General features: G+C 39.0%; 1 protein-coding gene and 1 pseudogene across 1 annotated transcript; both read left to right on the top strand.

Annotated features, from left to right (window-relative positions):
• Positions 1-30,023: 30,023 nt before the first annotated feature.
• SCML2 (Scm polycomb group protein like 2) lies at positions 30,024-86,168 on the top strand. The gene is made up of 14 exons (XM_028129672.2): positions 30,024-30,045; positions 32,471-32,536; positions 37,451-37,521; positions 38,291-38,525; positions 41,679-41,767; positions 49,460-49,703; positions 61,207-61,412; positions 65,884-66,004; positions 71,630-71,833; positions 72,554-72,736; positions 79,725-79,838; positions 80,856-81,101; positions 84,815-84,966; positions 86,028-86,168. Exons 1-14 carry the CDS (start codon positions 30,024-30,026, stop codon positions 86,166-86,168), a joined length of 2,094 nt encoding a protein of 697 aa, XP_027985473.1.
• LOC114227395 (small nuclear ribonucleoprotein-associated protein N-like) lies at positions 62,416-63,138 on the top strand (annotated as a pseudogene).
• Positions 86,169-144,179: the final 58,011 nt, after the last annotated feature.

Below are 144,179 nucleotides of genomic sequence, written 5' to 3'. Positions count from 1 at the left end.
CTGTCCTATTTTATTTTATTACTAGAGGCCCGATACACAAAATTCATGCAAGAGTAGGCCCTCCTTCCCCAGGCTGTGGGCACCGGCTTCCCTCTGGCTCCCGGGACCCGGGCTTCTCTCACAGCCCTGGCTTCATTCAGAAGGATGTCTGGTCTAATTAGCATATTACACTTTTATTATTATAGATGACAACCCGAACTGACTGAAATGAATATATATCTCCCACAAGACATTATTATATTTTTTCGTGCAGTCAATATTCATTTAGATTTACCCATTTATTTACTATTTGTTAGCCTTTAATCCTTTTTGCATCTCTGGTTTTCCCTCTGTTTTAGTACGTATTTACTTAGTGCAGGTCTTCAAGAAATTCTATTTTGTCAGATTTTTCTAATCTTCGACAAGGAATGTTTTCAGTGGATATGGAATTTTAAGTTGGAAGTTATGCTATTTCAACACATTGAAAATCTCTGCCTCCCAGGTTTTTGTTTGTTTCTTTGTCAAAAAGTCATGTCAGTCTAGCCATTAGTCCCTTGAAATCATCTGGTTTTATTTCTGTGGTGGCTTTTCAGATTTCCTCTTTGTCTTTGGATTTTGGAGTTTTGTTATGATGTGACTGCTTTGAATTTCTTCTTAATTATTCTGCTATGAGTCACTGAACTTTTAGAATCTATGGATTGTTACTTTTCACCAGGTCTGAAGGATTTTCAGCCAATATCTCTTTAAATAGTAATTTTACCCCATTCTCCCTCCTCTCCTTCTAGAGCTATCAGTATATGTATATTGGATGTTATGCTACCCCCCACTTCCCAAACTTATTCCATAATTTGCACCTTTTTGTCTCTCTGTGCTAAATTCCAGATAAATTCTTCTAATGTTTATTCTAGCCAAGGAATTGGCAAACTTTTCTGTAAAGGTTCAAATACTAAATGTTTTAGGCTTTATAGGCCATTCAGTGTTTGTCGCTTTTCAATGCTGCCATTTTAGCACAAAAGTAGCCATAGACTATAAGTAAAGGAATGGGCATGACTGTATTACAATAAAACTTTTATTTACAAAAACAGGCAGGGGGACAGATTTTTCCCACGGGCTGTAGTAGTTTGTCAACCCTTATTCTATACAATAAATTTTTCTTCCACTGTGTTCAATTACTGTCCAATTTGAGCTTCTAATTTCAATTATTATATTTTCTCTTTCCAAAGGCTTTTTTAATTATCTGTATGCCATTTAAAAAATAAGTTCCCTTTCCTCTGGAGATAATTTCAAATTTATCTGTGATTTATTTAAAGAAAGAGCATAGTTTTATATATATATATACACACACACTAGAGGCCCGATGCATAAAGATTCATGCAAGAATGGGCCTTCCTTCCCTGGCTGCTGGCACCACCTTCGCTTTAGACTGGAGCCACCTTTCCACCTTCCCACACTGCCCAGAGGCCTGGAGCAGCTGGGGTGTTGTGGAACGCCTGCATCATCACCATGGCGATGACTCAAGCGTCCCGCCCTGCCTGCGTATGTAAATGAACCCTCCATCTTTGTTAGGTTAATTTGCATACTCACTCCTGATTGGCTGGTGGGTATTGAGAAGGTACAGTCAATTTGCATCTTACTCTTTTATTAGTGTAGATATGCACCAGGTAACCATGACATGTGAAATCTGTTTCTGTTATTTTTTTGTTCATGGTGACTTATTTCCTGTGTGCTTGGTTACCTTTGACTGGGCACTGTTTGGTGCCCCTCAACTTTTTTTTTAAATATATATTTTATTGATTTTTCACAGAGAGGAAGGGAGAGGGATAGAGAGCCAGAAACATCGACGAGAGAGAGACATCGACCAGCTACCTCCTGCACACCTCCCACCGGGGATGTGCCCGCAACCAATGCACATGCCCCCGACCGGAATCGAACCTGGGACCCCCAGGTCCACAGACTGATGCTCTATCCACCGAGCCAAACCGGCTTCGGCACCCCCTCAACTTTTATTTGTGAGGATTCCCTGATGGTCTTAGATGAAGGTGACTTCCTCCAATGAGGATTTGTTTTTATTTTGCCTGGGGCTTAAGAGGATTAGGAGTCTAGTATCTGACGGCACTACTATATTCATGATTTGAGGTCTTTGTGGACAATCCAGTGATGTGAGTTTGGGCTGCAATTCTCTGTGTGGGCCAACCTGTGGATGAAACTTCTTTATCAAGTTTTGTATTATTTCTCCCATCTGTTCTTTCAGAGTCAAGACAAACATTCCTGCAGGCTCCTGGAGGTAAAAGCAGTGGCATATTTACTTCTGGTTCACTCTTGCCCCAGTTTAATGTAGCTAAGGCCTCCTATTGGACTCCCACCTTTGGCTTTCAAAACAAAAGCCTTGCTTTGCAACTTAGTTTAGTGATTTGCGTTATGCTTTTAAAGCAAAAGTAGCAAAAAGCACCCTACTTACCTCCCTGGTTTTTTTAAAAAAAATTTATCTTATATTTTCACCTGGTTCTTACAATCTTGTCAATAGAAAAATATATTTAGAAAAACTAAAAAGAACAATCCAGATGTCTCTGATAACCTCCGAGTTATCTGAATATAGTGTTTTCTCAGGCTGTGATTGGTGGTCAAAACCTCCTACTTCAGTTCTAACTAAATGTATCCTGTTTGTCTGGCGTCCCTTTTTCCTATTTTCTAAGTTTAAATAAATATCAATGCCCCAGCTATTAATTGGTTAACTCCTGGCTCTAAACCCACCCTTGTTTATCCCAACTTTGTAATCCTGGAGAGGGTCTCTGCAAACTACATTGTCTCCTTTGGCAGCTGGGCTGAGGTTAGGCTCTGCCCATAGGGAGTGTGGGAGGACTTTTCTGCTTCGTGTTACTTATTTGTTTCTTCCCACTGCTGCAATTTGCTTGATTCTCTTGGTGGTCAGCTGGTCCCTGCTGTTTTCTCCTTGTGGTGTGCTGCTCCTACAGTTCTGCCGTGCCACCTTCAGTTTCCTATTCACTCAAGTGGCGAGGAATGGCGTTCCTGCAGCAGTCACACCATCTCTTTAGAGGTCTGAATCTCAACCCTGCAGAGGTGCGTGTGTGGGGGGGAAACCTCCTCAAATTTTCTAAGTTCCTGCTTTGTTCACTTTCCCCACACCCCTTGGCTATTCTTTATATTTAATTTTCCCTGTTTAAACCACTGGTGTGGTTCCCATTTCCTGACTGGACCCTAATTCTGAATTTGATCTTCCCTCCCTTATAAATCTCTCCCAAATCCATGAATTTCAATTTTATATCACCACTTGTACCTTTTTCTAAGATAACAGTTTAATAAGATCAATTGTAAGCTGGCTGTTTTCTTCCACATCCTCCTTTTCCTGTTGTGATAACTGTGATTTACAATAAGAAATGTATATTTGGCTCTGGCCGGTTTGGCTCAGTGGATAGAGTGTCGGCCTTCGGACTGAGGGGTCCCAGGTTTGGTTCCGGTCAAGGGCATGTACCTTGGTTGCAGGCACATCCCCAGTAGGGGGTGTGCAGGAGGCAGCTGATCGGTGTTTCTCTCTCATCAATGTTTCTAACTCTCTATCCATCTCCCTTCCTCTCTGTTAAAAAAAAAAATCAATAAAATATATTTTTAAAAAAGAAATATATATTTGGACTTCAACGCATTCCTGGCACAGAGCTCCTAAAACCCTTGAAATATCCTGTGCTAAGAGCCACAAAGGTGTATTTTGTTATGTTACTGGTAACTTTTGGACAGCACTGAAGGATGAGAGCTGATTGCCAGGGGAACCAACCGTGTGCTTAGAGGTTTGGAACTTTCAGGAGCACCCCCAAATCTCCAAGGAGGGGAGGGGCCAATCAGCAATGGCCAATGATTTAATCAATCATGCCTATGTAATAAAGCCTCCATATAAAAACCGAAAGGGTTTTGGAGAGCTTCTGGGTGGCGAACACTTGGAGATTCAGGGAGAATGGCACTCTTGGAGAGGGCATGGAAGCTCTGCACTCTTTCCCCACACCTTACCCTATGCATCTCTTCCATCTGACTCTTCCTGAGTTATATCCTTTTATAATAAACCAGTGATCTAGTGCGTAAAATGTTTCTCTGAGTTCCATGAGCTGCTCTAGCAAATCAATCATACCCTTCGGGGGAGTTCTGGATACCTCCAATCCATCAGCAGTTGGTCAGAAGTACAGGTAACAATCTGGACTTTGAATTAGCATCTTGAGTCAACTCTTAACCTGTAGAATCAATGCTATCTCTCAGTAGCTAGTGTCAGAATTGAGTTTAATTGTAAGACACCCTGCTGGTACAAGGACGTGGAATCTCCCCACACACATTGAAATTGGTGACCAGAACCCCAGTTACCTGCATGGCTCATTTCTGTCAAATACACAGTACCATCCTCCTGGTTTGCAAGTCACAAATCTGTCATTTTGAATACTGAAACCAAAGAGGAGGGAAGTATGAGTTATGGCATCTTATCTTTTAATTCTATCTCCTCTATGACAATATTGTAATTATCCCTCCTTTCCCCTTCCTATTGTAACTGCCTTAAATCAGATACTCATTAAAGATCTTGGACTCTACATATACTCCAGATACACGACTTTATACCCGGAGAAGTGTAGCTCTAATTATACCTCAGAAACTTACAGTGGCTCCACATTTTCTAGTGAATAATGTACAAACTCCTTTGCCTGACCTTCAAGGCCCTCCACGAAATGGAATCAGCCCACTTTTATCAAATCACTGTGCTCTGTGCTCTTTGCTCCAGCCAAATTAAATGACTTGCTGTTTTCCATGTGTATCTCAAATTTCTTCACCTTTGTGCTTTTGCCTGAAAAAGCCTTTCAGAGCCTCCCCATAAGATCTTCCCCAATACATCATTTTTTTTCCTAGAAAGAAATCCCTCTATTCCTTTGTTTAATTAACTCTGTAAACACTTGATCTGTGCCTGTTCCAGAATCTACAGTCATACCCCAGTATTTAGTGGGGCAGGGTTAGTTATACCTGGTTGGCTGGGAGGCAGGACTTGGAACTGGTCACTTCTTAGCTGTGGGACAACAGCTTGGGAGAGCTGGAAAGGCAGTGAGAGTGGACATATGAAGGAGTTTGGGATCTAAGAGCAAATTAGCATTGAGTCACAGACAGAAACGGGATAGGGACCCAGGGTAAAATAGCCAGCATCCTCAGTAAGTCACAATAATCCTGGTAAGGTGAAGTTTGAAAGTGCAGATATGTGGCATCAGAGAGTATCATCAAGAAGAACAAACAAGTCACCATCTGGTAGCTGCAGTTCAGAGCAGTTCCCTGGTTCATGTAAGGGCCAAGGCTAAAATAATAATAGCAATAAAAATAATAACAATAATAATATACTGTAAAAGTTACTAGAATCAAATACAAGGGGCAGAGGCCAAGGTAGAATCCAATGATAAGATCTGGAGCCGCCTGAGTAGGGGGCTGAGATATTAAGCAAGTTTCCAGAACAGGAACTTGGGTGCAGTGACAAAGTCAGAACCACATGGTAAGGGCAGCTGGGTCTTATGTCAAGCTTACTTCCAGGGGCTGGAGTCTGTTAAATGCTTCCTGCAGTAGGTCAAATTCATCTTGGAATAGTGTTGATTTTATAGATGTGGGCAAGACCTGACACATTCCTTTCTCCCTTATAGTTATTTCTGCTGTATACTAGTATATGTCACCTCCTCCACTGGTCTGCATGTTCCTGAGGCCAGGGCTTTCTCTGGTTCACCTTATTATATCTCCCATTGTACCTAATTCAGTGCATTGGGTATAGTGAAAGTGGCTGGTAAATATTGGTTGAGTGAGGAAAGGAATAAGCCTGGCTCTCTGGAGTGAAGAAATAGGGAATGGGAATGTGGTTGCTGGGGACAAAGAAGCTATGGATTTAAAGAGCATAGTTCTGGCCCCAATGACCTGTATAGGCAATGAGATGAGATGGGAAGCCAAAACCAGGCATGTGTGAGGAGATAAAAACCCTAGTCTGGCAAAGTTGGGAGAGAAGGGGAGTTGTGTGTGTGTGTGGGGGTGTATCCTGGGTAGCTATCTGTAGGAAGGGAATTATATATAGAGAGAGACAGAATGAGAGGGAGAAAGAGTTTAGAGAGTGGCTGAAAGTGGAAACTAAATATATAAATTAGGAAACAATTATATGCACAACACAATGGTTATTCAATCCCAAATGTCATCACTGCCAAGGGTGAGAAACCCTGAAATAAAATTTAGAATCAGCATATCAGGGTTCTTAAAAAAACAACCCACAATAATTTTTATTGGAATTGCACTGAATCTACAGATAAATCTGGGGTGAATTGATTGAAAATGTGAATCATTTCTACGTATATATATATTTTTCAAGAACCAAACTTTTAGCTTTGCGAGTCTTTATTTTATTTCTGTTTTTTTTTAATTTCATTGATATTCTCAGTTGTTTTTATATTTTGTTTCCTTGAGTTTATTCTCTTTTTTTAACTTTTTAAGTTGGACAATTAACTAATTTTAAGCCTTTTCTATTTTTTACTCTAGGTATCTAGGGCTATAAAAGTTAAGTTATGAAGCATAATAATATAATTAATATCTGAGGACCAACCACCTATCTGATGCTTTCTGATTTAGAACACTTCTTTTTCATTTTTCCTTTATTAATAGCATATTTTGCCACATCTGTTTTTGTTACCCGATTTCTTATCTCTATAGGACTCATATTTCTTCATAGCTGGGTGGTTTTTTTTTTCTGGAGGTTTCTTGTCTGCTGCTGTTGCTGTTAAAATACTTTAACTTTGTTTTATCTAGGTCTCATTATCGGTTATTTTGAGTCAACAAGTGTATATTTTAGGGTAGGAGTTATAAGGTCCAAAAAATAGAAAACTTTATTTTCATCTTTAAGGAGCTAATCATTTTATTCAGAAAGCCAATACATAAAAAGTAAGAGAAACAGGAAAACTCCCAAAATACGATATAGAATTCTGTCTGATTATGTAACAAAAATAGCAAAATAGTCAAAATCTTACATTGCTACTTCTTGTTCTAGCTCATGTAACACATAATAAGATCTTTAGCTGTGCTTCTAAGATGCATAAGCTGTTAGATTTACTTTTAATGCCATCACTTTACCTCTGTTTAAAATCAAATACCCAATTTTATGACCAGAAGCAGGTTTGAGATCAAATCATTTAGAGCAGTGGTTCTTAACCTTGACTGCCCATCAGAATCATAGGGCGTTTAAAAAAATATATCAGTGCCCAATTCCAGTGTAATAGGAATCACCTAGAGTGATTGGTAAACATACAGAGTCCTAAGCACCTGCTCTGAAGAGTCAGACTTAGAAGATCTAGACGAGGAAGGCCCTGCTTTCTGAATGATTAATGAGTGCTCTAGGGCAAGCTAATCTGGGAAACACTGATTTAGACCAATGCTTCTCAAACTTTAATATGCACACAAATTGCCTGGGCATCTTGTAAAAATGAAGATTCTGATTCAGTGGGTTTGGTGTGGGACATGCGATTCTTTCTTTCTTTAATTTATTTATTATTTATTCTGTATTTTTTAAAAATTTCTTTATTGATTAAGGTATTATATATGTGTCCTTCCCCCCGCCCCCATTACCTCTTAGTCTGTCTTTTTAACAAGCTCTGAGATGCTGCTGAAGCTGCTGGTTCACCCTTTGAGTAGTAAGAACATAGAACGATTCCATTCAATAGGAGTTTCTTTGAGATATAAATGTTCTGCACTAATACCATAGTCACTAGCCACACTTGAAATGAGGCTAGTATGACTGAGGGACTGAATTTTTAATTTTATTTTAATTAATTTAAATTTAAATAGCTACTTGTGGCTAGTGCTACCATAATGGAAGCCAGATTTAGAACACCCATCTTTCAAAATAACTTGCTGAAAGAACGCTAGAATTTTCTAATTTCAGATTAGTAGGTTATGCTGGTTTCGCAAATCTTTGATTTAGAAATCAGTATTCTTTAAAGTATGCTTTCTAGGAAATTTTTACTATGTATCTCAACCTCTGCAATTTGGCTACTAAAGTTTGTTTTTAATTTATGAAATTTCCCAAAGTCATCAACATTTAAGAAAGGGGATTAGGATAACTCATTTATTAAAATATTTGTTGTTGAAAAAAATTCCCCCTAAAATAATCCTGAACGTCCAATTCAGAAATAGTAAAACATATTGGGACTCTTGGCAACCTTATTTACCAAGGATTTAAAATACTTAAGGCTGTTCACACCAAAACCTTTGCAGTCATTTTCTTAGAGAGACTGCCAGAAAGCTGGCCCATCCTGTGCTGCCAAAATGTTTTATGAAAATTTAGAAATTCCCTGTTATTTGTGGAAACTGTGCTAGCAAATGGATAGATGACAAGGACCTGATTGTTCATGGCACTAAGCCTTTTAACATGTTGTGTCATGCTCTGGAAGTTTGCAGACTTAGGCTTGGTATATTTTTTCTCCTTTTCTAGCCAATGCTATCTAATAAAAGTGGTTTGTACACTGTGGGTTTACACAAAGTATCCCATGAAACCACAACTTTCCACCTTCTTTTTGTAGGCACCTGGGTTGAGGTCCCCAGCATTAGTGGGGAGAAGAGAGGCCATTGAGAGTACTATGCTATTCAAGGCTTGCTGGACTCAAAGCTTTAGACCATGTGGTTGACTGACTCCCTCCCTCTAGATGCCTAGAGACAAGGTTTTGAATATCAAATTGCCGGGAATGTGTGAAGGAGAGTTTGGTGGAAATTTCCAAAAGCCAGGAGCTAAAGAAAGTTTTTAAGAAAAGGAGGAAAATATTCTCTGAGTGAATTTTATGTAAGCTTGTCTAATTTCACTATGTCCTATATTCAAAGTTTATAGGATTTTGCATGAAGGCTTATTTTTATTCATAAACAAAAACATGTTAAGAGTACATGTCCTTAACAAGTGAATATACCTGTTGGTGCCTATAATCAATGTGTTAATTTCATCTATAGCCTTTACCATTAAGTTCACTTGTTTATTTGTCTGCAGACTGTATGCATCTAGCATAGGATCTGGTGTGTGGTAGGCTCAGTAAATACTTCCTGCCTGAATAAGAAATAGATATGCAGAGAGTGTCATGTAGGTGCATTCCAATGCCAGATGCTGCCTTTAGATAGTGTCTGGACCTGTTCTAGAGGAGCTTATGGCTGGCTGGTGGAGTGGTTTTCCATTCATTTTAGAGTCCGGTGCACTTTAAATCAGTCCCAGTCCCAGTCCCAGGAAGAAGCAGTGCCAAATATCTCTAGGTCCTCCACTCCCTATGCTTTCTCTAACACACGCATGATAGCCCCTATTCAGAATTCATGTATGTTGAAAATAAAGGTACTGCTCTAAAACCCACACAGGATGCTTGACTTGTGTTTGTAGCTCTGAACTCAAGCCATTGAGTGCTAAAGTGCCCAGAGCATCGCCATTTATCTTTGCATCCACTTGCCCATTAACTCAACATTGCCGTTGTTATTGTTCTTCATTTTTAAATCCCTCCTAAATCTTGATGAGCGATTGTGTGGATTTTAAAGCATTCTTATCTGTTATTTCAAAAAATTAAACATATTTTAAAAGGGTAAGCTTTTCTTGGTTTTGTTTTTATTGTTGAGTCTGTTATAGTTGTCTCCTGTTTCCCTCCCTTTATCTCCCTCCCCCCGCCCCCGCCCCTCCTAGGCCTTCACCACATTGTCTAGGTCAATGGGCTATGCATATATGCATATATAGTCTTTGGTTGATCTCTTCCCATCCTCCTAAGCCTTTGTTTTTGAGTTTCTCTAATGTGTGTTTTGTTTTGATTTTTTTTTTTAGTGGGATTAGACCACTGTTTCTCAACCTTTTTCTATTCCATTTTTTAAAAATTTGAGGTATAATTGACATGTAGCATTGTATTAGTTTCAGGTGTACAACACAAAGATTTGTTATCTGTATATATTGCAAAATGATCACCACACTAAGTCTAGTTAACATCCATCATCACACATAGCTGCATTTTTTTCTTATGATGAGAACTGTTAAGATCTACTCTCTTAGCAACTTTCAAGTATGCAACAGAGTATTATTGGTCATAGTCACTATGCTGTACAGTACACTCCCAGGACTTATTTGTTTTATAACTGGAAGTTTGTACTTTTTGGCCACCTCCACCCATTTTTCCCAAAACCCTACCCCCACCCTTCTACCCCAACTTCTGGCAACCACCGATCTGTTCTCTGTATCTATGAGTTCAGTTTTTCTAATGTGTTTCTCAATGAAGCAGTGTGGATTCTATGCCTACTTACATCTTTTAAATTCCTCACTTAAAAACATGTTTGCTCCTCTAGCTGTCTCTTTTGAACATGGTCTTACTTTATTTTGCCCAAATCCTTTTAAGTTAATGTTAGTCTTAAGATATTGGCACTGGGCAACCTTGATGAATTAACTGTGGGGATTCCCAAACTTTAACCTGTATTACCATCCCCTAGAGGACTGGTTAAAACTCATATTGCTGGGTCCCACCACAGCATTTTTGACTCAGTGGGTCTGGGAGGAGGGCTGAGGATGCATTTCTGATATGTTTCCAGGTAAGGCAGATGCTGCTGGTCTGGGGACCACAATTTGAGAACTGCTGACCTAATAAATTTAGGCATTGCCCATTAACAGCTGCTGACATCATAAAATGAGAGACAACTAGGCATCATGTGCCTTCTGATGTAAGAACATACTACCTACTACCCAGGAATCAGTCTTGCAGAAAAAAACAAAACTTAAATCTTACCAAGCTATAAATTACCAATTTGTAGGAAATATAGGGGACAGAGTAACATTTCAAACCATGGGGATACAATTAGCAAAATCCCAACCATTGGGAACCAAGATATTTCAATTAACAAATTAAAGGGGAAAAAGAGATATGAAGTAGGAACCTATGGATTAAAAGAGACTTTCAAAGGCCTTGCCGGATGGCTAAGTTGACTGGAGCATCTTCCTGTACACCAAAAGGTTTCAGGTTTGATTCTGGTCAGGGCATGTGCCTAGGTTTCGGGTTTGATCCCCAGTCAGGGCACATACAACAGGCAACTGCTTCTTTCTCTCTCTCAAATTAATAAAACATATCCTCAGATGAGGGTTAAAAAAATGAGAGAGACTATCAAAGACATGTCATCCAATTGCAATGTGTGGACCTTACTTGCATCCTTTCTTTTTTCTAAAGCCATAAAACAAAAGGTATGTTATTTTATGGGACAATTGGAAATTTGAATAGTGAATGGATATTTGATGATATTAAGAAATTATTTCTAATTGTTTAGGTGATATTATGGTTATTTTTCTGTAAGTAGACAGGATAATGCCTTTCCCAAGAGATGCCACACCATAATCCCTGGAACCAAACAAACAAAAAAACACACCAAAACTTTGCAAATGTGATTTAGTTAAGACTCTTGTATAGGAAAATTATTTTGGATTATCTGGGTGCGTCCAAGGTAATCACAGGGTTCTTATAAAAGAAAGAGGGTCAGAGTCAGAGGAGGTGACCATGGAAACCGAAGTCAGGGAGAGAGATAGAGATAGAGATAGAGATAGAGATAGAGATAGAGATAGATAGATAGATAGGTGTTTGAAGATGAAAAAACAAAGAAACTGATTCTTCTCTAGAGCCTCCATAAAGAACACAGCCCTGCCTACCTATTTTGGACTTCTGACCTCTGTAACTATCCTATATAATAAAAGCCTAATAAGCAAAACTACCTAACAGCAGAATGACCGGTGGAAAGACCGGTTGCTATGACGTGCACTGACCACCAGGGGGCAGACGCTCAACACAGAAGCTGCCCCCAGCACACAGACCCCAGGCCAGCCAATCACCCCCCCCCCCCCCCCCCGCCCAATCACCCCACTGGTCACCCCACAGATCAGCTCTGATTGCTGGCCAGGCCTAGGGACCCTACCCATGCACAAATTTTGTGCACCAGGCCTCTAGTAAGATAATAAACTTCTATTGTTTTAAGCCACTAAGTTTTTGGTAATTACTTATAGCAGCACAAGAATACTAATACAATTATGTTATAAAAAGTCATCTTTTAGAGATACATAAGGGAATATTTACAAAATAAATGATATGATGTCTAGAATTTGTTTTAAAATAATAGGAAGTGGAGGAAATTGGAGAAGGGTATGGATGAGGCAGGATTGCCCATAATTTTGGGGGCTGAGTGATGGGTGCATAGGGCTCCTTATACTATTCTTTCAGTATTTAAAAAATTAAACACATACACACACAAGAAAAAACACACACATAGTTTAGTCTAAGTGTTATGACTTAAGAGATTTCCAAAAACCTAGATTGGTTAAAGTTGGACTCATTTAGGAGTGGTAACACGGCCAGAGTAAAAGTATCATCAAGACCAGAAGTGAGAGGGGCCATTCATCAAGCTGTCATAGGGACAGGAGAAGACATAAAAAGGCCAGCCCAAGAAAGACAGGGACTGGAAGGGAAACAAATGGTGTGAGAGGCCCCAGGGAAGTGGAAGAGGTGAACCAGCAAAAATATCAATATGCACAAAGGAATTGAACCAGTCAAGGAGCAAAGAACATTCCGTGCTTCAGAGGGGGAAAAAAATGCTTTGCTGTGTGCTATCTCTTAGGCTCCTGCTTACTTTGGCCTGGCAGGGTACACAAGTAACCACTTCTATCCAACGTATTCCCAGTTTTCTTGACCTCATCTTCCCCTAAGTTTATTCTTCCTTTTGTCAGATACTGTTGCCTCTATTTCCATTAGTGCCTATGTTAGTTTGCCTTTATACCTTTCCAATCATTTTCTCTTGGTTGTTTGCCTTATTTTTTGCTTGTTTGTTTTTGCCAAAGCAGAGGCAAGCAACAAACAAAACCCATTGCCCAAATCTATGGAATATATGGAATGCAAAGGGCCTCTAAATGTTCATCTTTCCAGCCATCATGTTTGTTTACAAATCTGTATTTAGTCAGAGGACATAAAATGGGAGAAGGATCAATAGTTTACCTACACAGTACCCTGAAGAGGTATGAAGTGAAACCTGCCCTTGACTTTGAATAAAACAAAGTTTTCATTATCAAGGTAACTAAGGTTTAATATAATTGGAGGCCAAATTACTGCCAAAATTAAAGAGTATTCATTATAAAAAGGAGGAGAAAATAATTGGAAGACAATTTACAATAGCTTTAGCCAAACACACACACACACACACACACACACACACACACACACACACCAAAAAACACACATAACACAGCTTTTGGGAAAGGGGAAGAACAAGGATATCTGCAACACTTGCTAAGAATGAGGGTGATGCTTCAACAACAGGGATGAATCTTGGGGACATAATGTTAAGGGAAAGAAGCCAGACACAAAAGAAGACATCCTATATAATAAAAGCCTAATATGCAAATTGTCCCCTTGGGTGGTTGTTTGACCAGGAGTTCCACTGCTCGCTATGACATGCACTAACCACCAGGGGGTGGCACAGAACATGGAGGGCATTGGTGACACAGCACTGGCAGTGGGTGGTAGTGGAGGCGCTGTGGGCCCCAATGGGCTCTGATGAGAGCAGGACTGCGGCTGGATGGTGGAGTTGTGAGCAGGCGGCGCCAGGTGAAGGCGGGTGCAAGTGGGCCCGATTGCCAGCATGGGGGTGGGGGCCAGGGCCGCCACCTAGCTCTCAGGTGCTGAGGGAGCTGGGTGGGGGGGCCCGGCCCCGACCCATCACCCCACAGGCGGGATGGTGGAGCAGGTGAGGGAGCAGTGCCAGGTCACGGTGGGGTGCCAGGCGGGGCTTTGGGGCTGCAAGGCTGGGGGTGTGAGCAGGGGCCCGATCCCCGCAGGCCACTCTGAGGGACCCCACCCATGCACGAATTTGTGCACTGGGCCTCTAGTGCTATATACTAGTAAATCCACTGATAAGATACCAAAGAACAGGCAAAACTAATTTATAGGACAGAAGTCAGTAAAATTGTGTTCTTAACTGGGAAGACTCATAAGATTTTCTGGGGTGCTGGAAATGTCTATACTTTGATGTCAGTGTCAGTATATATGTAAAAATTAATTGAGCTATACATTTATGATTTGAGCACTTTTTTGCAGATAGTTTAAAGTTCAATTAGAAAAAACCCACATTTGTTGAAGTGGTCTTGTGAAGCTGTCAATCCAGCTGGCCCACTGCCTGTTCTGGTCCTCACACTCTCCCTGTGACCTTCAAACCCTAACTGCTGTGATTGTTCCCAGCCTCTGCTCACTTCAGCCCATGTTCTCCAGGGCTGCTACAGCTCCAAGGAGGGCTCTGCTCAACTCTCCTAATGGAAGCCTGAGCTATTCGAGAGCAGGCTGAGATGGGGTGAGTGCTAGCAGGAGGCCACTGGTTGAGTTGGGTGGTGATGAGGGATCTTTAAGGTTGTCACAGGTTTTGGGCTGAGTCAGGAGAAGTATAGGAGCAAATCTGAGGCTTGAAAAATAGTCATGAAAACTTCGATTTTATCAGCATTAGTTTTTATTCTTTCAGTTCAAATAGTTTCTTTATTTTCAGGTTTAACAGGCACAATTAATTGACTGCCATAATAGGAGGTATTCATTTATCCATTTATTTATTCAACAAATATTTTACCAAATTCCTACTGTGTGCAAAGCACTTCCATATAATGTAAAAGAACCAGTGATGTTCTGACCTATGCTAACGTCATTAAGAAGTAGTCTCAAGTTTATTTTGGCAAAGGCGAAAAAGGAAAAGCAGGGTGTAGGTACATAAAATAGCAATTATTGAATGTTTATATACATAGTGTAGATGAAAACATATGATTGATGAGATGGTGGGAAGAATAGTTAGGAAAGATTCGAATATATGTTCAGAAGCTGATCCTACCACTTATTTGCTATGCAACATTCAAATTCCTCATCTGTAAAATGGGAATAAGGGTATCTATCTCATCAGAGCTTTGTGAAAGAACATTATGAATATTGAAAATTATGTGTCTAAAGAGGCTAGCATGATTTTTAGCACACTGTAGGTACTCAACAGATCATAGGTATTATCAATAACTCATTTAATATAACAGAGTCAAAGGCTTTGGTGAACATAGTCATTAAGAAGATATTCTGCCATAGCGGGTTTTGGCTCAGTAGATAGAGTGTTGGCTCGTGGTTTGACAGGTTCCAGGTTCTATTTTGTTCAAAGGCATGTACCTGGGTTGCAGGCTCAATCCCAGGCCCTGGTCTGTGCAGGTGCAGGAGGCAGCCAATCGATGTGTCTCTCTCACATCAATGTTTCTCTTTCTCTGTCTCTCCCTCTCCCTTACATTCTCTCCAAAAATCAATGGAAACATATCCTTGGGTGAGGGGTGAGGATTAACAACAAAGTATGTTTTAATATAGATAATGCGAAAGGACTTCAGTAATTTTATGTTAAAAACAGAAATGTGGGAAGTAAATGAGGCACCCGTGAGACTGCCAATGTAACAATCAAAGTATTTCTTATACTCAATACTCAACTTAATAAAGGGTTCATACATGTGAAACAGGCGTAAATGAAGATTTTGCCTGTGCCCATCCCAAGTCAGGGGTTCTCCATGCGCCCAGCATCCAGTGAGACTTGTGGTGCACTGACAGAGCGGACATGGGCAGAGTCATGGTAGCCAGGCTCAGACTGGGGCTGCTACTTCCTTCATTGCTCTTGCCACACAGAATTATTCAAACCAAACAACTGCAAGTAACCCCTCCCACAATACCTTGAACACCTCAAGTTCAGTGAATGCCACCACCAGGGCAAGTGGCAGTGCTCTGCAGTCAACAGCCAGGCCTAAACTGGCAATCGGACATCCCTCTCGCAATCTGGGATCACTGGCTCCTAACCGCTCACCTGCCTGCCTATCTGATCGCCCCTAACTGCCCCTCCTGCTAGCCAGGTCCCCCCCCCAACTGCCCCCTCCTTGCCAGCCTGGTCGCCCCATGCAGCCTGCTTATTCAGTCATTTGGTTGTCCCTCACTAACCCCCCTGCTGGCCTGGTCATAGGCAGCCATCTTGTGAGGGCATAATGGTCAATTTGCATAATACCTCTTTATTATATAGGATGTGGAGATGAATTTCAACTATTTCCATTGCATTGGGATTAGAAAGACAACGTCCAGTAATTAAGAATTTAAACACTCCCCTCAGCCCAAGCTAAGGGTTTACTTAAATTAACCTTTTGCACTCGGATGTCGAGTGTGACTCAACACGGTTAGCATCAGTAGCAGCTCGAGAAAAAAACAAGCAAGTGCAAAGGGTTAAACCTGTTTAATTTCCTTCTGTTAAAGAAAGTTTTTAAAAACATTTTTGAATCTTCATCTTAGATTATTTCAACATATTCTCCAATGTGATGTTACACAATTGACCAAATGTCTCTTTAATATTTGCATATCAATGGCCTGCTTTTTCTATTTTCATCTTAAAGTTTTTATGAATTTTGCATTAACATCTATTCATTTTCTTTATTTTTTAATGTATTGATTGATTTTTAGAGAGAGGAAGGGGAGAGAGAGAGAAAGATATTTGTTGTTCCATCCATTTATGCATTCATTGGTTGATTCTTGTAAGGTATGTGCCCTAACCTGGGGTGGAACCTGCAACCTTGGTCTTATGTGGACAACAGCTCTAACTAACTGAGATACCTGGGCAGGGCTATTTATGCATTTTTAAAGAATTCAAAGTCAATCAGAGCAATTTGATTTTGTGCCATTCACCAACGTTTAGAAACAATAAAAAACACTCTCATTTGGCCCTTGCTTAATGTTGCGAAAGTTGTGAATGAAAATAATTGCATTATGCATTGTATTAAATGGATATATTCTGCGGGGTTTTAAAAAGTTTTAGGCTCTGATTTCCAAATTATGATTTAAAAATACATTATGCCCTACATACTATGTTAAAGAGATCATGGATGCAAAACCGTCATACAAGCTTTTGAAAGGGCTAGAGAAGGCCTGACACTTTTTATTTTAAACGTAATGTTTTAAATCCGCTTATACTCAACCTCACAAGGAGGGATGGGATGATGTCTCTGGTTTTCCACATTTTGCTCAGAGAGATTTGTGGGCTGTTTTATGATTATTAGCAAGCCTGCTCTTAGATGCACCTCCACCTGCACCACAGCTCAGAACCGGGCAAGGCGGGTGGAGGAGAGGAGACCCCAGAACGCACGATGCTCCCAAACACCCTAGGGTTAATGGTAGTTCCCATTAGCTCAAGCCTGGGTTTGGAGGAACAACTTAATCCAGAATGTGGAACTGGAGGGTAATGCCTGGCAAAAGCTCTAGGGGGGTGGGGGGTGGAGGGGGGGTGTCGCTGTTTTAAGGAATATGCTGCAACTCCCAAAGGAGTGGTTTTGTTCCAGCAGCTCTAAGGAGATGCTTTTTCCTTGCTCATAGAACTTGCTTGAGTTCCTAGGGAAGCGCCTGCCTATAGAGCGTGTGGCCAGGGTGGTTGGTGGCCCAGAATCCAAGGCGATGGTCCAGGTTAGGAGAGCGAGTTCCCGGGAAGGAACTTGATGCACACCCTGGGGTCCCAGTTAGGGTACAGGGGCTGCGACTGTTTTTTTTTATTTTTTTATTTTTGGCGGGAGAGCAGATTGTGGGAGGAGGATAAGGAAAAACTGCCCAGGGTTTTTCCCGGGCTCGCAGCGTGTGCCCGCGCGGGCTCACAGCTGGGTCCCCAGCTCCGGCCCCGCACGCGGCCGCGGTCAAAGGGCGTGCTCGCGGCAACCGCAGGGCACGCGGGCCAGAGGGGGCGGGGCGCCAGTGGCGGTTGCGGGGCATGCGCGGCTCCGCGCGCGGCTTCTCAAACATGGCGGCAGCGGTGTGAAGATCTGTGCCTGCTCTCGGGGAATCGGTGACCAGTGCGATCGGAATTTTGCTCCCTTGGCCTACGAGACCCTAGGTAGGTGGTTATCCCCGGCCCCTCGAGGACCAGCCAGGCGGAGCCTCGGAGTCGGGTATCTGGCCATGTTTCGCGGGCGGGCGGGCGGGTGGCCGGGAGCCCTTCGCGGCGGGTCCCGCGCGCGGAACGCCCCCTCAACCGCCCCGCGGGGGTCGGGCCTTAGTCGGGCCCTGCACCCCTGTCGCCCACTCGCGGCGGCCTCACCCACACCCCCCCATCCTGAGATCTGGGGTTCCCCTGCCCCACATAGCGCCCTCCGCCTCTGTCGCGGCGCCCCTCACACTCCCCTGGGGTTCGGGAGCCTGGCCGCTCCCCTCCGGCTGCCCCTGGTCCCAAGCGCCGACAGCACCTTCCCGAGCATCCTCCCTGCGGTGCGTGGGGCCGGGTCGGGCCCGGGGAGGGCAGCGCGGATGGGCAGCGGGGCTGACTTTGCGTGCTCGGGGCCGAAACTCGCCCTCTGTGGACTTGGGAAGTAACTTTTGGAGTTTGCGAGTGGAAGTGCCCGCTCGGAAGGATGCGCCGCTGGCGGAGCGCGGGTTTGGGTACTGATGCTAGGTGCCCGTCGGGACTCGCGCCGGGGGCTCGGTGGCGGCTGGTGTGTGGGGAAGGGAGGAGCAGGGGGGAGCGGAGGAGCGGGGGGGGGGGAGCGGAGGAGCTGGCGGGGGAGCGGAGGAGCCGGCGGGAGCGGAGGAGCTGGCGGGGGAGCGGAGGAGCCGGCGGGAGCGGAGGAGCTGGCGGGGGAGCGGAGGAGCTGGGGGGAGCGGAGGAGCTGGCGGGGAAGCGGAGGAGCAGGCGGGAGCGCCAGTGGCTTGTCTAGGGGGCTTGGAGCGGCAGCTCTCGGAATCCGGGGTGTGGGTAGCGCAGTGCGCGGCTCCTGCTCTCCTGCGGAGCGGCGAGGGGGCGAGGCGGCGAGGCGAGGTGCTTTCGCAGGCGTGCCGGGATCGGGACCTTGGCTACCTTGGTTTGGAGACCGCTTTCTCTCTTTCTCCACCTAGTGAGTGGTTGTGCTGCATCCTAAGTGTGACTCGTCTGAGGTAGAACTGGTAGGTGAATTGAATAGGTTTTGCGCTTTGAGGTTCTTCGTTGCTTTGAGGGCTGAGCTGTAATTGGGATCCTCCTCCCCAGAACGTTTTGACAGCACAGGTATTTAGGTACACGTTCCCATTTAAGGCTATTGATTTTTTTTTAAAAGAAAGGTTGTAAAACATTTGTCATTCGTAGTAACGTGCGATTCCAGGTGGAAATTGGCCTCTACTTTGAAGAAATAGATGAGCGTTTATGGCTTAACTCTAGGGTGACTTCGGGACATCTCTAGAAAGTGAATTGATAGGTTAGTAGGGGAAACTAAGGCAGAGAAAGTGAGTACTTCATTATGTTCGCAGGATTTACAGAATTAAAGTGTTCTTTTCCCAAACCACTGGCAGATACTCCTGCATTTTTAATGATCCCAGAGCTATTTATAAATATATCTGTTTTGGGGAAAGAATATTATAAGATGTTTAACATTTATGGAGTACGGCTTTCTATGACAAGCAATTGTATAACAATAGTTCATAGACACATATTTCATTTTTATCAAGAGCAGTGCTTGGGAATGTTTTTCAATAAAGACAATTTTGCCTTCCTTGCCATTCTTTTCTTAATTACTCATTAAATGTATTCCCAAGGGTGATTGTTCTTTTATTCTGTTTGTGGCTTTGTACATTTAAGTGGGAGGAATGTGCAAAATACGCTTTTGGAAGTTAGTCCAATTGGGATTTCAAGAAAGGAGTGAGTTTATGAGCACTGACCCCACGTTTTGTATTTGTTTGGCTATAGCTTTATCCATAATCTTCAAAATAGTATGATGGAATTAAAAAAAATTAGTCAAACACCATTAAAATGGCTTTGGAAGTTTTGAATAAATTTCATATTTATCGAACAACCATATAAGCTTCTTAAAGGTGTATACCTGTTTCCTAAGAGAATCTGATTTGTTCTGAAATAGATAGTTTGGAAAAAAAAAGATTAATGTAACTGAATACATTATGGGTGAGGATGCTTTAAAGCTAAGGGTGTCATAATATGTACAAAAAACCTTTGAGCCAGTCTTAAAGTGATATGAGTTTTTCTCATGAGGCAGTTGGTCAGTCGTTTTGGTTTACACTTCAATAAGCACATCTTTATTAAGTGCCTGTGCTGTCCGTATGGAGTTGAGTTCAGTGTGCATTTGCTAGTAATCAGAGGCTGCTATGTGTGCTGGTTTCTAGGTGATTAAGGCTTCCCATCCGTATTTTATTCCTGAAAAGGTCAAGGTTATAGCTTAGAAAATTAATATGAATGTCCTTTTATTTCAAGGCAAATTCAGGGATTTTGGTTATAATTCTCTAAATGAAATTCTGGGTGTAACAGACTTTTCTGGCTTATATGATGTTAACTTTATGACTCTTTTGTTCTGATTCTATAGAAGTATACATTTTTATGAGAGATTGTTTTCTGAGTCAGATAACATTTAAGGGGGAAAAGGAATGACTGGTACACATTGAAATCAGAATGTGCTTTGGACATTGGTATTTTTAATGCTAAAAACACCCTTTACTTCTATGACCAAGTAGTTTAGGCTGTTAACTAGATATTAACTGACTGATCATTTAGAGCATTTTTTCCAAGATGTTTCAGAAATCTCTCTAAGCTCAAAAATAACAAATAAGTGTTATGATGGTCAGCTATAAGCCAGATGTGACTCTCATTTTCTTTTGGGTTTGTTCCTTTTTAGCTGCCTGCCTGTTCCTCCCAGATGCTTCCTATCACCCCCTTCCTGCCCCTGTTCCCTTTGCTGTTGGTGTCTGTTTCCGCATCATTGAAATGGTCAGGGTAATCCTCGCTGCCTCACTGAGAAATAATTGATGATATAGTAAAGTGCCTTGAAAAGGCTGAGTAAATACCAAGTCTTTTGATTGAAAAAGACATAGTCCCTTGTTCCATTTAAGGAAGATCCAAGGCACAATTTTAGTTTGAGCTCTTGTAGGGTAAGGAGGAGGAAAATTTCACCTGAATGTTTTACTGCCCCTCTCCTTGAGTTAATAGAAATCACTTGTAACTTTAGTAACTGGAACACTGGCTGATGCAAGGGATCTGCTATTTGAGTTATTAGTCACCTCTGGTCCTTTTTTTTTTCTCCCAGGTAACAGGGGTCTGTAACTTATTTCCTCTCTATTCTCATTCCAGTTGTGAATGGAAATCTGAGACCATCTCCTCTATTAGCGCCTCTCCCCGGGACTCTCATTGTTTCCTCATAGTCATTTCTAGTTTTTAGGATACACAAGATAGGAACAAAGTGAGCTCTGCCACAGCCATCTATGTTAGAGCCATGAGGCTATGGTGCAAATATTGATCTGGCACTGCCAGGTGTTTTATAGTTTGGAGTGAGCAAATCAAGCACCCTTAAGAATTTTAGGAACATTTTTAATGTCTGAAAATTACTACATAATATCTTAGAATTTGAAGTGATTGTTGATTTCAGGAACCAAAAACGTGGAAATGTTGAAAATAGCAAATGTTGGTGATTTAGAAAGAAAAAAGTTCATTCTTCCTTGGCTTGGAGTCTTAATATTTATGATCCTTTTACCTTGGGGAAATAGATGAAAGAAACCACTCTGTTTATCTTAGATTAAAATGGGTTGGCATAATTTAGTGGTTGAGTTTTCCAGGCTCTAACCAGTTTGGGCTTTGGTTATTCTAAGCATGGAAATGCCTTTATTGTAGTGATAACATCTCATTCTTAAAAAGATATAGAGATGGTGATTCTGAAAACTGGGTAAGTTGAGAATATTTCAGAAACTAGGATTTGAAATGTGCATATGTTCTTTGGTTTTTCATGAGGAAGGCATTTTTGCTTATTTTGTGTTTATGTTGTCTAATATAACTAAACCTTACCCAACTTATAAATAATAATACTAGTGGTTTTTTTTGTGATAAGTGATTTCTACTAAACATGTATCCCTAAATCTTTATCTTACGTTCATTTTGGGGGCATGTTGATGGAAATGTTTTAATGTAAGAAACAGGGATATTTTACTGGGTTTAAAGCAAAAGATTTGAGGTTCCTATTAGCAGTTTATATGATGGTGCTGTTAACTTAATTTCATACTCATCTGACCTAGTCTAGATATATTCCTTATTTAACCAAGGAGTCAAAAAAGAAAAAAAGAAAAAGAATAAGCTTAGTACGAGTAAAGAGCTGGGAAACATTTGATAATGGAGAGCATTTGATTACCTACTACTACTTGTGATGTGCGTTTATGGCTGTGGCTCTGCCCCTTCCTAAGTTTATAGGAGCAAATTGTTGTAATAGCGGAAAGAGCATGCCCACCTTTTGTGGTAACATGCCATTGTAAACTTCAGAAGGGACAGATATATTGCAATTCTAGGGCATACCTTGAAGATGCTTTCTTTTCTCAAGGAAAGGCTGATGAAGCTCTTTGCTTCTTGTCTTTAGAATACATATTTGATTTATTTCAACCTCTGTTTCTCCAGACACAAACAGCTTCATTTGCTTAGACTTTTAAGCACATGTATTGACAAGGTTATTTAAAAAAACAAAACATTTGGTCACTTTTCCTATCTTTCTTCATTTTTAGCTGGTTTCAGATTTTGATTATATATTTAGTTTTAAATTAAGCCGTGAGTGAAGCAACTGTTTCTTCTCCAGTTCTCTTGCCTCTGAATATAGTTTTAAACATGTGCCCTTTGCTGTGAAATTGGTCTTCTTATTCTTTTGATAGATTTAAAGTATTATTTGAAATATGTTTCAATACACTTTCAAGTTATTTGAAAGTTAATGATCAGTATTATCTTTATTTTTTATTAACTTGGTAGAGTTTAAGAAATCTGTTCAAATAAACACATTGTCTTTGATGGTTATTAAAAGAAAATATAGTACTCAATAATAATAAGCACATTTATATATTGCCTGGTTTAGACTAGAAATCCTGATCTGAGATTTTTTTGAGGTTGTAGAAATATTTAAGTGGGTAATTTACTGACACACCTGCCTCGTGTTTGAAGCATTGTCAGGGATGTTTAGTTTTCTGGTTACTTCAGATTGTGTTTTATTGCATGCTTTTCTGCAGTCTGTTGTCTAGCAGGAATTGTTGTTGTCATAATTTCCATTATTTCTTGGAGGGCCGGTGTTAGAAACCATAAATCTAGACTGCTGTGATAATAGGGACAGGCTGTAACCTGACCCAGTTCTTTTGTCAAAATGTTGCAAGGAGAACTGCCTGTAGTAAATTGACATGCCCTGCTATTAAGTCCAGTCCTCTGCAAATGTTGGTGGGCAGCAGGTCCGTGGACAATTAGCCTGTGACTGTGCTTTAAAACTTTAGGAATTGACAATTATAAACATGGATTTTGGTAACCCTTAACATATCTTTAATTGATCTGTTTTCTGATATAACATACTTCTTAACTAAATGAATAGCTTTCACATAAATTATTTTAAAATTGTAGGTATTAATTATCTTAACTTGTAGGCTACAGTTGTTAGATAAATTAAAAATTCTTCAAAATAGTTTTTTCCCCCTTGGGCTTGTTTGACACAGAAAAAGATTAATTTCTAATTTGTTGCAGCCGATTTTAGTAAAGCATAATTAAAATTTCTCCTCTAGAAACCTTAGTTTCTCCAGAAGGCTTGATATGATAAATACTACCAAAAATGTTCATTCTTAATATTGATTATACACTACTCAGGGATGAAAATTTATTTTTAAAGACAATCACAAAATTAAAGTTTAGTTGTTTTCTGATTATGTTTATACATATATCAGAAAATGGGAATTTTATAATATATTTTTATTCAATTCAGAGAGGAAGGGAGAGGGAGAGAGAATTGGGATCGAACCTGCAATCCCAGCATGTGCCCTGAGTGGGAGTCAAAGTATGACCTCCTAGTTCATAGGTCAACGCTCAACCACTGAGCCACACCAGCTGGGCAGAAAATGGGAAATTTGATTATTTACTTGAATGGATTAAGTAGATACATGTGAAATCTTAAAGTGGTGAATCATGTCCAATTTAACAAATTATATGTGGCTGTATAATGGAGATATATACTTTTCTATCCTTTATTAGGATAACCACCATTACCAGAAGCAAATTTTAGTTAAAAGAGCCAGCTTCTCTTTGTAAAAGGAAAATATATAGCTATAATGCATTTGAATTAAATCAGTAAGTGTTTTTGCATTTAGGTATAAATGTGCAGTGCTCTTGAAACCAAAGTTTCAAACCAAAATAAACTATTTTCCAGTCAAAATTAAAAACTTAAAGGTGTTATTTTATGCAGTTAACTCAGATTTCTCTATCATCCTTTTTCATATTGACTGGATCATAAAGAACTTTTTTATAATTCAAGTTTGAAAGCAGTGTCTATATAATGAGATAGACTTAAAAAAGAAAAAAATCTACTTGTGCTATTTCATTAATAGTGTCTAGTGAGTTATCAGTGTGTACTGTAATTTCCATAGCTTATTCCAACATTTTCTTTAACTGCTAGCAAACATTTATGAACATCACTTAGGTAACTGATAAGATATTGGACAAAAGATTTTTTTAATTCAGAAAGATTGGGAATTCATAGTGCCTATTAAAATAGGAAGCAGAGAAAAAGGAGCACATTTTGGAGGGCAAATGAGTTTGATTTTTTCAAATATGTAGTGTTTAAGGTGGTTGTGAGATATTCAAACTGATGTTCAATTGGCTAGACTAGAAACTTTGGAGAGAGATGGGGACTAGAAATGCTGATATGAGTCATCCACATAGTAGTGTTATATGAGCCATGGACTAGAATGAGATTCTAGACTCAAATTTCCAGAAGCTAGAGGAACAGACTGAGTGACTAGGGAAGATCAATGGCTAGGACAGAAGGAGGATGTAGATACAGAGGGGTAATAGAGGTAGGACAACCAGGGAATAACAAATGCCTGAGGCTCAAAGAGGAGAGGTGTCAGGAATGAGGGGTGACCTATCACAGAGGGCTCCTGAAGTGTCAAGGGGATTGACACCGAAATGGGTGTTGATGTCTGGGAAGTAATTGAAGTTTTGGAAGCAGATCTAGGAGAAGAGGGAAGGTAGAGAGGCCAGAGGGCAGAAAGCGAGGTATCACAGTAACTCTTTGTATTATGGGTGTCATCATATTTATTACCAAAACCCTGGTGATCATTAGGAAATGATTAGTCTGGTAAATATATAATATAGTTGAGAGTCTTTTATACACCAATAAAAATTGATATTATCTCAATTTAAGGTCACTTTACTTTTTCAAATATGTGGATTTTAATATCTGCGAAATGGGAGGCTCTGTGAATAAGTCTAATCATTTAATGTGTAAGTTTGGACATATTCCCACCTATGGGACTTCTGTCTGAGAAATATAGCAGCAAACCTTGCTGTTAGTATGGGAACACATTTTTTTTTCCAGCTCAACATCTGCGTTTAGTTTATTTTTATGCTCTCACGTTGAGATGCTGTAATTCCATCTATTTTATAACATCAGAAATGTAAAGGGCCCTGGGAAATTTCTTGCTTGTCAAACTTGTTTTAGTTCCTGTTCTTGTCATCCTTATTGACTCCTCAGGTAGTAGTCTCTAATTAGAGACTCAAGGTATATTACCGTATTTTCAAAACAAAAAAAGGGAAGGAAAAACAAAAACCTCTAACAAGCAAATAATGAAAGGATTCTGTAATCGTAGAATTATAGACTCACCAACTTGCTAAATAGTTCTTTAAAACGGTCCTTCTTAAAAAAGCTAGAATTTTCTCTAGAATCAGATAGGTGCAACTAGGAATTTTAGGTTCAATAGTTCCACTATTAATTTACTGTTTACATTGTTTAATTGTATTGAGAAAATGGTTTAAAACAATGCATGACTTTTCAAACCATTAAAAAATTTTACCTTTGTTGTTGAAAATATTTCAGCTGTCTCCTTCTCTCCCCCCTCCATCAACCCCCTTCACTCACTCCTGATCCCCCAGGCCTTCACCTCTCTGTTGACTGAGGAATCTCAGAGGCAAGGGGAGAGGGGAAGCGGGAAGATATTAACCAAAGAATTTATATACATATGTGCATAACCCATGGATAAAGCATTTTTAGCTCTTAAATCTATGATAAGATACAATAAGCAAAACAAATGGTTTTGTAAAAGATTCCAGGTTATCTATGTTTGGTCAAAGCCTGCTAGATTTAGTGTAAATGCTCTTTTGGTAAAGGAAATTTAAATGTCAGGCATTATAAAAGAGTGCTAACCCAATGCCTTTTGGGGGGCTTATCAGTATTTATATATGAGTGCTTTTTTTTAAAAAAAATATATTTTATTGATTTTTTACAGAGAGAAAGGGAGAGGGATAGAGAGTTAGAAACATCGATGAGAGAGATACATCGATCAGCTGCCTCCTGCACACCCCCACTGGGGATGTGCCCGCAACCAATGTACATGCCCTTGACCGGAATCGAACCTGGGACCTTTCAGTCCGCAGACCGACGCTCTATCCACTGAGCCAAACCGGTTTTGGTTGAGTGCTTTTTTTTTAATGCAATGAAGTTGCTCCTCATATGCCTTTAGTGCAGCAACTTCCCTTTATGGTGGTAAAAACAAAACAAAGCTTTTAATTTTTTTCTCACCAAAATTTCTCTGCCATGTAACATTGAACACTATTCTGGGGGTTTTATTTGAGTCTTAAAGTGCTGAAACAGTTCAAAGTATGTTGAGAACAAAGTTAAGCTTTTTCTACAGTTTTCTCTGGGGCTTCACTTTGCACGAACTTTTAAAAAGGCATTTATTTTTTTCCAATTCTTACTTTAGCTAAAAATGTTGGCTTTATGAATTTATAATATAGGCAGAATTTCATTTGAAGATTATGACATACGAAATATGGGAAATTTACATTTCAGTGGTTGTCCCTGGCTGGTGTTCCTAAGTGGTTAGAGTGTCGGCTCTCACACCAAAGGGAGGAGGGGTTGAGGGTTTGATTACTCGTTTGGGGCATCTGCCTGGGTTGCAAGTTCCATCCCTGGTCCTGGTTGGGGAGTGAGAGGGAGGCAACCAATCGATGTTTCTCTCCCACTCTGTCTAAAAAACACACACTCAGAAAACCAAAAATCAATGGGAAAAAAAAATAATCCAAATATCCTTAGGTGAGAATTAACAACAAAAAAAGTGGTTTAAATGTGTATTATATATGGATTTACATATGTGATTTTTAAAAATTGAAAGGATATATACCAGATGATTAACAGCAGGTATTATTGTTAGATGGTGGGATTACAGAAGATTCCCCCCATTTTACTTAACTGTATTCTGACTTTTGGGGGGTGATGAATGTGTAAAAAAGAAGAAAAAAACCCATACTAGTTACTAGGGGTCCACGAAGGCTTCTTTGGTTCACAAAGGGTCAAAATCCATTTTCAGTGCTCACCAACCCTAAAGGAATTAAGATATTCATGAATAATTATACTTCAAAGTCATACAACATAGGGTGATAACAAGTTTCTTTTAGTTTTTGTTAGAATACATCAATTTTCTGGTAATGCTGGTTAGTAGATGGTGGTTGCTTTCTTTGGTAATTACATGTCTGGGCATTATAAACATACATATGTGTGTGTATATATATATGTATATATATATATATATATACACATATGTGTATATATATTTATTTATTACTGCTTAATTTAAGAGTTAATTAAACTTAGCATTTCTGTTTCTTTTTAAAATCTTTGTTAAGAGATTAGAGATGCCTCCCAGCTTTTTACCTCTTGCCCCCCACCTCCTACTTCCCACCCCATCCCAAGGCCTTCACTATCCTATTATCTGTGTCCATGGACAATGCATATACATACATATAAATTCTTTGGTTAATCTCTTCCTGCCCCCCCCCCCCCTTCGCTCTGAGATTCATCAGTCTATTCCATGTTTTCATGCCTCTGGTCCTATTTTATTGTGTTCACTAGATTCCACATATAAGTGAGATCATGTGAATTTGTCTTTCTCTGACTAGCTTTTTTGCTTAGATAATCATTCCAGATCCATCTATCTTGTCTCAAAAGGTAAGAGGGCCTTCTTTTTTACAGCTGTATAGTATTCCATGTGTAAATGTACCACTTTTTAAAAAATCCATTCATCTAAATGTATTGGGGTAACGTTGGTTAATAATATTACATAAATTTCAAGTGTACAACATTATAGTACAGTGTCTATATACTCAATGGTGTGCTCACCACCCCAAATCTAGTTTACTTCCATTACCATATATTTGAAGCATTTATTTCTTTAAACATCTTTTTGGTCTATACTTTAAAAAAGTAATTAAGTAATGGTCAGGAATCAAAGTAGGAATATAGTTTCATTTTACAACATAATGTTAAGGGCTAATGCTGAAACTCACTCTTCCCAGGGAGTTTTAATTAGGGAAGATGGGGTATGATAGAAAACAATCTTTGAGTTTCCACTTATTCACAATTCTATGCTAGGTGCTTTACCTATATACTATCTTGCTTTAATTTTCATGACTATACTATGAAGTTTAGATGGTATTAGTTTTCATTTAAATATGGGAAAACCAAGACTTAGAGAGATGAATTAACTTGTAATGGCTTTAAGCACTTGAAATAATATTTATATGTAATTGATATAGCCACCAGTAATTATCACAGTATAATTTTTTCTTTAATAATATGTATAATTTGTTAAGTGTAATAGACCAGCATTGCATATATAGAGCTTCTTAATAATATAAAAACATTCAGGGATTATTAAACTATCAGGGCACTCCCTCCCCCCTTGAAAATAACTTTGATTATTTAATATATACCATTATAAAGAGTTCAAATAATACATAAAAATATAAAGAAGAAAATAAAGGTCACCTAAAATCTCACCACCTGTGGTGCAAAATAAGAAGGATCACCAAAATAGTTTTGTATTACATTATGCAAACTTACACATAATTTTATACATATAGGATTATATCACACAGGAGATATTTATAAGATACCATCTCTCTTACCCCCTTCCCCTCCCAGTTAGTATATATACCACCATCTTTACCATCCCAGGTAAGCCTTATTCACAAGCTAGCACATGTCCTATGTTTCTCTCCATAATTAAATCTTTTACTCATATAATTCTATTCAGACCTATATATGCACTTATATTGAACTTTAGTCACTATTAGTTACTATCAGTGAACATTTGAGTGCTTTTAAGTGCAATGCTTTGTGCTGGCTTTGGGAGAGCTACAAGGGAGAGTAATGTGTGGCCTGTGTTCTCAATTACTTTACAACCTGTGATGAGAGGTGAACAGGTAAACAGCTTGTATTATATAAAACTTGCTTTGATATCCGCTGTTGGGTAGAAATGTCGGGTAGAAACAGCCTGGGAAGCCCTGCAGGGGAACTCCCAGAGGACAGAGGCCTTGCCTTTTTTATTCTTGTGTGCATAAACCCTTGATAAATGTGATTATGCCCAGAGTCTGTAAATAAAATCATGTGTTTTGTTCATATGCTTATTTCTGACTAGGTGGACCTGTTTGTTGGAGAGCAAGGACAGTATTTTATTTGTCTTTGTTGTAGAGTAAATGTCATATTGACATTCAGGAAAAGTTTGGATTAATTAATTAATGGCTTCAAAATACACATGCCTTCTAACAAGTAATTATCTTGTTAGACTTTTGCAGTTCTTACAAGTTTCACCAACACAGTCATGATTGTTTCACCTCTCCATAAAATATGCATAAATGGGTTTTTGGGGTAGGCCTCAGTTTGAATCTCAACTCTACCAATTTACCATCTGCTTTTAAAAATGATTTAACCATAAAATCCACCCTTTTAAAGTACACAGTTCAGTGCATCCATCACCACTATCCAATTCTAAAACATTCCATCACCTCAAAAAAGAAATCCCTTACCCATAGCCATACCTGTTACCAATCACAACCCAGTCCCTCTTCCCCTGCCTTTAGCAGCTACTAACTCTATAACCAGTTTCTAATATGACCCTTCAGAAGTATGCTAAAAAGGAGGCATTAATTGATTTTTCTCCTTGTAGGAAAGAACACCAGAAAGGGATACCATGGGGCGAACAGCCTGTGGAGGTAAAATTTACTTACCTAAAAATGATAATATTTGTTTGTTATTTATTTTGGAATGAGTATCTTCTGGTAGACTGAACATTTGTAAAATCCTTTTAAAAATAAAAGTAAAGCGAGATATTAGGTGCTTAGAATTGGAATTTTAGAACTGAAGAGCTATTAACAATAATCTTGTCATCCCTTCCGAATTTTATAAATAAGAAAACTGACACTGAGGGAGGTTAAGTGAACAGGTCATACAACAATCTGTGACAATGCCAAAATCAGAATCTAAATCTTCTAACTCTAATATGAGTGATTAAAAAATACTTCATCCTGACTTACTCTAATGAGAAGGCTGCTCACTGTACTGTCAATATGCCACACTCATTTGCACTCTGTTTTGAGTTGTGCTTCTCGCCCCCATAATACGTACTTCACACCTTTGCTATGCTAAATTCTGTTTTTACTTCAAGACTTCCCATGACTTTGTCTCTGGCTGAGTACTGAACGTTATTCTCTGCTGTTCACAATTTTATCAAGTGCATTAGTTTAGTGTAGTCTCTGTAACTACATTTTAGCTTCTCTAGAGCAGGAATCATGCCTTTAGTTTTACTTTCTTTCCTAATAGAAAATCTTAAGGAGAACTATTTAGTAAATATAAATATGTACTTTCTTTTTACTAGCCAAATTATTTAAATACAAAGCATTCCATCTACTTCCCTCAAGTGTTTACATATCTTGAAGAGTTACTCAGTTATAACCAAAAAGTAGATCTGTTATTTTAAATGGTACACCTGACATGACTTATAGATCATTCTTTAAGAAGCTTGTCACTTGACAGTTCAAGGGTAAAACAGCAATAGATGGAAGCACTTCAAGTATGGTTAAATACATGAGTTCATAATGATAATAAAAAAGAAAACTTATTGGTCATTTGTGGAGAATGCTAGGGATCCAACTCATTTTGAAAACTAGAAAGTAAACAAAATAAAATGTTGATTGCGACTTTTATATGATCTGTACCTCAGGGTTACTGAATGGTTGAAGAAGGGAGGTTTCTCTCTACAGAATTTTTCTGGTTAATAAAGACAGGATGATAAAATTAGAATACCTCCATTTTGCAACCACTAATGAACTAATGGATCTAGGCCAGTGGTCGGCAAACTCATTAGTCAACAGAGCCAAATATCAACAGTACAACGATTGAAATTTCTTTTGAGAGCCAAATTTTTTAACTTAAACTTCTTTTAACGCCACTTCTTCAAAATAGACTCGTCCAGGCTGTGGTATTTTGTGGAAGAGCCACACTCAAGGGGCCAAAGAGCCGCATGTGGCTCGCGAGCTGCAGTTTGCTGACCACAGATATAGGCAATAGCCATCCATGGCTAGTCATATCACAAGAGAGAAAGAACTAGATATTAATTATGACCCTCCTGTGAGAAGTACACACATCACATATGAAGTCATCTTCTGTCTACCCCCGCCCCACCCCTGCAAAGCCAAATCTGAATCTGTTTAAGCTCTTGATCAAAATACCAATACCAATTTAGAAAAAAAAAGATAAGGACCAGAAGAACTCAGCACCATGAGGAAGTGTTCATCAAAATCCAGATTGGAAAACTTTAAACTGGTATCATCAGCAAAAAAATTGCTAGGGGGATGGGGATATAAATAAAAGAGCCTACAGATCAATAGACTTAAGAGACATATCAACCATTGCTATGTATGGACTTTATTCATGTCCTGATTCAAACAGACACATTTAAAATAATTAAGACAATTGGGGAAATATGAACACTGACTGCTTATTTGATATTAAGGAATTATGCTTAAATTTTCAGCATAATAATAATATAATGATTGAATTTTAAAATTATGTATCTTTAAGACATATATTGTAATATATGTGGACAAAATAATATAATATCTTAGATTTGGGTAGTTATAAGTTCCAGCACTGTTTGAGCTCCTCAGTTTGGCATAAAACTCTGCCTAGTCTATTGAATTATATTACATTCTAGCTTTCTTGTTATGTTTTAAACTGTCAAAAATATCCACTTTATTTCTAGGGCATGTTAATTTGAATATTGTAAGGAGCAGCTCAACTTGTTTTGGCTTATTTATTCATTTATTTAACAAATCCTTGAGGGTGTTATAATCCTATTCTAGGCACTGAGACTATAGCAGTGAACAAAACAGACAAAATTAAATAAATCCATGCCCTTTTGGAGCTTACATTTGAGTGAGACATAAAATTAAAATAAATGAGCACATTATAAGGAACACAGCATGTTAGAAAATGAAGTCCTGTGCAAAAATATGAGAATATTAATTATAAAATTAAAACTGGCTCCTATTAGAAAATAGTTTTAGTTTATAGTTTTTCTAAGTGCTCTTTCAGACTATTGCTATAGTATTCTGGTATTGCTTACTATTTTCTTTTTAGATTCAATGAATGTGAAGAAGGAGAATCAAGGGAAAACTTCTCAATCGGACACATCTGCACAAGGTGGTAGGTTTTAAAGTACTTCAATGCAACATATTTTTTCCTCAGTCAGTGTTAATATGAACTCTTATTGCTTTTATATAGTCTCTGTACAGCAAACTTCTGTAAATATAAAACCTAAGTGATAAGAAAGGTTAGGAAATAGTTTTTATTTATTTATTTTTTTAATTTAATAAATCTTTATTGTTCAGATTATTACAGTTGTTCCTCTTTTTCCCCCCCATAGCTCCCCTCCACCTGGTTCCCATCCCACCCTCTTCCCTTACCTCCCCCCGCATTGTCCTCATCCATAGGTGTACAATTTTTGTCCAGTCTCTTCCCACACCCCTTTTACACCTGAGAGTTGTCAGTCCACTCCCTTTCTATGCCCCTGATTCTATTATATTCACCAGTTTATTCTGTACATCATATTTTTAATTCACTTGGTTTTTAGATTCACTTGTTGATAGATATGTATTTGTTGTTCATAATTTTTATCTTTACCTTTTTCTTTTTCTTCCTCTTAGAGAATACCTTTCAGCATTTCATGTAATACTGGTTTGGTATTGATGAACTCCTTTAGCTTTTTCTTATCTGTGAAGCTCTTTAGCTGCCCTTCAATTCTGAATGTCAGCTTGGCTGGGTAGAGTACTCTTGGTTGTAGGTTCTTGCTATTTATCACTTTTATTTTGAAATTTTTACTTTGGTTTTACTTAGAGATAAATTGGTATGGCATTACATTAAAAAAAAAACCATGTATTTCAATGCAAATTTTGCCAAATTAAAGAATCCAGTTATTAATTACCATGTATTTTAAAATAACTTGATTATGAATAAAAAACCTCTTAACATTAGAATCAATGTGAAACTCTGTTTTTGATGGTCAAAAGATAGTTGGTAAAAGTAGATAAAAGCTTAGGCATTGATAGGTCAGACAGACCTCTTCTAGAAATCCTGGCCTCATTCTTCTTTTGTTTTAAAATCCTCATCTGAGGATATGGTTTTATTGATTTTAGAGGGAGGAAGAGAGAGAGAGAGAAAGAGAGAAACATTGATTGATAAGAGAGAGACATCAATTGATTGCCCCCTGTATGTGACCTGATCGGAGATTGAATCTGCAATTCCTTACTGGGAATTGAACACTCAACCTTTTGGTGTATGGGATGATGCTCCAGTCAACTGAGCCACCCGGCCAGGGCTGGCCTCAGCTTTTAATGGCCTTGTGACATTGGGCAAATTACTCAACATTCTTTGTGTTTTTTTTTCTCAATAGCACATGGATACTACTACTTACCTCATGGGATTATTGGAATTTAAATTTTAAAAATAAATATAAAGTACCTAGTATAATTCCTAGATATATTGCACATGTTCAGTAGATGTTAATTTTTTATTTATTAATACTCAATTAATTTTTTATTGTAAACAGCATGTGTATAGCACTGCACCAGAGACACTGGAGGTACATCTGACTTGTTGCACCTGCTCTTAAGGAAAATGAGAAAATAAGTCACATGAACACAAAGGCTGAATAAAAAAATGACAAACTTATTGTGTTTACCAGAGATTCCCAGACGAACCTCTTGCCCTTCCCTTTGTCTTTCTATTGGACCTGCTCTGCCATCCCCACTCTTATAGTACTTCATATATGCCTTTCTGTTCTCACAGGAAGGTTGCCTATAGAGGTAATCCCCATGGAATCATTCTCTTTCAATGCTGGGCCCCCAGTGCTTCCTTATTTTTCCCATTGGCCTTATTTGTCCTTCAGCTCTTCTTTCCAACCTCTAAAATCCTCCAAGGAAATGGAGGCCATTAGGTTAGAATGTTCTTCTTTATCCCTACAAATTCCATCTGTTTTGAAATTTTTTTTGAAACTGTTACAATATAACAGTTTTGTTGATATGTAATTTACATAAACAATTCACCCATTTAAAGTATACAATTCAGTGGTTCTTGGTGTATTTACAGAGTTGTGTAACCATCATTATAATCAATTTTAGAACATTTTTATCACCCTAAAAAGAAATTCTGTACCCAGTTAGTAATCACTCCACATTTTCTCCCAATGCCTCTCTCCTCCCCAGCTCTAGGCAACTACTTATCTACTTGTCTCTATAGATTTGGCTATTCTGAAAATTTCATAAAAATAAATAAAATATATTCTTGAAGGTTGAAGCTAGTAACTTTTCAAAATTCTCAAACTTATGATTTAAAAAAATGAGATTACTTGATCAAATTGACAGACATCTGCAGATATTTCTTAGGGCCCTGCTTTTAACATCTTATTTTAGGCATTTGGACAAATAATGGACTAGAATAGAGTATAAGTCAAACAAGAAGGAACCAGGGTCCTGATCTTAACATCTTATTTTAGAAATCAGTGAGTGACAGCTAGAAGTTAAGCTCTAAGAGAGCCAGGGGTTTTGTCCATTTTATTAACCACTGAATCTCCAGTAGCTAGGACAGTGCCTGACACATACTGGCTACCTTTTATGGGAATCCAGTGATGAATGAAACAGACATGATTCCTGCCTTCTTGGAGTTTAGGAGGAAAGGTAGACATTAAATAAACAACTACAATTGTGATAAGTGCTGTGAAGTAGTGGTGCAGTGATCATTCAACTGAGAAGTTTCTAGTTACAGATATTTTTCCCATCTTTACTAGACTCTGAACTCCAGCCTCACACTAGAAGACATTATGATTCTGATTTACTCTGGAGAAGACCAGGAGGCTCACATAGATTATGTTCAGTTTGCCAAAAAGATATTTGGACAAATAATGGACTAGAATAGAGTACAAATCAAACAAGAAGGAACCATGGGCATGTGCAAATAATAATCAGAGCACTATTTTGGCTCCTGGTCAGGAATTCAGCTGTGGTATTGTAGATGTGTCAAATCTAAATTAAACTGATCAGGATATTTCATTGACCTCCTTAGGACACCCTAGCCAGATGCCCCCAACCCCCAATTCATGTTTTGTTTTGTTCTTAAAAAAAAATGCTCTCCAAGACCATATGCTGGTAGAGCTTCAGTTAGAATCTTGGGTCTCCTGATTGTTTAGTTAGTGCTTAGGAGGTCACTGAAATATCCTGGCCAGTTTAATTTTATAGCCATGGATCTTAGTTTTTACTTATGAAAAAGCTATTCAGTATTCATAAATAAATGATAATAATGACATTTAGTTTTATAATAATAACATACCATTTATTGAGTGACTTAAATGTATGCTACTTCACTTAATTCTCAAAATACCTTGTACCATATTTATTACATTCCCTATTTTATAAAAGGAGGAACTGAAGCTGAGAAATGAAATGACTTGCTCAGGGTCACATAACTAGAAATAGGCAGAGCCTGACTGGAAGAAGGCGGGTTTGACTCCAGAGCCCATAGTCTCAACATTCTGCTGTTTACCTTTCAGCAGTGTGGTAACATTCACTTCACGTCATCTAAAGTGGACTTAAACACAGTCTTCTTTTAATGGAATAATCTCTTAGATTTATTGTGAAGTTTAAAAAGCAGGGTGCACAGTGTTAAGTATGACAATATTAGTACATACATGTATAAATGCACACTCATATATCGATGGCATGCTGAAGCTGGTTCACACTAGCTTGGGAGAGCCATTTGCACACATCTATTTCCAACTTTGTGGTTAGTGACTTCTCCTTGGCACCTTGCAATCAGGTATGGTGGTAGTATTTAAATCGCAGAAGACTGCAAACACTACCAGTCAGGCTTTTTGTTTGTATTTTCTGAAAAGCTGGCTGTTAATCATTTGTCAGCACTGTGTGTGTGTGTTTCAGTGTGTTATATATCCTTAAAGGATATATGAGGTTAGTAATATAAATTCCCCCAGGAAGGGGAAATGCCAAAACCAATATTTTTTTAAAATATGTTTGTGCTGATTTCAGAGAGGAAGGGAGAGGAAGAGAGAGATAGAAACATCGGTGATGAGAGAGAATCACTGGTCAGCTGCCTCCTGCACACCCCACACTGGGGATTGAGCCTGCAACCAGGTGTGTGCCCTGACTGGGAATTGAACCATGACCTCCAGGTTCTTAGGTAGACACTCAACCATAGAGCCACACCAGCCAGGCTCAAACCAATATTTTTATAGTGACAAAATTAAATGAGAGTATAGAAAAACCTCATGGTTGATGAGAATTAAACTTTGTATGAATTAATACTACTTTTAATACAGCTATCAAGTTTTTCTCTCAATGTCTTTGGCATCTGACTGGCACAGTGAATTGAAGAATTCAGGCCAGGCAGAGTACTACTGCTTTCTGACCTTGTCCTCTAGCATTCTAATATATTATGAAGACTAAGTGAGAGAAAGGATAGCAAGAGTGTGTAAAAAATGTAGATCATTAAAATAATCTAGATCAGTGACTGTACCGATGACTGGTTTACTGTTTTGTTCTGCCATCATATTCTTCACACCTGGATGGAGATCAACTAGTCAATTGAGGAACAACTCTGGTTCTCAGATTTTTTCTTTCCGTAAAATTCTGCTAGACCACACACCTAAACACCTTTAGCTCCCTGTGAAAAACAAAGCACCATCACATTAATGGGATGAAATAGTAAAAACACATCTAGAGTAAATTTATATTAGAGACAGATGAGTAGAATTTGCTATTACTCTATAAAACATCCTGTAGTTTCTAGAATCCACATTTTTAGAATCACTGTGCTGTAGTCCTCATTACATTGAGAAGATCTGGCTTGTAATTTATACCAGAGCCATTATTATCATGAAGTTGTCTTATTTTTTATTTCTATACTGGTAATCAAATGTACATCAGGAAGTTTGAATCTGCTCTTAATTAGAAAATATTTTTTAAAGAGATATGGAACCAAAACCCATTTTATTCTTGAAAATTAGTATACATATGGTATATATTAAAAGTTATTTTGTATATTTATTTCCAGATGAGTTCCAATGGGACAGTTACTTGAAAAAGACTGGATCTTTATGTGCTCCTGTAGAGTGTTTCAGACAGGTATGCTAAAATTCTGTAGATGTTGAATATATTAATGTAAACTATTGTTGAAAGGTGTCTGTGTGACTGTTAGGTTCAGGTGGTGTGAGGAGATGGTGGGATTGTGGTAGTGCCATGTAAGAAAGCTGGTCTCTGCATTCATTCAATAAGAATGTCAGAAAGATACACATGTAAATAATTAATTATGAGAAGTGTGATTGCTCTATATTGGGAGGGCTCACAAAAGAGTTGCTATCTGAGATGGTTGGAATGAGGGGAAGAATATTCCAGGTAGAGAGAACATCTAAAACAAAGGCACGTGGATGTAAGGGAACCTGAGTGTAAGGGATGGCGTGGCTGAAGCACAGAATGGGGTAGAGGCAATAGTGTAGGAATGAGGTTAAAGTTGTGGGGGCTTTTAAACTGTAACGAGTACTTGGACTTTTATCTTAAGCAGTGTTGAGCTACCATTTGGCTTATTTCAAGGGGAGTGGCCTAATCAGATTCTTATTTTAGAAAGCCACTCAGAGTGCATTTTAAAGGCCACATTTAGGTTGCCTGGAAGTGGGCAAATGAGTAAAACCAGCAGTTGGCAGTGTTTTTATGCTGCACATCAAGCCAAGGGGAGGGTTTGAAGATCTTTTCCTTGAACCTTATAGTTCTTAACTTTGTTCACCATCTGCTGTGACCGTTACTTAAAATGCTCCTCAAGTATTAACTGACCATTTGTTTTTCTTATAGTTGATGCACTTTAACAATACTGTGTTTGTGTGTGTATGTGTGTATATAGTCTAAGATTCCACCAACTAATGAATTCAAAGTTGGTATGAAATTGGAAGCACATGACCCTCGCAATATGACTTCAACATGTATTGCCACGATTATCGGAGTTACTGGTGCCAGGTTACGTTTACGCCTTGATGGTAGTGATGATAAAAATGATTTTTGGAGACTTGTTGATTCTCCAGACATACAGCCCGTTGGAACCTGTGAACAGCAAGGGGACTTACTTCAGCCTCCACTGGGTAAGGATAAACAGTTTTTAAAATAACATATTCTTACTAATGTAATATTCAGTAGAAATAGTTTTAATGGCCTTTTAAAAATCTGTTCTCCTAGACATTCTTACAAATAGATGGTCAGGTGGTTACTGTGGAAAATGTATGAGAGAGGAACTCATCAGTGCCATAGGCTAGAGAGGTTCACTAGGTACACATTTGGTCTATGTGTGCTAAAGGTTTTCCACTCCAGGGAAAGACTCATGCTGTCTTCAAACTTGAAATTTCAGAAGCTGCTCTACTAGATTACACATGCAGATTCAGAAGCCCTTCTGGGGGAGTAGTTTATAGCATTTGATACAAGTCACTTCCTCCCTCAATATTGCCCACTGAGCCATTCAGCATTTTTGGTATGGGGATGAGCATAGGGTATTCCATATCCAGGTTCTAGATGTAAATTTGGGAATTCCATTTCATCTATAGTGGGAAGAAATCTCAGTGAGAGAAGTAGGAGTGAGTACCTTTAGGTTTTTGAAAAGGAGGAGATAGATGGAACTTAGCAGTAAAGGTTTTTAAGTTCAAAGCTCTTCATTTTGACCAAGTTTTTAAAACATAAAAAGTGTGTGACTAATTTTGGGCAAATTTTTTCTTTTACTATATGGGTGTACCATGATATTCTACAGAAAATAAGTGATTTCATTTATCACTTTTTTTATTCTGAGTGAATAGTGGGTTTTTGTTTCTTCTTTACAATGCTGAAAATGAAAATTCCCTATTATAAAGCTCAATGAAAAAAATGGATTTTTTTGTCTCCTACTGGTGAAAAATTCCCTGAGAATAAAAATTTAATATATTAATAATAACTATTCTTAGTGATGTATTTTTATACTTTCTTGCTCTAATTGTTAATTATTCTTAATTTGGCTTAAATATTTAAAAAAAACTAATCAGAAATGTGTTATTCCAAGAAGATGGTTAAGGGTGTGTGTGTTTTCTGCTTTTCCCCTTTTTCCTTCATATCATTCATATTTTTTATTGTTTACTTTTATAACATTTCTGGAATCATACAGAATTCTGTAAGAGATGTAAGTGTAAACCTGAGGCTTAGTGTTTTCCTGTTTGGATTTTATTTCTGTTTATAATATGATAATATGTTTTCTATTTTGTTGAAAAGAAATACAGCTATTGTGATTGCCAGCATTTCAAACACATAGCCAAAATTATGATTATTTATTTTTCAAATTACATTTAGAATTTGTTAACTGAAAATATGAAATACATAACAACATATGCTAATTAATGTATACTTTCACACTGCATATAAAAATAAACAGTTTTTGCCAATGTGCTCATTAAGCACTTTTGAATAGTTTAGTTTCCATTTTAATATAACACAACTTATTTAATTTTCCTTTTAAAAATGGGTTTATTTATTTAAAACTTAAAGGTTATTATTTAAAAGATATTTTAAAGTTTTAACATATAAACAGAAAGTATATAAATCATAGGTGTACAGCTTATAAATGAAAACACCTGTATAACTACCATCCAAATCAAGATACGTGAATATTATCAAGATACGTGATTATTATCAATACATGACAAGTTCTCTCCAATTTTGGTATCAAGGCAGGCAAGTGCTGCCTGAAACAGATTGTCCCCAGAATGCAGAAGCCCTATTCCTGCTGATCTCCAGTCATAACCACCCCCTTCCCAAAGATAACTACTGCCTAGACTTCCTAACATCATATATTAGTTTTATCTGTTTGAATTTTATATGCACTTTAATTTATTTTTTAGCCTTTTAATCTATGTTTGACTTCAGGGAGTTACAGAATTAAGAAAAATGTTAAATTTAGAAAAATCATGGTAGATGATGCAATAAGATAAGGTAAGGGGTAAGAGAAAGGCTTAAGGAACAGGGAATGATTCTTATGCAATATTCTGACCACAGTGTGGAAAATATATGCTGTGGATAAGCTTATTATATATCACTAATAATATTGAGTGAGTATGTAATAAATCTCCCCTCCCCCATTTTCCCTAGCAACAATTATTTCCCTAATCATATTAGGGGGTTTTGGTACAGGATTATTATGGGATGACTTTCTGTCTAAACTTTTTTGTAGGTTTTATTTTACTGATGGACCTGTTGCCAGTGATTCATATGCCTCCCTATCTTACTGCATGTATTCATCAGGAATACATGACAAGTTCTCTCCAATTTTGGTATCAAGGCAGGCAAGTGCTGCCTGAAACAGATTGTCCCCAGAATGCAATAAAACCAGCAGATCCCTGTTTCCAGATGCTATTATAGTCACCATTAATTATAAGATCTCTAAAAAAGATACCTATTTTGATAGCAACTAATATATATTCTAAGAGAAGATCATGTTTATGTAATGTGTGTAAGGATTGCTAACGTGAGAGTTGTATTTTTCTCTAACATATTGTATGAAAAAATTTCAAACTTACAAGGTGAAATAATTTTACAATGAATGCCCACCTACCCATTACCTAGGTTCTATCATTATCATTTTATTATACTTGCTTTATCACTCATCTATCCGTCTGCCCTTCTATGAATTTATCAATGCATCTTATTTTAAAATACATTTGAGAGTAATTGACATTATTACATTTCTCCTGAATACTTTAGCATGCATATCATTAACTAGAGTTGTGTTTGTGCAGTTTTTTAAGGTGAAATTTACATAAAATGAAATGCACTATCGTTAGTGTACATTTACTGAGTTTGACAGAAAACTGTCTTTATCTGAAAGAAAATAAAGCAGGGGGAAAAGAGGGCCTGGAAGTTTTTTGCAGCCTTTGCCCTGCTTGTGAGGCTGTTGGTAAGAAATGGAAGCTCTCCTGGGTTCTGGCTTGGATTACCCAAGTGTAATGGCCCATTCCCAACATATACATGTATGTTGTTGATCTCCAGCTACTGGTTTCTCTAAAATGAGAGTTTCTACTCCACTGTAGCATTGTTGCCAAATAATACAGTGGCTATAGTAGCACCAATTGGAGAATGTAGCTGCTCCTCTGGCCCATTTCCTGAGTTCCTCGATAAGAAAGTTATTCTCTCGAGAATAGTAAATGAATGCTATTTTTAATACCAACTTGCTGTAATATCATAGGGAGGCTTTTTCATGATATCTGATTTAATTTTTAAAATAGGATACAAAATGAGTACATCATCTTGGCCTATGTTCCTTTTGCGAACACTGGATGGATCTGAAATGGCACCTGCAACATTCTTCAAGGAGGTAAGAAAGGAATTATAAAGAACTTCCATCAGCTGGGCTGTGGTTTTATTTTTTAATGGGATACTTAAATACTTTGTCTTCTCTAATATGAAAAAGCAAAAGTGCTTTTTAAATTTAGTGGTTGGCAAGTGTATTTATTAGTCTGCTAGGGCTGCCATAACAAAGTACTACAGACTGGGTGGCTTAGGCAAAAGAAACTTATTTTTTTCACAGTCTGGAGGTCAGAAGTGCAATATTAAAGTGCCATCGGGGTTGGTTTCTGGTGAGGCCTTTCTCCTTGGCTTATAGATGACTATATTTCCGCTGTATTTTCACATGGCCTCTTCTCTGGACATGCACAGATGGAGAGGGATCTCTGGTTTTTCTTTCTCTTCTTATAGGGACAATAGTCCTCAGCCTTATGACCTCACCTAACCTTTATTACCTTTTTAAAGGTCCTAGCCCTAAAAAGTCATATTGGGGGTTAGGGCTTCAATTTATGAATTTTGGGAGGGCATAGCAAGCCCATAACAGTAGCTTAAACAAAAGGAATTTATTTTCTCAAAACTCCAGAGGATAAAAGTTTGAGGTCAAGGTATTGTCAGGCTTGGTTTCTTTGAGGCCTCTCTCCTTGGTTTGTAGTTGATGGGAGCACACAATTCAGCCCATGACAGCAAGTTATTTTAAAAAAAAGTTATTCAGTTATAATCATCCACTAGCCAAAATGAATTAGTACCCTATTTCTTGACCTTAGATATGAAAGGGGTGTTCTACTGGAAGCAGATGTTCATTGCTGTTTTTTATTTACTTTCAGAAGTGAAACTTCCCCCTCACTTAGTTATGTTAGTCATCCCTTTGATATTGAAGAAAATGATGATGGGCCAATAAAATCACTTGAAGGTTACTCAGAGAGATTTGTTTTTAGAAGTAAAAGAATGTTAAACACAGTCATCAGAATGAATTTGTTATAAGGAAATACTTGTTATATAATAAAGGGAAAATTCCAAAACTAGTTTATGCTCTTGAGAAATTGTTGTAAGAGTACACTATTTTAGCAAACAATGAATAAAAGCCAAGTTTTAGTTAAATTATGGGTCAAATATTTCTTTCCCAACTGTTGTCCTAATTGTTTTCTTAGTCACTTAAATTTTATTACAACTATTCGTATCAAGAATGATAAACATTGATTGTAGTTTTAAAAAACTTTTGAAAAAGATTAAGGACATAAGGATGTGACACATCAATTAACATGACTCCTGCACCCTGGCCAGTGTGGCTTAGTTGATTGGGCATTGTCCCATGCACTGGGAGGTTGCTGGTTCGATTCCTGGTCAAGGACACATGCCTAGCTTTGGGGGCACAATCCCCAGTAGGGGGCGTGCAGGAGGCAGCCAGTCGATGTTGAGCTTTCACATCGATGTTTCTCTCCCTCTCTCTCTAAAAATCAATAAACTTCTCTTTAAAAAATATGACTCCTGCATTGCAAAAAAATTTTTGAGTGCAGCTTTGAGCATCATGAGTATTAAAAGTGGGCTGCCTTACAAGGAAAGAACACAGGCAAATGCTGCAAGCCCTTTGGGAAATATGTAAAGTATATGTAAGAAGAGCTAATAACAGGAGATGTTTAGCAGTAGGTGTTTTTGGTTGCTAATCCTTACATGAGAATATGTTTTGCATTGATTTTTAGAGTAGAAGGGAGGGAGGTGGAGAGAGAGAGAGAGAAACATCAATGTGATAGAGACACATCAATTAGTTGCCTCCTACATGCACCCTGATTGGGGCTGGGGATTGAACCTGCAACCCAGGGATGTGCCCTTGACTGGGAATTGAACCCTAGATCCTTCGGTGTGCGGACTGACACTCTAATCACTTAGCCACACCGTAAAGGCTAGTAGTAGTTTTTGTTAAACACCTATTAGCTTGGGTTGTGGCTTTAGAAAAGCCACTGAATCTATTTACATATCAAATTGTTTTATCAGCTAGTCACAAGCCACTTGTCATACATATTATGTTTTTCATTTAAAAAATATTTTATTGATTTCAGAGAGGAAGAGAGAGGGAGAAAGAGATAGAAACATCAATGATGAAAAAAAAATCATCAATCAGCTGCCTTTTGCACACCCCACACTGGGGATCGAGCCCGCACCTGGGCATGTGCCCTGACTGGGAATTGAAATTGTGACATCATGGTTCATAGGTCGATACTCAACCACTGACCTACACCAGCCGGGCTCATTTTAAAAATTATAAAAGTAATTCATGTTTGTGTGGGGGCAAAAAAATGAAACTATACATTTAGCTAGAATGAAAAATGAGTATCACTTTATCCTGTACATTACTCTATTCCACTCTTCTCTCCATATTAAAGTTTTGTGTTCTTCCAGACTTTTTTCTGTACATTCACAAACATATATGTGCTCTTATTTTTTTTTTAAAGAAGTGGCGTTAGAAGAAGTTTAAGTTTAAAAAATTTGGCTCTCAAAAGAAATTTCAGTCATTGTACTGTTGATATTTGGCTCTCTTGACTAATGAGTTTGCCGACCACTGGCCTAGGGTAACCTGGGTATTTTGGAGGGTTCAGCTAAAGATGAAGACTAAATATGTGTGGCACTACATGTAATAACCATGTGGGACTTTTCTTCCGCAGTTCTCAGCAACTAAGTATATATAGGTAAAATGGATATGATATTGAACTAAGATTTGGAGATAACAGAGCAAGCACAAGGCAATAAGTTGGGTTTGGGTGCCGAGAAGAAAGTGGTGACAGGATGCTCTGTAACCTGGAATTGAAAAGGTGTGATAGAATGTTAGAGTGTTTGGTCCTCTTTTTTTATCTATATCAGAGGTTCTCAGCTTGGAAGGGGAGCGATTTGCCCTCAAGGAACATTGGCAATATCTGGGGACAGTTTTGGTTGTTACAACTTTGTGTAGGGGTACCACCTGTATCTAGTGGGTTATAGACCAGGGATGCTGCTAAACATCCTACAATGCACAGGACAGCCCCCACAACAGAATGTTCTGGCCTCAAATGCCATTAAGTGCCAAGGTTGAGAAACTCTGATCTTTATTAATTTCTTGGTGATCTCATCTAATTTCTGTCTTTAAATACACTTTATGTGCAGATGACTTTTAAATTTGTGTTTCCAATCTAGACCTTTTGCTCCTAACTCAGCTTTGTATACCCAGCCTACCTACTCTACATCTCCACTTGAATGTCTAATATGTATCTCAAACTGCTCCTCTTACAGCCTTTCCCATCTCAGGGAGTAGCAACTATCCTTCTAGTTCCTTGGGCCGGAAACCTTGGTGATTATTTCTTTCACACACTGTATCCAGTTCATAAGGAAATCCTATCGGCTCGACCTTCAAAATATATTCAAAATACAACCATTTCTTGACATCTCCATTGTTATCAGACTGGTACAAGCTACTTTTATCTCTCTCCTGGATTACTGCAGTAGCCTCCTCAGTGGTCTCTTTATTTATAACCTTAGAGTTGGTAGTCAACACAGTAACCAGAATATTCCTTTGAAAAAAAAAGGTGAGATTATATCAGTCCTTTGCTCAAAACCGTCCAGGAGCTCTCCATTTCACTCCAAATAAAAGCCAGAGTTCTTATAGTTGCCTCTACCACTCAACATAAAATGACCCTTTATTCTCTCTCTGATCTTGTTTCCTACTGCTCTCATACTTGCAGACTACATTTTAGCCATACTTGCTTCTTTTTTGTTTTCGAACATTTCAGATACATCTCCTGCTTTAGGCCCTGGCTGTTCTCTTTGCCGGGGACACTTTTTCTCTAGATAGCTGCATGGTTAATAATCACCTCTTTTCAGGTTTCTGCTTACTATCACCTTCTGTATGAAGGTTTTCCTGATCACCCTATTTGAAATCACACAACCTCTCCTATACAATGTTCTTTGGATCTCCCTTATTCTTCTCTATTCTCTCTCTCTCTCTCTCTCTCTCTCTCTCTCTCTCTCTCTCTCATAGCACTTATTTCTAACATAGAATATATTTTACTTACTTTATCATGGTTTCTTATCTTTCTCTTTACTAGCACCACAAGGGTGGGGTTTTTGTTTGTTTTGCTAGTTAATATATATCAAGAACCTCCAGTAATGTGTGGCATGTAGTAGTCACTCAGTATATATTTGTAAATGAATAAATGAAGGTGAAAGGACTAGAATTCTTGATGAGGTCAAAGAAATAATTGATTAAAAGTAAGGAAGTAGAAGTTAAGGATAGCAGTTTGTGGTCAGAGGTAGACTCTGGGAATACAGCTTTAAACAAAAGAGTAAAAAAATACCTTTTCTGCCCTTATAAAGCTTACCTTCTAGCTGGGGAAATGTATAACAAACCATGCTAAATAAAGTATGCATATATTATGTTTCATAATTATATATACACTAAGGATAAGAGAGGGTGACATTTTAGATAGATTAGTCAGGAAGGTGTTGCTAAGAAGGTGCCATTTGAGTGAATAGCTGAAGAAAGGAAGAGAACGAACCATGAGGTTATAAGGGTAAGAATATTTCAGGCAGAGGAGTAATGCAGGTAATGCTGAGATTGGCTTCAGAGTTGGTGGGATTTGGGAAGAAATATCCTTTAAGGAGAACCATATTGTAGGTAAGTGAGGAAGGAGGTTAAAAAAGCATTCTTTACTGCCACCTTCTTGAACAGAATCATTTTTTATCACAGTAAAAGAAAAGACAATGACCCCTTGTTTATTTTACTATTGCTCCTGCAAATTATATGTTTGTTAGGAAGTCATTCAAGAACTGATGTTGACAAAGCATATTCTTTAAAATAATTTAAAAGCAACATCATTACCTTTCATGGACAGTAGAGGGAACTATTTTGCTAATTATCTAAATCTGGAAGTACCTTATCTTGAGATAAAGCCCTTTCATTTACTATGTTATACAAAAAGAGCAGTTTCCTTTTTCAAAAGTAAAGATTTGTGCCCTAGCCAGTGTGGCTCAGTTTGTTGGGCATTGTTCTCTGCACTGAAAGGTTGCTGGTTCGATTCCTGGTCAGGCCACATGCCTGAGTTGCGGGCTTTATCTCTGGTGGGGGGCATGCAGGAGGCAGTCAATCACTGTTTGCTCTCACATTGATGTTTCTCTCCCTCTCCCTTCCTCTGTCTCTAAAAATCAATTAAAAAACTAAAAAAAGATTTGTTTTCTTTCAAAGTCTGTTAATATTTGTTTGTATGGGTATACTGATGTAAGTAAATTTGATAAGAAAGTAAATTTATAAAATTTAGAAGAATTAATAAATAGTATGAAAATCTTTGGAGAATAAATAGCAGAAAAGTGTGTACTTCCATTTGAACTTAATTTGTTTTGCTACAGAAAGTCTTTCTCTTATTCTGTCATATGACATTTTAAGGTCCTGGGATTCTTATGTGTGCCTTGAATGTTTCCTGCATTCTGTGAATGTCCAGCACAAATTTATCAACTACCAAGGCTATCTTTTGTTAAATATGCCCCCCTTTACCCCATATATGGTAATAGATAATTGATCTTTAGTGGCAATATGTAAATCTTGTTTTTTATCAGTTGTTTAGTTATTAAATACTAGAGGCCCGTTGCATGAAATTCGTGCACTGGTGGTGGGGAGCGTGGGTCCCTGAGCCTGGCCTGCGCCATCTTGCAGTCTGGGACCCCTCGAGGCCTCAGGCCTAAGCTGGCAGTCGGACAACTGTCTCACAATCTGGGATCCCTTGCTCCTTACCGCCTGCCTGCTCGCTCCTTACGGCTCAGCTAACTGCTCTTTAGCGGCAGGCTCCTTACCACTTGGCTTGCTGCTCCTAAGCACTGCCGCGGAGGTGGGAGAGGCTCGCCAGCTGTGAGCCCAGCTTCTGGCTGAGCAGCGCTGTCCCTGTGGGAGTGCATTGACCACCAGGGGCAGTTCCTACATTGAGCGTCTGCCCCCTGGTGGTTAGTGTGCATCATAGCGACCAGTCGTTCTGGTTGTTCCACCATAATGATGGCTTAGGCTTTTATTATATAGATTTTGATATTTGCTCAAGCTAATTTTTGTTCTGCTGACTTTCAGGGTGGTTTTAAAGAATCAAATTAAGAGTATGTAATTAAAAGGATGTTGAGGGCTAATAATTAAGGAGTTTTCAAATTGCAAGGGTGTACAGGATAACAGTGGAAAAATATGGACCATGAAATGGATTTAAAGAGGCATTTATAAAAGGGACCAACCTACCAGATATGTTTCTTAAATTATATCTTGGTGAAAGAATTAGTTGGGAGCTTGTTTACTGTTCTTCAGGTGATTCCTTGGTTCATTCATTTTTTTTTTAACTGCTTGCTGTTGGGTCCTGTGCTGGAAATAACATCAATAAGATGTAGTACCTGTTTTGAGAATCCATTCATCTCATAGAGGAGTGAACACATTCCAACAGTAGTTTCACAATTGAAGGCAAGATTGCCTCTGAGGTGGGCCTAGGAGTGGGCAGGAGTTGGTCAGGGAAGCATTAAGAGACCAAGAAAACTGGGATTTGGAAGTGGATGAGTTGGAGTTGGCCAGGCAGATGATGGGGTAAGGTGCTGCAAGGAGTTGGTTGCCTAGGTTTAAAATCTAGCTCTGATACTATGGTGTATTCTTAGGCAGTTGTGCATAAGTTTTATCACCTATAAAATGAGGATAATAATTTCACTGACTTCATAGGGTATTGTGAGAATTAAATTAATATATAGAAAACAGTGTCTTGTCATATACTAACTAATTGAAGGTTAGCATTTAATGCTAGTTTTGTAGAGATCTAGAGGGTAGAATTGGCAGGTTGTGGTCTTTGAATGTGAGTTTTAATGGAAAAGGATGCCTTCAGGACAGTGATTCTCAGCCTTGAGTGGACATTAGAATCACCTGGGGAATTAAAAGGTGCTGATGTCTGGGCCCCACCCAAGACCAGTTTAATACTTTCTCTTGTGGTGTGGCCATCAGGTGAGTCTAATGTTCAGTTGGACTGAGAACCACTGGTCTAGGATTATTTCCAGGCTTCTGGCTTGGATGACTAGGGAGCTGATGGTGCCATCTACTAGGATAAAATGCAAATTGAAAGAAAAGATGTTGCTTTCAACATAGCACTTGGGCTTTCTAAGAATCCTGCTAGCATTTGCATGCTTTAACTTTTGAAACTAAGGCATACTTTTTTAAGTATTCTGTATTGGATATCATATATATGATATATATGACTTTCATGTTCTTGTGTCTGCCTTCTCTATAGATTTTCCACCTATAATTTTTATATTTATTGATTTGTTTGACTCCCTCTTTTAAACTTTCTTGTTGATTGCTTCTTCCCTTTGCCCCCACTCAGCCCCTAATCCTATTACTACCACCACTAGAATTTAAGCTCTACTAGAACAGGTATCTTTAATATTTTTGTTTACCAATGAATCCTGAATTCTTGGTACATAGTGTACAATATATATTTCTTGAATGAATGAGTAAATGAATGTCTGAATTACTGTCAGGCTGGTTTTGTTTCCTTCCAGGTTCTTGGCTCTGCTCCAGAGTAAGTGGGATGTTGTAGAGCAGAGCTGCAGAGAGATTTGTAAGAACTGTTTTCTTCCTGTATTTTAATTGGTATGCATAGAACTCAATTTTTGGTTGCTACAGGTTGTAAGAATCAATTGAGCAAATGCTTCTTAATAAATCTAAACAATGAAAACTTTTTAAATGTTTTGATAGGAACCACCAATGCCACCTCTAAATAACTTTAAAGTGGGGATGAAACTAGAAGCTGTAGACAAAAAGAACCCGGATATGATATGCCCAGCAACTATTGGAGGTGTGAGAGGAGATGAAGTTCATATTACATTTGATGGCTGGAGTGGAGCTTTTGATTACTGGTGCAAATACTATTGCCGAGATATTTTCCCAGTTGGGTGGTGTCGTCTGGCAGGAGATGTATTGCAACCACCAGGAGCCTATGGTAAGATATTAAGTAACTACATCTTCTTTTATTTTATTGAAATTATATATAACTGCTATTGGCATTGAAATTAGCATTTCATATCCACCGGAGCCACAGGCAGAACAAGGAGGGCACTGTCCAGGCTAGAGAACTGGAGATAAAAGAAGACTGTGATTAGAATTCTTGAGGGCCAACCCAGTACCATAGTCTGAATTGACAGTCTACACTGGAGATATGGGCAAAGCTGGAGCTATTCTTGGACCATTGAAGCCTCGCTGCTATAAGCACTTTGGGGTACTCAGTTTCCTTTATAGTTGATATTAAACTTAAAGTTACATATGGTATTCCATTGTTTATATCTAAAGATAGAATTTAAAAGGTTGGGCATAACAATTATTACATACATGTTTTACATGATTTTGGTCATTTTACAATTAAATTGATACTTTGATAGTCTTAAGTAAAATCTACACATCAGTGAACATTTCGACCCTATGGAAGCCATCATAGATTAGTATGTTATTTTAGTCATGGGTTTATTAGTTGTGATGTTGTGTTTCATAAGTTGAATACTATGATTTTCTGGATATTTTCTTTCAGAGAAAAGTCATAAAAACATTGGACTTTTTGGGTGACTCTTCCAAGAGTGTAGACATGCCTAACCTGGTTTCCTGAAAATGAAATAGCTGCTGAGATTTAAGAGGGGTCCATGCACATAACCCATTCATTGGCCTTAGTTAAATATAAACTTATTAGTGGAATCAAATGTAAACATACTTAAAGTTTACCTCACTAAATTTATTTATACCAGAAAAGAGAAAAATGGATGTAGAAAATTAGTAGGTAAGCTGTGTGGAGGAGGGGAGTGGAGATAAGCGCATGTAGCCGTATTACATTAGTCCTTTCTTATCTGTAGGGAATATGTTCCAAAACCCCCAGTGGATATCTAAAATCTTGGATGTTGCCAAAATATATTCTATGTTTTTTCCTATACATACATATACTTTCTGGCTTCTCTTTGGTATATCTGAATTGCCAGCATCACTACTTTTGCATTTTGGGGATATTATTAAGTAGAATAAGGGTGACTTGAACACAAGCACTCTGGTACCATGGCAGTCAATCTGATAACTGAGATGGCTACTAAGTGACTAATGGTGGGTAGCGTATATAGCATGGAGATGCTGGACAAGGGGATGATTCATGTCCTGGTTGTGTAGGAGTAGGATGATGTGAGATTTTATCATGCTACTTAGAATGGCACATGATTTAAAACATATGAATTGTTTATTTTTGGAATTTTCTATTTAATATTTTGGGTTGGAGTTGACCATGTGTAATTGAAGCCATGGAAAGCAAACCACAGATAAGGGGGGAATTTTTTGTAATTTGGGACTTTAATACAATACTATATAACATGAAGTTCTTTTTATTAGGCACCTCTTACCAGTTTCTTACTGCCATAATTGTAGGAAGCAGACATTAATGATTGATTTTTGTAAATTTAGTATGATACAGATCTATATGCATGTGATACTAAGATAAATGAGGCATAGTCTCTGTCCTCAAGAAGTTTGCTTTCTATTGGGAAAGGGATGAATGGAGGGATAGATTTAAAAAGATGATACAGAATTAAAAATGTAAAAATAGAGATGTATGCTAGATATGAAGTTGGTTCAAAGGTATCCAGTCTGTTTAGGCTGGAGGTAAAAGTGGTTGGTTAAAGAAAAGCTTCACAAAAAGACACATGATAAGACTATTAAGAGAGGAAAAAAAAGTTTGTCAAGGGGAATGGAGATAAAGGTAGAGTAGACACATCACAAAGGTTAAAATGACAGTTTATCTTGAAAACTGATGAGTTCAGTTCATGACACAGTGACGTTGGAATGTGTGGCTACAAATGCTATTGTCCTCCAGTATCTGGTCTCCCTTTTTTTCTTAGTAATACAAGTTGGCTGCTTAACACAGTGGTCGGCAAACTGTGGCTTGCGAGCCACATGCAGCTCTTTGGCCCCTTGAGTGTGGCTCTTCCACAAAATACCACGTGTGGGCATGCACATACAGTGCGATTGAAACTTCATGGCCCATGTGCAGAAGTTGGTTTTCGGCTCTTAAAAGAAATTTCAATCGTTGTACTGTTGATATTTGGCTCTGTTAACTAATGAGTTTGCCGACCACTGGCCTAACATAAAGACTACATTTACAACCTCTCTAGCAATTAGATGTGATCATTAGATTAAATCCTGATCAATGAATAAAAGTACAGGTAGTGTGTTCTACTTCCAGGAGGTGTATTACAGAGAGATGAATGTACCCATGTCCTCTTCCTTCCTCCTGCTTTATCCTACTCCTAGAATTGTGGTTGTTTTGGGTGGAGCTCCATCTCAGATCATGAAGTAGGGACCATATTCTAGGCATAGTGGAGTAGAAAGTAGAAAGGAGTCAGTCTCTGTGAACTTTGTGGAGCAACATTTTTATACTAGCCTGTTCCATACTATTATCTGAGAGAAATAAAATTCTATGTTATATAAACCTCTATTTTTTTAGGTTTTTCTGTTATTGTTAGCTGAACTGAATCCTGATTCAGGGTAGCTTTAGGACATCCAGGTGGACATGTCCATTGGAGAGCTTCATATGCATGTATGAAGCCTAAAAAGGATAGATCTTGCTTGAAAAAGCAGGTTTGAGAGTCTTCATGTTCATCAAAAAATACTTTTTGTGTCAGGTACGATTATAGGTGCTGGCAGGGGGAAGGGTGGCAGCTTATACATCCTATCGATAGCTGTAAGTAGTGGAAATTTGGGGTGTAATTTTAATTGTGCATGTGTAACAGATGGAGGTAGAAGAGGACCAGTGACAGGATTTCCTGGGTCAACATTTATATATTTTTATTGATTTCAGAGAGGAAAGGAGAGGGAGAGAGAATCACTGATTATCTGCCTCTTGCACATACCAAACTGGGGATCGAGCCCACAGCCCAGGCATGCGCCCCCACTGGGAATAGAACTGCGACCTCCTGGTTCATAGGTCTACACTCAACCACCGTGCCACGCAGGCCAAGGCCTGGGTCAACATTTAAAACAGTAATTCTCACACTTGAATCACCTGGGGGAGCTTGGTACAAGGCTAATGTCCTGGAACTCATATCCATGGGTTCTGAACCAATAGGTCCGGAGTGAAGCTCAGGTATTTCCACTGCACATGATTAGAGGCCCAAACTTTGGAAAATACAAAAATGAGATGAGTAGAAAATAGAAGCCAATTTAGAAAAGTATACATAAACATAAGAGAGTAAATAGATTGGTCCCCCCAACAACAAGAGAGGAAAGTCTTTAAGGAGTAAGTATACAATACTATCAAATGCAGCATAAAAGTCAAGAGAGCTCATTAGTGGTCTTAAGTAAAAGTGTGTTTAGTAGACTTCTTTGAAAAACCAGATTTTAGAGAGTTGAGTAAATAGAAGATGCAGAGCATTTTTTAAAAATGTGGTTTCACCAGTACTTTCTTAGATCTGCCTGCTCTGTTCTTTATCCCACTAGACATTTCACCAATTAAAGGAAAAATTAGAAACCTTTAAATGGTCTTTAAAAACATACAGAAATATTAAATATATTTACTTGAATATTAAATAATTTAAGGGCCTTAAGCATTAGATAATATAAAAAGCTATAAATAATAAATTAATTCAGTGTCATAAATTAAAAATATTTATTTTTTTTGTTATTTTTGAATATTCTTGAACCCATTAGAAATGTTTGTTTTTCAACCTTTATATAATTGCTTTTTCAACATTAGTTTTAGGATATATCACTTAAAACTTTTTCAAATAATTAATAACTAAAGACAATTAATTCACTTACATGATTTCTTAAAGAAATGTAGTGGGGCATCCATGAATGCCACTTGATTTGACTTTACATTAAAAACTACTTATTTAAGCTTTACTGGTTATCTGTTTAAGATCAGTAATAAAGTTTAATTGACTATAAAACTTTTTTAAAATAAAAATTTTCTCCCTGTGCTAACACTTCTATAATCAGAAACAGCCAAGTTCTATCAGGCTAATAATCATTGGTAGAAAAATCCACTGAGAAGCATGCCTTGGATAGAAAATTCAGCAAGCTGTGTGGCTTTTTCTCTCTCTTGTTTATTTAGGTTTTCCTTTCTTGGTTCTTGTTATGACCCTACAATCTTTCAAGGCCCTTTGCTTCTGGTTGGTGCTGTCACAGCTCACCAGATTTATTCTAGAGACCAATACAGGGTGAGGAGGAGGAAAGATGTGTGCTGCTGTGTCCTTGGCAACTTAAAGAAGGCTGAGTCAAGTAAACTAAAACAAGTCCCATTGTAGATTGTCTTCGTGAAGAATTTAGTTGATCTTGCTGTTTTGTTTCAACTTGTCCCCCCTTTGTATTTTATATCTTAGTTCTCTCTTAAAAAATGATATTTAGGAATGCCCTGCAAGCCCTTCTTTTGTTTCCAGCATATACAGTTAGAGGAATTACAGCCAGTCATGTCATTCAAGTCCAAATATTTATTAATACAGGAAGGAGCAAAACTTAGAATCCAGCAACTTAGAATCAGAACTGAGACTACCATAATTTTAAAGGCAAATTAAAAAAATCTTTTCTTTTTTACTATTTTTATTTGGGTAAATTTATAAACAAATAAGTTGCTATTATGTTTCTATAATTTTATTTATTGATCTTTTAATTTATTTTTTGTTTTAGTTTATTTCTTTAAAAAATTTTTCTATAATTTTATTTATGAACACAGTAAATGTAGGTTTTTCATCATTTGAGAAATTCAGAAGCACATATTTTTTTTATTGTTGACTCGATTACAGATGTCCCCCAGTTCACCTCCTTTGCCTCTCCCACCCTGCCCCCGCTTCCCCTAGGCCTTCAGCATATTATTGTCTGTGTCCATGTGCTATGAGAAGCAGAGTATTAAAAAAAAACTGTCCCAGCATTATTTTTTCTACTATTGTGGGATATTAACAATTTTAAGAAATAAATTGCTACATTTTAAACCATTCTGCCTGGCTTTAAAGGTACTTAAATACTTTTAAAGTTAGTATATAAATTAAACTTTTGAACACAATGGTTTTATTTAGTTTCAGGTTTATGCATCATTGATTGTAAATGAATGAACCACACTGGTGTGAAGTGTCTGTCATCTTATAGCTTAATTCTTTAAACAGTTATGACCATACAGACCAGTAAGGAGGGCAGCGAACTTCCAGATGCTTTGAGTATAAAGTTGCAGAATCCCAAGGGTATAGAGGAATTCTTCTGGTGGAAGGGAACTGTGGAGGAGGGAAAAACCTGCAATCAGGAAGGTGTAGCCAAGCATTCCTGAGTAGTGGCACCATAGGCCATCAGTGACCATCTTAAGTCTTCTTGATTAAATCCTTCATTTTATTGAGTCCCTCAATACTCCCCTCGCCTCTCAGGGAAACAGCCTTAATTTACAAGTGGAACTCAATGGTAAACATGACATTCCTTTCACACTTTGTAAAACATTTCTGATAATGAATATTTGATAGAACTGTCATATTAGGTTTATTTTGTTGCTAATTCAGATGTCAGTTTTATGAATACGAACTGTTTTCAAAAAACTTAAAGTAGATTTAAATGTAATTATCTTGGGCACTGTTTGCTTTTTTGAATGCTGGTTTATTTTATTTTATGTATGTGTGCAAGTGTGTGTATGATTCATTTTTTTAATTAAAATTTTATGGGAGTGGGCTTTAAAATCTAGACTTTTCATCTTTCTTAAAAGTTAACTAGTCAGTTTATATAGTAGTTTTATTTTGTAAAGCCCTTCCTATGTAATATTTTTTGAACTGATTCAAAATTAGTCTTTTGAGAAATATTTGAAAGCCTCCATTGAGAAACAAGTAGTTTTACTACCCACCCCCACTTCATTCTTATTAAAACACACACACACACACACACACAAAAACACCCCCAGAAATTATGGCTGTTTTTGCTCATTGTTCAGATTTGTGCGGAGGAGTATGTGGCGTCTGTATCTTGTACTTCTGTAAATTTAAAAATGATGATTTTATAGTTTTTAGTACATATGTTTACTAACTTTTCCCCCTTTTAAAAATATGATTGGTGTATGTTCAGTAAAAATCACATAAAGCAGCACTTTCACTTTCTATGTTATAGTGGGATAAAAGTAACAGAAGTATTTTTAAGTAAGGATGTAAAAAGCTCAAGGTGTGCCAGTCCCACTAGAAAGCTCAGTAAACACTAAAATATTTGTTTAAATTTTTACTGTCAATGTAGCTTAAATATAGACTAATATACTTAGCTTATTTAGTAATCTTGTTTGGTCTACATGAAGTAGTTCGAAATGCTATCAACCCAAATTATTCACTCAAGGGCCATGAAATTTAAAACAGCTGATATTTTCTTTTTCATGGGTACAGCTTGCAATAAATGTTTTGCTTGTGCTAATGAGACAGCTATTATGATGCAAAGAAGTATCTTAACAAAACAAGTGCCCTTTTTCTAAGTGTTTGAGCTAAATATTTCAATAATTGCCAGCAGAACCTGGAGCTTCTTTCTTGTTTCTGTTCTATGATATATTTTAACAAGTTCTCTTGAGACTATTAAAATGTCTTGGTTTTTAGGACATGTGGTCCAGCATGGGTAACTTTGTCTACAGAGGCAATGAGTTGACAGTTAGATTTTGCATGTCTTCTCATTTCTTTCCAAATTCTCTGACCCAGGGTAACCTTTGGTTCTTCTGTGAAGGCGGTAGTGAAGGAAGTTTGAACAGGTGACTGATGATCAGTGCCTTTAGGGTCCACAGACAATATGTGAATTACTTTAGCAGTCCTCTTAGTCCCCTCCTCCCACTCCCACCCCCTTAAACCAACAAATGCAAATAGCTTCATCCCCATTTGCTAGAAATTCAGGCTTACTCAGGCAACATGGGCTTTGTTGTTGACTTGCTTTCTTCAGAGAGGCAGTTTTATTCCTGGTAAAGGAGGAGGCCCATGAGTGGAACCTAAATCACCTTTATGGTAAGTGCAGCAACAATTTGTTTCTCTGGAATATTTCCAAAGGTGGGATTACCCTCAAAGTTTCTTTATATTGTAGTTGAAGTGTGGTTAAAGAAAATCATTGTCTGCTTTGTTAGCTTTTGTATATTAAACATCCCAATCATTTCTGTTATCTCAAAAACCCTGTTTTATTCTAAATATTACTTATTAATTTGTTAGCACTATTATTTGATTAGTCACTTTTGAAAATTGTTTTATGATACAAGGGAAAAGTCAGTCTGATTATTTCAACCATAAAAATTGTTTAAATAAAAAAGGAACAACCCGATTGTAAGTTAGATTTGATCATTTAAATCTACAGTTTGTAATGAAAAGTGTTGCCAATTTTTTTCTGTAGCTTTGAGGAATATAACATAATTTTCATTGATATTACATGAGACTTAGTAAAAATATGTTTATGATACAGTGATGTGGATACCATATTTTACCAAGTAAACATTGTGTCAATACATTTAATGTGTTTTGTGGAAAGTACAGCAGTGATTGCTATGATTGTTTTTAATAGCATAATGAAAATCACTCTATAGAAGTCATTCAATAAGAAAAATGTGGTTTAAAAATTGAATGGCTTTTAAAGGCTTAGGTGATAGGAATTGACCTGAAACAACTGAAGTTGCTTCTTTTCATGTGAACATTTTTTTCTGAAAATATTAAAGGTTTTGGAAATGGTCATCTTCTTTAATAATATTATTGTGACCAAAATCTTGGTTCTTTTGAAGTGAGCAGCTATGAGGAGGAATTGTGGGAAGAAAAAAAAAAGGTCTTCATGGGGAACACCCTCATGAAGCTGAAGGGAGTAGTGTACAAAGCATCTATGATTGGCCAAGTAGAAAACAAGTATATTTAAGAACACTTTTAAAATTAAAGCCCTTCTAAATTCTAACTGTGATTTCTAGCTTGTTTCTTCATTTTTATGATTTCCTTTCTAGGCTGAATACTGAGATATAATTATATAACAGGATAAGAAAACCATGTAACTTCTACTAAATTTGATTTTCTTATTTTAATTTAGCATGTATGCCAAGAAAAGAGGCACTGTCATTTAGGTATGGAGATAAACAACTTAGCTGGACTTTTGTATTTTAAGTTAGAGAGTTATCCTTTAACCTTTTAATTGTGTTTGGGAATTTCTTTCCTGTAACATTTTTACAACTTTTCAATAACCATAAGATAGAATATTCTGTTGAAATTAAGGTATGTTTTATAAGGTGTATGAAGAGTTTTTTCTCTCTTTTTAAAATCTATTTATTTAGCTCTCTCTGCCCTGTTTTGAAAAGGGGGAGAGGGAGTGGATTGAAGCTTCAGATCCTTTCAGTATATTTGATTTTGGTTTGGTTGTCCAGACATCATCTTTTTAAAGCTGCTAGAAAAGACATGGCACCACTTCCCAAATTGGGATGTTCTATGAGACCCCAAAGGCAGATCTTTACTTTTTCAAGTGAATGAGTTATTTATTTCTCTGTGGGAGTTACCTTTTATTATAAGCTCGAGGTATTTTTAATTCTGTAAAACTGTGGTTCTTGGTATTGAGAGGGAAACCTACATGGGTCATCATGGAGACTCAGAAAGGACAATGGAGGAGCTTAGGTAACAGGCTGGACTTAGTCACACTATTGGACTCTGACCATATTGACCAAACCATCTGTGCTTAGTAAATGAGTAGGGAATTGTGCAGGTTAGAATAGGTAACTTGGTGCAAGGTCCCAGAGGATTAAAAGATGAAAAGGCAAGTCTCATTTCCATAAAAACTGGTACAGCTACTACTATAAATTAGAGACCTTGTTTTCCTTTGTAACTTTTCTAGTGTTTTCCATCCTTTCCCTTGTAGTGATTAGTTGAAAAACAAATCTTTTTTAAAATTAAGGGGGGCTTAAAAAGGACTTTTATGCTTGTTTTGGGCTCAGTAGGAAAGCGAGAAGGTAAAAAGCAGTATTGTAGAGTATGTGATGATAAAAGGAAAAGTGATAGGCAGAGACCTGTGCAAGGCAAGATTGAGGTGTGGGCAGTGTCTGACCAGGACAGAGAGTGCCCTTGCTACTATGAATGGAATACTGTGTTAAGGTCTCTGATAGTCAACTGCTTACGCAGCAGAGATGCTTTTATGATTATGTTCTGCTTAGTCACCTTGGATCAGAACTATGGAGATGAATAGGTTGTCAAGAAGTAAAGATTTAGCCCAGTGGGTGTGGCTCAATGGTTGAGCATTGACCTATGAACCATGAGGTCACCATTCGATTCCTGGTCAGGGCACATGCCCGGGTTGCAGGCTTGATCCCCAAAAGGGTGGATTTTATAGTCATCAATGATATTCTGATGTTCTAAAGCAGGAGTTGGCAAATTACAACCCAAGGGCCACTTCCAGCCTGTGAGCTAAGAATGGTTTTTATATTCATAAAGGGTTTAAAAAGACAAGCAAACGAAGAAATGAGAAAGAATATGTAACAGAGACTGTATATGGCCTTTATAGCCTAAAATATTTACTATCTGGTCCTTTACAGAAGAAGATTGCTGACCCTTGTATAGCGTGGACCAAGAGAAAATAAATGCTAGTGTGATTTAGATGTGGGAGCTGACTTGCTGAACATTGTCAGAGATTAAGGGGTAATAAAGTAAATGATACTAGTTAGAGGTTATTGGTAGAGGTGGACAGTTGGGTGCAGGTTGATAAGGGAGTGAAGTAAAGCCAGAAGAAAGCTAAAAGATAGGGCTGAAATTGTCAGGACTTGTGGCTATATCTCAAAGAGAATGAAAATCATGCTTAGTCCCTGGCCGGGTGGTTCAGTTGGTTGGAGCATTGTCCTGTATACCAAAAGGTTGCAGGTTCAATCCCCAGTTGGGGTGTATAAAGGAGGCAAGCAATCGATGTTTCTCTCTCACATCGATCTCTCTCTCTCTCTCTCTCTCTCTCTCTCTCTCTCTCTCTCGCTCTATTTCTCTTTATCTCTATTCCCATTCCTCTCTGTCTAAAATAAACATATCCTCCAATGAGGATAAAAAAGGGAATAAAAGCATGGTCAGTTGGTATGAAGCAAAGATGACAAGTAAGGATATTGGAGATATAGAAAGCAGGCACAGTTGGTTATCTTGGAGTTAGAAGAGTTCCAGATATTGCTAAGTATAACCATTTTAGGGAGGAGCTAAAATATCCAATGATGAGGTTAGGATGATGAAGTGTGAGAAATGTGATGGTTAGATTACTGAAGATGATGACAGGGAGACTGTGTACGAAGACATGTGAATTTGATTACTGAAGAAAGTGGAAGTGAGAGTGGGGAATGAGGTAGATGATGGTAAAGAAGTAAGAAGAGACTGTTGTAAGTAGATTAATTACTCTAAATAGGGGTAAGGGGGAATGATGGTGACAATTAAGTGGTTCTCCATTTGTTCTGTCATCCAAGAGAAGATTTTCCCTCTCCTTGACATGTGAGGTGATAGAAGGTAGATAAAAAGGCTGCAGGGAAGATGTGGTATTCTTCATCGAAGGTCAGTCAGACATACACTTAGTCCTTGAATATGGGAGGAGCAAAGTGGTAGATTGGTTTTCAAGTTGTAAAATTAAGCTCTCAAAATAAAAGTAGTTGATTTTTGCATAGATGTATAAATGTTTTATTTCTATAACTCATTCTGTAAAAAAAATTTGTTTGACATTAGTACTTCTTATTGTGTGTAAAATTCATTTTTTTAAATGAAGTTATTAAGGTATAATACTAAAAGTATATATTTAATTGTGAACCTAGACTAAAGTAACATGGCAGGTAATTGTCCTGCAGTGTGTCTGTAAAACTGTATGAGTGTTTGTGAGCCATTTGAAATATTAAAACAGTTTGGGTTGGGCTTTCAGATAACTAGTAGATATAATCACTTGGGCTTGATAGTGGTCCTTCTATGACAATGTTAATGTGGCATCTGTATTGTAGTATATGAAGCTTTGTTATTAGACATACATATACGAAGATAATGTGCCTTAGCCATTAAAAATCAAGTGCAGGGGACTCACCTGGCTTCTGAAAGGTAAAGCGGGAGCCATTGGTAGCTGTTTTATGTTCTTCCAAATTGATGGGCAAAGTGATTCCTGCATATAGCATAATTAGTAGCATAATTGCATAGTATTTTATGAAGGAGGAACTCTTTCTATGCTAAGGGCTAAAAATATGAGAAGCAGACAAAAGGTAAATAGAAATTTTCACTGCACTAAATTTAAAGTTATTGGCTCCTCTCATAAAAGCCTCTTTACTTTTTTCTAGAGAATTAGATTATTTCCTGATAATAAGAAATCCTAAATACCTAAAACTTCATTTTAAATCATACCTTTATTTTAAGTGGTTTTCAATGATTAACTGTCGGAATGTTTTTAAAGATTAATTTATATTTTGAGTAGTAAAAAGATAATACCTTAATTATGTCATTTAATTTTATTTTTGTGTTGTGTTTTCCCCCACTCAGCTACTACAAAGAATACAGCTAAAAGACAGTCTTCCCTTTCCAAAGCAACCCGGAAGTCAATGCAGTCTGCAAAGAAAACTGCTGTAGCACTCCCAACACAGCAGACCAAGAAGTCAGGACGGGCTAAACCACCTGGACGTCCTCCAGTCCCCAAGAAGGAAAGTTCTGCTAAAAATGTTACAGCAAAGAAAAAAGTCCCACAAAAGGTTAGTTATGTCTTCTACTAATTTGTATTATAGGTCTCTGTAGTGCCTTATTTTATTTTATTTTAAAAAATATATTTTATTGATTTTTTACAGAGAGGAAGGGAGAGGGATAGAGAGCTAGAAACATCGATGAGAGAGAAACATCGACCAGCTGCCTCCTGCACACCCCCTACCGGGGATGTGCCCGCAACCAATGTACATGCCCTTTACCGGAATCGAACCTGGGACCCTCCAGTCCTCAGACCGACGCTCTATCCACTGAGCCAAACCGGTTTCGGCTGTAGTGCCTTATTATTTATAACATATAGTTTAGGATTTACTAAGAGTATGATGAAGCCCTTTAAGAGTTCACTAAGAATACACACACACACACACACACACACACACACACACACACACACACACACGGCTCTTTACGGCCTACATAGCCATTGAGATTGATATTTCTTTTCTTGGAGAAAAGTAAAACTTTGAATAGTCTTTGACCTCTTCAAAACCACATTGAGATTAGCTGGCACTGCAGCTGTGAGTCCAGCACAGAGCTGAGTGGCCACGGCAGATACCTGATATTGTGTTCTGAGGAGTGGCCATTGGTGGGATGGAATGGTCCAGGGACTGTTTACACTGAGATGGACTACGGATCAGCATGTACCAGAGGTGGAAGTCCAATTCAAACGTAAGAGGACAATGTAGAGGCTGTCCTCTATTGAACAACTGAGAGTGCCATCTCAGCAGCAGCAAGTACCTGTGGTGGACTTTGAGGTGGAACTGAGGCAGGCATTCTTAGCTAACATGCCAGGAGATGGTTAAAGCAGTCTTGGAACATCCCAGGTAGATGATTCCAAGCAGAAATCCAGGCTCCACCTACTGTTTGAAGCTTCTGCCCCCAGCTTGCATTGTTTGTAGCAGAATCTGCATCATACCTCTTTGTCTGTAGCCTACCATTTGTTCTTAAGGATCCTGAAACTTTACTGTAGACATTTGATTTGGTGGAACAGCAATCATGACTGTGGGAAAGACCAGCAAAACGCTGCAGAACATCGACTATAGAGTGAATTGTATCCTTCAAGATGGCCAAATCTTCATTGGCACCTTCAAGGCTTTAGACAAAAACATATGAACTTGATCCTCTGTGATTGTGATGAATTCAGGAAGATCAAGCCAAAGAATGTGAAGCAGCCAGAATGTGAAGAAAAGCGGGTTTGGGGTCTGGTGTATCTGCATGGGGCGAACTTGGTTTCCATGAGTGTGGAGGTACCTCCCTCCAAAGATACTGGCATTGCTCGAGTGCCACTTGTTGGAGCTGCAGGAGGAGCTGGAGTTGGCAGGGTCACTGGCAAAGGAGTACCAGCTGGTGTTCCAATTCTTCAGGCTCCTGCTGGATTACCAGGCTCTGTCTAAGGGGTTGGGAGACCATCCCAATAGGTAATGACTCCACATGGAAGAGACACTGTAGCAGCTGCTGCAGTTGCAGCCACTTCCAGTATTGCTGGAGCCCCAACTCAGTACCCACCAGTCAGGGACTCTCCCCCTGGGCCTCCCCCCCCCCCCACATCCGTGGGCCAAGCAACCCTACCTCCATTCATTATTGCTTCTCCACCTGGTATGAGACCACCCATGGGATAACCAGTTGGGCTTCTCCCTGCTTGAGGGATGCCAATAGGCATGCCCCCTCCAGGAATGAAGAAGTCCATCTCCCTCAGGAATGAGTCCACCAAGACCCTAGGGTACTATTGATCCTTAGTCACTTTTTTCCTGCAGTGTGTCTTGTAAAACTGTATGGAGTGTTTGTGAGCTTTTGTCCCCACTATGCTGCATTCATATTTGCTAATAAATGCATAGAGCAATTACACTGTGGGAAAGAACCTCCAAAACCACTTTGAAAGGATTGCATGGGCGTATTTATGTTTAGACAGTTTATTTAAAACTCAGTATATTTTACAATTCAATCTGAGGTGAATTTTACTGTACATAAATTATACCTCAAACTGGGGCGAGTGGGGAAATCAATGTGGTCAATTTAATGATGCTAGATCTATATTCAACTGACTTCCTCCAAGAAAGCAACTCTAAAACCTGGAAATAATAGAAAAAGCAGCTAGCTGAACACACTAGAGAATGAATGGAAACTGACAGACTCTGGAGGTGGGGTGGGGTGGGGTGGAGTACACACAGTAGGAAGGGTGTTATACAAAATTTTATACCTGGCAAAAATACCCTTTAAGACTGAAGGGGAACTAAAGATTACATTTTTAGATAAAGCATACGTAGAGAATTCATTACTGGCAGTCAAGCACTGTAAGAAATACTGAAGAAAGCTTATCTCTGGGTAAATACACACATGACTTACTTTTGGACATTTTTCTTCTTAGTTTCTTTAAAATAATGTAACTGTTTAAAGCAATAATTATAGTCTTGTGGGGTTTATAACATACATAGATATAGTACATAAAACAGTTATAGTATAAAGGTTTGGGTTGGGGGACGTGGATTTGTATCAATGTAAGGCTTCAATATTTTATGTTAAGTAGTACAGTATTAACTTTATATGGATTGGACATTGTAATCCCCAGGTTATATTCTAAAAATACAAATGCAAAGAAGCATAGCTAAAAAGCCATTTAAGTAATAAAAAAAAGATAAGGAGGAATGGAGGAGCAAAACACAGAGTAGACAAACAGAAAACGGTAGATCCAGACATAAACACATTAATAATGATTTTAACCTTTTGCACTTGGATGTCGAGTGTGACTCGACACGGTTAGCATCGGTAGCAGCTCGAGAAAAAAGCAAGCGAGTGCAAAAGGTTAAAAACTAGAGGCCCGATGCATGAAGATTCGTGCAAGAATAAACCTTCCTTCCACTGGCTGCTGGTACCGCCTTCGCTCTGACCCAGAGCTGCCTTTCCGCCGTTGCTCTGGCCTGGAGCCGCCTTTCTGCCTTCACTCCAGCCAGAGCCGCCTTCCACCTCTCACCTTGTCATGTCAATTTGCATATTCCCTCCTTATTGGCTGTGGGTGGCGCCATCTTTGCCTTGGAGTTATGGTCAATTTACATATTCTGTCTTTATTAGATAGGATTAGTGGACTAAACTCTAATTAAAAGACAGAACTTAAGAAGGTGAAGGGATTAAACATAACAATATATCACATAGACACAATGAAATAGCTCCTAGGAAACCTCAAAAGTTGATATAAAATAAAGTATTAGTGATGTTTAATAATGCCCAGCGTACATTTGGTTCTTATATACAACTAGAGGCCTGGTGCACGAAATTCATGCACGGGGGGGGGGGGAGGGGGTTCCTCAGCCCGGCCTGCACCCTCTCCAATCCGGGACCCCTCGAGGGATTAGGCCTAAACTGGCAGTCAGATATCTCTCTCGCAATCTGGGACCGCTGGCTCCTAACTGCTCACCTGCCTGCCTGCCTGATTGCCCCTAACTGCTCTCCCCTGCCAGCCTGATAGTTCCTAACTTCTTTCCCCTGCCAGCTTCATTGCCCCTAACCTCCTCTGCCTTGGCCCCCGCCATGTGGCTATGTCAAGAAGGACATCTGGTCTAATTAGCATATTACCCTTTTATTACTATAGACAGGTGTAATTTTACATATAAGCCACTTGTAATGTCAGAATTATCTATCTATCATATATATATATAGTCTAAATGACTGTTCGTCTGGTAGCTATGATGCTCACTGACCACCAGAGGGCAGATGCTCAATGAACAGGCATGGAAACATGGAACAGACTGATGAATGTAAGTGGGGCAGAGGAAGGGTGGGAAGAGATAAACCAAAGAACTTATATGCATACTAGAGGCCTGGTGCATTTGTGCACCAGTGTGGTCCCTTGGCCTGGCCTGCAGGGATCAGGCCAATACTCGCAGTCAGACATCCCCTGAGGGGTCCTGTACACCAGGCCTCTAGTCTTATATAATATAGAGAAATGCAGACTAGTTACAGTAAAAGCTAGATGTGTGACTGCTTTCTAAAGACAACTCTGTCGTCTGTCTTGTTGAAATCCCTCACTTCCATTGAATGTATTCTTGCTGGATTATATTTACAGAGTTTTCTTTAGCAGTGTGAGAAAACTTGTCTTATAGAGAACCTAAAAAAAATAAAACAAGTTTTAGAGTGAACTATTTTTGCTAAACTATTTTGGCTAAGGTGTGACCAGTTGGAGCAGGGGTAGCACTGGGAATCTCAGCTTCTTGGTCTCTTTTTCTCCCACTTGACCAGATTATATGCCCCTCTGAGGAGCACAGTGTGAAAGTACTGCAGTTACACACACACACACACACACACACACACACACACACACACACACACATAGGGGTTTCCAATCCTCAGGACATCCGGCAACTGATCATTTGTGGACCAGCTATGTTAGTGCTTTTCTGACCTTACTATCTGGGAATGTTTTTTAAAGAATAATGCATACTTGCGTTTTTTGTTGTTGATTTTTTTTAACAGGAAAAATCTATTCCTGTTATGTGTTCCACATCTACAACTTCTGTAAAGATGCTGACCAGAGGCCGAGGTGTTGAATATAAGGAACCCAGTCCTGGGTCATCTAAAATAGTGATGTCTACAGGTAAATTAGTATTTCTAAAAGACTATAAATTTACCAATCTTTTATTATGTATTATTTTCAGTATATTTGAAGTCCTGGAAGTAAAACAATAGGAGAAAAAATAATAATAAACATTTCTTTAAGCATTTTTTTTTGAAATTCTGATTGTTCATTTTGATGTTAATGAAAAAGAGTGTTTAAATACATGAGTCACTCAATACTCTTAAAAGTTTTTATCCATCTTAGTAAGATTTATAAAATTTACATTGTCAAACTTATTTTTGTTTTTCCTTTCTCTCATTTCACAATTTGTCCTATTGTCTATTTGTATTTTTAAAAAGCTACCTCAAGCCTTTTTTTAGTGCCTTTCAAAATCTGGACAGATCATTGTCTGTTAAGGGGCATGATGACTTTAAATTGTTCTCTGCTTTGTGAAGAGTATGAAATGACCAGACCCAGACTAATCAATTTCTTTTATTTGTCATCTCCTACACATTTTCTTATTCCTTTTCTATTTTTTAAAGCATGCTCTACCGCTTCCTTTCCTAGATTCTTAATAACTCCCCTATGCTCTTTTGTTCCCAGGACTTTGTACCACAATTTTTCTTTCCTGACTAAAGAGAAATTAAATTTTAAGTTTTTGAAATGAAAATCACTTTTAAAAATGATTATTGTAACATACCTCATTTTATCAATTTATTATTTCTGATTTTTAGGAGAGACTAGTAAAATGAGTATAATACAAAGGAGGTTAAGTTTTTTATTGCTGTTTCATTTTTGTGAGAGAGTCTATCTTTTCTCTGACTATTGCCAAAAAGTTGAATTATTATAAAGTTCAACATAAGCGAAGGTGAGATTAAGGTTTTTTTTTATTAGACTATGTCTATATGAAAATTTTACAATTTAAATTAAGTAATGGGTAACGAATAAAAATAATGTGCTTGATTTTATGTTTGGTAATGTACCATCATATTGTGACATTGTTGATTTTTTAGTCTCAGTGAAGAAAAATTGACATTTCTGTAATTATAGATGATTTGCTTCTAAATCATATGCTTTTATTATACTAAGGAAAGCGTTTATTTTTAAATTTTCTTCAGTGAACCTTGACATATATATAGAAAGAACATTTTTATTTTCTTAAAGTTAATAAAAAAATTTCTCTAGGTCATTAGAATTTACCGTGACATATGTCTTAAGTTATCTGATTACTTTAGAAAATATAATAAAGGTACAATATTGGTGATTTAAAATAAATTCAGTCCAAAAATGAATGTATTTTCCAATTACAATTGACATTCAATATTATATTGGTTTCAAGTATACAGCGTAGTGGTTAGACATTTTTATAATTTGTGAAATGATTCCCCCAATAAGTCTAGTACCCACCTGGTACCATACTTAGTTATTACAATACTAGAGGCCTGATGCATGAAATTCGTGCAAGAGTAGGCCTTCCTTCCCCCACCTGCTTGCACTGGCTTCCCTCTGGCACCTGGGAACCTCACAGAGGGAGGCCCCTCCCACCTGCCTCAGTCCACTGGTCTGTTGCAGCCATGCTGGTTGTGGCTTGCCTGACCCTCACAGCCCTGGCTTTGACATCTGGTCTAATTAGCATATTATGCTTTTATTATTATAGATTATTAACTATATTCCCTATGCTATACTTTACATCCCTGTGACTATTTTGTAATGGCCATTTTTTAAAATTATCACATGAGAATTTTTTTTCATTGATTTTTGGAGAGACTGGAAGGGAAAGAGGGAGGGAGGGATAAAAAGGAGGGAAGGAGGGAGGAAGAAGCACAGCGAGAAACAGAGAGAGAGAGAAACATTGATGTGAGAGGGACATATCGTGCCCCAATTGAGGCAGTGAATGGAATATGCAACCCAGGTACAGCCCCTGACCAGGAATGGAACCTGCTACCCTTCGTTGCTCTGCCCGACACCTTAACTACTGACCTACACTGGCCAGTGCAGTAATGGATATTTTCTATTTCTTTTAATACCTTCATCTTTTCACCCAGCCTCTCAACTCCCCTCCCATCTAGCAACCATCAGTCTGTTCTCTGCATCTATGAGTCTGTTTCAATTTTGTTTATTTATTTGTTCTTTAGATTCCACATATAATTGAGATCATATGGTATCTGTCTCTCTCTATGTCTTATTGCACTTAACATAATACACTTTAGGTCCATCCATGTTGTAAATGGTAAGATTTTATTCTTTTGTATGGTTGAGTAGTATTCAATTGTGTATATGTGCCACATCTTCTTTATCCAATCATTGATCAAAGGATACTTTGGTTGTTACTATGTCTTGACCACCATGAATAATGCTGCAATTAGCATAGGGTTGCATATGTCTTTGCAAACAAATGTTTTCAAATTTTTCGTGTAGATACCTAGAAGAGGGATTGTTGGGTCATATGGTAATTCTATTCTTAATATTTTGAGGAATCTTCATACTGTTTTTCATGGTGGCTCTACCAGCTTATATTTTCACCAGCAGTGAATGAGGGTTCCTTTTTCTCCACAACCTCTCTAACACTTGTCTTATTGATAATAGCCATTCTAATGGTATGAGGTGGTATCTCATTGTGGTTTTGATTTGCATTTCCATAATAGCTAGTGAATCTGAGCATCTTTTCATGTATCTGTTGGTCACTTGTATGTATTCTTTGGAGAAGTGTCTGTTCAGGTCCTCTGCCCATTTTGTTTTCAATGCTCATCAGAGGTTATGCTTAGAGAGAAGAAGGTGGACGGAGGGAGAGAAGGAGGGGAAGAAAGAGAGATAGACACATCAATATAAGAGAGAAACATATGTAGATTGGCTGCCTCTGTACATGCCTTGACTGGCATTTAAACCCGCCACCTGGGCATATGCCCTGACCAGAAATTGAACGGACAACCTTTCAGTGCATAGTACAATGCTCAACCAACTGAGTCACTCTGGTGGGGCCCTCTCTCCCTCTTATTTATTTATTTATTATTTATTTCAGAGAGGAAAAGAGAGGGAGAGATAAAAAACATCAATGATGAGAGAGAATCATTGATCGGCTGCCTCTTGCACACATCCTACTGGGGATCTAGCCCGCAACCTGGGCATATGCCCTTGACTGGAATCGAACCCAGGACCCTTCAATCCACAGGCCAATGCTCTATCCACTGAGCCAAACCAGCCAGGGCTGCCCATTTTTTAATTGGATTGTTTGTTTGTTTGTTTGGTGTTGAGTTGTATGAGTTCTTTACTTTTTTTGGATATTAAGCCCTTGTCAGAGTCCTTGTTTACAAATACCTTCTCTCATTCAGTTCGTTGCCTTTTTGTTTCTTTTGCTGTGCAGAAGATTTTTAGTTTGATATAGTCCCATTCATTTATTTGTGCCTTTACTTCTCTTGCTTTGTCAAAATCATAAAATCTTCTCTATGGCCAAGGTCCAGAAGTTTAGTACCTATGTTTTCTTCTTTGCAATTTATTGTTTCAGATCTTATATTTAGGTCTTTGACCCATCCTGGATTAATTTTTGTACATGGGGACAAACTGTAGTCTAGTTTCATTCTTTTGCATGTTGCTTTCCAATTTTCCCAGCACCATTTATTGAAGAGGCTTTCTTTTCTCCTTTGTACATTTTTGGCTCCTTTGTCAAAAATTATATATGTGGTTTTATTTCTGGGCTCTCAATTCTGTTCCATTAGTCTGTATGTCTGTTTTTCTGCCAATGCCATTGCTTTTTTGATTATCATTGCTCTGTAGTATGATTTGAAGTCAGGTAGTATGATACCCCTGGCTTCGTTCTTTTCTTTTCTCAGGATTGCTTTGGCTATTTGGGGTCTTTTGTCATTCCATACAAATCTGATGATTTTTTATTCTATTTCTTTAAAAAATGACATTGAGATTTTGATGGGGGTTGCATTAAATCTGTTTATTGCTTTGGGTAATATAGTCATTTTAATTATGTTGATTCTTCCAATTAATGAATCTAGAATATCTTTCCATTTTATTGTATCTTTTTCAATCTCTTTTAATAATGTCATGTAGTTTTCAGTAAATATGTGCTTTATATTCTTTATTAAGTTTATTCCTAAGTATTTTATTCTTTTTGTTGCAATTGATAAAGGAATGTGTTTGTTTTTTCTTTTGTTTCCCTTGCTTAATGAGATATATCGGAAAAAATATTACTAAGAGCAATGTCAAAGAGTTTACTGCCTATGTTTTCTTTTAGGAGTTTTATGGCTTTGTGTCTTTTATTTAAGTCTTTAATCCATTTTTAGTTTATTCTTATATATGGCTTAAGAAAGTGGTCTAGTTTCATTTTTTTGTACTGTACAGTTTTCTCAACACCATTTATTAAATAGACAGTCTTTACCACATTGTATATTGTTGCCTCCTTTGTCATAGATTAATTGACCATTATTAGGCTTGGGTTTACCAGGTGTACCTGTTAATAATGCAGATTTTTTTCAATAGATTGAGTTGCACATATGTTGATATATATGCAATATGATATGTATGCTATTTTGTTGTATTGACAACAAGCTTCAAAACTTCATATGTCAAATTTTGAGAAGGTGTTAACATCTTAGATATTTTTACGCTTAAAATGTTTAATTTCGTGCCAAAAAAGAGCATTTGTGGGAAGTTTTAATTCATTACTTTATTTTGAAAAAAAGTGCTGCTGAAAGTTATCGTATACTTCGGGAAGCTTATGGTGAACATGCTCCATCTCAAGATACTTGTGAACGCTGGTTTAAACGCTTTAAAAGTGATGATTTTGATGTGAAAGACAACGTCCAGGTCAATTTGAACCACACTTGTGATCGTAAAACAACCAGAATGGGCCAGAAGACACGGCAAAGTAATTTTGCTTCATGATAACGCACCATCACACACTTCAAAACCAGTTAAAGACACGTTAAAAGATCTTGCCTGGGAAGTATTAACCCACCCGCTGTATTCACCAGACCTTGCTCCTTCAGATTACCACTTGTTCTGCTCAATGGCACACACACTTTCTGAGCAGCACTTCAAAAACATATGAAGAAGTGGAAAATTGGGTCTCTGAATGGTTTGCCTCAAAACAAGAAAAGTTCTATTGGGATGATATCCACAAATTACCTGAAAGATGGGGGAAATGCATAGCTAGCGATGGACGTTACTTTGAATAAAGCACTTTTGTTATTTCTCTTGAAATTATCGTGTTTTCTTTGTGTTTAATAATCCGTATTATTAACCGGTACACCTAGTATTTTTGGGCTCTCTATTCTAACATGACCAATCTTGAAAAAAATTTCTATACTGTGTGTACAGTTTAAAGGTGAAAATATTAATCTATGTTTATGTCAGGTTATATAATGTGGGAATGTATAATGAATTGTTTTGTAGTTTTTATTATAATCAGTTTGGGCACAATGCTAGAAAATTGCATAATCATTTGTATTATTTCTTTTTTTTTGTTTTAATATCTTTACTTAAATATAAAAATATATTTAGATACATATTCTAGGTAGAATAAGTGATCACTGATATTAACTGTATTTAGGTTCTCTAGAGTGAATTGAGACTTGTGGGATATTGTAGTTGAATATATATTTATGTTTTTATTAACTAATTTAATTGTTATTTTTGTATACACATTTTTTCCTCAAGTGTGTGTTTATATAAACAAACATGGAGACTGTGGCCCTTACCTGGATCAGAATAAAATCCAGCGGTTGCCTGACCACTTTGGCCCGGGCCCTGTGAATGTGGTGCTCCGGCGGACTGTGCAGGCTTGTGTGGACTGTGGCATTGACAGTAAGACTGTTTTTGGATTCCTTAAGGCAGATAATCGTGGAGGAGAAGTAATAACTGGTATGCTCATCTAATTCTTTATTCAGCTTTTCTTAATTTGATTTTCAGAAGGCAAACATTTTATAATTTTTAGATTATTTTATAATATTTCTATTCTTTTAACTTTATAATATTAGGATATTTATTATGTTGATATAATAGAATATTTATTATAGTTACATGTTTATAGGCTTGTAACCCAGTTTAACTTTACTTTTGAAAATATACATTGTCAGAGTAATACTGTAACTTGAGATAAAAGGTACAGATAGTTTTTTCTTTTACATGCTTTGTTAAGCTCATTATGTACACAGTACCTTAGTGATAATACATTTTAATTTTTTTTAGAAAACAGACTGATTCATAGAAGCTCTAAATAAAAATGTGAATCAAGAAGTGATTAAAAGATAAATACAGCTTTAATGATTTGGGGATCAGATACTATGACATTTGTATACATGGAATGTTTGAAATAGTAGAAAGTGTTGTATAGATCAGTGAGTGGGTTTCTGTTGTTTTACAAACATTTTTAAATGAGAATGATTTCACTAATATAGGTCGTTATGTTTTAATGGGAGGAACTTTTATAATTTAAGATTATTCCTTCGTAAATTACAAAAAAAATCCCACAAATTATAGTTATATTACATTTCCTAAATGCAATATGATGGCTTTTTTTTTAATGATTGTAGTTCTCATCTTTCTGTGATGTAGTTCTGATACCTATTTTTTTTTCAATAGCCTCCTTTGATGGGGAAACTCATTCCATCCAGCTCCCTCCAGTGAACAGTGCATCATTTGCTCTTCGCTTTCTTGAAAACTTGTGCCACAGCCTGCACTGTGATAACCTTTTGAGTAGTCAGCCTTTTAGTGCTTGCAGAGGTAATATTCTTAGTACCGCAGAGGATGATAAAAATAAACCAGGTAAGAGAAAATGTAAAATTTTATAATGTGCTTCTGTTTTATATTACAAATTATAATTAACTCAAGAATCTTGTTTAATGCAGAGTTTTTCCTTGTGTCCTCAGAGTAAACATTTTATCTACAATGATAATTAGACATGTAAACTATACTAGAAGCCTGGTGCATGAAAATTCATGCACTTGGGAATGGCGGGGGGTCCCTCAGCCCACCTGTGCTCTCTTACAGTCTGGGACCCCTCGGGGAATGTCCACCTGCCAGCTTAGGCCCACTCCCCGGGGAATCAGGCCTAAGCTGGCAGTCAGACATCCCTCTGGCAGCCCGGGAGCCTATGGGGGATGTGTGACTGCCATTAGTTGGACATCCTTAGTGCTGCCGAGGAGGTGGGAGAGGCTCCCGCTGTCTCCGCTGCTGCACTTGCAGCCATCAGCCGGGCTTGTGACTGAGCTGAGCTCCCCCTGTGGGAGTGCACTGACCACCAGGGGGCAGCTCCTGCATTGAGTGTCTCCCCCTGTTGGTCAGTGTGTGTCATAGCAACTGGTCGTTCCACCGTTAGGGTCAATTTGCATATTACCCTTTTATTATATAGGATAGTTACAAGAGGCCCAGTGCACAAATTCGTGCACAAGTGGGGTCCATTGGCCTGGTCTGTGGGATCAGGCTGAAACTGGCTCTCCGATATCTCCCGAGGGGTCCTGGATTGCGAGAGGGCACAGGCCAGGTTGAGGGACCACACCAGTGCATGATCGGGGCCAGGAAGGGACACAGGAGGTTGGCCAGCCAGGGAGGGACCCCGGGAGGGTTCCAGGGTATGTCTGGCCCATCTCGCTCAGTCCTGATTGGCCGGACCCCAGCAGCAAGCTAACTTACCGGTTGGAGTGTCTGTCCCCTGGTGGTCAGTGCACATTATAGCGACTGGTCGACTGGTCAACTGTCTGCCTCCTGGTGGTCAGTGCATATCACAGTGAGTGGTTGAACACCCTTAGCATATCATTAGCATATTACACTTTGATTGGTTGAATGGACGACCAAATGACTAGACACTTAGCATATCAGGCTTTTATTATGTAGGATTTTTGTTCATTCAAAGTGAGAAAGCAATTTCTTTTTGTATTCATAATGAACTTGAGAATCAAAACCTGAAAGATATTTCATTGTGGTTTGATTTGCATGTTGAACATCTATCTGTTCATCTGCTTATTGGCTATTTGTATATCTTCTTTGGAGAAATATCTATTCAAATCCTTTGCCCATTTTTAATTGAGTTCTTTATTTCTTATAAATATATTTATTATACATATAATAAAACAAATATTATATATAATATATAATAAAATTGTTTATTTTCATTATATATATTATGTATATATATTATGTACATATTTACTTGTTAAATATATGTATAATATACAAAGGATATTTTATACATACTGTAAACAAGTTCCATATTAAATATATGGTTTGCATATATTGGGAGGGGAAAAAGTAGGTTTATAGTTGTTCATTATGGAAAATAATGCAATAATTAATAAATGATATTAAAAGAATAAATTCTGTTTTGCATACAACTGTAAACCTACTTTTGCCCCACCCTGCATTTTCTCCCATCCTATAGGTGTCTTTTCACTTTTATATATATATATTATTATTTTTTTTATTGATTTTTTTTTTACAGAGAGGAAGGTAGAGAGAGAGAGAGTTAGAAACATTGATGAGAGAGAAATATTGATGAGAGAGAAACATCGATCATCTGCCTCCTGCACACACCCCACTGGGGATGTGCCTGCAACCAAGGTACATGCCCTTGACCAGAATCAAACCTGGGACCCTTCAGTCCACAGGTCGACGCTCTATCCACTGAGCAAAACTGGTTAGGGCTCCTTTCACTTTCTTGATGGTGTGCTTTGAAGCACTAAAGTGTTTAATTTTGATGAAGTCCAATTTATCTTTTTTTTGTTTCTTGTACTTTTGATATCACATCTAAGAAAACATTGCTTTCATTCATGTTTACAAAGATTTACTTTTGTGTTGTCTCCTAAGAATTTTATAGCTATTCTATTTAGGTCATTGATCTATTTTGAATTAATTTTTGTTTTTGTTTTGGCACAACAGATGTTTTACTTTATACAATAGTTGAAGGTATCTTTACTTACTATGACTTTATAAATTATCAATACAGTCTCCTTATATGTGGTTCAGTTACCCATGGTTAACTGTGGTCTAAAAATATTAAATGAAAAATTCCAGAAATAAACAATCCTTAAATTTTAAATTGCACAACATTCTGTGTACCATGATGAAATCTCATTTTGCCTCGCCTGAGATGAGGATCATCTCTTTGTCCAGTGTGACTACATTGTATATAGTACCTGCTCACTATTCACTTAGTAGCCGTCTCAGTTATTAGATCTAATGTCATGGTATTGCTGTGCTTGTGTGTGTTCAATTAAATCTTATAGTAGCCTAATGCTACGTACAGTGCTACGTCATTCAGCTCACTTCACCTCATCACATAGGCATTGTATCATCCTACATCATCATCATAAGAAGAAAGGTGAGTATAGTACAATAAGGTATTTTGAGAGAGACTACATTCACATAACTTTTATTTTATAGTACATTGTTATAATTGTTCTGTTTTATTATGATATTGGTTTTAATCTCTTACAGTGCCTAATTCATAGATTACACTTTATCATAGGTATGTGTGTATAGGAAAAATTATATATAGGATTTGATACTGTCCATGGTTTTAGGCATCCAGGGGTCTTGGAATGTACTCTTCATGGATAAGAGGGGCCTCTTGTACTATCTAGTGTTCTTTAATTTCAACTTGAAGGAGTCCCTTTAGTATTTCTTATAGGGTATCTCTGCAATTGTGGAATTCTCTCAGTTTTTATTAGCATTTATTTGATGCTGAATTTACTTTTGGGCCACAAGTTTTCGTTTCTTTCGTTTCTTTTGGAATAACCTTTTCTTCTTTGCAACTTCCTCTTCAGGTTTAGGAAAAATTTCCTTTTTCAGTAAGGATTATCTCCATGTGACAGGGAGAGCTCATGTATGTGTTAATTTGCCCAGGAGCTCTATAAGTTCTGCACCACATCTTGGGAGATTTATTCACTTAGATGTGGGCAGTGACCAGAGAATCTAAAGCTAAAACCCTTATGTTCAACATTATTCTCTGCATTCTTAAGCACATGCAGCAAAAATCATTGATCTTTTTGGGCCACTGATCCTGCCTCCAGCCCCACTGTTTGGCCTAGGCCAGTGGTCAGCAAACTCATTAGCCAACAGAGCCAAATATCAACAGTACAACGATTGAAATTTCTTTTGAGAGCCAAATTTTTTAAACTTAAACTTCTTCTAACGCCGCTTCTTCAAAATAGACTCGCCCAGGCTGTGGTATTTTCTGGAAGAGCCACACTCAAGGGGCCAAAGAGCCACATGTGGCTCGCGAGCCACAGTTTGCCGACCACGGGCCTCGGCACACCTACCAACTCCACCATTGTAACGATAGAATGTTATATGTTGCTACTTGTAAAATGACATCCTTCAGATACTTGGTGGGTTTTTGGATATGCATACCCTTGATGACCTGAGCAGTTTCAGGAGGGTTATTAATGTAAACACGAAGATTTGAACCTCTTAATTTGCATGATTTTGTGGGATTTTCTGGGTCAAGTGAATAGCGAAACATTTTAGAGGTCACCTCAGACTGCTTATGAGAATAGTCTCAGTTTTTGTTTATGGAGAGTTTATTTTCCCCTTCATTGTTTAAAGGTTACTTTTGCTGAATGTAGAATTCTTGATTGATCATCTGTTTGTGTTGGAGATTTGGATGTGTCATCCCACTTCCTTCTGTAGTTTGTAGTTAGTTGCTAATCTTATTGAGACTCCCTTATATGATTTGCTTTCTCTTGTTGATTTCAAAATTCATTTTGTCTTTTGCTTTTGACAGTTTTTTTCTAGGTGTGGATATCTTTGAATTATTTTTCTTGGATGTTGAACTTTTTGGATATGCCGGTTAATGTTTTTCATCAAATTTTGGAAACTTTTAGCCATTATTTCTTTCTTTAATTTTTATTTATTGATTTAGAGAGCAAAAGAGAAAGGGAGGGAGGGAGTAATGAAGGGAGAAAATGAGAGACATCGAGTTGTTGTTCCACTTATTTATGCATTCATTGGTTGATTCTTATATATTCCCTGCTGGTAATCGAACCTACAACCCTGGCGTATCGAGGCACCACTCCAACCAACTGAGCTATCCAGCTAGGACCCATTATTTCTTCAAATATTCTTTCTGCCCCTTTTCTGTCCTGAGACTCTTCCATTATATGTGTTTTGTCATGCTAGATGGTGTACCACAGGTCTCTGACATCTGTTCATTTTTCCTCATTCTTTTTTCTTCTTAATCCTCAAACTATATGTCAATGGACCTTTCTTTAAATTTGTTGATTCTTCCTTCTTCTAGTTCAAATCTTCTGTTGAACCTAGCAAGTGAATTTTTTATTTCATTTATTATACTTTTTTAAAAGTCCCAAATTTCTTTTCACTTATTTTTATTGCGTTATTGGTAGTCTCTATTTGGTGAGACATTGTTCTCATACTTTCCTTAGACATGATTTTTAAAAAGTTTTTTGAACATATATAAAATAGGTTATTTAAAGTCTTTGTTTAATAAGTCCAGTGTCTGACCTTCCTCAGAGGCAGTTTCTGTTGACATTTTCCTTCCCTGTGTATGGGCCATATTTTTCTGTATCTCTGCATGTCTCCTAATTTTTTAATTGAAAACAGCATTTTAAAATTATATAATGCAGTAATTCTGATAATTAAATTTTCTCCCAATCTATAGGGTTTGCTGTTGCTGTTGTTGTTTATATAGTGACTTTCCTGGACTAATTTATTAACTTTTCCTGAGCTAATTTTTTCATGTATGGCTACTGAAATCTTCTCAGTTAGCTTAGTGGTCAGGTAATGATTGGGCAGGGATTTCCTTAAATGTCTGGAACTGTTATGTCTCCCAGCCATACGAATTTGTGTGTGTGTGTGTGTGTCTTGGGACTTACCTTGGAGTTTGTTTTGTTTTGTTTTTTAGTATGTGTTGGGACTTATATTCAATACTCCAGGGGCAGTTTACAAGTCTGCTTTGTGCAGGGTCTTAAGATCAGCAAGAAACAAAGATTAGGGCCTTCTCTGTACTTTGCTAAGCATGCATAAGGCTGTCTAGATCCCCAGGAACATCTCAGTGCTTTTCACCCTAATGGACATCTTTCTCCAGTTTTTCTTTTCAGGCTTTTTGGTTAGTTCCTTATTAGCCCCAACCTGTACTGCTGCCTTTGGCAGCTGCAACGTTAAACAGTTGCCAATGTATTTTTTTTTAATGCCTTGGAGATAGGGCTGTTCAGACAGAGCAGGTTCTGATTCAGGTCAAATATAACAATACCTGAGATCAGAGCTATTAACTTACCTGCAAGATTGCTCAAATAGTGACAGTTCTCCGTGGCTGTGGCTGTTGGAGAGCTCCAAATCCATCATGCCCTCTCCAGTAATGTCTAGGCTACTGGTTTTCATAGCTATTATAGTTATGAAGGTGTTTGTTTGCAAATCTGCTGCAAAACTGGGATTAAAGGGATGGTATTAGGGAAGTTAAAATGACTTTGCTGTTCTTTCTGAGGTTCAACCAGTTTTTTCTTGAATAAATTCTTTTTCGATTGCTGTAATCCTTTAGTTAATATCCAGAGTTTTGAAAAAGTTGATTTTGCCAGTGTTTTCATTATTTTTATAAAGGAGTGGATTTTCAGAAATCCTTAATCAGCCCCCCTGGAAGTACCTCTCTGTGATGACTTTTGAAAGTGTTTTTTTAATTATCTGGATTTTTCTAGTTATCTCTGCAGGAATAATTTTATGCCTGAACTTACTCTAATACCCAGAAGCAGAAATCAAGAGTCAATATTATGTTTGTATCAGCACCAGGTAGTAGACCATACACCAGTTTCATAAACTTTTCATGCAGAAAGCATTAGAATATTACAAGTAAATGATTAGTAAAGACTTTTTTTCTGATCTTGCTAAGATTCTGAGGTAAAGAAATATCTATGGAGAACTATACTTGTATTCAAATTTTCTATATCATTGCATGGGTATGAAAAAATAATTTTTTCTTATAATTAAAATGTTATAATTATAGACATATTTGTCATTCACTAAAATATATTTTCCCTGTTGGTTTTATAGTCCATGATCAAAAATAAAATCAAGTGGTAATAGCTCTCTTAGATTTGTTAGTAGTCAGTCAGTAACTAGATGGCTAAAGGTTGCTCATCAGATGATTTTGAGAGGCATGCCTTAGCCTCCAACCATTTTGAACCAGGTGAAGTTTGAACTTGGTTCTTCTCTCTTGAGGTCTATTATCAGACTTTTAAGATTTCTATTATACTTTATTTTCCCTTTTAGTTGAAGGTTAACTCAAGATAGGAATTACTATTTAGAATATAATTGATAATTTGAGTTGTCTTTACTTTCAGGATCATGCCTTCAAGAACGGTCCTTTAACTAGAAATGCATTTGGTTGAATGATAAATAAGCAGCAGAGTTGTTGTAACGGTAGCCCTAGGCCAGGATTATTGCCTATAAAATGGGGTATTTATTGTACACATCTTAACTACTCTGAATTCTTAACTTTTCTTGCTTATGGGAACAATTTTCCTAAGCATTTTTAGACACATTATAATTGGTTGCCTCTTGAGATATTTACAGATATGTGATGACCCTAGAATAAGTAAAACCTAGACATAATGCTTTAAACTCTTGAATATGATGTCACTGAAATATTTAATAGGATGAAATGAACATGCTATTCATAACCAATCAAATAATTGATAGATTATTGATGAAGTCATAGTAGAAAAATGATTTAGAAACAAGTGTTTTATGCTGATGATATGAAAAGGCTAGAATATCTTAGTTATAACAGACACTTTTTTTTAAACAGTTGAGGAAGATGTAACTGAAAAACAAACCACCAAGCGACCTTCTGAGCAGCCTCTATCTGATGTTGCTCCTCTCTCTCCTAAGCTCCCCAAAATAGAGATGCATGCCTCTCAAGGTAAATAGTATCTACATGTCCCAAGACTGGGAAGAAAAGTCATTCTATACCACTTACATATGCTCTTGTATGGTGGTGTTGAGGGTAGGGGGTGTATTTGCCTAATTCATTTTGGCAATTAGGCTACTGCTTTGGCAGCTTTGTTGAGCACTCTGTTCTCTTCAGAAGGACACAGTTATTTTTCTCCTTAGATTAAAAACAAACCATTACAGTAAAAATTTTCATTCAGCTTTATACTACTAAAAGATGCTATAAAGAGGAATGTATTGGGGGTGACATTGGTTAATAAAATTATACAGGTTTCAGGTATACAATTCTATAATACAACATCTTGATATTGTATTATGTGCTTACCACCCCAAGTCAAGTCTCCTTCTATTATCATTTATTCCCCCTCTCCCTTCTTCTACCTCCCCCCACCCCCCTTCCCTCTGGTAATCAACATATGTGGGGGTTTTTAACCTCTTCAACTTAGTGTTGTTATTTTTTAAATTTAATATCCTGCAACTTTACTGAATTTGTTGATTCTTTTTTTTATTAAGTCTCTTTTTTATTGTTGACACGATTACAGATGCTTCCCATTCGCCCCCCTTTGCTCCTCTCCACCCAACCCCCACACCCTCAGCTGCCTTCCAGTCCCTCCACCCATCTTCCCTCTGAGATCTGACAGTCTCTCCAGCCAAAGTTTTAAGTGCCCAACTACTGGCAAATTTTAGAAACCAGCTGAGTGATCATAACAAATAATTGTGAAGAATGGCATTTCTGAAAGTGAATGCTTTAGTGAGGTGTTCACAGCAAATGTAGGTGATGTCATAGAATAAATTTGGATTTCAGGACAGTGTCCATTACTATAAATATCAAGGAGGGGATGGCCATATACTTTGTGTTAAAGGTTTGTGGTTTAGTATAGCATGGCTTAAGTGAATTATTATTGGAGACTAGGAGATTTTTGACCTTTTAATAGTAATTGAACTATAAGTCTGTTGAAGATAATTGCCTTTGTCTTTTTTCTTCTAGAAGAACTATTGTCTTCTGAGGGAAACATCATGCATAAAGAGGAGAAGCTTCCTGAAGAGTCCAAGGACTCACCACTAAATCCAGAAAATACTTTGAATCCTGCCAGTGGAGATCCTATTAGCACTGATACCACAGTCTCCAAGAATTTTTCTGAAGGTGTGCCAGTCTCCTTAAGCTCAGCACTAGTGGATACATCATCTACCCAGAGCATTCCCCATGAATTCAAAATGCAGAAGAACAGTGAAGGTATATTTAAAAACAGTGATTTTAAATCATTGTGTTTCTCTTTCCTCTTAAGGTTTCCATGTTCAATAACATCCCCTGAGAGTGTATCACATTGGAGAAAGTGCCAAATTGAGGAGGTTGATTCAACTCCACATCACTGTCAGGGCCAAGTCATTACAGATGCTAAGATTACCTCTGCTGTTAAGTGACATTTGCAGAGAGTCTGAAGATAGATGTTTATTCTATAAAGGGGTAGTTTACCCTGAATTTTTAGGGATTTTCATAGAATATGAGCTTTTGAAGACAGACCTTCTTAGTACAAGGCTCTAAAAGGTTGCCTCTAATACTGAATATCTTACTTCCAAATGTGTTCATAACACTACCATGCCAAAGTAGCCTGTATTGGGGCTTGAGAAGGCTACCTGCCGATCTTCCTAGGAAGGGAAAGACTAGTAGTAATAACATTACTTACTAGTAGTTATTTAATAAAAAGCATCATTATCTTCATCACTATCTGACATTATGTGCCCAGCACATAATATTTTGCTTAGCCTTATACATTAAATCTTTATAATAATTTCTTGTGATGTAGGGTGCTGTTTAACATTTTTAGGTGAAAAATCTGAGTAGTCAGTTGACTAAGGTGAAGGTAGCTGGACCAGTGCTTGACCCTAGGCACTCTGGCTCCATGGTCATACTTTTAATTGCCATGTTGCTCACATCTCCAGAGAATAGGTAAGCATTTCACTTGAAAATTGTTTAGAAGTGTCATTACTATTCTTTTCTTTAAGGTATTGGAACTGTTACTTAAAGCTGATTGCTGGTGATGCTCACACAACCTCCTGCCCTGCCCCAATATTTGAATGAAATAAATTGTTGATTTTTATTATAGGAAAGAAATTCAATAACATTGTTGGGGATAAAAGTCAAATCACTTAACTTTATTTTAGAAATAGTTACTGATATCCTAGTATTTACAAGGCAAAGCTATTCAGTAAGAAAGCATGGCTGGACTTAATTTTTTACATAATTTGTTTCATGTAATTATTTGAATAACACTAATGTTTTCTACCTTCTCTGATTGTTTTGAAGATATGGGCCTAATTACATTAATTTTCCATAATAGATTAAAAATATATACTCTTATCAATGTTTTGTTTTAATATAATATTACAGTTTTATACCAGAAATCATATCTTTACTTATACTTTATCTGTAGTAATCTATAAAACTAGTTATATGTTATTCAAGTTTACATATATACAATGAAATATTACTTGGCCATAGAACAGAATGTAATCTTACCATTTGTGATAACATGGATGGAACTAGATGGTATTATGCTAAGTGAAACAAGTCAGACAGAGAAAGACAAATACCTTATGATTTCACTTACATGTGGAATATAAAAAAATAAAATAAATAAACAAACAAAACAGAAATAGACAATGACAAAAAAAATTCATAACTATATCCCCCCTGTGAACTACTATATCACTTGGTTGGAAAACTGCCTCACATTACCAACAGACCGAAACTACACTAATAGTCTAATTCAGTTTAGACATTTGTTCAATATGTTATAAGTGCAACTTTTCTCCTTTTCATCATGTAAGATCACTGAAACTCCCTTATCACTGAAACGGTGAAAGAACTAGTAAATTGTAAATGGGGGAAAAAGACATAACTATATCATATTCTGTGACAGAAATTAGAAATACCACAAAACATAAGTTAATTTAGTGGTATGATCCACCTTGCCAATAAGTTTATGTTAAATTGAGCCTTTCTTCAGTTAAAGAACTTTCTGTCTTAAGTTATTAGAATATTTTAGGTATGACATGGTCTACACCATCGGTCACCAACTGGTGGTCTGCGGACCACTGGTGATCCTTGAGGTCTGAAAGGTTGGCAACCACTGGTCTATATCATCATCACTTTTACCTCGGTTGATTCAGCCCAGTAGCATTTCTTGGTAGATATGACCAACATTTTTTATCTATGACTAGTGGAAGAGGAAGGTACATTTTATTTATTTATTTATTTAAAAAATATTTTTATTAAGGTATTATATGTGTACATATCTTACCATTGCCCCACAGGAAGGTACATTTTAGTAAAGAGGTTTTATTTAACATCAAAGTTGTGATATTGAAAAAATATTCTAAGCCACACACAAAAAATTGACCATTGTAACTTATTTTATCTTCTGTTTTCTTTGCCCTTGTCCTCACTCAGTATATACTCAAAATGTCCCTTAAGTGTCCAGAGTCCAGATAATAGGAAATAAAGGTACACCTTTGGCTAATTTATGCAAAAAAGATCAAATTTGTATTGACAATTCTTGGTTAGAGACATAAATCTTCATAGTAAATCATACAGTATACAGATGATGTATTGTAGAATTATTTACCTGAAACCTGTATAATTTTATTTATGTCACCCCAATAAATTCAATTAAAAATAAAATAAAAATACAACCTATTGTGTTTTCACACACTATAGAAAGTTGAGTGTTCTGGTTGAGAAAATTAATACTTTTCTAGACACAGAGGAATTTCAGCATGATTTAGTGAACATCATAGCTAAAACTTTTTGAGGTATGAGCACTTCAATTGTTTCATGTCTTAGTTACTTATTTTTTTTAACATATAAACCTTCAACCAGATTTCAGTTAATGTTTATGTATATCTATTACTATGCAAGTAAATTTGAAAGAGGTATTTGATATTAAATACCTCAATATAATATTAAAATTCTTCTTACCTAGATAAACAGAAAATAATGTTTTCTTCAAAATTCAGATAAGCATTTGAGCCTTGAGAGACAGGAATTTAAAGAATAAAATAATGCTAAAAATGTCCATATTAAATACATGGGAGAGGTTTAGTAAAAGAACTAATTCAGTTCTTCTCAAAGATAATAGGGTTTTTGAAATTCATTGATTAAAGTGAATAAATTTAAGCAATTACAAACTAAATTTGGGGATTTCCCATTGTATTTAGCTAGTAAAATAAACCTAATCTACACTGAGTGGCCAGATTATTATGATCTCTGAACGCATAATAATCTGGCCACTCAGCAGTGTGTGTGTGTGTGTGTGTGTGTGTGTGTGTGTGTGTATTTAGAGGTTTAGAGGCCCGATGCATGAATTTGTGTATGGGTGGGATCTGGCCAGCCTGGCCAGGGAAGAGGGGACATGGGCGGTTGGCCGGCCTGCCTGCTGGTCGAACTCCTGGTTGAGGGGACAATTTGCATATTAGCCTTTTATTATATAGGATATACACTGAGTGGCCAGATTATTATGTGTTCAGAGATCATAATAATTTGGCCACTCACTGTAGACAAAGAGGAGAGAAATTCATTGAAATACTTAGAGTAATAGGTTAGCTTAGATGGACCTAATTTAACCCAAGTAACAGATCTTTTACTATATTTGCCTGTGGCCAAAGAGACCTTGGATTGCTGTCTGTTTTATGAGCTTTGAAGCTTTACAGTAACTTCGGAAGCTGCTGTTGTTGTTCGTGGGCAGTCAGATGGGACGCTCATGGGTACCCATCCTCACATCATCTTTATCTAAGCTTTCACTGGATTTTACACTTGGAGTCCTGGGTCCTTGCCAGGGTACCTAACAGATGGTTCCAGGAATGAGGCCATCACTTCCTACCTAACATCTCTTCTTTCAGGATAATGATCAGGTCAAGTATGATTTGTCTTTTTTCCCCCCATTGAAGCTCCAAGTTATATAGCTGTACCTGACCCCAGTGTCCTGAAGCAAGGCTTCTCTAAGGACCCTTCAACCTGGTGTGTGGATGAAGTGATACAGTTTATGAAACATAAAGATCCTCAGATATCAGGCCCCCTCGCCGACCTCTTCAGGCAACATGTAATGTATCTTTTGATCCGGTTTTCCTGCCTTTGAATGACTTCTGTGCAGGCTCTTCAGTTGGATGCTGATTAGTGTGGATGGTGGGGAACCCTATCAACTGATTTTCCATATGTGAGAAAGGTTACCTTGCTCAAAGTTAGATCCTTAAGTGGTAGAGGCTGGATCTGTACTTTAAATGGGTACCCGAGTACCTAAAATACTACAAGTCTTCAAGTTCTCAAGAGAAGATGATTCAGCATGGTCACTCACTCTCAGGTGTCTTCTCCTTTGTAACGGCAGCTACAAGGATCCTCCTCCCCACCTGTTCCCTGCTCAGCCCCAGGACCATGAGTAGGAAGGGGTGACCACAAGCTGTAACAGGGTGTCCATCTTGTTTTGATGCCCAATGAATTCAGCAACTGTATAAGATTGAGTGCAGCTTTATTTTATGAATACCAAATAATATGCTTCCGTGACATAAATTGGTTAATTAAGGAAATAAAAGAATTTTAGGAGGATGCCTTATGTCTATTAAATAATATGTTTATATTTTCTAATAAATCATATTTGTGACCAAATATCTGATGTATCCTTTTCAATATTGTAAGAAAATTACTGATTACAACAAACTGATTAGCTTTCAAAATAAACACAACACTGTATACCACATTTACAGTTTGCGTTGATGTTGACATATTCATATTCCAGCCTTTCTAAGATAGTTAATGGCCGTCTGAAATTCATTTCTACCGCTTACAGGTTTCTGCCCTTTGTCACAGATAATGTAGTATTTTATTCAGTACACAGTATTTAAAATTAGCTAGTTTGATGCTTAGGCCATTTAAAAAAAGATACTGGGTTCAATTTCCTTTTTCTTAAAATTTGAAGTGAATTTAAAAATGATCAAATGATGCTTTACTATATAAATTATATTTTAAATAGTTCTCAGGGAATAAATGTCTATTCAGACAATATATATTGGGAAGGTACAGCTGCTCTCTTTTAAATGTTCTTATGTGTAAATAACTTAACAAAATATGAATGCATTATTAATTTTTATAATTTCTTTCTCTCTATAGGAAATTGATGGGAAGGCTCTGCTACTACTCAAAAGCGATGTTGTTATGAAGTATATGGGGCTGAAGTTGGGGCCAGCTCTAAAGTTATGCTACCACATTGAAAAGCTTAAAGAAGGGAAACCCAGTTTTAAAAATATATAAGTTTGTATTAGCCCTGATTCGCAGTTGTCCTGATAATTTATTAATCTAAAAGTACTTTTATTCTCTTAGCAGTTTTAGTTTTCTAGACCGTTCCTAAAAAGAATGTTATATGCAGAATTGCAGAGTTACATTACAGTCCGGTCTACATCTTTAAATGCCATTTTATGTACTAGTATTAGGACATTCAAATTGGCAACTTTTTATGTCTGTATTATTTTATAGTTTATTATTTTATCATATAGTTTACAAGAATACTTCAGGTAGGAAACAGAGAAACACCTTTGATTTCAGTTAATGTTTATGTATAGAACTAAAACAGCTAAATTCCAAAGGGGAAAGTATCAGGGATTGACAAGTTCTCGAATAAAATCCATGAGAAGTTGTCCTTAGAAGAGAATTTAAAGATACAACAGCAGAAATCATCTCTTTCTCAAGTGTTTTGTCTGTTATAACAGTGTTCTGTTCGTGTTCTACCAGTTTCTAGAAAGGGAATAACCATATAAATTATTACCCTTTTGTTATTTCTCTGTATGTTATATTTGTTTGTATTTAAAGAAAAAAGCAAGCTTATAAAGTGTTTTCATAAAGTGTTCTTATCTGTTTTTGATAAATTTCAAACAATTATAAGCTAGATACTAAAAGGGTGTCTTGGATGGAGTCTGGTTAATTTTTTTTCAATGGAATACCTATTATTTTAAAACAACATAAGTAGGCATTCATTTCTCAAATCTCTATTTGAAGACAACCATGCCCAAATTTTTACAAGATATATGTTTTATTGTCTGTGTTTATTCCTCATATGGATACTATACCATATTTATATATTATTCTATACCTGTAGGTGTACAAAGAAATAAATCTGTTCTTTTTGAATTTAATATGGCACTTTACACTGCCACAGAGGTAATGATAACTATTTATATAATCAGACGTTTTTATTCTGTAAAAGAATATGTGCATCATTTGCTATCATTAGTACCTCTCAGCTTAGTCTTCAGGGGATAAGAAACAATTCATAGATTGGTTTCCCTACAGGGAAGTTCTCTGTCCTATGCAATGTTTCTAATTTGCTTAGTTCTGAGCCATTTATTCTGCTAAATTTTGGAAGATGCAGTAATTCTGACATCATTTAGGCTTTAATTTTAAAGTAGAACTTTCAGGGGGAAATGGTGCTATATGTTTATTGTTATTACTTTGTATAACTTTGGAGTAATGTTTATAAGCTATGAGAATTTGTGCTAAAAGTATTAGCCACTTGTTGAAAATGCCAATGAAATATACACCAGGGGCAAGAATGTTCATTTTATTTTTTAGAAAAGCAAATGTACTTTATACAAGAATGCAACTATTTAAAGGGTGGTTTCACCTATGTTATTTCTTTTGTGTTATAAGATAAACTTTAATTTAAACTTGATCTTCTCTCAAATTGTTTGAGTGAAGATGCTATGTCCAGTTGAACAGTCCTCAGGTGTTTATACAAATACTATGTTTTACAGTTATCAGATTTTAAAATATAATAAAGTTAAATAACTGAAAAATCTGGTGTCAGAGCCTCAGTTCTGATTTGCTTTCACCTCGTTACATTTATGTATGAATTTGGTATATTGTAAAAGAAGCACTCTAGTAAGTTTGTGGTTTTATATGTCCAAATACTTGAGTTTAACACTTGACCTCATTCTATGGGTGAACAGATTCATAGGGGCAAAGGCCTGGTCTCTTGCAGGGGCCTGAAATGAGAACAGGGGAACAGTCAGAAGTTAAATCAGTGAGCTTTATCTGTGCTCAAAGTTTTGGTTACTTGCAATGAATGTTATTGATGAAGCCAGCATGCTAGAAAATGCCAGTGTCCCCAGATATTGCCTCACCTGAGTTCATCTATCTGGTGATTCTGCCTGCTCCTTTAACAGTGGGGGACAGAAGCTGCACTGCCTCTCTGCCTTCAGCTCTCCCAGCTTACCTGCTCGGGTTAGAGGCTCAGGGTTGTGGTTTTCCCAGCTTAGAGGCTCAGGGTTGTGGTTTTTCGTCTCCAGTATCTTGACTCAGCCCAACCGCCCCAGGAGCTGCTGCTAGGTGCCTGGGAACCCAGAAACTTCTGTCGTTGCTTCTCAGCAGCCTGTTCTATAATTCACTGGAGGCCACATGGTCATAATAGGCTCCAGGGGTGGTGCTCCAGAGACTGGAATAGGGCAGCCACTTGCTGTCTGAGACTTGGGTGATTCAAAACCACTTGTTCTTCACTGTCTGGTTTGTAAATTATTAGTGCCGAGAATAGCATGCTATGTTAGCCTCCTGTGAACTTGCCAGGCTTTTAAAATAATATTTCCTCTAGTTTTGCCTCCCAGTCCATCTTGGACACTCTATAGCCAATAGAATTGAGCAGCTTGAGCTCTGAAGCCCTCTGGGCACATCGAGCATTTGCTTTCATCTGTGTGATTTCTGATGGTTGGAGTATCTTATAGGACATGTTTCAGAGAAGGATTTCCCAGACTTTTAAACCTGGCTGCCTCTGTAAGCTTGAAAAAGCCATGCCCTTCTGTAATATTAGAAATTAAAAATTGAACATCACAACTGGAAAGAATGTAATTGGGAGGAAAAGCGCTGCTTTTTCAAGCAGCAGAAGGGATTGTACTCACACTTGGCTGAGGAAATGAAGTGCGTTTACATTTTGGGGGCTGTTTCCACTGTGTGATGCTGGGACTTGCTTGTATCCCTAAGTCCTCTGAGGCTGATCGGGAATGACGGGCTCTAGGGGAGGGAAACAATGCGTGGTGGACAGTATTCTTCCACTCCTTCCCAATATCCCCCCTCTTGTCCTGCAGCTTGATGGAATTGAGCCTTGAAAGCACCTCTCCCCAGTGAGTGCAGACTCAGTTCAAGCTTTCCCAAATTCTCCACAAGAGGCAACTCTGGTATTATGGGACTGCCTTCCCTGGCTTTAGCAGTGCTGCCATCACTGAGGGGAGATATTTAAGACAGGAGCCCAGCTCCTCCCCTCAAGCTGCCTAGTACATCTTTGAGGTTATTCAACATTCATGGAAAGGAGAACCTCAGGCTGCTTACAGCACGTGTGAGCTCCAAGGGACTGTGAGTGGTGTCAAATCAGTCATTCTTTGTCTTGTTCTTCAAGAACAAGAACTAAAGCACCCAATTAAGCTCATTCATTTGTGGGAATAACCCCTCGGAGGCAAGGGGGTAGCCAGGGCAGGGTTATAACCTCTGCAGGCCCCACTCCACCTTTGGCCTCCCCTCTCCACCTGCCTGGAGAGGCCTGGGCCACTCAAGTCCCTTGATATGTAGGGGGTGGGGAGAGTTACACTCCACCAGGCACAGAAGTCAATCCACTGGGAGCAGGTTGAACATGTCACATGTTAGATTTACATAAGAGAAGTTAAACTCTTAGACATTAATGTATGGGTGTTACTGGGTGGTGGTGACAGTTGTGACCACCCCAAACCAGAAGACACTGATGAGGAAGATGTTCATGGTCCTAGAAAATTTTGATGAGCCATCAATGAATGAAGCTACCTAAAATCTTTTCTGGTTTTTTTTTTTTTTTTTTTTTTGTATGGTGGAATGAACCAGATTTAACAAATCAGCTATGTGGTCTGAAGTTTTATAGACACAGAGAACATCAGCTGTTACTAGTTCAATAATATAAATATTTTGTATATTTAAAAAAAAAACCTGAAGAAACACATAGTAGGATACACTGCACAGTGTAGCAGGACTGCCATTCTGTTAAATGGATTTATAGTTGTTTCTAAAACTCATCAGTTTATGACATAATCTCAGCGTGCTTTTCTGGAAGAATCAATTGTCAGAATCATTAACAACCCTCCCCAAAAGCTGCCTCTTTTCCTCTTGAGCCTTCTGGTGAATTCCTCCAAGCACCAAACCTGGTTATTTCAAAGTTTTTAGTACTCTCTCTTAATTTGGTTATTCCAGTATTCTCTAATTTTGTTTTTTAGGCAAAGGGATTAATTTCATTTCCCTTCTTTTCCCACTATGTCTTAAGGATCTCCCCTTAGCAATGATGGCACTGCTAAAACCAGGGAAGGTGGTCCCATAGCACCAGAGTTGCTTCTCATGTAGCAGGGAATGTGGGCAAGCTTGAACTGAGTCTGCATTCACTGGGGAGAGATGCTTTCAAGGTTCAATTCCATTAAGCTGCTGGACAAGAGGGGGGATGTCAGGAGGGAGTAGAAGAACACTGTCCACCATGCATTCTGAAGATCGGCCCTGGTTTGTGCCCACCTCCATAGCCCCCTCATTTTTTGGATCAGCATGACAGGAGTTACAGATACAAGCATGTCTCCTGCATATACCTGAAAAGCTCCTCAGGGTTAATTTTTGCCAATATATCCTGTGTTCACAAGTCCCTCCCGGAGAGTCCACTTAAATTAACATTACTGTGAATGACAGCACTATGAGGTGGCTTTCTATACATCATGAATTTCCTGTTATAACCTTGATAACAGCATGGCCTTTGTTTTAGTAGCCCTAATTATTCCTTGCCACTATATTAGCAGTTGACATCACTGTTACATAATGTGCTAGACTGGGTTTGGGAATTGGAACTTTTGTGTGACACCCTCTTCCAAGTTTTCTTTGGGTTGAAGTGCTTCAAATAAAGTATCTGCCAGGTAAGGATGTTTAGGAAGGTGACATGATGCCTTAGAATACCTTAGGCTGCTGGCACTAATAGACCCAAAATGTATTTTGCTTCCAATACAATAGAAGTGTATTTCTTGGTCACAATCCCAAGCAGAGGTCCCACTTGTCTGTGTTGGTTTGGGAACCCAGACTCCTTCCATCATGTAGCTGCACCTTCTTATGGGGCCTTGGGATCCTTGATTCAAGTGGTAGGGGACATGGCATACTTCTCTTTCCATTTTTTTGTCAGGCTCAGTTCTGTGGCCATACTAGACTATAATGCTGACCAAAAAAGTGTGTGCTCAGAAAGAAGGGGAAGTAGATATTTGGTAAACAGCAGTCTTGATCCTGAATTGTGATCCTAATAACAAACCATAACACATTAATACTTATTTGAAATTTCTTAATTTCCCTGTTATAGTCCCTACCTCATTATACTCAGACATGGCTCTTCTAGTCCACTATCCCTGCTTTATTTTCTCCATTTTATTTAAACTTGGGATGGGTTATGTTATTGTTCCCAGTCCTTGACTCTTCCCTTCCCTGTAAAAGAATCTTGCAACTCATCCATTGTCATGAGACTTGCAGAACCTCTCTGAAGGCAAAATGTAGTGCCCACCCCTTTGTTGGCCCTGAACCCTGCTTTGGCCCATGGGACGTAAGTGGACGTGAAACACATCAGGTCCCAGTAGGAGCTTCACAATGGCTTCTTGATCATCTCTCTCATCCATTGCCCTCTGCTATGAGTTCAGTGTGTGCCAAGTAGGGGCTGCTCCTTCAGACTTGATTCTGGAGCAAGAAGGCACATGGGGCTAGGCCAAGCCATCTGTTACTTCTTATGGAATATGTGAGCCAGATGTCAAGGTATGTGGCTGTAAGTTACTGGGGGTTTTTGGACTTAATACTATGGCTCAAAAATATAGTGAAATATGGCTGATGCACTTTCTGACACTGTTTATTTGTACATTAGATGTCTTTCCCCACTAGAATGAGCTCTTCATTAAGGCAGCGAGTCTCCTTAGCTTGTTTCCTTCTGTCCCCTATCTCCATATTGGCACCTAGCACAAGGTAAGGCCCAAGAATTTGTTGACTGAGTCATATTCCTGGGAATCTAATTTAACTTGATTTTTTGTACCCAATTCATCTCAACCATTTCCACAAGTATGAGAGCTAATACCATACATTGCCTAGAGTGTCAATAGCAGAGGAAGGAGGGGGACTGGGCTTGGAGGAGCATGAGGAGAAGCTGGTCAGCATAGAGCCTGTGGAACAGGATGTGTGACCCTTCGGATAAGCAACAGGGGAGCTAAGTCGGTCCCCCCCGCCCAGCCATTCCCAGATGTCTCATCAGGACACCTGTCTGAGCCTCAAGCTACCTGTGTTAACCCTCCCACTTTTTCAAAGGCTTAGGACAGTGATTTTCAACCTTTTTCATCTCATGGCACACATAAGCTAATTACTAAAATTCTGAGGCACACCAAAAAAGGGTATTATATTTTTTTGCCAATCTTACAACAAATGGGTATAATTTTGATTCATTCACTTAGGACCACTATTGTTGTGTTGGCTGTTGTCATTTTTAAATTTGACAATCTAAGGGAAAAGAGGTCAGTGCCCCTGACTAAATAGTCAGGTATTGTAGGTTTTAAAACTTCGTGTGGCACACTGGTTGAGAATTGCTGGCCTAGGAATATAAACAAACAAACAAAAACCTGGAGGGATGGGAGTTGCAAGGAAGGAAAGCACAGAGTAGTAAAATGCCTTCCTCCTCTCTCCCACACTTGTTTTTGTAGTATTTAAGATATGGGTTTGAGTACTCTAACAAAGTGATCCCCAATCTCAGGATCTTCATAAAGATAGAAACTTATTTCTCTCTTGTCATGTTGCTAGTAGAAGGTACCCCCCATTATCAGAGATCCACACTCCTCCATCTTGTGCTTTCCTGGACATGTGGATTCCATTTCTTGGCCCAATATGGTTGCTCTGACACCTGCCATTGCATTGAAATTCACATAGGAATAGAAAATGGTGGCTGAATAGGCCTAGGGCCAGGCCAGAAAAGCAACCAAATTGGAGAACATCCACCCTGAATTAACAAATTAGGCACAACTGAGGAGACAAGTTTCAATAAGGAAGGGCAGAGGACATCTAGAGAACACTGTTTGCCAGCCATAACCCGCGGGTAACCACCACTGTGCCCCGCCAGTGAATGGCAAGCACCTCCTGGCAGGCTCCAGATGTCTGCAGGGAGTGTGCACTGCCAGAGTGAGCTCCCGCACCAGGCCTCCCTCCTCACCAGCTCGCTGGGATCAGAGTCCTAGGATCCAGCCCCAAGACCCTGCAGTGAGTGCAAGCCAGAGGGAACCCTGTGCTCCACCCATACTCTGGACCCCTGAACCGTGCTGCTAGCCTGACCTGGGGCCACCTGGTACCCACTCCACCCTGAGCCCTGGGACTTGCTGCCAGGGTGACCTGAAGCAAACCAGAGCACGCCTCACTCTTGGCCACAGGAGAGCAGGGTCTGTGTGACCCTGAGCAACCTGTGTGACCCAGAGAAACCAGTGCCTGCTCCACCTCAGACCCCTGGACAGCCCTGCTGGGGTGACCCAGAGCAATCCATACCTGCTTCACCCCAGCCCGGTAGGGGTGACCCAGAGCAACCCACTGCACGTCTCACTCAGGGCCATAGGGAAGCTCTGACTGTGACCTGGGACAGTCCTGATGGGGCCATCTGGAGCAACCCAATGCACACCTCATTCTGAGTGATAGGAGAGCATGGACTGAGTGACCCAGGGCAACCCGCCCCTGCTCCACACTGAGGAGGGGTGAACTGGAACAACCCAGCATGCATCTCACTCTGGCTACAGGAAAGTAGGACTGTGCGACCCAGAGCAACCCATGCCCACTCCACCCCGAGTCCAGGGTCTTGCTGCTGAGGCAACCTGGAGTAACCCAGAGTGTGCCCCACTCAGGCCACAGGGGAGTTATGACTGTGCAATCCAGAGAAATCCACACCAGCTTCTCCCTGGCCCCTAGGATATTCCTTCAGGGGCTACCTGGAACAATCCAGCACATGCCTCACTTCTGGCCAGAGGAGAGCACTGCCAGGGCTACCTGGAACAAGCCAGTGTGCTCAACCAGGGGCCACAGAACTGAACTGCAAGTGCACTGCCAGAGGGACCTAGAGTATCACCCTGCTATGGGTGCTGGGGCCACATAGCAAATTGCATGCCAGAGAGCTCTGGGTCCTCACAGGGAGTCCCACACCAGAGGAACTGTGCACACGCTCCCACCACCCTGAGCATCTGAAGCAGACAACTGAGGGACCAGAACCATGAGAGAAGGGGATACAACTCAGAGCAGAGACAATAAAGGTGTGAGACTCAAGACAGACCCAGGTTCTCAGCTAACAATTTCTGGACCATTGCCCTGATAGGGTCTTCAACCTCTCAAATCCCAAGCAGGGCCCCAGGGCCAGAAAGAGGCAGCAAAAGGTGGGAGACAAAGAAAAAACCCCAAGGAAAGAAAAGGAGGAATCTCCAGAAAAGGAACTAACTTAAATGGAGGCATGAAATATTTCAGAAAAAGAATTCAGAGTAAGGGTCATACAGTACATAAATTAGATGGGTGAAAAAATCAACAACTTATGTCAGAACCAAGAGTAATAAAAAATGATATAGCTACAATAAAAAACACAATGGAAGGTTTCAACAGTAGACTAGAAGAATCAGAGGACTGAATTAGTGAATTACAGTGGTCGCCAACCTTTCAGACCTCACGGACCACCAGTGGTCTGCGGACCATGGGTTGGCAACCACTTAATTAGAACATAGGCCAGAAAAACACACCCATTCTGAACAGCAATTGGAGAAAAAAATGAGAAAGCAGGAGAAGAGCCTAAGGGAGCTTTGGGAAAACATGAAACAAAGTAACATATGTATAATAGGAGTGCCTGAAGGACAAGAAGAGGAGCAAGGATTAGAAAACCTATTTGAAGAAATAATGACAGAAAACGTCCCTGATTTGGGGAAGAAAAAAGTCACACAAGCACAGAGAGTACCAAACAAGATGAATCCAAAAAGACCCACACCAAATTCACATACAGCCACTCCTAGCCTCTGTGGAATCTTTACCTAGGAGACCCTGTCCCCAGTCAAAAGGCTCTTAATCTCAAAACAGAAGACCTGATTTTGTAGAAAACCAGCACTCTCTGTCTCATACATATATTTCATCATCATTCATGTAAACATGATAATTGAAGCTTAATTGATGGATGAAAACTGTAAGGTAGAAAATGTGATAAGGATGAGTTTTGTCGGTAGGTTCATAGCATAGATGGGACTGAGAGCTGTAAAGCACAGGAACTTTAGAAGAATTAGGAGGAATTTGTCATTTGTAGCCCCTTCCATAATAATGTAAAGACAAGTGAATATTAGAATTCAGTTTCAAATATTTTTGGGTACTGACCTTTTTCTTTTTCTCTCTTTTTTGTTTTTGTCCCCCCACCCCCACATCATGTGGGTTGCCATTAAAAGGCCACCTGCAGGGAGCATATTGCTCCAATTTAGCACAAACAGGTGCTCTGGAATTAAAGCCTCATTATCCCCCACTATACACAGCCCCTCCAGGCTCCACTCCCCTCTACCTCTCATGCTGCCATTCCCCACCAAGCCCTCACCCCACCTCAGCCCCCTTCCTGATGCCACACGTCTGCCCCCTACACAGCCTCCACACTGCCCTGCCCTCCCTGTGCTGTTCCCCAATCCCCCACCCAGGCCCCACCCTGTCCTGCTCACTCACTCCTGTACTGTGCAGCCATTACCCCCACCCTGTACCACGCACCTCAGCCCTCAACCCACCACATCCATGTGCTGTCCCCCACACAGCCCCCCACCTCCTGTCCTATGATCCCCAGCCCCCACCTGCCAGTTTCTGTGCTATCTCCCACCCTAGCCCCCGGGACCCCTCTTGGCCCCACTCCCCAGAGCAGTCACTTCGGGGTGTTGCAAGACAGTGCCCTTGACCTGTTTCTTTGAAAGCCTCTCCAGGTTAGATTGGACATAATTTTATGTTTCAAAATTAGAATGAGAATTGCAAGGTGACAGAGAAAATCTTGTGGGTAATTTTCATATTTCAGAAATGACTCTAGCAGAGGTGTGAGTGGAGTACAGAAGGGGTGAGAGACACATGGAATCACGGTCACATCTTTCCTCCAGCCATCGGAAGCTTTGGGTGGCCATAGAACAACCACATGGAAAAGTGTGCAGTCAGCCTTCAGCCATGGGTTTTGCTCTTCTTTGGGGTAGGTTGGCACTGCTCTTGAGTTCCAGTCAGGGAAAAAGGTCTGGGGTTTCTGGTGTGTAGGCAGAGCACTTAGCCTCAGGCTCAAGGAGTCTTTCTCTCTCTAATATTTTATTGGTGACAAGAAATATGCCTATCTACTTCTTGTTACTGGAGATAACTTATTTTTTTTGAAATGTTCACTTTATCCTTGATGATCTGAATTTCTTTTCATTTTATTATTTTTAAAATTGGATTAATTGGGGTCAATGCAATTAAGTAGGTTTCAGGGGTGAAACCCCTGAATAATAATTCATCACCTATACTGTATTGTGTTCTCACCACCCCAAGTCAAGTCAAAGAACCCTTCTGTTTTACACCAGTGATTTTCACCTTTTTTATGTCATGACATTCAAACTAATTACTAAAGTGCTGTGGCACACCAAAAATATATATTATACATTTTGCCAATCTGACAAAGAAAATAGGTATAATTTTTAAAAATATGTATTTTATTGATTTTTTTTTTACAGAGAGGAAGGGAGAGGGATAGAGAGCTAGAAACATCAATGAGGGAGAAACATCGATCAGCTGCCTCCTGCACACCCCGCACTGGGGATGTGCCTGCAACCAAGGTATATGCCCTTGACTGGAATCGAACCCGGGACCCTTCAGTCCACAGGCCGATGCTCTATCCACTGAGCCAAACTGGTTAGGGCAATAGGTATAATTTTGATTCATTCACACTGGGTGGCTATTGTGTTGGCTGTTGTCATTTTTTTATTTGATAGTCTAAAGCAGTGGTTCTCAACCTTTCTAATGCCGCAACCCTTTAACACAGTTCCTCATGTTGTGGTGACCCCCAACCATAAAATTATTTTCGTTGCTACTTCATAACTGAAAATTTTCTACTGTTATGAATCGTAATGTAAATATCTGTGTTTCCCGATGGTCTTAGGTGACCCTGCTAGCGGTTCTCAACCAGTGGGTTGGGACCCACAGGTTGAGAACCACTGCTGTAGAGCCTCAGACCACCAGAAAACACAGATGTTTACATTACGATTCATAACAGTAGAAAAATTTCAGTTATGAAGTAGCAACGAAAATAATTTTATGGTTGGGGGCTCACCACAACATGAGGAACTGTATTAAAGGGTCGCGGCATTAGAAAGGTTGAGAACCACTAGCTAAAGGAATAGAGGTCAGTGCTCCTGAATAAACAGTCAGGTATTGCATGTTTTAAAAATTCTTGTGGCATACCAGTTGAAAATTGCTTCTTTACACTGGCAGGCCAGAAGAGGAGTGGAGGTATTCAGAGGACAACTTTCCCAGGGGGAGATTAGAGGCAGAAGGACTGGCTGTGGTGGACCTCACTTGTGCCAGTTTCAAGCTCAGTAGGAGGAGGAGGCTTGATCTGCTTTGGCTAGAGCTCTTGGGCTGGTCAGAGCCAGGGTCCAGTGGTTGGCATCCTGTCTTTGCAATGAGATGAGTCCTGGAGCTATATGGGATGTTTCCAAGGCTTCTGGAGCTATCCTGGGCACACACAGGTAATGGGCAGCAGCCAGTGGGGCTCAATCCTGAGGAGCAATGGAGGAAGAACCTAGGATGGAAGGTAAGTACATGGACTTAAAATCGCTACAAAATCTGTATTAAATGGGAGAGGATGACATGATATAGAAGGCGACCTTCTAAGCTCCAAGGTAGAGGCCCTGGCATGGGAGTCTGTGCAGGCCACTGGCTGTGCTGGGGCTCCATGTCCTCAGGCCAGGAACCTCCTAAGCCACCCTGGCCACTTTCCTTTCTCTCTTTTTGGAGCATCTCTTGGGCTCAGGAGTATCAGAATTTTTCCAGCTAAGTTACAAACAGAAATGAGATAGAAAGATGTATCCAAGAGACCTGGGCTTAGACACATGCATCTCACAGGCCAATTTCTGTCTGTGTGACTGATCCCATTGATTTAGTTCTCAGAGTCAAGGGTCACCCATTCCCTTAGCGGTTTGAAAATTCAGGGCGATGCTGCTGAGGAAGCAGCTGGACAGGGCCAGGGATGAACACGTGTGCTCCTCTATTCTGACTTGCCCTCCCCTCAGTCCCTGCTGCTCCCCTTTCCACATGCTGTTCACAGCTCACCCCATTATACAGGAACCCAGGAAGGCAGCTGTGTGGCTTGATATTAAGGAAGACTTTCAGTGTGTTCTTCAGATAAATTTCAGCATAGGTTCTGGAGTTACTAGCAGTTCACTAGTTGTGTAATGTTGGTCCTTGTTTCTCTTTCTGTGGAGGATGACAGCCACCAGTATGAATGGCTGCACACAGTGTCCTGGGGTAGGGTCATCACTTTTTCCTTACAGTGAAAGCAGCTTCATTATTAGCCTTTGTCCCCATTTTGTTCACTCCATCCCTGGGGATGTAGGTTTTTTTTCTAATTGGTGATTTTGGGAAGAATAACTGGCTACAATCTAGCAGCTCTGTCATGGGAGAAAGACTGCTGGAAGAGTGGTATTTCTAGGTAGATAAGTCCAATTAACACTGGAATCTACCTGCAGACTCATTGGCCTGTCACATTGAGCTGTGTCTTCCAACTTAGCTCTAGTAAGAGGAAGATGTTATTGTAGCCTCTATCTTCATTCTTTTATTTCTCAACATTTTAGAATCTGGGGGCAGGGGAAAGAAGGGTAATATTTACTGGAGCCCCTTTGAACATCTCAACATGCAGCATAAAGTAGGTATCAAATCTCTCTCCCTGCCTCTCTCTCTCTCTCTCTCACACACACACACACACACACACACACACACACACACACACACACGTAAGCACACACACACACACACTACACCCTGACAAACAGTTATCAGGTTATGTTGCTTCCTTCTCCATCACACAGCTGATTTTGCCAATCCCTTTTGACATCATCTCTTGCTACATCATTTTTATGATCAATAATTCCTTTTGTCCCCAGGATATTATTCAACATGAATCTAAAATAAATTTTTATGTTGACTGAGTATATATTTAATATCATGGTCCTCAGAACTATAATATGATTCTCCCATACCTGGCTAATCTAATTTCTTGCTGTGTCTTGGCCCACACTTCATACCAGCCAAGTCATCTTTACTCAGGCCTTTTCTATACTCAGGCCTTTCTCTCACCTTATTAAACTCACAAACCCCATTAGAAATATATGAAACCATCTTCATGATCCCTGTTCCCTGGTACCCACACCATGTGTATTTAAGCCCCTTCCACTGAGTTTGGGATGGACTTGCTACCTTCTAATGAACAGAATACAGGAGAAGTGATGAGATGTCAATTCTGAGATCAGATTGGAAAGACTGTGGCTTCTGTCTTAGACACCCTCTCAGGAAGGCAGCTGCCACATCACATGGCAGCCCTGTAAAGGTCTCATGTGTGAGGTCTCAGGGCTGCCAACAACTTTGTGAGTAAACTGGGGGGTGAATTTCCACTCCACCACCCATCGAGCCTTCAGTTGAGATCACAGCCCCACCTGACAGCTTGCCTGCAACCTCACAAAAGGCCTTGAGAGAGAGGAAATCTGGTAAGTCACCCCTAAGTTCCCGACCCACAGAAAATGTGAGATAACAAATGTTTGTTGTTATACAGCAATTTGTAACTAAAGCAATTGTGTCTGTCTGCCCTGTTTTTAATTAAAGACAATAAGTTCTGCCTGGTTATTATTCTGTTTTCTCAATCTCACTGCCAAACCATTCTCCTGGTGCCCTCCCTCCACTGACAACAACCACAAAATATGTCTGTTGCCCTAGGACTGTGGTCGGCAAACTGCGGCTCTTTGGCCCCTTGAGTGTGGCTCTTCCACAAAATACCACGGCCTGGGCGAGTCTATTTTGAAGAAGTGGTGTTAGAAGAAGTTTAAGTTTAAAAAATTTGGCTCTCAAAAGAAATTTCAGTCTTGTACTGTTGATATTTGGCTCTGTTGACTAAGGAGTTTGCCGACCATTGCTCTAGGAAATGCTTGTTATCTCTTGTTTGTTTTTGTTTTTGTTTTGTTGTTGTTTGTTTAAAGTCCTGATCTTTCAAGTCTGAACTGTGAAAATCTGTGCACAAAGTCCCAGTGAAATTTTGAAGGGGTGAAGTCTCTTCCTTGAAAAGAAAATTATACAAAGTTTTTCCTTAGTGCATGGAATATTTGACATGTGCAACCTGCTCTGGTGGTTATTTTTAGATCTTCTCTCTGATGGAGTGCCTGGGTCTTGTTTTCACTTGTCTTTCAGGGCTTGTGTATGACTGAATGAGGCCAAGCTGCCAAGAAGCATAGGCATTCCTGCATAATCTTTACGGGGAAGTTCTGAATATACATGAAGGTTTATTTCTTCTTTTTCTTGTTTACCTTTTATTATTTAAAAATATTTTGTTTTTGTTTGCTTTTCTTATATAGGAGTATTGATCTCATGTCTATATGGAAATATATCTGTAATGTATAATCAGCATCTGAGTGTAACCATTTAGAAATATTCATTGAGTGAGGGTTACTGGTTTGCATCTTGCTTATTAATTTAGGTATCAATATATTACAAAAGTTACCTTGGATGCTGGCAAAATCAACAGCAATGCTTCTGTTAGAAAAAGTGCAGGTACATAAGAAATGACTCTGGTTGGAAAACAGTACCTTGATAGAATCCCTTCCTTAAATGCCTGAGTTAATCAGTGACATATGAGCCTCCCTCTATCAGGCTACTGTAGAGAAGCTCTGGCCATTGTGGGGAATGGTGGCAATCAGCACTGAATTCCACTCCAGACATTGTCAAATGTTTGGATGACCTACTAAATGTCTACACTTATGACAATCATGTGAAGGACTTAAGCTTTATGATTATGTAATAAGTAAACTTCCTGACTAGGATGTGGTTTTGGTCATTGTGCTTGTATTGGTCAGGATAAACTATGCTATGCTGCATAACAAACAAACCATAGCCTTTGCTTTTCTCCCAGGTAAAATCTGATTCTCCATAGCTGCTGCTGCTTTTGTGTGGCCTTACCCATGTAATACATGGCCTCCAAGACTCATTTTGTTGCCTCAGCCCACAGGTGACCTGTGGCACTTATACTCAGACCACTGGTAGAACTAGTCATGTGGCCCTGCTTAAGAGCAAAAGAGGTAGAGTGGTTTATTCAAGAAGAGGAGGAGGAGATGGAAGACTTGGGGAACACATTAAAGGTTGCATTAAAGTCACTTCACATGCTCTTTGTGCCTGCACCTTGGGCCCTGCCTGCTCAATTCTGATGCACATAAACCAGCTTGGTAACATGAACCTGCCCAGGTGGTGTGAGAATGAAGTGTGACCATCCTGTGACTGACCCTGTATGGCATAGAGAGCAGTGCACCTCAGCCTGATGCCTGTGAGAATCCTCTGGAACTTTTTAAGTCAGCACCGTGTCCTCTCCACCCACCCGCCCAGTGACATGGGAGTCTTTGGGGGCCCATCTTGAGTACCAGGAGTTCTTGCAACTTCCCCGATGATTCCAGGTGCAGCCCAGGTAGAGAACAGGCGTCTAGAAGAGTGACCACTGGTAGTGGTAACACAGCTGGGCCCCTTGCCTGCCCTCCCTCGGGGTTAGCGGCTGGAGTCTGTGCTCCCCAGCCTGCCTGCCACTCCTCCTCCAGATCACTTGGGGACCCAACCTTCTGTCTTTCCCTCTGTTCAACTCCAAGAACCCAACCAATCTTTTCCTGCTCAATTTTTCTTGAACCCTCCAAACTGAGGTTGTGGCTTCAGCAGCATGCACTGCAGCATGTAGCATCCCCCCAGCTTGTATCTTATCCTGTGAGGGAAGCTGGAAAGGCCTGGGCCCTGAGCCTCTCTTGCAGGCTTTGCTGGAACACAGTTTTCTGTTACTAAAGGGCAGGGAAGCTCCTTTCTGAAAACGTGAGCCCTTGGGGATTTTCAATCTGGATCTTTCCCAAGATGTATAATGCTCACAATCCAGCTTTCAACAGAGACCAAGGTCTCCAGTTAGACACCAGGGTCAGGACCACTATGTGCAGGAGTGACTTGTGGTTGTGTAGGTTGGGATGGTGGCAGTGACGGTGGCAACAGAAGGCTCTGTCCTCCCAACATGTAGATGTTCATATTGCTTCTTTCTTCTGCTATCTTATCTTCTATACCTGGTAATATTTCACTTTGTACATTCTATTTAAAACATTTTTTGTAGAAATAATTTGTTATTTTCATAGGAAAGAATGTTTGTTTGCTTATGCTGGGTACCTGGGAGTGCTAAATAAATCCGTGAATGATATCAAACCAAACTACAGTCTATGTGGTTAACTTTTTTTTTTTTTAAGGGACGACTTCTTTCATCCCGTTCCAAGGTAAAGGATAGTTTACCAGCTCCACTCCTTTGGTGGGCCCTGAGGTTCTGACTTCTGTTCCTCAGTCCCACAAAGCCACAAGAAACACATCCTGATCTCTTTCAGCTGTTTCTTATCAGTACATGTTCTAGACTCTAGAGCAAAGCAAAATCAGTCCTCTCAGCTTCTCACACCTGTGTAAAGTTTCTTGCCTTTTCCAGCTCTTAGCTCACTATTTGCTCATTATTTTGTTAGCTTTTTCATACTTTTGTGACTACTTTACAACATTTCATTTAGCTTCTTTAGTTGCCTTCTAGGGAAATGTCTGCTGTGCATTAGTCAGTCCACTATTGCAGGAAGCAGAAGTCCTGGTTCCCATGGCTGCACAGGTGTTGATAGAAATATCTACTCTTTCCACAGCCTCTGTGGCTCAGCTCTTACCTAAGGACAGGTAGATGACACTACTAGCATCTTCTCTCACTTCTCTTAGTGCTTAGAGACACTATTTTCAGCCCTAGTCAGGTTGATGCAGCTTAGGTAGAACAGGAGAAAAATAGCTAGCCTTAAGAGTTACAGTAAGGAAGTGTTTCCTCCTTCCAGTCCGCATCCATCCATGGAGAAGTTGGGTCAAATGGATGGATTGAGAGGACTGACTGGAAATGAAAGTAAAGAGGTTGTCAAACACCTGTTGTGTGTTCAGTTACATTCCAGGAACAGATTCAATATACCTAATGAATACTAGATGCTGGAAGGAGACCCAAAAGGGTGAGTCTGGGTCCAGGATGAAGAGAAAACACACACAGTAATTTGAACAGAGAGAATTAATTGTAAAGAATTATTATGTACTAGAGGCCAGGTGCACGACATTCGTGCACTGGGGGTATGGGGGGTCCCTCAGCCTGGTCTTCACCCTCTCACAGTCCAGGACCCCCAGGGGGATGCAAGACATCCCTCTTTCAGTCCGGGGCTCTCACAGTCTTGGACCCCTCGCTCCTTACCACCCACCTGCAGCGGAGGTGGGAGAGGCTCCTGCCACCATCGCTGTGCTTGTCAGCCCTGAGCCCGGCTTCTGGCTGAGCGCGCTCCCCCTGTGGGAGTGCACTGATCACCAGGGGGCCTCGGTGGTCAGTGCATGTCATAGCGATCAGTCGTTCGCCATTAGATCAATTTGCATATTAGGCTTTTATTATATAGGATAACAGATGATTGGAGTAATGAAGGATTGGCTAGTAAGAAATAAAGAAAACTCTAAACAATAAAGGAATAACAGCTATAAGGAACAGCTACTACCCTTAGTACTGAGATAGTACACAGAAGAGGAACAACTATGACTCAGTAAATGATTCAAGTCACTGTGATGCTGCACTGGTGGAACTTGCTATAAATCAGCCCTCTGGAACTTGCTGGAAATTTGCCCTGTAGGGTGCATGTGTGTGCATTTGTGTGTGTTTCACTCTGCAGAAGCCTGCCTAGAGAGGAAATGGAAACAAGAAAGCAAAACTCATTTCTTCTTCATTTTCCCTCCAGCACATCCTAATTTAATTGAGCTAATGGCAAAGGATAAAAATTGTGCTACTAGCATTTTCACAGAGCAGGCAAAGGGGTGAATCTGAAGTTGAGAGGAATGCATGGATCCCAGCACAGTGCATTGTTCTACTACTCAGCTCCCCCATGCACCCTCCTGCACATATTTAGACCCCCACACAACACCGAAGGAGCTCTACATTTCTACTGAGAAGATACACCTTTACTTTTTGCTGGTGAAGAAACTCCCCCACTTCCCCCACCCGAAATGAGACACACAGTGCTAAGAGTCATTGTACAACTGACACAGTGAAAAGTAACCAAAATTCCAGACACTGCGCTGGGGGCTTTGTATTTGATAACTTTTACTTCTTAGAACCTTATGAGGGAAGTGCTATTTTAAATATAAGTAAGAAGTGGTGCTGTTCTCCAGGAACTTAGAAGGAGAGAGGCGTGCTGACAAAGATTTCTAGTATCAGGTAAAGTGATTTAAGTGCTAAAAGGAGGTGAAGGTAACCTGCTGTGGAATCCTAGAGAAGGAGCCATTCATTCTCACCAGGAAGCTGTAGAAAAGTGTCTTGGTGCAGGTATTATTAGAACAGATGGCCCATTGGAACAGGCTTTGAAGGATGTGAAAATTTATGTGTATTCAAGCCATAACTCTGCCACTAGCTTTGAGCAAGTTAAACCCTCTAAGCCTCAGTGTTCCCATCTTTAAAATGGGACAATAATATCAACTTTTTATAGCACTGAGGACCACATAAGGTCAGACATGTTAAGTGGCTGGCTTGTGGTGAACACTTGGTAAACTGTAGCTATTATTTATGGAGAAATGAAGCACATGGCTGTTTGGAAAATAGCAAGTAGAGAGCATGGCAGCTGAAGGGCAGGGTGGCATGGTTTAGTGGAACTTATTAGGGGCACATTTTAAAAGCTGGATTATTTCAGATTTATTCCCAAAGCTGGCACTGGACATGAATATACAACCTGGAAGACATTAAGAAGTCTGAACTCAAATTTCTTATATTCTACCCTTTTTCTATGACGTGTTATACATGAAGAGCATTTGGAGAAGGGAGTATTTGGGTGGCTACCAGTTCACGTTTTTTTTTTTTTAAAAAAGAACACTTAAAAATAATATGAATATAGGTATAAGGTGATGTAGGCAAGGCAACACACTTGGGGCTGTCGCTGCCACCCCTCCCCCCCCCCCCCCATCCGGGTGCTCGCAGGCTAGGCGCAACTGCGCAGCCGCCTAACGGTCTCTTCCGATACAAGTGTTGCACTTCTAGCGTCTAACGCCTTTGCTGGGACCTTGAGTGCACTGTCGCCCTCTGCCGCAGCACAGACGTTGAGCCTGGTGTTCGGAGCGAACGGACTCCTGAGTCACAATGTCTGAGGAACAAGGTAAGGTGGCCCCCGCAAAGCTACCCCACTAGCTTCCACCCCTGTCCTTATGGGTCCGAGGAAAGGCTCCGACTGGATTCACACCAGGCGGGCCCGGGGGTGGAATTGGCCAGTCAACGGCCAAAGCTTATGACCGCTGTTTCTCAAAGTGGTCGGTAGACACGCGGGAGCTCAGCTGTGGTGGGCAGGGTCTGGCCTTGGGTCCAGGGCTTCTGAGGGGTTTGAAGCGTCGTGGTAGCCCACGGCATCTTAGGGGCCTGTAAGGTGACCAGATCGTCCCGCTTTGGGCGGGACAGTCCCGACTTTTAACAATTTGTCCCGCGTCCCACGGCGTTTGAAAAAAGTCCCTATTTTTGGAAAGATTTCTATTTTGTTAAAAAATCGGTTTTGTCCCGCCAAAAGCGGGACGATCTGGCCACCTTAGCTTGAGTCCTCTTGGCGGTCCAGGGCTTCACGGCCTCTTGGGAGTTCATGGCGTCGTAGGGCCGCATGGCGTCTTAGGGGCTCGTGGCCTCTTGGTGGTCCAGCGCCTCGCAGTGTCTTGGTGGTCCAGGGCGTCTGAGAGACTCTAGATGATCCCGTAGCTCATGGCATCTGTCGGGTTTCTGGTGTCCCAGGGACTTGAACTGACCCGGGCCTCTCGGCATTTGGGGGTTCAGGGTGCCCTGGAGGTTCATGGCATTTACAGGGTTCACGGGGTCCCCAGGGCTTATGGTGTAATGGCGCCCTGGGGCTTCGTGGCGCAGGCATGCGGAGAGGCGGGGCCTGGATTCCTGTACCCCCGCCAGGATTCTTTCAGGACCCCTAGCGGCCCGAAAGCAATCTCGGCCATTTGAGCTCCGAGAATGCGCCACCCAAAGCACCGTGTCAGAGCTGGTCCACACCGTGGCGCTTTTTCCTCAAACTTTTTTTTTCGAGGTCTCATGGGCACTGCCGAGCTGAGATTTGATATTACTCCCACTGTCTACCTCCTCCCTCCTCCACTTCTCCCTCCCCTCCCCCCTCCTCCGCCCGCCAGCCCGCCAGCCCGCCAGCCCGCCAGCACCAGCGAGCTATTTTTGGCCTTGTATTGAACACTTGGTGCTGACTTTCTCAGACTGAGTTGATTCTTTTTAAAAAAAATATATATTTTATTGATTTTTTACAGAGAGGAAGGGAGAGGGATTGAGGGTTAGAAACATCGATGAGAGAAACATCGATCAGCCGCCTCCCGCACGCCCCCTACTGGGGATGTGCCCGCAACCAAGGCACATGCCCTTGACCGGAAGGGAACCCGGGACCCTTCAGTCCGCAGGCCGACGCTCTATCCGCTGAGCCAAACCGGCTTCGGCTGAGTTGATTCTTTACCCTTTCTCTTTGTCGGTTGGAGGAGGTAGGATCCCAGGAAGGACCAAGACTCTCAGACCATGTATATCATTTTGAGTTTAAAGAATTGATAAACTAGCAAGTTGATTCATCATAACATCTTTTGAGATCCAGATGCTGATTTTGAGGCATTGGTGATAACCACGTTCGATCAAGGGTCGTGCAGCCTCAGTGTTTTATTATAAATATTTAAACAAGGAAAAAGAAAATAAAGATGTAGGTGTGAAGACGTCCCCCCATATAGAGCCCGAGGCAGGATTCAGAGAATATTGCAAAATGTGAGGACCCCTGTAAAGCAGGAGAGGCCTTCCATGCCTGCTCCAGACCCCATCCTGCCCGCTGCACGACTGAGCACAGTCATTTGATAGAAAAGGCTCTTAACATCTCCCTTGGGGATTGCTTCCTTCTCTCCTCTACCTGGCTCTCCCTGATTTTGGACAGTTCTAGGGTTTTATAACATGAAGTGTAAAACTGGTTTAAGGTTTGCAAGTAGTAATTTATATACACCTTTTCTGCAGGGTGTTCTATAAAGCCCAGCAGGGACTCTAGTCAGTTTTAAGCCTTCCCGCAGCCAGCGCTGGGTGATAAGGATAGCTTGAGCAGCATTGTTGACATTTTGGCTGACTTGTAGTCTCTAATGTTTGATGTGGACAACAGAGGGGCTGATTTAGAGAACGCTGACAGAAGATTTAGAGATGGTTCAGTGTATTGACACACGGTGTTGCTAAAAAAAAAATTTGGAGAGGTCTGGGCCATTGTAATCTGCTATTTTGCTGGTTATTCTTGCTGTGGTCCTCTTGTGAAACTCTGGTTTCAGCCCTCACCATTGTGAACTATGCCTTATCTGATAAGTGATAAGTTCATGGCAATTTGTTTCTCGCACCTTGGGAGCATAAAATGTATAATAAAAACATAAAATTCCTAATATCTTTTTAAAAATATATTTTTATTGATTCAGAGAGGAAGGGAGAGGGAGATAGAAATGTCAATGATGAGAATCATTGATCGGCTGCCTCCTGCATGCCCCCTACTGGGGATCGAGCCTGAAAGCAGGCATATGCCCTTGCCTGGAATTGAACCTGGGACCCTTCAGTCCACAGGCCGCTGCTTTATCCACTGAGTCAATCCAGCTAGGGCATAATATCTTTTTAAAATGTTATGTATATACCTAAATGAATTAATTGGAATTTTACAAATTTACTGATAAATCTTCATGGAGTTTTCAATAGCTTTACTAGCTCTAGTTTGAAAAACCTTTGTATATACAAAAGCTCATCTTAAAAATAAGATTTCAATTACCTTTGTAATTTTCTCCTGATTATAAAGTCTAAAATTTATTGTAGAGAATCTTATCAAATAAACAGTAGTCTAATGAAGATAATTTTGTACCCAGAGATAGTGACATAGAGATAACCATTGGTGTATTTTCTCTTACTCTCACAGTTAGGATTTTAGTGTATTTTTCTGCTTTGAATCTGTTTCCCTCCTTTAACATTATTTCATAAGAATTTTTTTGTTAATCCTCACCTGAGGATATTTTTTCCATTGATTTGTAGAGAGAGTAGAAGGGAAGGTGAGAGGGAGGGAGGGAGGGAGGGAGGAGGAGGAGGAGGAGAGAGAGAGAGAGAGAGGAGAGAGAGAGAAACATCCACATGAGAGAGGCACATCTATTGGTTGCCTCCCAACCTCCCAAACGCACAATGACTGGTGCCAGGGATCAAACCTGCAACCCAGGTGCTCTTCACTGGGAATGGAACCAGAGAGACCCTTTGGGGCGTGGGCCGCTGCTCTAACCACTGAGAACACTGGCGAGGGATCATAAGTATTTTTAATATTAATAAATGTTATTTGAGAATGTGCTTCACATTGTTTATGTACTACTTCATCATGTGGAAATACCATAATTTATCTAACCAATTTTCTTTTATTTGGCTAATTAGGTGATTTCTAATGTCCCGTTTTTTTTCCCATGAGCCCTATTAAGTAGAGTTCACAGTAACTCTCCAAAAACCAGCTCCATGTTTTATGGGTGTGAAAACAGAGGCAAAAGAGTAGATGAATCTGGCCAAAGATCATATTTCTGGATGGATCTAGAACCTGAATTGGAACTTCCATCATCTGATTTCCAGTTTAGTACCATTTTCATACCACCATACCCCCTCACACTAGCTTATTACTTTATTCTAATTTTTTGGTCTATTTCAAATAAATGTATTGAATCCAGGTATGTGAAATGTAATACTTCAAGCTTAAACATGTTCTTTTTTGGGGGCAACTTTAACAAAAACAAACAAACCCATTTATATGTCATATACTAGTATTTTGCATAATGTGCTACTTTTCATATTTATTAAAATGGTTTACCCAGTTGATATTTCACACCTAGTTTATTTGTGGCCACCTCTTTAACATTTTGTGAGATTCAATTGAAATTTAATTTGTTTCATATGTAACAGCGATTTTCAACTGGTGTGCCACAAGAATTTTTAAAACATGCAATACCCGATTATTTAGTTAGGCGCACTAACCTCTTTCCCCTTTGATTGTCAAATAAAAAAATGACAACAGCCAACACAATAATAGCCATCCAGTGTAAATGAATCCAAATTATACCTATTTTTTTTGTCAGTTAGGCAAAAATCTAGTGCATTTTTTGGTGTGCTGCAGAATTTTAATGATTAGTTCATGTGAGCCATGAAATGAAAAAGGTTGAAAATATCTGCTCTGAAAGTTGGAAGTATTAGAAATAATACTATATGTGCCCATATAGTATTATAGTATAGTATATGTAATATATATATATATATATATATATATATATATACATATATATATGTATATATATATACACACATATATATATATGTATATATATATATATATATATATATATATATATATTGAGTGCCCAGATTATTATGATCTCTGAACGCATAATAATCTGGCCACTCAGTATGTGTGTGTGTGTGTGTGTGTGTATATATATATATATATATACCTATATATCAGAGGCACGGTGCATGAATTCGTGCATGGGTGGGGTCTGGCCAGCCTGGCCAGGGGGAGGGGACATGGGTGGTTGGCAGGCCTGCCTGCTGGTCGAACTCCTGGTCAAGGGGACAATTTGCATATTAGCCTTTTATTATATAGGATATACACTGAGTGGCCAGATTATTATGCATTCAGAGATCATAACAATCTGGCCACTCAGTATATATATCTCAAAGCTTCATACTAAGCAATTGTTTTCTTAGGTAGCTTGCAATGATTGGAGATATGAAACTATCTACACTAATAAAAGAGAAAGATGCAAATTGACCATACACCAACCAGCGACATCCACCAGCCAATCAGGAGTGAGTATGTAAATTAACCCAACAAAGATGGCAGGTTAATTGGCATACACAGGCGCTGAGCAGCCAGGGGTGGGATGGGGTGCAGGTGTTCCACATCACCCCAGCCGCTCTGGGCCTCTGGGCAACGTGGAAAGGTGGCAAGGCGGCTCCGGCTAGAGCAAAGGTGGTGTCAGCAGCCAGGGGATGGAAGGCCCATTCTTGCATGAATCTTCATGCATCGGACCTCTAGTTAAATATAATTTTGCAGCTAAAATATGGTTTTTAAATACGCCATAAGGTGGTTTCTCCTGAAACTGTTGATTTAATGTGGTATCTAACCTAAACTTTCTCTGTGTTTATTCTTAGATTATATTATTGTAACTCTTGGCGGTGACAGTGATGACGACAATGATGATGATTTGCTAACAGAAAATTCTGAAACAGAGTGTACTGAGAACACAGCTTCCAATGATGGTGTGTTGCCCTTAGAACCAAACTTTCAAAGTGGCAGTGATAATTCTCAGCCACCATCCCAAATGCCAAATGGTAATTTAAAATAATTTTCTCCTGTGCAAATTTTTGTTTCTGATATCCTTTTCCAGTAAATTGCTTATATATTCCTATATCTTTTACATTAATTAGTTATTATCAGAGGGCCAAGCTTTATTATAATATCACAGTTTTTACTTGTGCTTACATTTTCCCTTCATTTAAGCTTTGTCATGCGCCCTTTCCATTTTTGCTCTATAGGAGGTAGGGAAGTAGCCTCATAAAGCATTGGGGAGAATATATTACCTGTTTCTGAAAAAAATTATACCTGGAAACTATAATTATAACTGTTGTGTGGTAAAACAAAAATTGTACTTATAAGAAAAACAGCTTGGGTCAAGAGCCATGATGACACAATGGTCTCTGTAGAACATCTCAAAGAATAAACAAAATACTCATGGAACTAATAAGCATTTATAGCAAAAGTCAATCCCTTTCTTACATACCAGCAATAAACAATTGGAACTTGAAATTAAAAACACAGCACCATTTACATTTGCACCCAAAAGATAGCTCATGGAAAATAGAGTCTGGCTTTCAGAACTGCTGTGGCTATTTGTCTTTCCATTGGTTGCTTCTCAATCACCGTGATGAAAGAAATATGAGGCCATCCACCTCATATATGAAGCCAAAAGACAGTAACCTCTTAGATCATTTTTTCAGTAGCTATATGACAACTTGTTCTTTGCCCTTTGCTTAGGTAATTGAGTTTCTACTCTTTAAAACATTGAAGTGTTATTGCTTAGATTAGAGGTCAGCAAACTTTGTAAAGGACCAGATAGTAAATACTTTAGGCTTTGCAGCCATAAGGACTCTGTCACTTTAATCTGCTGTTGAAGCATACAAACAGCCAATCTACACTAATAAAAGAGAAAGATGCAAATTGACCATACCTTTGAGACACACACCAGCCAATCAGGAGTGAGTATGCAAATTAACCCCAAAAGATGGAAGGTTTATTTGTATACGCAGGCACTGAGCAGCTGGGGGCGGGGCGGGATGCAGGTGTTCTGCACCACCCCAGCCGCTCCGGGCCTCTGGGCAGCGTGGGAAGGTGGAAAGGTGGCTCTGGGCTGGAGCAAAGGTGGTGCCAGCAGCCAGGGGAAGGAAGGCCCATTCTTGCATGAATCTTCATGCATCGGTTCTCTAGTATATACATAAACAAGTGTGGTTGTGTTTCAGTAAAACTTTATGGACACTGAAATTTGAATTTCCTATAATTTTTTTATTTCATGAAGTAGTCATCTTTTGTTCTTTTTTAATAATTTAAAAACCTAAACAAATTCTTAGTTTAGGGATTGTATAAAAACACACAGCAGAATTTGGTTCTCAGGCTGGAGTTTCCCAACCCCTGATCTAACTGATGCCAAAAACTTATTTATACCATTTGTTACTTGTTCTGGTTTTAAAAATATATGCAGGACCAGCAGGATACTTCCTTAGTGTGTTATAGAACATCTGGCTGACTCAAACAGCCTTCCTTAGTGGGAATGAACTAGAGAAGAATTTTCAAAAGTGGACATCCTTTGATTTATCATTTCTATTTCTAGGAATTTATCCCATAGAACTACTTGCAGGAGTGAAGACTGTTCGGCAGTGTTCTTAACAAGAGCAAAGCTTTAGAAGTAACTTAAATATCCCTAAATCAGGGACTGGTTAAATAAATCATGACCTGTTTGCATGATAGGAAACTAAGAAGCTATTAAAGTGATTGCAGTATATCTAAAGCTATTAGCTTGGAAAGGCCAATACATGTTTAGTAAAAACGGAGGTTGTAGAGTAGTATTTATAGTCTTATCCCTTTTATTTAGCTGACAGAAAAATTCAGAATAGATTTCGGTAAAGGTGGTCAGTTACATTTTTATTGTGGTAAAATATGCATACATCATATTTTTAACTTGAACCATTTGTATGTGTACAATTTAGTAGCATTAAACAGTCTAGTAGCTCTGGCTAGAATTTTCAGTACAATATTTATATCAGTGGTAAAGTGGGCATCCTTGTCTTGTTCCTAATCTTAGGGGGAAAGCTTTTAGTCATTCACCATTGAGTATGATGTTAGCTGTGGGTTTTGATAAATACCTTTTATCTGCTTGTGGAATTTTCCCTTGTTCCTAGTTCTCTGAGAATTTTTATAATGAAATGGTGTTGGATTTTTTCAAATGCCTTTTCTACATCAATTGAGATGATCATGTAGTTTACCCCAGACTTGGTTCTATTAATGTGATGTGTTACATTGATGGGTTTTCTTATGTTGAACCACCCTTACATTCCTGGGATAAATCCCACATGGTCGTGATGAATAATCCTTTTAATATGCTATTGCAGCAATTTTCATCCAGTGTGCCACAAAAAAAAATTTTAAAACATGCAATACCTGACTATTTCTCACGGGCACTGACCTTTTTTCTCTTAGGCTTAGATTGTCAAATAAAAAAATGACAACAGCCAACATAACAATAGCTATCTGAAGTGAATGAATGAAAATGATACCTATTTTTTGTTAGATTGGCAAAAAAAAAAAAGATATATTTTTGGTGTGCCACAGAATTTTAGTAATTAGTTCATGTGTGCCATGACATGAAAATGGTTGAAAATAGCTATGCTATTGGGTTAGATTGGTAATATTTTCTTGAGGATTTTTTCATCTATGTTTATGAGATATTGGTCTGCAATTTTCTTTTTCTGTTGTCTTTATCTGGCTTTGGCATCAGGGCAGTTATGGCCTCATAGAATGAATTAGGAAGTATTCCCTCTTCTTTAGTTTTTTTGGGAAGAGTTTGAGAAGAATTGTTTAAATGTTTGATAGAATCTACCAGTGTAGCTCTCTGACCAGGCGTTTTTTTGTTTGTTTTGTTGTTGTTGTTGGTTTTTGCTAGGAGGTTTGTGGTGACTGATTCAATCACTTTACTTGTGATAGGTCTGCTGAGATTTTCTATTTTTCCTTCAGTCAGTTTAGATATTTAATTTTTAAATTGTAAGAACACATCATTTTCTCTCAAATTCAGCCAGGACTCCAATTCAATTTGAGTTGGCATTGTGAGAATATATCCATATTTATTTATTAAGGCAATAAGTGTGTGAAGTAACTTTTTTGTGTTGCTTTTCAGGAGTTGAAGGTTTAGCAGAGCTAGGTGACCAACTGGTTCCACAAATGAACTACCCAGAAAATTTAAGAATATGTAACCCTGACTCAGCAGACGTGGAGTTTATTCCATTGCACAATGAAGAAACATCTTCAGTTTCAAAGCAGGATAATGTGGTTTGTATATTAAAGTGAAAATATTCATTTCTTCATTCTGCTTTATTTTTTTTCAAAAAACTGATTTTCATTTAATACAGTGAAATGTATAGATCTTAAGTGTCCAGCTCAATGAGTTTTGGCAAATATGCATACCCCCCATCAAGATAAAGAACCTTTTCATCATTCTAGAAAGTTCCTCATGCCTCTTCCCAGTGAGTCTCCATTCTCCCAAACCCTGGAGAAATACCATTCTGATGCTTTTTCCCATCACAGATTAGTTTTGCAGTTCTAAAACTGCATATAAATAGAATCATACAGTGTGTTCTCTTTTGTGTCACAATCTGTTTTCCTTAGAATAATGCTTTGGAGAGTCACCTGGTTGTACCAATATTTCATGCCTATTTGTTGCTGAGTAATAGTCCATTGTAGATATATCCATAATTTTCTCATTCTCCTTTTGATGGACGTTATGGATTGTTTCCAGTTTCTGGCTATTATGAGTAAAGAAGCTATGAAATTATTATGGACGTCTCTTTGTGAACAAATTACATTTAATTTGAGTGAATTCTTAGGAGTAGAAATACTGGGTCACAGGATAGATGAAAGTTTATAAGAAGCTGCCAAACAGTTTTCTGAAGTGGTTGTACTGTTTTATATTTTCATCATATCCTGTTGTGCTTCTTAATCTCTGAAGTTAAATAACAGAGATTATTTAACTATTTATACTTTGGCAAACAGAAAATGCATTTATTTACTTACATAAGATTGAGGGTAGTAATACCACCTAAGGAGTATAAGCAATTCTCCTAACTTCTGTCACCTCCAGTATTTTCATCTTTGGGTATCATATTAATTGCCAGAAACCATGACATAATTATGTGATAATACTTTGAAAACCATAAATCACTACACAAGGTTAAGATGGCAATGTTGTTTTTATAATTACTCATCTATATCATAATTCCATACAATTTTTGGTAATAAGTTTGTAATGTAGGGCTAATTTAGACAATGTTTAAAACAAAGATATTGGTAGCTACTTGGTATATTTGTATTAAAATTATTCATGTAGTCCTCAATTCTTAGAACAAAGAGTTATTATAATTTAATGTAATGGTTATTGGCTCTCTATTTACTTATTTATACCCTGTTTTATTCCCCAAAAGGATTTAAGGTGTTTTAGAGATTAATTTATTAAGATGAATAGTGTTTCCTGTTTTGTCCACAAAGTGTCACTGTTGGATTATTTGAAAATCAAAAGCCATATATTTGGTTCTTTGTTCGCAGTTTTAGAGCCAGCTTACCGGAAGGCTAGTCTTTATATCCTGAAGTATGTAAGAGGTTAAGCTCGATGGGAAACGGTGCCTTAAGTGTAGTTGGGTTAATGAAGAAACAGTTTTGCAAGTATATCTTGTAATAGTATTTATTTACAATGGACAAAGTCCTTTCACTTCTTGAAGGTGAAATTCAAGTCCTGAACTTTTCTTCCATTTCTTTCATATTTCCTTATGGTTTATTAATAAATCTTCTATAGACAATAACATGAATACTTGATTGTAAAGAAGGTGGAAGTGTCATTAATGAATAATTACATAATATTAATTGCTAATTTCCAAATATATTCATATTTACTATCATAAATAAAATAATTTATATTCCTTTCAGCCTTTATATACTATAGAGTTATTTTGAAGTCATGAGCTTGAGAAATATTTCCCTCTCATGAATTTATACGTTTCTTTAACAATGAGCATGTAACTATTTTATTACCTTATTTTCTTTGTCTAATGGGAAATTCAAAATAGTTTTTTTTTAACATTTCAATATCTAATTTTTGACATAATTTTAGATTTATGGAAGAGTTGCAAAAATATTACAGAGAGTTATCATGTATACACTTTATAGAATTTCTCTTACCTGTATAACTTAAAATTATGGTATTTGTATAACCCCTAGTGCAGTTTTCAAAACCAGGATATTAACATTGGTACAGTACTATTAGCTAAACTGCAGTCCTTAAAATCCTCACCCAAGGATGTTTTTATTAGCAAAACTGCAGTCCTTGTTTGAATTTCACCATTGCCCCTCCCCAATGCCCTTTTTCTGTTTAGCATCCAATCCAGTATCCCACATTGAATTTAGTTGTGTCTATTTTTTTCCAGTCAGTGTCAGATTCTTATTCTTTCCTTGTTTTGCATGACTTTGACGTTTTTAAAATCCTCACCCAAGGATGTTTTTATTGATTTTAGACAGAGAAAGGAAAAAGAGAGAGAGAGAGAGAGAGAGAGAGAGAAATATTGATCAGTTGCCTCCCCTACATGCCCTGATCAGGAATTACACCCACAACTTAAGTATAGCCCCTGACCAGGAATTGAACCCACAATCTTTTGGTGTATGGGACAATACTCCAACTAACTGAGCCACCTGGCCAGGGTTCATGACCTCGACATTTTTTTATGAGTGTACTGATCAAGTTATTTTGTAAAGTGTCTCTCAATTTTGGTATGTCAATATTTTCTCTTGACTGGGTTGAGATTATGCATTTTTGGCAAGAACCACTACACAAATGATGTTGCCTCCTCATTGAATCATATCAGGAGTACATGGTGTCCATATATCTTTTTTAAAATATATTTTTATTAATTTCAGAAAGGAAGTGAGAGGAAGAGAGAGATAGAAACATCAATGATGAGAGAGAATCATTGATCGGCTGCCTCCTGCATGTTCCCTATTGGGGAATGAGCCCACAATCCAGGCATGTGCCCTGACAGGGAATCAAACCCTGACCTCCTGGTTCATAGGTTGATGCTCAACCACTGAGCCATGCTGGCTGGGCTGTCCATATATCTTTTTACTGGTGATGCTAACACCGATCATTTGGTTAACTTAGTGTCTTCTGGATTTTTAACTGTAAAGTTATTTTTTCTCCCTTTATAATTAATAAATATCTTGGGTGGTAGAATACTTTGAGACTATACTAATAACCTATTTGTCCTCAACTTTTTGCTTACTGAGTTGAGTTAGTTCATGGATTTAACCTGTAACATTCACTAGAGTATGGTGCCCTGGCCAGTGTTGCTCAGTGGTTAGAGCATCGGCCCACTCACTGAAGGGTCTCAGGTTCGATTCCTGATCAAGGACACATACCTAGGTTGCAGGTTTGATACCCGGCCCAGGTTGGGTTGCGTGTTTTTTTTTCTCTTTCTCTCTGTTCCCTTCCCTTCCTTTCACTCTCTCTGAAAATTAATGGAACAAATATCCTCCCATAGGGGATTGACAAAAAAATTAAAAATATTACATTAATATGAACTCATGGCATTTACTGTATTTCATGAGTAATAGTGCAATATTATCATTATTATAGTGATACAATTTTCTAGCTTTGGCTATTGGGAGCTCTTTGCAGTTGTCTCCTGTGGCCTTTTGTTATGCCCCCACTTTTTTTGAGCACTTCCTTATTTTCTGGCTCCTAGTGCTATTAAGCATTGGATATTTATTTTCATAATTTTAATAGGCGAGAAGTGCATCTGGAATTTTTTATAAAGAAACACATAAAAACCAACTTGTGGAACTATAACACTGTTGTGAGGTATCCAAGTTTTGTATATTAAATATAGTTTTCCAAGATACTGAGCTAAAATTTTTCTTTACCTCATGTAATGTCATTATATTAGTAATAGAAATTTTTCTGTGCCAAGTTCTGTATGATTACCACTCCACTGTGATATATTAAAAACATTTCTAATTAGAATAGCATCCCTAGGTAATAAAATAAAAATATGATATAAAAATATGGCTTTTGTAGCAAAAATTCCCAACTTATAATAGGTAAAATGTTAAGTCTCTTTCATCTAGAATAATTGTTCAATATTTAATTTCTCCAACATACTTTTTTTGTTAACTCTCACCCAAAGATATTTTAGAGAAAGTGGAAGGGAGGGAGGGAGGAGAGGAGAGAGAGAGAGAGAGAGAGAGAGAGAGAGAGAGAGAGAGAGAGAGAGAGATTGATGTGTGAGAGACACATTGATTGGTTGCCTCCTGAACGTGCTCTGACCTGGGCTAGGGATCCAACCCACAATCCAGGTACATGCTCTTGACCTAGAATCAAATCTGCATCCCGTCAGTGCTCAGGCCAACACTCTAACCACTGAGAAACCCAGGCCAGTGTTCCAACATGCTTTTTAAAAGGAAATTGGCTGATTTGGATGAAATTCAGTATGTGCCTAAATGGATTTCAAGATATCTCAATTGAAAAAAAAAATGGCAGCCTACCTATTTTACAAGAGTATGTCTGACGTAATTTTGTACAAATTAGCATGCTGGTAGAGATTGATAGATATGTGTAATTATCAAGGATTTTGTGAGCTGGCATACTCCAGAGGTAATGAACATTTATAAAAAGAAATGTTTCTTAACGTATCAAGTGCCTTGAATAAAATGAGCTGACAAACTTTGAAAAGTAAAAAATATTTATATGAGCCTTTATTCTTTTTGTTACAGAGAACAGAAATAGAATGCTTAACGGGGATATATCAAGTCTTCTGTAGAAGCTGTACAGAACATGGGCTGTACTGGGAAGGAGAGGGTTCTTATTTTGAGCAGGGCTATCTCTGACCTGCCTTACATAAGTATCCATGATGACCTAGGTGGACAGTGCTCTGCCAGGGCCTTCTGAGCAATTGTGCAGGATGTGGTGGGATGTAGCATCCAGGACAAGAGATGCTCAGGTCACAGTCACAGGCCTGGAATGGGCCATAGGGACCTACTCTATTTCGCCTAGTGGGCCAGCTCTCTCCTTTCTTCAACTCCTTCCCTTCCCAGTCTAGACCACATGGGGCAGCACTTCCAGCTTTTCTTTTTTATCCTTTCCCATCATCCTCTTCAGTAAAACCCCCAGCCCTGTGCTGGCTGGGAAGCAGAGGGGAGAGTCTCTACTGGGACCTGTCCACTGCCTGATAATCCTCCACCAGCTCTCTAGTCAGCTCCTTCTTCCATCCCCCCAAAGCTCCAGGCACCCCAATATTTGCCTCTTGTTTAATGGAGAAAATGGAGGGCATGGAGCAGAAATCCCCTCCAAGTTCTAATTCCTCTCTCCACAGCCAACAAACTTTGCTGGGATCCATTCCTCTTCTGGTGTCTTCCTTTGTAAGGCTAACACCTCTGCTGGTTTCCTCTGACCGTCTTTCCCTGTGTTCAGACACCTGCCTTAGTGGGCCATCCCTCTCCCTCCTGTATCTTCAGCCTCTGTGTCTATCACTCAGCATCTTCTCCCACAGTTTACAAAATGACTTTGTTTAGCCTTCTATCCCTCTTTTGCTATCATCCTTCCTTTCTCCTTCCTGTAATAACCCAGCTCTTTGAATGTCAGTTATGTTCACTATCTAAACATCTGCTTCCTATTTTTTTTCTCTGGGTATTTTTCAATACACTGTTCTTTCTACCCTGTATGCCCTTCCATGCATCTCTACTTAGTCAACACGTCATCATGTTTTAATGATATTTTCTTTCTGAAAAGACCACCCAACCTGGGTTAGGTCTTGCTCTTCTGTGTACACTTAGCCTCCTATTCTTACCTGTGCCATCTATAATAATAAAAGCATAATATGCTAATTAGACCAGATGTCCTTCCAGACGACCTTCCCAATGAAGCTGGGGCTGCAAGGGAAGCCAGGGTCCTGGATGCCAGAGGGAAGCTGGTGCCAGCAGCTGGTGAAGGAAGGCCTGCAATTGTACTGTTTTTGTGCATTGGGCCTCTAGTAATAGCGATATTAATATGAATAGGTGATTGAGCATTGTTGGACTAATTATCATGTAGTATTGTTATTGTGTTAGTATGAACATAATACCATAGCACCTTGCTTTGTTCTCAAGAGAACACAGATTTTTTTTTTTATTGATTTTTTACAGAGAGGAAGAGATAGGGATAGAGAGTTAGAAACATCGATGGGAGAGAAACATCGATCAGCTGCCTCTTGCACACCCCCTACTGGGGATGTGCCCGCAACCAAGGTACATGCCCTTGACCGGAATCGAACCTGGGACCCTTGAGTCCGCAGGCCGACGCTCTATCCACTGAGCCAAACCGGTTTCAGCCACAGATATTTTTTTATCCTGATTCTATACATGAGGAAAGTGAAGCACAGAGAAATTAACCTCACCAAGTGTCAGAACTCTAATATTTAAACTCAACCTTGTTCCCCTAGACTGAGTCTCCACTGCTTACCTAGTAGGTCTCACACTTGATCGGACATCAGAGTGACCTGGGGGCTTGTGCGAACACACATTGCTGCCCCCACTCTGAGTTGTTAGGTGTGGAGTAGGGCAATTTGCATTTCCAGTAAGAGAGTATTGATGCTGCTGGTCCACGGTCCACACTTTGAGAACCTCTTCTCCAGGCTGCTACTCAGTTTCTCTGTTGAAAGCATCTCTACTTTTCTCTCTCTCCAGCTAAAATGGGAGTTCCTTAGGACAGGAGATGTTTGGTTTGTTTTTTTCTTAATGTCCATGTTTCCAGTATCTAGCAAAGTAGTTCTGATAGATGATAGGCTCTCAATAAATGTTTATTGTAATGAGTGAATGAGAAAATGACTCTGGTTTATTATTTAAGTCTATTTTTTGCCTGAATGAAATTTCTGTGTATTCAAAAATTCTCAGGTTCTGTCAGTCACATACCTGATTAGCATATAGGGATGTGTAATCACAGATTTTGTGGCATTAATTGTTGATTGCATGATTAAAAAATGCCTTGAAGACCAAAGTCACATCTGATATATTTGGCTCACTGTTCTTTCCAGTCTGGAATGCTTTTCAGCAGATTTGAATATTTCTTTCCTAAAATAGTACCTTCCTTGATGTAAAATGAGTCCATCATAAATGTGATAGATTATAGGAGTTGTGATACATGTACTTTTCAGAATTTAAGCTTCTTTAAATGTCTGTATGACATGGAGTAGTTGCGTAGGAAGTTGGAGCCCCTTACGTCAGCTAGCTGGGCTCTATGGCACCAACAACCAGGCATCAATTGGAAAGAAAGACATTTCTGATGGCTTGAAAACTTGCTTTTCCTAGCAGTTGAAATTTGGCTTAATGGCATTTTATTATATGTTACTTTATTTTGAAATAGGGACAATTAAATATATTTTTTATTATAATAGGGTTTGCAAGACCTTATTGAAAACACAAATAAGCAGGTTACTCAGCTTTGTGGAATCATTTCAAAAATGAAAAATGAGGAGGAGGAACAATCTTCACTAAACAGGGTAAGTGTTATAAAAACAATTTTATTACTTTGATAAACTTCTACTTTTTAAAGATCCCAATCAGTTAGATGCAAATGAGACCTAATAACTGAGAATAGCAAGTCTGATCCATACTTACTTTAGCAGAAAATGGGAGACTAAACCTGTTGAAAGAATGGTGAAGTTTAGTTTTGAGAAATTATGATACTGAATATTTTTATGTTTATAACCATAATATATGAAACACAATTAAAATGTAGTGTTAAATAGGAATACAAACATACAATAAAAATTCAGCATTCAAGGAAAATAGGGATTAATGCTTTTATCTACCTCTTTATTCTCATTTTTCATTCACATCTGGATTACACAAAGAAGTTTGATTGTATATCTCATGGAGAAAGTAAAGTTCAGGAATCAAAGAAACGAACTTAACCCATTCTGTTTTCTTACCCTAGACAGAGAGGTTGTAGCCCATCTTTTCCAGTGGAAATGCAGGAAAACCATGCCAGGGCTAATCTTGTAGAAACATTACATCAGTCAGCAGCACTACCTGAACTGTAGCAGCTGGTTCTCAGAGAGAAGGTCCACTATTTCCCAAATTGTCTCCACACGTTCATTATAGCTGCAATACACAACAGGCAGCCCATGTCCTGGTTTTGCTCTCTTATCTTGTTTTAGTAGCAAAAGGTGCTGAAATTACCAACAGTGTTATCTCATCTGCCCAGGCTTCTCCAGTAGTGCCCACAGCAGGAGAACCCAGTCTTGCAAACACTCCTGAGATGATGGGACATCATAGAATGGGCCCTGACGTTGCCTCATCATCTGTCCACACCCCCCACAATTTGGGTAAGTTTGAAATGGCATATATTATAAATACCATCCTTCATTATATTTTGAAAAAGCACTCTTAATTCAGGCTAGTGAATTTTATATTGAGATAATTATAGATTCACAGGTAGTTGTAAGAAATAATAGAGTGATACCCTTTACCTAATTTCCTTCAATGGTAACATCTTGTAAACTACACTAAAATATTACAACCAGGATAGTGATGTTGATATAATGCACAGATCTTAACCAGTTTGATTTGTATTCATTTGTAAGTCTCTCATCTGCTCAGACTTCTATGCAATTTTATCATGTGAGAAGATTTGTATGTCTACCATCATAATGAAGGCACTGAACATTTCATCACCACAGGGAGCACTTGTGTTAACCTTTTATAACCACACCCATCACCCTCTGGTGGCCTTGCCCTTTTCATTCTCCAATCCCTACTCTTGGCAACCACTGATCTATTCTCCATCTCTAGAGCATTGTCCTTTCAAAATTGTTATACAGGAGTGAAAAAAAGTAGATTTACAGTTGAGAGTACACGAAACACAGAGTTTATTCTTGTATTATTCTCTATTAATTATTGTATTACTAGAGGCCTAGTGCATGAAATTCATGCATGGGGGGGGGGAGTAGGTGTCCCTCAGACCAGCCTGCACACTCTCCAATCTGGGATCCCTCTCACAACCCAGGACTGCTGGCTCCCAATCGCTTGCCTGCCTGCCTGCCTGCCTGATTGGCCCTAACGGCTTCTGCCTGCTAGCCTGCTAACCCCCTAACCACTCCCCTGACAGCCTGATTGATGTCTAACTGCTCTCCTGCCAGCCCGATCACCCCTAACTGCCCTCCCCCTGCTGGCCTGGTCACTCCTAACTGCCCTCCCCTACTGGCCTGGTCGCCCCTAACTGCCCTCCCCTGCAGGCCTTGTCACCCTCAACTGTCCTCCCTTGCAAGCCTAGTCCCCCCCAACTGCCCTCCCCTTCTGGCTTGGGTCCCCCTCAACTGCCCTCCCCTGCAGGCCTGGTCCCCCCCAACTGCCCTCCCCTGTAGGCCTGGTCCCCCCAACTGTCCTCCCCTGGAGGCCTGGTTCCCCCCCAAATGCCCTCCCCTGCAGGCCTGGTCCCCCCCCCCAAATGCCCTCCCCTGCAGGCCTGGTTCCCCCCAACTGCCCTCCCCTGCAGGCCTGGGTCCCCCGCAACTGTCCCCCCATGTTGGCCTGATTGCCCACAACTGCCCTCCCCTGCTGGCCATCTTGTAGCGACCATCTTTGACCACATGGGGGCAGTCATCTTGTGTGTTGGATTGATGGTCAATTTGCATATTATGATTTTATTATATAGTATTTTCCACCTGAACAACTGTAAACCTACTTTTCCCCACCCCTGTATAGTTGGATGCATACAGTATTTAATCTTTTAAAAAATATTTTTATTGATTTCAGAGAGGAAGGGAAAGGGAGAGAGAGATAGAAACATCAATGATGAGAGAGAATCATAGATTGGTTGCTTCTTGCATGCCTCTTACTGGGGATCAAGCCCACAATTCTGGCATGTGCCCTGACTGGGAATAGCATAGTGACCTCCTCATTTGTAGGTGATACTCAACCACTGGAGGCACACCAGCAAGGGAGTATGTAACCTTTTAATACTGGCTTTTTTTTCTCTCACTCAACTTAAGTCCTTGGAGATAAAACCAAGTTCTATGTGTATCACTAGTTTCTTCCTTTATTTTTTATTTATTTTTATTTTATTTTTTAATAAATCTTTATTGTTCAGATTATTACAATTGTTTCTCCTTTTCCCCCCCATATCTCCCCATCACCCGGTTCCCTCCCCCCTGTTGTCCTTATCCATAGGTGTATGATTTTTGTCCAGTCTCTTCCCATACCCCCCACACAGACACCCCCTTCCCCCTGAGAATTATCAATCCACTCCCATTCTATGCCTCTGATTCTATTATGTTCACCAGATTATTCTGTTCCTCAGATTTTTAATTCACTTGATTTTTAGAATCACTTGTTGATAGATATGTATTTGTTGTTCATAATTTTTATCTTTACTTTCTTCTTTTTCCTCTTTTTAAAGAATACCTTTCAGCATTTCATATAATACTGGTTTGGTGGTGGTGAACTCCTTTAGATTTTTCTTATCTGTGAAGCTTTTTATCTGCCCTTCAATTCTGAATGCTAACTTTGCTGGGTAGAGTAGTCTTGGTTGTAGGTTCTTGCTATTCATCACTTTGAATATTTCTTGCCATTCCCGTCTGGCCTGCATAGTTTCTGTTGAGAAATCAGCTGACAGTCATATGGGTACTCCCTTGTAGGTAACTAACTGTTTTTCTCTTGCTGCTTGTAAGATTCTCTCTTTGTCTTTTTCCCTTGGCATTTTAATTATGATGTGTCTTGGTGTGGTCCTCTTTGGATTCCTCTTGTTTGGAGTTCTGTGCGCTTCTTGAACTTGTAAGTCCATTTCTTTCACCAGGTGGGGGAAGTTTTCTGTCATTATTTCTTCAAATAGGTTTTCAGTATCTTGCTCTCTCTTCTTCTGGCACCCCCAAAATTCAGATATTGGTACGCTTAAAGCCATCCCGGAGGCTCCTTATGCTATCCTCACACTTTTGGATTCTTCTTTCTTTCCGCCTCTCTGGTTGGTTGTTTTTTTCTTCTTCATATTCCAGATCTTTGGTTTGACTCTTCGGGTGCGGTGGTCTACTCTGTATATTCTTTATTTCAGACAGTGTATGCATAATTTCTGACTGGTCCTTTTCCATTTTTTTGGTATTCTCATTTAGGTCCTTGAAGGTCTCTTCAAGTTTCTCAGCTGTTTTTAGAAGATTCTTGAGTAACCTTATAAATATGGTTCTGAGCACTGTGTCGTCCATTAGTTTGCTTTCATCTGTCTCTCCTACTTGTGACATACATCGATGTCTCCACATTTTGGCTGCCTCCCTGTGTTGATGGAGTGGCTTTGTGTGGTTGGTGACCTATAGGGGCCGGTAGCTCAGCTTCCCCAATCACCCTAGGTGGTCGCTCTTGGAACTCCCCTTTGTGGGCTGAGTGGAAAGTCTTGGTGTAGTTAAAAGCCCTGATTGCTGTTGGTACACTGGGAGGAATTGACCTCCGGTCCAATTGGTTGTGAGGGCCTGCTGTGTCTATAACAGAAGAATTGCTGTGCTGGAGACACAGTAGGGCTTTGGTGCTCACTGAGTCTGCCTCTTGAATGTGTCCCTTATGAGAGTGGTTGAAACCTGTTGTCATCCACACCGACAGAAAAGTCACTCTCACTCTCCGACCGATGGCCGAGAGTCCCGTAGGCATCTGGGTCCCCCACGTGTCCCCAGAAACTGGAGTTCAGAGTGGTTGGGATTGTTGGTATCACTGGCGGGAGTTGATCTCCAAGCCAGTTGGCTGTGAGGATCAGCAGTGTCTCTGCTGGGAGAGCTTCTGTGCTCAGCTTGGATGGGGCGGAGTCTCAGGGTGGCGCAGACAAGCTTTGTTTTCCCGTCTGCTCCGCCCTAAGAGGGGCGGTTTCTCCATGCCCGAATTAATGGCTGCGCGCCTCTGAGAGAAAGCAGCTTTTGAGCCTCTCCCGCTGCCTAACAGACCAGTTTCTCCCCCGCTGGGGCTGGATTTCAGTGCAGACCAGAGGTTTTGTTTTTCTCCCGAACGAGAAATCCAGCCACTGGGAGGGCTGTGCTCAGCTTGGATGGGGCGGAGTCTCAGAATGGCGCAGACAAACTTGGTTTTGGTTTCTGTCCGCGCAGCCCTGAGAGGGCCGTTTTCTCCGTGCCCTAATCAATGGCTGCGCGCCTCTGAGAGAAGGCAGCTTTTGAGCCTCGTCCGCTGCCAAACAGACCAGTTTCTCCCCGACTGCAGCTGGATTTCAGTGCAGTCGGGAGGTTTTGTTTTTCTCCCAAACGAGAAAGCTAGCCATGCAGCGTCTGCTGCCCTCCCTCTCCACAGGCTGCGAGCAAGCCTGCTGCGTATTCAGCCGCCTGCCCTTTCCGTGCTCACGGATCTCCGCACCTCCACAGCTCCTGAGGCTCAGCGTCCCCCTCTCTTTTTTTCTCTAGTTGTAGGTTTTCCACTCTGCCAGCTTTCCGGTGGTTCTGGATGGTGTGCGCTCTGTTTTCCAGTTGTAGTTTCAAAATTGTTGTGGTAGGCAACAATTAGGTGTTTACCTTTACCTTATGCCGCCATCTTGGTTTCTCTCTTCCTTTTTTTTTTTTTTTATTGCTGAGGGGTATTCCGTGGTATAGATCTTCCAAGGTTTAACTGTTCATCAATTGAAGAAAATTTTGGTTTGTTTTTATTCCAGTTTTTGACTAAGAAGTAAGGCTGCTATGAATATTCATGTATACATTTCTGTGCAAACAAAGTTTTCATTTCTCTCACACAAATACTCAAACGAAATATCTGGTTATATGTTAATTGCATGTTTAATTTTATGAGAAACTACCTGTTTTCCATGTGGCTGTACCATTTTACATTCCTTCCAGCTATATATGAATGACACAGCTTCTCCATATCCATATTTCTGCTCTTTCTATTGTTCTTTATTTCTTCTGATGTTTTATAATTCCTTATTTCATCATATTTTTACTGATTAGAAGCTTTCCTTTAACATTTCTTTAAGAGTAAGTCTTCCAGGGACAAAATCTTTAAGTTTTCCTTTTTGTGAAAATGTATTTTATTTCCTCTTTCTTACTGAAGGATAATTTCATCAACATAGAATCTGTGGGTGAGAATTATTGTAATACAGCCTTTGAAAACTTTTTATTTATAAAAATGCCAGGAAAAGTATAAACCAGCCTTGAAAGCAACAATGAGACCATGTATTGCACAACTTTATTGGGAAATGACAGTGGCCAAGATGTCTCTTCACCTTCCAAAGTCTGATGAGCCTGAAATGACACATATTACAAGTGGCATTGTTTAAATTAGATTTACCAACATCCTTAATGCAAGTCAGTGGTAGCTCTTTTTAAATTAAGTTTTTATTTTGGAATAAATTTAAATTCATGTGTAGTTGTAAGAAATTATACAGAGATATTATTTATGCTTTACCCATTTCTCCCAATAACATCTTGCAAAAGTATAGTAAAATATCACAGTTAGAATACTGACAGTGATTAAATCCACATTTGTGTATGTATGTGTGTATTTAGTTTTATGCAGTTTTATTCCATGAATCAGTGAATCTGTCTACCATCACAGTGATGATATAAAACACGTCCATCATCACCACAAGGACCCTTCATATTGTCCTTTCATAACCACAACCACTTCCCTCTGGTCACCCTTCCCTTCTACCCTGCCCCATCCAAACCTCTGGCAAGTGGTAAATGAAACATCCTTTATATAATTTTGTCACTTAAATATTGTTATTTAAATGGAATAAATACTATATGACTTTTTAGGCATGGGTATTTTTTTTACTTAACATAATTTCTTGGAGATTCATACCAACTGTTGCATGTATCAATAGTTTCTTCTTTTTTATTGTTGAGTACTATTCCATGGTATGGATATACAGCTGTTTGTTTTATCTATTCACCCATTGAAGGACATCTGAGATATTTCCAATTTTTGGCTACTACAAGTTAAGTTCTATGAACAATTATGTACTGGTTTTAGTATAAATATTAAGTTTATATTTCTTTGAGATGAATGCCTAAAAGGGCAGTTCTGGGTCATATGATAATTCTATGTTTAGGTTTAAATCTTTATTGTTGAAAGTATTACATATGTCCCAATTTCTCCCCCATTGACCCTTCTAGCCTGCCCCTGCCCCCCATCCCATAGAATACTAGGTTTAGTTTAATAAGAAACTGTTAATTTTTTTTCAGAGGAGCTGTACCATTTTACCTTTCACTTATAATATATGATACAATTTCTCTGCATGCATATTTCTTCTCTTTACATTGTTTTTTCTTTTTGATCCATTATTTTTCATCATATCCTTTCTGTTAGAAGACTTTCCTTTAACCTTTCTTTAATGGTAAGCTTTCAAGGGACAAGTTCTTTTAGTTTTCCTTCCTGTGAGAATGTCTTTATTTCACAGACATTAAGAAAAGTTGAACTTTGTATATAATTAATGGTTTAGAGTTATTTTCTTAAGCACTTGAAAAATGTTCTTCCTGTAGAGATGCCAAAAATAGCAGAAAACATCCAGGAAAACAACCTTGAGGCAATGAATTGCCCAACAGTACCTAAAATTGACAATTCCCATTGTTCTTCATTTATTTTCCACCCACCTGGTGAGTTTCAAATGATAAATATTAAAAGTAATAGTATTTAATCTAAATGCATCAACATCTGTAATACAAGCTAGTGGTAGCTCATTTTAAAATTTAAACTTAAATTCATTTAAACTCATATCTATTTGTAGGATATATATAAGGAGACGCTTTTATACTTTACCCTTTTCTCCCAATGATAACATCTTACAAAACTACCTTCTCTATATGCAAATTAACCATCACTCTGCTACATAAGCCACGCCCACCAGCCAAGACACGCCCACCAGCCAATCAGGGCACGTATGCAAATTAACCCCACCCAAGATGACTTAACAGAAAGGAAGCTTGGGTTTCCCCGGCAACAGAGGAAGCCAAGCTTCCACACACTCTGGCAGGCCCAAGCCTCCACTCAAGGATACCAAGTATCAGTTGTAGAAGTTACATCAATCCCAAGAGAAATGGCTGCCAGCCACGGAGTGAGCAGGAGGCTTGGCTCCACTCCAGGATACCAAGTTTCAGTAGTAAAAGGTAAATAAATTCCAGATACCAGGGCCTCTGCTTGGGTCGCCAGGGGCGTGGCTGGCCTGAAAACCACCCCAGGCCCCTCTCCCAGGCCTCTCCACACCCCAAGGGAACCCCACCCTGATCCAGGACACCCTTCAGGGCAAACCAGCTGGTCCCCACCCATGAATCAGGCCTCTATCCTATCTAATAAAAGAGTAATATGCAGATTGACCATCACTCCAACACACAAGATCAAGATAGCTGCCCCTATGTGGTCAAAGATCCTGCCCCCATGTGGACACAAGATGGCCACCACAAGATGGCCAGCAGGGGAGGGCAGTTGGGAGGGACCAGGCCTGCAAGGCAGGGCAGTTGGAGGCGATCAACCCTGCAGAGGAGGGCAATTAGGGGTGACCAGGCCGGCAGAGGAGGGAAGTTGAGGGCAAACAGGCTGGCAGGGGAGCAGTTAGACATCAATCAGGCTGGCGGGGGAATGGTTAGGGGGTGATCAGGCTGGCAGGCAGAAGCGGTTAGGGGAAATCAGGAAGGCAGGCAGGTGAGCAGTTGGGAGCCAGCAGTCCTGGATTGTGAGAGGGATGTCAGACTGCCCGTTTAGGCCCGATCCCAGTGGGCAGTCGGACATCCCTCAAGGAGTCCCAGATTGGAGAGGGTGCAAGCTGGGCTGAGGGACACCCCCCTGCCCCCATGCACGAATTTCGTGCACCGGGCCTCTAGTAGTAAAATATTATAACTAGGGTATTGACATTGATATAACACACAGATGTTCTTGAGATGCCCTCAGTTTTACTTGTAGTAATATGTGTGTGTTTATATTTATTTATATTGAATTTTATCAAATGAGTAGGTTTGCTATCCAGCACTAAAGTCAAATTACAGAATATTTCCATCCCCATATGGATGTCTCACTTTGCCACACCTACTTCTTTGAGGCCACCTTTTCTTTCCCACTGTCCATTCGTAATGCCTGGCAAACATTGATCTCTATAATTTTTTCACTACAAGAATCTACACTAATAAAAGAAAAATATGAAAATTGACCGTACCTCCATGATGCCCACCAGCCAATCAGGAGGGAATATGCAAATGAGCAGGACAAAGATGGTGGTGGCCCCGCCCCCCAGCCACTCCAGGCTCGAAGTGGCTGAGTGGGTCAGGACACCTGCTATGAAGGGGAGGGCGGGGGGCAGAGGGAGCTACAGGAGCAGTGCTCTGGCCGGAGCAAAGCAAAGTCTCCGGCTGGAGTCAGCGAGAAGCCTGCAGACTCTGGCCGGAGTCTTTGAGAAGACTCCAGCCAGAGCAAAGGCGAAAGGCAGCGGCCAGAGCAAAGGCCTGGATCCCAGGTGTTGGCAGCCAGGTGAAGGAAGGCCTATTGCACGAATCTTCATGCCACGGGCCTCTAGTGTTATATAAAGAAAATTGTATGCTACATAACCTTTGAAGGTTGTGTATTTTTCATTCAGCACCATTCTCTGAAGATTCATCCAGGCTGTTGCATGAATCAGTACTTCCTTTTATTGCTGAATAGTTTTCCATGTCTTTACTGCAATAGTTATTTTCAATGATTCACCCATTGAAGGGCATTACTTTATTCCATTCCAGGTTTTGGTATTAGAAGTAAAGCTGCTGTGAACATCCATGTACTAGTTTAAAAATAAATAAATAAATAAATAAATAAATAAATATAAGTTTTAATTTCTCTATCATGAATCCCAAGAGTGTAATTGATGAGCCTTATGGTAATAGCATATAATATTTTTATAAGATACTGCTGAACAGTTTTCAGAGAGGCTGAACCATTTTCCTTTCCTTCCCTTCCCTTCCCTTCCCTTCCCTTCCCTTCCCTTCCCTTCCCTTCCCTTCCCTTCCCTTCCTTACCCTTCCCTTCTTTTCCCTTCTCATCTCTTCTTTTCTTTGATTTCTTTTCCTTTTTTTGTTAATCCTCACCCAAGGATATTTTTTCATTGATTTTTAGAGTGGAAGGGAGAGGGAGAGACACATAGAGAGAAATATCAATGTGAGAGGGACACATCGATTGGTTGTCTCTTACACGTGTCCTGAGCAGGGCTGGGATCGAACCTACAACCGAGGTATATGCCCTTAAATGGAATCTAACCCGGGACCCCTCAGTCCTCGGGCCACTGCTCTATCCACTGAGCAAAACCACCCAGGGTGAGGCTATATCATTTTTCATTCTAACCAGCAATATATGAGTGATCCAGTTTCTCCAAATTCATATTTCTGTTCTTCCCATTGTTCTTTCTTCCTTTCCAATGTTCCAGATTTCCTTCTTCCATCACATCCTTTCTGTTAGAAGCTTTTCTTTAGCCTTTCTGTATGTGTAAGTCAGCTGGGGAGAGTCAGTTTTCCTTTATTTCAGATTGTATCTAAATACACCCGTTTCCCTGGAGGATAGTTTGGCTTCATATTGAATTCAGAGTTGAGAGTTCTTTTCTTTCAGAAGGTGAACACTACATAGTCGTTGAAGTTCCAGAAGACGAAGAAACCAATTTGGAAGTTCATCCAGGTTCATTGGAAGATGACAGTGACCTAGGTACTACTCCCTCTTCAACTTTCACTATCCAGCCTCCTTATGGTGTGTTTGAAATAATGCATATTACGAATAGCACTGTTTGGTCTAGACCCATCAACATCATTACTGTGAGCCATTGGTAGCTGTTTTTAATTTTTTTTTATAATTTCTTTATTGATTAAGGTATTACATATGTTTACATATGTGTCCTTATCCCCCCATTACCTCCCATCTCCCCACTCATGCCCTCACCCCCCTGTTATCTGTGTCCATTGGTTAGGCTTATATGCATGCATACAAGTCCTGTTTTTTAAAGTCGACTTTCAATTTTGTAGTAATTCAAGATGCACACAAAATTATAAGAAGTAATACAAAGAGAACTCATTTCATGGAACAATACGTCTTACAAAACTATAATACAATATCACAACCAAGATATTGACATTGATGCAATCCACAGATTTTATTAAAATTTCCCCAGTTTAATTGTATTGTGTGGATGTGTTTAGTTCTATTTGATTTTTTCACATGAGTGAGTTTGATTTCCACCACCAAAGTCAAGTTACAGAACATTTCCATTCCCATGCAGATGTGTCACTTTGCACTTTTATAACTACACCCATCTCATCATAAGTCCCTGGATATTCATCTGACTTGTGCCATGAATCAGTAGTTCCTTCTTTTTTATTGTTCAGGATATTCCATGACATGGATGTAACACACGTTCTGTATTTGTTCACTGTTCAAGAACATCTGGATTTTTTCCAGTGTTCAGTATAACAAGTAAAATTGTGATGACCATTCATGTATAGGTTTTTATGTAAACATAAGTTTTTATTTCGCTTAGGTCATGACCAAGAGTGCAGATGCTTGGTTGAGTGGTAGTAGCATGTTTAGTGTTATAAGAAACTGCCAACAGTTTTCCATAGAGACTGCCAGTGATGGATGACTTAGCCAGTTTCTAGACATCCATGTTCCTCCTGCTTTTCATGTTCTTTCTTAGTCTTAGATGCTCCAAGATTTGTTCATTCACCATCCTATTCTAATGGGAGATATTCTTCTAGTCATTCTCAAGTGTATATCTGCCTAGTGAGATACACTTTTAGCTTTCCTGTGTGGGAGAATGTCTTTATTTTTTCCTTTTTTAAGGTATGAACACTCATTTCTTTTTTTCAGCTTTATAGAAGTAGGATTGACAAACAAAATTGTAATATATTTAAAAAGTGTGATATATTTAATGTGATGATTTGATATACATACATTGTGAAAGATTTCTCACCATTGAGTTAATACATCCATTATTACCCCTATTTGCCTTTTTATATTTTTTTGGTGAGAATGCTGAAGTTGTACTCTAAGCAAATTTCTATTATACAATACAGCATTATCAACTATATTTGCCATGTTATACATCCTAAGACCTTAGTTCACTATTTTAAAAAATTCCTGTATTTTCTTTTAGTTGTTTTATTTTATTTTTTAAGATATTTTTTAAATTGATTTCAGAGAGGAAGGGAGAAGGAGAGAGAGATGGAAACATCAATGATGAGGGAGAATCATTGACCGACTGCCTCCTGCACGCCCCACAGTAGGGATCATGCCCGCAACCCAGGCATGTGCCTTGACCAGAATCAAACCCGGGACCCTTCATTCCACAGGCTGATGCTCTATCCACGGAGCCAAACCAGCTAGGGTGACCTTAGTTCACTTTTTAACTGATAGTCTGTACCCTTTTACCAGCTCTTCCTATTTTTCTCACTTCTCAGGCCCTGGCAGCCACCATTCTATTCTGTGTTTATATGAGTTTCATTATTTTTTATATTTTCATTCCACATATGTGATACCATATACTATTTGTCTTTCTCTCTCTGGCTTATTTCACTTAGCATAATGTCCTCCAGGCCCATCCAGGTTGTCACAAATCTGCTTGGTCTTTGAAGGATTGTTTCACCTGATATGGAATTCATGGTTGAGATTTCTTTTCTTTCCATACTTGAAAATATTTTCTTTATAGAAATGCTGGTAGAAGTTGATACCACATTGGCAAAGAACTCTGAGACAACAAATGATCCATTATGCTTGGAAAACAGTTCCTCTGAATGTTGCTGTATTCGTCCCAGTGTTGGTGGGTTTGAAATGATACTTAATGATAAGTAGCATATTTAATATAGATTTATCAACATCCTTAGTGAAAAAATAGTGTTTTTTTCTAATTTAAGTTTTTATTTTCAGTAAAATTTAGCTGCACCTGAGGTTGTAGTAAATGACTGAGAGAAATTTTGTGTCCCCACTATACCCATATTTCCACAATGATAAGAACTAGCCAAATGGTGGAAGATTATCACCACTAATATCAATGACATGACACCATCCAGATATTATTGAGATGTCTCTAGTTTCACTTGTGTTAATGTGTGTTTAGTTCTATACAATTTTATCACAGGTCCTCTACCATATGCAAGCTCCCAAACAGTTCCATCACTACTCAATGGCTTTACCATTTTTCATTTCCATCTACTCAATGTTATTATAGTAGTTCCATCACTACTATGACTCTTATATTGCCCTTTTATAAGCATACCAACCTCCCTTCAGTGATATTCCCTTACATCTATCTTCACACTCCATATCCCTGTCTGGTCTCTAGCTGCTGGTAACAACAAATTTGTTCTACTGATATCTAATTTGTCCCTTCAGTATTGTTATTTAACTGGAATCCTGTGGTATTTGTGATTGGCATTTTTCCCCTCTCAGTCTAATTCCTTGGAGACTAACTCATGTTTTTTTTGTATATCATTTGTTTCTTCGTTTTTATTGCTGAGTAATATTTCATGGTATGGATATTCCTTGTTACATTTATCTACTCACATCTTCAAAATCTCCTGGTTTCCTGTTTGGGGCTGTTAGGAGTAAAGATGCTATGAAATGAATACTCATTCATAGTTTTTAATCATGTTTTATTTCATTCATTTCACTCTTTCACAGTTTTTATTTCTCTGGGATGGATGCCCAAGAGTGAAATTGTGCAATTTCTGGTCCTTTAGTGAATGCATCCTGAGTGTTTATGTTTTTAATTTTATTTTTTATTAATAGGAGAGAGAGAGAGAGAGAGAGAGAGAGAGAGAGAGAGAGAGAGAGAAATCTGTCTGTTGCTCAACCAGAGATCAAAACACACACTAAGGCAAATCCCTTAACCTGAATGGAATTCAAAACTTTTTTATGCATAGGACAATGCTCCAACCAATGGAGCCACACTACCCAGGGCTTGACTTTAGTTTTTTATCAGAAACTGACAAAATGCTTTGCAGTGTGGCTTTACCATTTTCCATTCCCACCACCAATGTATGAATGGACCAGTTTCTTTGCATCTGTATTTCTGCTCTTTACTTAGTTCTTTGTCCTTCTTGATGCTCTAGAATTTTTTCCATTATATCTTTTTTGTTTAAAGATTTTTCCTTTAGCCATTTTGCAGCACGGGTCAGTAGTGACAAATACTTTTGGTTTCCTTTGGCCTGTAAATATCTTTATTTTGGCTTTATTAGTGAAGGATAGTTTCATTGAATATAGAATATGAGGTTGGGAATCCTTTCTTACAGCATTTGAAAAATATTTTCCTTGTAGAAATGAACATTCCACAGACCAACCTTCAAGAGAATGCTCAGTTGATGAATAGCCCACCATTATTGGGAAATAACAACAATGGTCAAGGTATTTCACATGTCATCATCCTTTCTGATGTTGGTGAGGTTGAAATGACGGACAACACTGTTTAATATACATTAATTAACACTCTTAATGTTTGCTAGTGGTAACTTTTCCTAATTAAAAATCAATGAAAAATAATTAAAGTTAAATGGTTTATTTTGGGAAATTTTAGCTGCACATGCAATTGTAAGACATGATACAAAGAGATCTTGTGTACAGTTGACCCATTTGCTCCAATGATAACATCTTGCAAAACCGTAGCACAATGCCACAACCAGGATATTGACATTGATAATGATATACAGATTGTCTTGAGATTTCTCCATTTTAATTGTATTGATTTGTATGTGTTGAGTTGTGTTTGATTTTGTCACATGAGTAGGTTTGATGTCCATCACCACAGTCAAGATACAGAAGATTTACATCTCCATATGGATGTGTCACTTTTGGTTTTATAACTACACCCACTTCAGAATAAGTCCATGAATAATCATCTGACTTTTGGCATGAATCAGTAGTTCCTTCTTTTTAAAAATATATTTTTATTGATTTCAGAGAGGAAGGGAGAAAGAGAGAGATAGAAACATCAATGATGAGAGAAAATCATTATTCAGCTGTCTTCTACATTCCCCCTACTGGGGATCGAGCCCACAACCTGGGCATGTGCTCTTGATTGGAATCAAACCTGAGACCATTCAGTCTGCAGGACAATACTCTATCCACTGAGCCAAACCATCCAGGGCCCTGCTTTTTTATTATTGAGGACTATTCCATGGCATGCTGTACCACAGTTTGTGTATTGGTTCACTGTTAAAGAACATCTGGATTTTTTTCCAGTGTTCAGTATTACAAGTAAACTGTGATGACTGTTCATGTATAGGTTTTTGTGTAACCATACATCTTGATTTCTCATAGATAAATGCCCAAGAGTGCAGATTCTTTGTTGTATAGTAATAGCATATTTAGTGTTAAAAGAAACTAGCAAGAGTTTTCCAGACAGGCTGTAGCCTTTTACTTTCCTGCTAGTGAAGTATGAGTGAGCCAGTATCTTGACCTCCCTGTTTCTGCTGCTTTTCTTGTTCTTGTTCTTGGATGCTTCAAGATTTGTTCTTTCATCATTCTTTTTGGTAAGGAAATATTCCTCTAGCCAGTCTCAAGTGTAAACTGCGTAGTGATATATATGTTTAGCTTTTCTTCATGTGAGAATGTCATTATTTTGCCTTTATTATTTTTAATAGTTTGAATGCTTATTTCTTTTTTAGCTTTATTAAGGTATAATCCTAGCTAATTAAAATTAAATGGTTTATTTTGGGGAATTTTAGTTGCACATGCAATTGTAAGACATGATACAAAGAGATCTTGTGTACAGTTGACCTATTTGCTCCAATGATAACATCTTGCGAAACTGTAGTATGCAAATTGACCGTCACTCCAAGACACAAGATGGCTGCCCTCATGTGGTCAAAGATGGCTGCCCCCATGTGGACACAAGATGGCCACCACAAGATAGCCTGCAGGGAAGGGCAGTTGTGGGTAACCAGGCCAGCAAGGAGGGCAGTTAGGGGTGACTGAGCCAGGAGGGGAGGGCAGTTGGGGGGGAGGAACCCAGACATGCAGGGGAGGGCAATTGGGGAGGGACCCAGGCATGCAGGGGAGGGCAGTTGGGGGGGACTAGGCCTGCAAGAGGAGGGCAGTTGTGGGGGATCAGGACTGCAGGGGAGGGCAGTTGTTGGTGATCAATCCAGCAAGGAGGGCAGTTAGGGGTGACCAGGCTAGCAGAGGAGGGAAGTTGGGGGGACCAGGACAGCAGGGGAGGGAAATTGGGGGGGCAGGCCTGCAGGAGAGGGCAGTTGGAGCAGGGACCCAGGCCTGCAGGGGAGAGCAATTAGGGGTGACCAGGCCAGCAGGGGAGGGCAGTTATGGGCAATCAGGCAGGCCGGGGAGAAGTTAGGCTTTGATCAGGCTGGCAGGGGAGTGGTTAGGGGGTGATCAGGCTGGCAGGCAGAAGCAGTTACGGGCAATCAGGCAGAGGCAGGTGAGCGGTTGGGAGCCAGCAGTCCTGGATTGTGAGAGGGATGTCCAACCGCCCGTTTAACAGGTGATTGGACATCCCTCAAGGGGTCTCAGATTGGAGAGGGTTCAGGCTGGGCTGAGGGACAACCCCTTGCCCCTGTGTGCGAATTTCATGCACCGGGCCTCTAGTTGACAAATAAAATTATAACATATTAATAGTGTACAATATGATAATTTTTTAAAAATATATTTTATTGATTTTTTACAGAGAGGAAGAGAGAGGTAGAGAGAGTCAGAAACATCGATGAGAGAGAAACATCGATCAGCTGCCTCCTGCAAACCCCCTACCAGGAATGTGTTCGCAACCAAGGTACATGGCCTTAACCGGAATCGAACCCGGGACCCTTGAGTCCGCAGGCGGACGCACTATCCACTGAGCCAAACCGGTTTCTGCAATAGTGTACAATATGATAATTTGATACACACATACATTGTGAAAGAATTCTCACCATGGTGTTAGTTAACACATCCATCATTTCCCCTATTTACTTCTTTATGTTTTGTGGTGAGAATGCTGAAGTTGTACATTCTAAGCAAATTTCAATTATACAATACAGCATTATCAACTATAATCATAATTTTATACATCCTCAGATGTTAGTTTACATTTTAATTCATAGTTTGTATCCCGTTACCATCCTTTCTCTATTTTTCTCATTTCCCAGCCCCTCACAGACACCATTCTACTCTGTGATTTTATGAGTTTGACTTTTTTCTTTTTAGATTGTTCATATGTGATCCCACACAGTATTAGGATTTTTCCCTGTCTGTCTTATCTCACTTAGCATAAAACTCTCAAGGTCTGTCCAGGTTGTCACAAATCTGCTTGGTCTTTGAAGGTTAGTTTCACCTGGTATGGAATTCATGGTTGAGATTTCTTGTGTTTTCATACTTGGAAATATGTTCTTTATAGAAATGTTGGTAAAAGCTGAAACCAGTTTGGCAAAGAATCCTGGGACAACAATTGATCCACTTTTATTGGGAAACAACAATAGCTAAACCATTTCCTCAGTTTGTTGCTATATTCGTTCAAGTTTTTGTGGGTTTGAAATGAACCTTAATAAGAGGTAGCATGTTTAATGTAGATTTGTCAATTTCCTTAGTGAACAGATTGTGGCAACATTTTCAAATTAAATTTGTTATTTTCAGATATATTTAGCTGCATTTGCCATTGTAATAAATAATACAGAAAAGTTCTGTGTTCCCATTACCCAAATTTCCCCAATGTTGTGAACTTGCAAATTGGTAGAAATTCATCACCACTAAGATAAGTGACCTCACATCCTCCAGATATTATTGAGATGTCTCCAGTTTCATTTGTATTAACGTGTATGTTGCCTTGTATATAGTTTTATCACATGTCCCCTACCACAGGCAAGCACCAGACAGTTCTATCACCACCTAGACCCCTCATATTGCTCATTTATAAACACAACCACCTCCCTCTAGTTAACATTTCCCCCATCCAACTCCCACCCCCTGCCTTGTCTATAGCTTCTGGTCACAACAAATCTGTTTCCCAGATTTATAATTTTTCCTGTCACCCTTGTTACATAAATGGAGTCCTGTGGTGTTTGAGAGGGGCTTCTTTCCCTCAGTGTAATTCCCTGGAAACTCATGTCCTTGTGTGTATCACTTGTTCCTTCTTTTTTATTGCTGAGTAGAATTTCATGGTTTGGATGGTCCATGGTATGTTTATCAGTTCACATTTTCAAAACTTCTGGGTTTTCTGTTTTAGGCTGTTAGGGAGAAGGTCCCAATAGTACTTATTTATCTGGGTATTCATCTGACTTGTGGCATTCATCAGTAGTTCCTTCATTTTTGTTGTTGAGGATATTCCATAGTATGGATCTACCATAGTTTGTGTATTGGTTCACTGTTGAAGAACATCATGAATTTTTAATCTTGCTTCATTTTCTTCGTTTCGCACCATTGACCCAGTGATCCCACTTCTAGGAATATATCCGAAGAAACTAGAAGCACCCTTAGTTTTTTTTATAAGAACCCGAGAAATTGCTTTCCAGTGTGGCTTTCCCACTTTCCTTTTCCATCCGCAATGTCTGAGTGGACCTGTGTCTCTGCATCCATATTTGGTTTCTTTCATTTGTTCTTTGTCCTTCTTGATGCTCAAGAGTTTTATCTATGTTATCTTTTCTGTTGAAGATTTTCCTTTAGCCATTCTAAAACATGAATCAGTTAGTGACAAATACTTTCTTTTCTTTTGTATGTAAATATATTTATTTTGGCTTTATTACTAAAGGATAGTGTCACTGGATATAGAATATGAGGTTGGGAGTCTTACAGCATTTGAAAAATATTTTTCTTATAGTAGGATACATAGCACAGACCAACCAGGGACAAAACACTCAGACGATGAATAGCCCACCGTTCTCGGGAAATAACCGTTGTGGTGAAAATATTCCACGTGTCCTCGTACATTCTGATGTTGGTGAGTTTGAAATGATACATATTACAAATATCACTGTTTAATGTAGATTTATTAATACCCTTAATGTGAGCTAGAGGTAACTTTTCCTATTTAAAAATGAATTAAAATTAACTAATTATAAAGTAAAAGTTTTATTTTGAGTAAATTTTAACTGCACATGCAATTTTAAGAAACAATACAGAGAGATCTTGTGTACAGTTGATCCAGTTTCCCCCAGTGACAACATCTCGCAAAAGTATAGCACAATACCACAGCTAGGATGTTGACATTGATGCAACCTACAAATTGTCTTCTGATTTCTCCATTTTAATTGGATTGATTTGTGTGTAGGTGTTGAGTTGTGTTTGATTTTGTCACATGAGTAGGTTTGATTTCCACTACCACAGTCAAGATACAGAACATTTCTATTCCCATGTGGATAAGTACATGTTCCTTAGCCTAAGTCCCTGGATGTTCATCTGACTTGTGGCATGCATCAGTAGTTCCTTGTTTTTAGTGTTGAGGACTATTCCATGGTATGGATGTACCACAGTTTGTGTGTTGTCTCACTGTTGAAAAACATCTGGATTGTTTCCAGTGTTCAGTATTACAACTAAAGCTGTGATGACCATTCCAGTAGAGGTTTTGTGTAACCATAAGTATTGATTTTTCATAGATAAATACTCAAGAGTACAGATGCTTGATGGTATGGTAATAACATGTTTAGAGTTATAAAAAACTGCTAACAGTTTGTTATCAAAACTGTGTCATGTTACATTCCTGCCAGTGATGGGTGACTCAAGCCAGTTTCTAGATATCCATGTTCCTCCTTTTCTTATTCTTTCTTAGTCTATGGAGCTCTAAGATTTGTTCTTTCATTATTCTTTTCGGTTAGGAGGTATTCCTCTAGCCAGTCTCAAGTGTAAACTGCGTAGTGATATATATGTTTAGGTTTTCTTCATGTGAGAATGTCATTATTTTGCGTTTATTATTTTTAATAGTTTGAATGCTTATTTGTTTTTTAGCTTTATTAAGGTATAATCCTAGCTAATTAAAATTAAATGGTTTATTTTGGGGAATTTTAGTTGCACATGCAATTGTAAGACATGATACAAAGAGATCTTGTGTACAGTTGACCTATTTGCTCCAATGATAAAATTTTGCAAACCTGTAGTATGCAAATTGACCGTCACTCCAAGACACAAGATGGCTGCCCTCATGTGGTCAAAGATGGCTGCCCCAATGTGGACACAAGATGGCCACCAGAAGATGGCCTGCAGGGGAGGGCAGTTTTGGGTAACCAGGCCAGCAGGTAGGGCGGTTAGGGGTGACTGAGCCAGAAGGGGAGGGCAGTTGGGTGGGAGGAACCCAGGATGAAGGGAAGGGCCATTGGGGAGGGACCCAGGCATGCAGGGGAGGGCAGTTGGGGGGGGACTAGGCCTGCAAGGGAGGGGCAGTTGTGGGGGATCAGGTCTGCAGGGGAGGGCAGTTGTTGGTGATCAATCCAGCAAGAAGGGCAGTTAGGGGTGACCAGGCCAGCAGAGGAGGGCAGTTGGGGGGGACCAGGCCTGCAGGGGAGGGCAGTTGAGGGGGGACCAGGCCTGAAAGGGAGGACAGTTGGGGGGACCAGGACAGCAGGGGAGGGAAATTGGGGGGGCAGGTCCTGCAGGGGAGGGCAGTTGGGGCAGGGACCCAGGCCTGCAGGGGAGAGCAATTAGGGGTGACCAGGCCAGCAGGGGAGGGCAGTTATGGGCAATGAGGCAGGCCGGGGAGAAGTTAGGCTTTGATAAGGCTGGCAGGGGAGTGGTTAGGGGGTGATCAGGCTGGCAGGCAGAAGCAGTTCGGGGCAATCAGGCAGAGGCAGGTGAGCGGTTGGGAGCCAGCAGTCCTGGATTGTGAGAGGGATGTCCAACCGCCCGTTTAACGGGTGATTGGACATCCCTCAAGGGGTCTCAGATTGGAGAGGGTTCAGGCTGGGCTGAGGGACAACCCCTTGCCCCTGTGTGCGAATTTCATGCACCGGGCCTCTAGTTGACAAATGAAATTATAACATATTAATAGTGTACAATATGATAATTTGATACACACATACATTGTGAAAGAATTCTCACCATGGTGTTAATTAACACATCCATCATTTCCCCTATTTACTTCTTTATGTTTTGTGGTGAGAATGCTGAAGTTGTACTTTGTAAGCAAATTTCAGTTATACAATACAGCATTATCAACTATAATCATAATTTTATACATCCTCAGATGTTACTTTACATTTTAATTCATAGTTTGTACTTCGTTACCAGCCTTTCTCTATTTTTCTCATTTCCCAGCCCCTCACAGACACCATTCTACTCTGTGATTTTATGAGTTTGACTTTTTTCTTTTTAGATTGTTCATATGTGATCCCACACAGTATTAGGATTTTTCCCTGTCTGCCTTATCTCACTTAGCATAAAACTCTCAAGGTCTGTCCAGGTTGTCACAAATCTGCTTGGTCTTTGAAGGTTAGTTTCACCTGGTATGGAATTCATGGTTGAGATTTCTTGTGTTTTCATACTTGGAAATATGTTCTTTATAGAAATGTTGGTAAAAGCTGAAACCAGTTTGGCAAAGAGTCCTGGGACAACAATTGATCTACTTTTATTGGGAAACAACAATAGCTAAACCATTTCCTCAGTTTGTTGCTATATTTGTTCAAGTTTTTGTGGATTTGAAATGAACCTTAATAAGAGGTAGCATGTTTAATGTAGATTTATCAATTTCCTTAGTGAAAAGATTGTGGCAACATTTTCAAATTAAATTTGTTATTTTCAGATATATTTAGCTGCATTTGCCATTGTAATAAATAATACAGAAAAGTTCTGTGTTCCCATTACCCAAATTTCCCCAATGTTTTGAACTTGCAAGTTGGTAGAAATTTATCAACACTAAGATAAGTGACCTGACATCCTCCAGATATTATTGAGATGTCTCCAGTTTCATTTGTATTAACGTGTGTGTTTCCTTTATATAGTTTTATCACATGTCCCCTACGACAGGCAAGCCCCAAACAGTTCTATCACCACCATGACCCCTCATATTGCTCATTTATAAACACAACCACCTCCCTCCAGTTAACATTTCCCCCATCCAACTCCCACCCCCTGCCTTGTCTATAGCTTCTGGAAACAACAAATCTGTTTCCCAGATTTATAATTTTTCCTGTCACCCTTGTTACATAAATGGAGTCCTGTGGTGTTTGAGAGGGGCTTCTTTCCCTCAGTGTAATTCCCTGGAAACTCATGTCCTTGTGTGTATCACTTGTTCCTTCTTTTTTATTGCTGAGTAGAATTTCATGGTTTGGATGGTCCATGGTATATTTATCAGTTCACATTTTCAAAACTTCTGGGTTTTCTGTTTTAGGCTGTTATGGAGAACGTACTAATCGTACTTATTTATCTGGGTATTCATCTGACTTGTAGCATTCATCAGTAGTTCCTTCATTTTTGTTGTTGAGGATATTCCATAGTATGGATCTACCATAATTTGTGTATTGGTTCACTGTTGAAGAACATCATGAATTTTTAATCTTGCTTCATTTTTTTCGTTTCGCACCATTGACCCAGTGATCCTACTTCTAGGAATATATCCCAAGAAACTAGAAGCACCCTTATTTTTTTTTATAAGAACCCGAGAAATTGCTTTCCAGTGTGGCATTCCCACTTTCCTTTTCCATCCACAATGTCTAAGTGGACCTGTGTCTCTGCGTCCATATTTGTTTTCTTTCATTTGTTCTTTGTCCTTCTTGATGCTCAAGAGTTTTATCTATGTTATCTTTTCTGTTGAAGATTTTCCTTTAGCCATTCTAAAACATGAATCTGTTAGTGACAAATACTTTCAGTTTTCTTTTGTCTGTAAATATATTTAATTTGGCTTTATTACTAAAGGATAGTGTCACTGGATATAGAATATGAGGTTGGGAGTCTTACAGCATTTGAAAAATATTTTTCTTATAGTAGGAGGCATAGCACAGACCAACCAGGAACAAAACACTCAGACGATAAATAGCCCACCGTTCTCGGGAAATAACCGTTGTGGTGAAAATATTCCACGTGTCCTCATCCTTTCTGATGTTGGTGAGTTTGAAGTGATACATATTACAAATATCACTGTTTAGTGTAGCTTTATTAATACCCTTAATGTGAGCTAGTGGTAGCTTTTCCTATTTAAAAATGAATTAAAATTAACTAATTATAAAGTAAAAGTTTTATTTTGAGTAAATTTTAACTGCACATGCAATTTTAAGAAACAATACAGAGAGATCTTGTGTACAGTTGATCCAGTTTCCCCCAGTGACAACATCTTGCAAAACTATAGCACAATACCACAACTAGGATGTTGACATTGATGCAACCTACAAATTGTCTTCTGATTTCTCCATTTTAATTGGATTGATTTGTGTGTAGGTGTTGAGTTGTGTTTGATTTTGTCACATGAGTAGGTTTGATTTCCACAGTCAAGATACAGGACATTTCTATTCCCATGTGGATAACTACATGTTCCTTAGCCTAAGTCCCTGGATGTTCATCTGATTTGTGGCATGCATCAGTAGTTCCTTGTTTTTAGTGTTGAGGACTATTCCATGGTATGGATGTACCACAGTTTGTGTGTTGTCTCACTGTTGAAAAACATCTGGATTGTTTCCAGTGTTCAGTATTACAACTAAAGCTGTGATGACCATTCCAGTAGAGGTTTTGTGTAGCCATAAGTTTT

This window comes from Eptesicus fuscus, chromosome 1, assembly GCF_027574615.1.
Source record: "Eptesicus fuscus isolate TK198812 chromosome 1, DD_ASM_mEF_20220401, whole genome shotgun sequence".
NCBI lineage: Eukaryota > Metazoa > Chordata > Mammalia > Chiroptera > Vespertilionidae > Eptesicus > Eptesicus fuscus.
Note: the sequence above shows the minus strand (reverse complement) of the source record. Positions and strands in the feature narration are given on the sequence as shown.

Coding starts and splice junctions, on each gene's coding strand:
- SCML2 (XM_028129672.2), top strand. CDS start 30,024: ATGGGGCGAACAGCCTGTGGAG. Junction 37,522..38,290: donor CTGTAGAGTGTTTCAGACAG/GTATGCTAAAAT, acceptor GTGTGTATATAG/TCTAAGATTCCACCAACTAA. Junction 71,834..72,553: donor TGGAGGAGAAGTAATAACTG/GTATGCTCATCT, acceptor TTTTTTCAATAG/CCTCCTTTGATGGGGAAACT.